The sequence below is a fragment of the Cyrtonyx montezumae genome, unplaced genomic scaffold (genome assembly GCF_038088225.1).
Source record: "Cyrtonyx montezumae isolate F1298 unplaced genomic scaffold, pur_monq_1.0 scaffold_6, whole genome shotgun sequence".
Classification (NCBI taxonomy): Eukaryota; Metazoa; Chordata; class Aves; order Galliformes; family Odontophoridae; genus Cyrtonyx; species Cyrtonyx montezumae.
In genome coordinates, this window is record NW_027072067.1 from 8858678 (window position 1) to 9002856 (window position 144179).

Here is a 144179-nt window from a genome sequence, read left to right on the forward strand (position 1 = left end):
GCACATCTCAGGCACTGAATGCGCTGCTGGCACAATTCCCACTGATCAAGTCCTTGACTCTTTGCCCAGTATTGCTTTTCCTACAGGGCTGAGACAGCTGCTCGTGTTCCTGGTGTGGCTCAGCAGCAGCAGCTCCTGAAGAGCTTAGAAAACAGCAGCTAGTCAACCATTACTGTACCGTTTGTGAAAAGACCAATGTTTTCATTTCCTTTTCATTTTGCTTTGTCTCAAATTCAGGTTTTAGCTAGAGAATGGAAAGTATTTCCTAAAAGCAACAGCTGTGTTGTAAATGCAGATACATCTTGTTTTGGATACGCAGTATTTGGATAGAGGATCATTCATCTGACTGGAGCCCATTAAACCTTAGCAGCAAGTGTCCTAGGTACATGGCTGTGGGAAAGCTCTGGTGAATCACGCTGAATCGGGCAAGGGCCTCTCACCCCTGAACGTAGCAGAGGTGTCACCAAATTGCAAAAAGGATCCCCTGAAAATATCAAGACACAAAGTGACCGTTCTATTTGAAAGGTCTGAATGGCTTGAGAAACAAAGCAGGCCCTTCCATGGACATACATACACTGTGCTGAAGAAAACGACTATTTTGGGGAGTGGGAGATCTCATAAAAGACATGAAGAATGATTAGTTCAACACATCTGAAAAACCATCCCTCTAAATATCCATGGAAAGAAGCCTAAGTACACGCTTTGAGAGTTTTTGGGAGAGAGTCCAACCACAACAAGCCTCACACGCCTCTCAGTCTGCTCTCTGAAGGGAGCTGGTTTCCTTTTAGCAAAAAAGTCATCCCTACATCAACAGCTTGGGGACTACATGAAACAGGACAAGCAGCATTGCTATCTCTCAGGTCAGTAGCTTAAGTGTGTTCTACACAGCAAAAGGAAAAACAAATTTGTTTTCTTATCGTGCCATTTTTCTGATACAGCAAAGAGTAGCCCAGAAAACTCATTTGTACATATACGTTTTGTATGAAGCGAGTCCTGCATGATTTGCAATGGCTTATCTTTCTCTGTGAGCAAAATGGAAAGCAGTATCCAGCTGTGCTGCCCTGCCCAGAATTGTAACCAGAATTTCAATGTCACAGAACAGATACACGAGGGGCTGAGCTCTGATCTATCCATACCGTTCGGTCAGTGACCTTCCTGGAATACAATTTCTATGCATCTCAAGCTGCTTTAGCTGTGAAAATGAACTTTATATACACATAAAATGTAGGGGGTAAACGATGGCTTGACACACAACGGTAAAAGAGGCGTATATAACTCACTTGCCAAAGCTGTACTAACATAGTCACTGGAAAATGAGTGCTGCGCCTATCCAGCAGATTGTGCTTACCCAGCAGGGCAGAAAGGACCTACCAAAACATTTATTTATTTCTTTTAGAACTAAGAACAAGTGAAGCAGCAAATGGAGTCTAAAAACAGTACCAAGTTCAAGTGCGGATCCCTCCACAGTCTGTGGCAAACACAGGCATACTGAAGTCAGATGGCTGAAGAGACTCCTGCCACTGCTGCAGAGAACTCGGCAGGGATCTACTGCAACTGCTCAGCTGCTCATAAAGCTGCTATGCTACTGCACAGTGCAGCTGAACTGCTAGACTTCAAAACTGGCAAGTGCACAAAACTCAGAGTTGTAACCAGTTCATCACTGTACTCGGAGCTGTAATCACCAGTTCAGAAGCCGCCTCACGAGCAGCAGCTGAACTGCCACTGCAGCTGGGCTGAATGCTCACAGGGGGGTGCGGGGGACTGCTAAGAGTGGGAACAAATCCAACTGTTCCTGGGAAGCCAAATCAATCAAGAGAGAAAAGATGCAAAATTGTTTTTCAGGCTTGTTCAGAAGCCTTTGGGCCACAGCCAGCTTAGAACCCACTGCATACGTTGTAATAACTGCTTACATTATAAAATAGATGACCCACAACGGCCACGTGAATGAAGATGTCTCCTGTACCCAAACACCATACCAATATGTAATGTTGCTTAATGTGATCCTGGCAAAAAGGATGAGGAGTATTTTAAATGTTGTGTAACAGCTCTACTCACCAGAGCTGGCACACTGCTGCTTGGCTGAGAACATTCACCACTATCTTTAGATCCTTCTTGAGGAATAGTGAAATAAGAAACTTGTCTGCATCTTCCTGATACACGGAAGCTTCCATTTCATCTGGCATAGATACAGATCCAGGTATCATTACACATAGCATCTTAAGGAAGTCTCCATCTCTCTTTTCATAGCAGACAAAGTGACCACAAAGCTGGACTCTGTTGTGTGTTGAAACACACTTTTTACCTTAAAGGCCTGCATCAGGAAACACACCAATTTAATAACAGTACTTTTTAACCTCTCCAGTAATGGGGATATTCTGCACCTCTCTGAGGAACAACTATCTCAAGTGCTTTTGGATATAAGACAGTCAAGGTAGGTATTTTAATTGCTTATTTTTAAACCACAGTTACATGTAGCTTCGCAGCAGCTGCCTTATTCTTCAGGCAAAGCTGTCCAGATTTCACTTGGTGCTCTCCTGACACCATGCAGGGCAACAGCACTGTCTCCAGAGATGCACGGGGGAGTGCTGCTGCAAATACTTGCTCTATGGAGTATGGTGTGCTCCTGCGGGAGAGCTGCTGAGAGGCTCCCAGGGGTAGTGCTGCACACTAACAGTGACATTTAATACACAAGATATTTTTCTTCAGGGCCTAAGCCTTGAAAGAGACTTACTCAATTACCTGAACTTTAATGATGGAAGAGTTCCAGGGAGCTAGCAGAACTGGGTATGTACTACTTAACTCTGTGTGTGTGGCTACCAGGATTAAAACCACAGTGTTCTGAGCAACAGACCAATTTCAGATGAACCTCAGTACCTGGCCTGCACACTGGTGCTCATCCTTCAGCCTCTTGGTTGCAGCAAATGTCCCCAGTGGATTCAAGCTTAATCCTGCCCAACCATTGTGCCAGGGAAACACGGGCATTTCTGTAGAGAAAACAAATAGCAGATCTCGTCATCCTGGATCTAAAGCCACAGACATCACTCCTTTCTCCAATTCTCTAATTTGAGGTTTCCTCTGAACCATTTAATAGTTTACAGCAAGCTCAGGTCTCATAATAACTCTCTCAGCGCAGGCTGAAAGCTGCAGAAGACTAAGCCCAGTTTAGAACAGCCATTGCAAAAACAGCGGAAAATATGTAATACAATAAACGGATTTATTTTTTTTAATTAGAAGTCTGAGGATAAAGCTGGTCCTTTACCTTTTATCTGACCTTCACGTGGCAGGATGAGCACCTTTTGGCAGTTGGCAATCTTCTGCAGAGCCCCTGAGCTTTTGATTCAGAAGTAGGTTTGAGTTCCTCAGTCTTAGGGCCTCCACACAACGATTCTAATGAAGGAAGGCACTTAGTGTTTGTCCATGGATTATCGTGACATATGGTTTCATTTTCACTTACTGAAATGCTTAATTCTTGACAAAGGTGGTCATTGCACTTTCAAAAAGCACCAATATATAACAGCACACTCCTGTGAGCAGAGCAGCACGTTAACTCTTCTGCAGGTGCAAGGCTGGGACCCCTTCAGGCCACTTCTGCACTCTCCCCTGGGCTTGTGACAGGGAAGCACCACTGTCTTGGGCAATGCTCTTGGACTCTGCTGACACGCTCAGTGTTCCTGAATATCACTCAACAGGATTTTCCCTCTCCTCAGGAACTTCCACACCACTAAACTGACTTTAAAGAGACAGCTCTCCATGGACTGGCATGGTAGAATTCATGGAGGGAACCAAACACTTCACTAAGATTATTGTTGAAGACTGCTTGTATGCTTTGTGCGCAATGTGGACAACACACTTCAAACGAAAGTAGAGCAGCAGCCCTCCAGATAACACTGCTTCTCACAGACCAAGATACACACCCTGAAGAGATGCACCATGCACCCTGCCTGAGTGCTGAGCTATTTGCAGCACAAGCTCCTCCCACGTGCTCCATGCCCAGCTGCCAGAAGCAGAGGACAGAATACTGCAGGCAGCCTCCATCTGTGAGACAACAGCATCTCTAAGAAACATCAAATACAAATTTCTCATATTTTCCTTTGTCACAAAGGAGATAATTCATAAGCCAACCATACACTAACTCAGGAGCTTTTACAGCTGCGAATTGGGGCATCACTTCAGCATTTGTATCTGACTGACATGCCTCTCTGCTAAAAATGGTTGGCACAGAATTAGTCATACGTGGATATTCAGATTAGCATCCATTTATATTTTAACAGAGGCAAAAAAGGAGAATTTCTTTTTCCATAGGCTATTTTTAAATAATGACGAAGCAGTTACTGAGTACCAGTGAGAACACACTTCATTACACTGACGTGAGACAGTCTTTTGCTGGGTAGGATAACCAGTTATACTCTTCACTGCTGCACTGTTCATTCTAATTTTACATTTTATTTTGCCAAGCAGCAGCTTTTTTTAAATGTCAAGGAGAACATCTGTGTGCTCTCCATCACAAAGACAGACACAAAGGCATCTGTCAGCATGAAGCTGTATCAGCCACAGGCCTGCTACATTCACTAGTCAAAAAGCTGCTTATCTTTAAACTGTTGACTCAGTTTGAGCAAATACCATGCAAGCAGAATCCTTCTGATAGTGTCCTGCTATTCAAAGTGGAATCAGTGATACTTTTTCTAAATCAGGAAAACACAAAGCTCAAATCTCTTGCTTCCTGAAACATTAAGATAATAGGTTAATGACATATGGTTTGTGCATTGCATTTAAAATGTACCAATGAGAAGCTATTAGTTAAAAGAAAGTATAAAAAAAACTCGTTTTTTTTTGCTTTCAGAAAAAAAAAAAAACTTTATGTAGTTAAGAAAAAAAGTTCTCAGCCTAAAGTCAAACCTTTGTTCTCTACTGATCCACTGTAGTATCCCAAACTTCTCATCTTTTCCTGTGGGGGTAGGTGGAGGTGGTGGGCAGAGTGCACAGCAAGGAGTGAGGATGAAAATAATGGAAAGAACTAACAATACTTAAGAGATTAAAGCAAGGGCCTTTCCTTTTCCTTTTCCTTTTCCTTCCAAAAGGGCTCCCGCTAAGGCTACAGAAAAACTCACACTGTTATCTTCTTCAGAAGAAAGTGCATGTATTCAAAAAGCACCATGGGTAATACAGCGTTCTTAGAGGGTTTACAGCAGCAAAGTCCTTTTCTCTTACTTTCATTGTCACACCTTTATTTAACCAAACTCTGCTTTCACTTACCAAACATTTTCTCAGTTCATTAATGGTTCCTGACATTGTTCTTGCTGCTGGGGCTTCTTATTCTATTTTATATACTGACGTTAACATTCCAGATTTGAAAACAAAACCAGAGGAATAGAATACCGGAGAGCATAGAATACCTGCAGAGTCAAACTGGTCAAGTTAACAACTGAAACCAGTAAACTTAATTTTTCAGAAGAAAGCAATATTCTCATTTTGCCCCCTCAACACACACACGCATATCATGTCCCTTTTGCTTTGAGGATACCTTCCTCATAAACCAAGAAAGATAGTCCAGGGGAAAATAACACAGAAGGGCATGCAATTTCCTTTATTGTAATATAGATGTGGCTGTCTGAATATAGGCTAAGAACAGGGTTCAGAATAATCAACCACATAAATGTAAAATGAACTCCCACTTTTAAAGGCCACATCACGGACATCTAAACCATGCTATTTCAGATGCCTTCATTTTGAACCATTCCTCTGTCATTTCAGAAACTTGCTAGTGTAGCCTTCAGCTTCCATTCCGTGCTGACACTAACACAGTGTGATGCAGTTAGGCAAGCATTGTGTTTGTGGAAAAACAAAAACAAAAAACCAAAATCCAGCCCTGCAAAGCCACCACCACGTGGATCACGGAGAGACTGTGGGGCTCTCGTTTTGAAAATTTCCACAAGTTCTTCTCACAGCAAGAAGTTCTGCCTTTGTTGTCTCCAGCCTTACAAACGCACTCTGTGAGTCAGGCTGTGACCTTTCGAGATGATGCAAAATCAGCAGTAATAAATCAAGTGGTGACTTTGCTGACATGTCTCTAACTTTAGTGATTAATCCAACAAATAAACAATTTCTGCCTGGAAATACAGGAAGGAGGAGTGGGATTCTCCTCCTGCTCTGCCCTGTTGTAGCTGAACTCTGGAGGCAGCTTTGGTGCTACCAATTCTCACAGGAAATGCCTGGGCAAAGGCCGAGGATTAAAGTCAACAGCAGATCCACCCACAATACATCATTACAGCTAACGAAGCTAACGAAGGGAAGAAAAAATACTCTTCTATAAGAAGGGTCGTTTCATTCTGTGGCGAGGAAGAGCATCCCCTAAGAAAAGAAATACTTCTGCTGGCACAGGTAATTGTAGCTCACAGACCAATCCACCGACTTCCTGTCTTTGTACATTCTACTAGATCCTCCTCTTTACTCCGTCCACAGGGAAGGCACAGCCCTCAGGTGGGGCCCTAGACTCCCTTCTTCATGCAGCTCTTCTGGCTGGTATAATGGTATCTACAATAGCCATATTAACTTGCCAGTGACCATGAACTTAAAATCTGCCCAAGGCTTCAAAATCAACCACTGTAGACAGTTCTCTGAACTGAAAGTTTTTAAACTGTAAAAAGAAGAATTTCTTCCTGTGAGCTATTAATAGCACAGCAATCTATACTCAGCATGCTGATCTCCAGAACTTCAGAAAGAAAGTGAGCATACCCAATTTAATTAGCTGGCAGAATTCAACATTTACTGCACGTATACAGAGTATAAAACATCACAGCTGCCAAATACATGATTTTGCTTATAGAGAGTCAGTAGGATTTGGACCTGACACTACTCCACAGCAGTTAATTTTTTTTTTTCTGTTTTAACATATTAAGGAGAAGATACAGACAATTGCTTTTGTATTACTTGTACAAATACTTACTTTGTGGGGTGTTTGTCCTGCACAGATACCAGGGCATTATGAACAGAATGAAATCCAAGTATTTCAGTGACTGCAAAGTGTTCTTGCTGTGCAGTTACTGTGGTTATAACTCACGTGAATTGCTGTAAGCTTGTAACACAGATATCTCACCACAATTGTGTTATTAATTCATGGAACTTATTGAAATCACTGCGTGAGGAGACATTTCATTTGAACTCAGAACCAAAATAAAAGAAAAATCAGGTTATTATAAATAATTGCATTTGGAATTAATTCTGTTCTTGAGCCATCTAGTTTTACATTTTGAAGTCTTCCTTCACAGTTACAAAACAGATGTGATAATTTTTAAATTAAAGGTTCTTGGGACTTGAAGGAATATAAAAATACACCCTCCTACAATTTCCCCACCCTGCACCCAGGAAAAACAAAACAAAACAGAAACAAAAACAGTGTTGGGAGACCAGCAACAACATTTTGAGAACTGAGAAAACTCTAATCTACCCAACTAGTCAGACTGATGAAAAGTAGAGATCCTCTCCTTGGGAAAATTCCACTGCTTAGCTTTGCAAGCCTGATGTGTGAATTAGCTGCACTACAACCTCAAACCAAAACACTTCAAAAATTTCCACATAGGATGGTGTTCAGAGAGCATATGGAATATTTATTAAGGTGCGGGTTCACATAATGAAGCTTTTAGACATAAAGACCCTTTGTTTGTGTGTCTAAAAAGCCTACTCAAGGAAGCAGACTTCTAGAGCACATTTAGGCACAAATTAAGAATGTTCTCTTCCCTGAGAGTGTTAGAAAAATTGGGGGACTTTTAAGTAGCACTTAGTTTTTGCAATAGAACTAAAAAGAAATGACTGTCCAACCTGTACTCTTTGTAAATCTTTGAAACCTTATAGTTGGTGCAACCCAAGAGGAAGCCCCAAAATAGAAGAAAATTGATGCTAAGCCTTTAGAGACCTGAAAATGAACTAAAACTCCTGGGAGGAATGTAAATTACTCAAAGCCAATGACAATACCTCTGATGGGAAAGCTCCTAAACTGGGTCATCCTTGATCCATTGCTCCTAAAGCCTCAAACAGAGAGCAAATATCTTTATATCTGTGTTTCCTGGCTCTCCTCCAGGTTCCTCTTCTTCTGGCACTTGTGCTTTTCTTCTGCCCTTCCTACCTCATAGCTATAATGGAAACGGGAGGAAAAGGAAATATTAACACAGTAGGACAAAAAGAATGCCTGGAGCTTCATTACAACAGAGATGTGGGGCAGTGGGGAACCATTTCAAAGGATTTCAGTTTATTTGCTCTTCTTTAACAACTGAAGTTTCTTAGCTCTTTTGTGAAGTGATTGTATATGTAAGGCTAGATATATTTTGAACTTCACTTTTGAAAAGAACTGGGGAAAAGAGCCAATGCCTACACTCTGAAAATTTAGCAAAATGCAAACATGTCATTAACACTATGAGATAATCCAGCAGTCTACAGCTGATGGTTACTTACTTACACCCTGTACTTGGTTCATGAACAATTCTCTGTATTTCACCCAAGAAATGTATGAAAATGGGTTTATCTCCTCTGAGGTACCTGTACAATAAATGATCAAAACTTGTCAAGAAATGTTTGTTAAAAAAGAAAATAATGATAAAAAACAATAGGTTTAATTCTTACCTCAGATTTCCATTTTAAGACCTATACTCTTGCTTCTTAATTCTTCTGTTCCATTACCAAAGTCAATCCGCACCTTCCTCTTGCAAAAGAACCCAAACCTCTAATTCTAGGGCAAAGAAAATCAAAATGGGAGTGCAGACATTGGAAAACAGGACAGATGTTATTTATAACCACTCTTAGACTGGACTGCTAATTTATATTACTCCACTTTCCAACTATGCTAACAACTCAGGCATAATATGGATTTGATTCCATTTGGGAACAGGAAACACTTGCTGCAAAACAACCAGTTAAAGCTTCTAGCAGCCAGGCGGGTAACAAAAAACACAAGCCTCAAAACCAGAAGCTCATTTTTAAAAAGTGCACCCAGCTAACTTCTTCCTTTTCATCATTTCTTTTACACAAGAATAAAAACGCTCTACTGTGACTCCTCAATATTTTAGTTGAATCGCTACACAAAACATGTTTGCTCTGGTAAACAATTTTTTCTGCACGTCTACACAAGAAAGAGCAAAAGTGACAGAGCAGTCATTAAAAAACTTAGAACAGTTTTATTGATATAATTCTCCTTTACACACATGGTTCTTAATTGTGCCAAAGTTTGACATGAACTCACATAATCAGAAGAAAAAACATAACTTACGGTAGTCACTAACTCAACCTCCCTGAATACATGGACCTTGTTTCAGTTCTCCCTTAAGGTGCAACCACGAAGTGCCTGTCTACTTGGTAAGAACTGATAAAATCAAAGCATAGCCAAACGGACTCTGCAGTACTCAGTTAATGTAAGCTGTTGCTATTTAAACAAAAGGACAGTGATCCTTTGTGCATGACAATAATAAATAAATGCAACACTTTTATAGCCTGTCCCACAGCACTATGAATAAATGATCTAGACAGACATCCAACTTTTCACATTCCTCTGATGACAATAATTCCTAACATTACTCTTCATGGTTTAACAGCCAACTCCTGAAGTGACGTCATTGGGAGTTTTGTCCAAAGAAGAAACACAGCTGCTGCAGGTTTCCCCGTACCATGCCTGATATAACCTTCCTGCTTTGGAGACACTCTGCTAAGAAGTAAATTTTTCTCCAGGTCTTTCCATTTTAACTAAATATTTATAGAGTGGCATTACTGAAAAATATCAGTTACAGGGAAGGAAACGCCGAAACACCCCGAGAATCTTCTGTAGTGTTCACACTAGCTCTGAGCTAGCAGCGAGGGAGATCTGCTTAAAACTGAAGCTTAACAAATAGCATGGAAACACATTTCTTTTGTTTACATTACTTCCAAAATAATAATGGAAAATTATGCTCAGGCTTTTCCCGTTTCCCCCTCCTCTCTCTCTCAACACATCAGCAGCGAATTAAGAATGCCTTATACCAACAGAAGCTCTGCTAACACATAATAACAATGATTTCATTCATAAAATGCTAATCTCCTGTTTTAAGTAAACATCAGCACTGTTGATTTCAATGATTCAAAAGGATAAAGCACATTCACTTGGTTACTTGTAGATAATAAAAACCCCTCATTTCCCCTTCCTCTCTCAAAGAAACAAAACAAAGCAGAAAATAATGATGCAAGTATTAAAAGAAAAAAAAAAAAAACAACAGTCCCTATTTAGGAAAGAGGCAATTCAAACAAAAGTTGCCAGTGATGTCATCTCTTTTATACACTGCCTGAGTCACAGGTTCCTGAGGAAGTGGCAACACCTACAGAAATACTGTACGAAAGTCAGACTTTCAAGCATGAAATGAAAACAGAGACATTTAAAGACAAAGCAGAACCCTCTAGCAAAATCACAACCGCTTTACAGTTTTCCTTTCACTCTCACACAAATTTGAAAGAAATCTGTCAGTAGAAATTAATTTGCTTGTCCATCCACACCCTCAGCTACCCATGAGGGGAAGATTAGGCTGGGGAGGAGATAGTTGAAGGGGGTTGGGAGGATGGGGCAAGAAGACAGCATTTTACTGGCTGTCAAAAAGCAGGTGTCCAAAGACACTCAGAGTAGGCAGGCAAGACTTGGAACCTTCACTGCCCTAGCAGTTCTTCCAGGTCCATACTGACATGACGTGGAAACAATTTTAGCAGCGTTTCCCCACACAGTTTTAGCCCACACTGGTTTGATTTAGAAAGTAAAATTATTCCAGAAATGAGAAGCCAGTTTTCATTTCAAATGCACCAAACTCCTTCTGCACTGCCTGATCTTGGCAGGGATGCCAAACTGAAAGTTTTTAAGAGAGTACAAACACTGCACCAAAAGAGCAAGTGAGGAAAACATTAGTGGCCTCCTCTGCGAGAAAGAATAATGCCTCCTGTTTTGTATTTTTTATGTAGTGGGTACTATCACTTCACTAATAATAATTAAAAAAAAAAAAGAATTATTTTGGTGAGCTCATACAAAAATCAAGTATCCTCGTGCTGAAAAGCAAACAAGACTGAATTATTGGATGCTCCAAGGCTGTTGAAGCATTCCATTGCCAAACAGTTTGTGAGCAGAAAGTAACTGCATGGGAAAGGAGGGAAATTCAAAAGAATGATTTTAAAAAAATGATACTTTTTATTTGCAGCAGTAAAACACTATATGCATGTGACTTTCAGTTACAGAGGAAAGTCCATTGTATTTCATATCAACATCTTATAACAATGTCAATTCAAGAATGGCCTTTTAGACTGCTATGCCAAACACTAACACAGTGTGTACTCCCTGCCAGCCAGGAAACAGCACGTCTTTTTTGGAACTCCTGATGGCCCCTTTTTATTCCCAAGTTGAAGGAAGTGACTGCAAGAAGGTACAACTGCAGGTGAGGCCTGGCCTGGCTAAACAGAGTAAAACACGCTATTCCTATCTGAAGTTCAGACAAACAGCTGTTGGGAGCTCTGACAGTCTTGTCAAAGAATGTCCACAATAATTCCATGAGATGTGAAAAAATACTACAGTGAAGTTGCAATTGGCAAAGGCTGTGTTGTCAGTTACTGGGCGGCAACAATCAGTACTTGAAATCATAGATGGTTAGAGTACTCATCCTTACCCTTATCCCAGAAAGACATCACCTGAATTGGGAGGTGAGATAAAAAGTTTGCTGCTCTAAGATAGAGAATACCTTAAGGTACTCAGCAACACTGCTGCTTCAGTGTATTGCTATTAATTCTTCTGGGAGCAGCTTAAGTTTTCCTTCTGCTGAGTTAATTTCCTTGTCCAGGTTAATATAATTTTCAAGTGACTCATTCAGAAGAAATCACTACAACCTGCAGAAAATACCAGTCACTGACTGGTGGAAGAATACAGACCGCTGAATTTCAGCTACTGCACTTAAGAGTAAAGTGGCTACAAATTAGGCCAAGCCGCAGCCCGTTTTGGTTAACACTGCATGACAAATACCTTTTGACAGAACAATGGGTCGGAGCAACAGATTACTTATTTTGTTCTGGTATAACTAAGAACAAAAATGATAGCTACTCTTTTCCAAATACGTATGTTCAATTTCTCTGCATTTTACAGTGAGAACTTATTAAAAGAGAAAAAAAAATCAGAAAAAAGTAGGAACTGGTAAACCCTCTGTGTAAACTGATAATTGCTGTTCTTCCAAAGCACGAAGACCTGCTGCCCCTCCATTCCTCCATAACTGGTCACTGTGAAAAGTCACTGCTGTCAGTAGTACTGGACCAAAGGGTATCAGTAAAAGTAAAATGAGACTGAAAACATTCTTTGTCATTAAATTGTGTTTTTGTTTGTTTGTTTAATTTAAAATGCTGACAAGTGCTGCACAAATAAGAAAAAAAACTTTAAAATACTGACAGCTGAAGTGATATTAGAGAACTAATGTCTACGCTAAATTCAAACCCATAGTGTTACCTATATGGTGCCACACTATTAAACACTGTTAGAGCTCTGGAGAAAATCCTGGGAGCCTTAAGGTTAAGAGAACTGGAATTGAAATGGAACAGGGAAGGCAGGTTTTTCATAGATTAGAAATTTACACACTGTTAGACTGTAACAGTATGAAGTCCTTCTAGGGTGGCATTTCTGTCATATACAACTGTTAATCCAGGTTCTCTAAAAGAAAAAAGGTGCACTCAATTGCCCAATGAGAGAAGTAATTTTGGTAGGCTATGCAAGACGAGCACAATATCTGGACTGAAGACAATTATATATATATGCATATATATATAAAGGAATATAAGTATAAGTATAGCAAGTATTGCATTATTACTTAAAAATAAACAAGCAAGGAAGCAAACTAACAACAAAGAAAAAAAAAAACACCCTAAAAGATCAAGTGAAAAAATCTGGAAAAGTAGTAAGAGAAAATCCTACCATCCAGCTGTTCATGTTCTTTTCAGATTTTGTGTACTTGTAATGCCAACGCTGAACCAATGGACAACACGAGAGTGGCTGTTTGCACTGCACCAGAGAAATGGCTGGACTTGCAGTGCTGAATAGAGATACCTTCAACTGGAAGAACAACAAAAAAAGTTTGATTATGTGTTAGATTGCAATATATTCAGTTTTGAAAGAATGTCAGCTATCCTTACTGTTCCCATAGGAAGTGAAATAGGATTCTCCTTGAACTCTTTAGATGTGGTCATACTCTGAAAAGAAGCTATATACAAATATCCTTATGGATTCAGTCATGGTTCTTATTGGTGCTGTAAGAAAAAGGCAAAGCTGACTGGTATCAGAATCTTAGTGATCTTTTCACACATAGTTGACATTAATGGGAATCCTGGAAACCAAAATCTACTTTCAGTCACTTCTCTGCTATCTGACTTTTTTTTTTTTTAATCTGTTTTGAAAAACAGGAAGAAAAGTCAAAGAAGAGTTGGGAACTGGGTGAATCCTTTAGTCAAATAACCCTGAGCAATGCAATGGAGAACCAGGTATTAGCAACTCCGATCAGAATATTTAACATACATACAGTAAGAGGAAGAAACAGAAGTGCTATAATATGACTCTAAATCAGAGAATACTAAATAATGGCGTAGTAAAAAGTTCAGAGACACAAAAGCTCTCAGTAAGAGTTTTCTATGACCATGATAAATTAAAAGGAGAAAAATCACAAATGACAAGTGAGAAACTAAAATAAACCATTTATACGTGGAAAAAATATTCAGCTTTGCTATGACTTCTATTGCATGTATTTAAGGTATGTAGCCACATCCTACACAAGAGAACATCATACAGGCAGTGGAACAGTAGTATCAAAGGTGACAGATGACAAAAATGAAATTTCAGTCCATCTCACTGGAGTTCTCCAAGGACGTAATACCAAAACCATAGAGAGCACAAGGAAGGGAATTTTTTTTCCAGACTGAAGCTCAATGGGTACAAGGGCTGGAGCAATTACTAGATTTTTATTTGATGTGCAAAAGTACATTTTATGCTGTTGATCTCTACTGAAGCAGAATTCTCCTTTAGTTCTTGGGAGTCATCAGCTTTCTAGGAATAAAAATCCTATGGTTCCATTCCTTGATTTTTTATACCAAACAATCTGGGTCAGCATGAATCTTTCCTCATGGGTCTAAGTGTCATTTACACACTTGTACCCTTTCTCCCTTTCAGAACCCAACACTGAAGGTTTCAGATTCAAAATATCCCATGCTCTATGGAGCAGATTCTCACACTGGCCAAACCACCTACTGGATAAAAGTTTACTAGCAATTTACATCTAATATAAAGGGCATGCCCTAAGTGAAATTTATTCCAGATTGACAGGCTACAACGTAGTTAAGGAGGACTTAAGAACACATTGTGAAAGCAAATAAGAGATTCAAAGAAAGAACCAAGTTCCTCACTTTCATGAATGTAGTGTTAGTCCGTGACAAATTCCAGTCTTCAGCCAGCACACACTGAAAAGATGATGCAGGAGAAATACAGTATGGAAATATTCCATGAGTTTTTATAACAATGAAACAAGACAGTGATGTTACCAGCTCTCCATTGAGATTAAATGGCTTTCTAGATATAAATCTACCTGCCATAGTGGCCCCTTCTATGGGATGTTGTCCCACCAACACTGCCATATCATGTCACTACATTTCTGTTAGATGTTTTAGAAATAAAGACCAAGTTCCTCAGTTTGCATGCTTCCTCTTCCCAATGGATATGGCTTATTCCTGAGGGGCCATGGTAGATGTTGGGTTATAGAAGAAAATGATGACTCTGGGCTTTTCGTCACTGCCTAGGAGGTCACAGCAGCACAAACACAGTTCCTACCTCCTTCATGAAGAAAGGTTGAAGTTTAACTTCAATTAAACATCAGTATCTGCAGTTGAAAGGGCAGTGCCAAAAACCTTCTGTTAAGTACCTACAGGCCAGTAAATAAATGTGCTTATCTGATAATGGTATTTGAATTTGAACAGTAATGGCAACATTAATAGCATTTCATTTCAATTTGTTCTTATGATTTCTCACTCAATTAATGCCTAGAAATTGAATAAAAGCAAAATAAGAACAATTTTGTTCCATGAGGAGGAAGAAAACAAAGTTAGACAACGGAAGTTATTCTGAGACACACTGAAGTGCTTCAGAACATCAGAGACATCTGGGAAGCACATGTACAGCAAGCAGCTCAGCCTTAGAACTGTATGTTACTGAAATTAGAGAGGTAAGGAAGCATCATATTAACCCTGAGTTCCAAACCCTTAGATGTTACATACTGCTGCAATTAAATAGATACACTGCATCTTTAAAGTGAAAGTAACTTTAACAGGGTAATCAAGGTTTCAGCTATTTAAAATAACAATTAATGTTTATCAGATTTTTAGAAAGATGTCTAGTTTTAAAGTTTCAGATAATCAAAAACTGCGGAAGACTTTTACACTCTACACTCAACAATCCAAAAAGATAAAAAAGCAGATCTTTCCCTTTAAAGTACCCCAGTACTGACACATTATTTCAGTAGAACTACAGAATGCAAATCATTACAGCTCATAAGTCATTCTGTATGTTAATAAACTACTTAAAAATGTATATCGCGTGCTATCTATATCATTGATCATTACCTAACCACCAGAAGATTAGTTTCCTATCAAAAAATACATTTAATTCAGATATATATATATATATTTATCAATGAAGTTAGCTAAACAGGAAATTAAAGTTTAAAGCTACTTTAGTGACAACAAAAAGAAATACAAATAGTAACTAATGCTAACCTTAACATGTTTCAGTGAGTCTTCTTTTATTATGGGAATACAGGATCTGCAGATATCCTTGCTTTTAAGATGAATTTCACCTGATAGAACATCCTCTGATGTGGCCTAAGAGAGAAGCTGCGAAATTATCTGCACCAGATATTCAGAGCTTATGCTAAAGAAGGAACTAAAGCAAATTCAATTAATTGTATTGACTAGTTGGTCAACTAATTTTCATAACGAATACTAGAAATAAAGACTTCATCATAAGGCAAATCTGCCTTTTTTTCTGAGCAAGATAGTCCATAGTCTCCACAATATGAAGCCTTAAGATGAATTTAAAATGTACTTCTTAATCCTATTACAAGATAAAAAACAATACATTTGCTCTCAGCTTTTTAGCATGTTACTCTGATATTTCACAAATCCATTTTCACAAATCCTTGAGAACCCACCAAAGATTCTCACAGTATTGTTTGTGATCAGCCATAACATGTGAAGCCATTTCTGAAATTGAAATACTTAAACTCCAGTCAAAATGAAAATCAGAATTAGTGTTTAACATCTTTAAGGTAGTATATGACAGCAACCAAGAAGGGCACATTTAGAAAATCAATTTCTTATTTTAGTAATACATTTAACTACAAGTTTTTAACGAGTCAATGATTCATCCTCAAAATAATTTTTACTATGTAATAGAGCATTCTCTAAACTTCAGCAGAGTGTAAGGACAATACAGACCCATTTTTGTCTTTCCTGTGTAAATATAAGTCAAACCACATTTCTTCCACAGAATGAAATTATGAGATCTTTACAGAGAATACTTCTCCACTGACAGAGGTAAGAACAATTATACTATAATAAAGAAATGGGAATCAGTTGTATTATGAATATCTGCTTTGAAAGAGCAAGCAATGATATATACTGCATGTGTAGGTTTTTACATACTCCTGCTCCACTGTAAAGATGCAGTTTAATTCCCAACAGGAGAATGTTTTCTTAATAATGAACTCTAACTAAAGGTGCACAAGGGTTGGAAAGATGAAGAAAAAAAAACATTTAGACATGCTGCTTAGACATGTCTCCTAACAAGCAAAATAAAATAAATGGAACAAATGAAATACTAAAGTTTACTTAAGCAGCAAATTTTATATATGTCTTATTAAGAGAATGGGAAAAAAGTAATAAGATTTAAACATAACCACATTACTTTAGTTATTTACATAATAGAAATGAAAATATGGAGAAATATCCAGAACAGACTGCTTTTATAGTGAAGATATTCATGCCAGTATGTGGTTTACAGTTGTTCATATTTGTTGCAGTCAGAATGGGTAAGCAATCATTAACTTGTTGAATAACAGATAAAAGGCAGCAATGCAGTTCAAAGTAGGTCATCTTCCATCTTATTCAGCTGATTTTCAGACTGTTTCATCATCACTCATGTCCCAGATCTGCAACAAAAAAGGAAGTGTAATTTTAGTTTTTGGAATTCAAATGCACTTCTAATATGTCTTTATAACATCAGTAGTTTTATTTAAAAGTAAATAGCATTTATGGACTGTTGACTATAACTGATGGCTTTTTATGATCATTTGAAGGTTTAGTTTATGGCAAAGACTCTCCTTCCACTTGGCAAGGCTTGTAGTAGCTTGTGATCAGGAAGAACATGGATACACAGCTTTGAGCTAGATCTGGCTCTGAACTACTTGGTTCTGATCACCCGAACAGAAAGGTTCACCTCTGCCAGCAAAATCTGCCACCAATAGGTAGATATTCCTTCAATCTCTTCCAAATCCTTCTAAAAAATTCAGAGTTCAACACAGCAAGGCTGAATAGTTAACAGAAAAAAATTAACTGTGATTTTAATAAAACTCTTCAGGACAAAATGTAATGTTTCTGGAATTTGAAAATATTCTGAAAAAAAAAGCTCTTCAAATCCAACCCCAGATAGCAATTGCTCAAATATTTTTCTGCAGTGCTACAAACCATAAAATGAAAACTCAATGGCAGGATTTTTTCAATTCCTAGAAGCGTTGCAAAATGGTGGTGTAAATCCTTATGGAAAATACTGAAGGAACAGTTTGTTTACGAAAGGAAAAAAGAGTTTTCATCCTGCCCTAGATGAGCAGCTTGGAGCTTGCCAAGGCAAACACAAATGTCCAGCTTACCAGTCAGGGTCAAGGATGTGGAAAAGAAATATGAGAAACAAAATCTTTAAATAGTGTTTATGGTATGATTCAAACTGGCAATTAAGTAAGAAATTCAAAGTTCAGACTGATAGTCCATCTTTGTTGAGACAAATTTTTGAAAGCAAACCCCATAGATTTTAACCCTCAAAAACACCCCCAAAGAAAAAAATATATAAATACTTTAATACATGCCATGAGGTGAATCAAAGGCAAAAGTGAAACAAGCGGACTGAGAACTCTAAAAGTCTTCTTTATCTACTAAGCAGATGCACTGGGAGCAGTGCCAGCTTCTCTGCTCTGTGCTTTCCCATCATCGGTTCTGATCTGAGCAGAGTGGGTGAGAAGGCAAGTACTCACTGGTTTGTTTGTCTTTCACAAAGAAAAGCTGGTAAGGGTGCCAGTGACAAGAGTAATTTTGTGATATGAAAATACTTCAATCCAGAAGCTGTCTTGCTGTTCCATGGTTTCTGTAAAGCTCAGAAAGCCTTTTGGCTCTACACATCATGTGCAATGCTTGCATTACTCTGACAGCCCATATGGCACAGAGTGGCTCTAACTACACAGTAATGTCTCTGTGTTGAAACCAAGGGGAAGAATGCAGGGTTTTATTATTGTTGTTTCTCCTTAATATTAAGGGCTCTCATGATGGACTCAAGCAACTTGAAGAGGTAAAGACCAATCACAACTCCTGAGCTCCAGCACATAGCACAGCCAACACCCTCCTGGGCAATCCAGGCACCTGGCTGTGACAGCAGGTTTATTTTGCTATCTGAATAACATAAGCTAGTCATGGACACTGAGAAATTGAGATCCCTGAAATACAGACTTAGTAATAACAGCGAGAAAGTAAGGAGAAAAGAATAACAATTAAATAATTTTCTATCTAAAATACATCTGTTTTCTAGAAATTCTTCAACATAAAAATACTTGCAAAAGGACTGAAACTGAGGTTCACAGTTATTTAACCGCTGTGCAAACATCCTGGACTGAGAAGAATCATTTTTTAACGTTTGAAAATTATGCTATTTTAATTCAGGAAGAACAGACTTCTCTCTACTACAGTGACAGGGTGACAGCAATTAGTACACAAGTTTTATAAGACAGTTTGTACTTCATTTAACTATCCAAGCAGTCATAACTGCAGACTGCATGTTGAAGCTTTCTGCAGCTTAGTTAAGAATGAAGTGGTACCTCAGTATATAAAATGCAGAAGGGAGAGGAGAACGTGAAACAATGCAAAAAATCAGTACGAAAGCTAACAGTTGCATGTTTACCTAAAGAAAACAAGTTACATGAGACTGACCAGATAATTAACTGTCAGTACTGATAACTCAATTATAGTGCCTCATGGGCTCTTAGTTAATAGGAATGCACCTTTGCCTGAAAAGATGTTTAGACTACATACTTTATGACTATGCAAATTTGGCCTTTTACTTCAATGCAGTGTAACTTCTACAGAACAGAAATCATGAAATAAAGAAAGACATGAAGATAATGTCTAAAATGACTAATTCCAAGAATCTGATCCCCAGTTCAAGCCACAAATTCAGATTTTGTTTTCATGTCTCTTCTGTCCTGAAGCACACCTGGGTTAGTCAATCTAAATGCAGCTACACACGATGACAGGAGAAGCTGTAAAATAGGAAGATAATAAACCAGCTGTCAAAGTCAACCTCCATCCAAGCCCTTAAACAAATAAATTAAAACCTGGACAAATTATCTCAAAGCACCTGTTTTTTTTTCGAGCACATGCTTTAGGAACCTCTACAAAGAAGTTTGAAATTTCAAATGCAAACTATGTCTATTCAGGATAAAATAATTCCTGCAGTTGTTTTCTTGAAATAACAAGTAAAATTGTCTGACATCATAGGAAGAATGGGGAAAAACCCCTGTGTATTAATTTAACTGGTCACAAGTTCCCAATGATGTTACACAGTTCTAGGATGCATTTTCAATAATCATAATGAACAGAGAGAGTTTTGCATTTCCTTCCTGAAGCAGTAACAGCTGGTACCTGAAATTTAACCTCCATGGTCATGGCTCCTAAATTAGCACTCACATAGGGAAACAAGACTTTGCATCCTAGAATTAACATAAGCAAATCAAATAGGTAACTTCTGTTCATCTTATAAACTAACGTGCAAGAATATCAATGAATCCTAAGAGGATTGCTAAGTTTCTTGCCAGCAGTGATCCAGCAGCGTTTGCACTGAAATGGCTACCTCGTTAGGAGAGACAAAGCAAACAAACACATCACTCCCACACACCGCTTTCCACCCTGAACCAAGATAAATTGACATATGTGTGTATCAAATACACACTGCAGAAAACCTTGGAATACCTTTACACAAACCTCAGTATTTACTGTGTTATAAGTGCTCCAAATACGGTTTAGAGTAAGGAAAGAGGAAAATTCTATTGGCAGAGGTAAAGCTGAGAATTAGATGTTACATGTACCAAACAGCATCCTTGGGTATCACATGAGGACATGAAGCTTCCTACATCAGTTAAGTCTTATCATATCTTACATCTCAACTTAGAAAAGTACCCTTACTCAGAGAAGCAAAACAAATGACAAAAGAATATATTCAAATACATGTTTACATTTAAATTATGTCTGTACAACATGTGCTTCTTCATAGACACAATGTTAAAGATGCTTTTACCCTATGCTCAACCAAAGAGAAAATATATTCAAACTTCTGACAACCTAATTTTACAAAACATTTGTGAATCTATACAGTATAATTCAATGAACTAAGCACAGCAGGCTGCACTAACAGTCCTTGAGTGGCTGGGTCAATATTCTTCCCAGGTCACAGACTACATCTTTCAGGAGTGGCAGTAGAAATAAAATAGCAACTTGAAATGCATTAAACAAAATGCAAGTTCCAACATGAAGCTTTTTCAAGCTTTTCAGTTGGACTGAAGGATACTAATTACAATGTTCAGCACCCTACTTTCGTCTCAGATACCTGATGCACAGTAAGCACTACCCTTCATAAACTTCAAGCATTTTGCAAATTAAACAATTCGTTAGCCATCCCCCTCTGCATGAGGAGAAAAAAAAACCTAAATGCACAACCAACACATAAGCAATCTATAGTGACAGCATTTAGCTTTGCTCAGAACTTATATTTAGCTGCATGACAAAGCTTGCATAGCACACTCTACATAATTTTCTTCACTATCTAAGAAATAAAGGTAACGCACCTAAGTAAGCATTCACTGTTGCTCCCAGTAGAAATAGCTTACACTGCAGTACTTGCACTGGTTTTCCCAGAGAACCATTCATCCAATTCACACTTAAACGTTCCATTCCAACAAGTTTGTATACCTGCAGCAGGTCATAGCTAATTTTTTTCAGAAGTGGCTGTTTACTTGCTATAACAAAACTAGGCAAAATCAGTTTTACCTTAAGAGTTTAAGCCACAGACATTCATTACACTCTATTCAACAAGGTGAGACATCCCAAATAGAGAAGATAATTTTTCCAGATCTCTGCATACAATGCACATATCCTACCTTGTTCACACTGCTGACAAATTTCTGACACTCACGCTATCAACATGAATTTTCTTTTTTGTGTCTTGGCTAGAAACTTTACAGTCCTTCCTGTCCAAATTGCTTCATGCCTTGCAGTGAAATTCAACTCCATCAACTTTACGCTTTTGACAACGGTGGTGTCTGATAAGTGTTTTCCCTTTATAGGTATTCCAAAATTCTGTATATTCAGCCCATAGCCACAGCTTAAAATTGAGGTCATGGCATGACACATCCTCATTTTGATCACAACTGACACCAATAATTGTTCTTCACATTTCTCTTGCATGTGTGGCCTCAATTTTCATATGAACTGCAAATGTTAACCCACTGATTTCCATTCTGGCAACTGTGGTATGTTTAAGAATCTTGTGATCACCTTTCAGGTCTGATTTTCTCTCATGCTCTTTATCAAGACACAAGTGTCTAGCATTTGATGTTTTATCCTTTTATTATTTATTCCATTTTTGTATCATTTTCATTGAGCACCAAGTGTTCTAGGACCTAGGAGAGAGAGGGATCACAGACTTTTTCTTAAAACAACCTTTCCCATGGCAGGCTTTATGATTTGATGAAACTACTTACAGTTACTGCAATAGTTTTTCAATGTGCAATTGCAGCAAGCTCCTTAGCATGTGACCTTAGTCAGCTTATACACTCGAAGCCAGATTGTTTTCTATGCATCCTGCAGAATTAGCACCTGAAGATTTTATATACTTTCAGAAATACTTGAGTAGAAAAAAAAAAGGCAAGTAAAAACAACAGATTTTTTTCAAGTTGAGAAATGTCCTCAATGTCTTCTAACTATGCTTCAAACAGACATACAAAATGTAGCATTCAACAGTAATTAGTATTTTTTATTTTTACAGTTTTCCAAGGTATTTTATCAGATTATTTTGTGAAAACATTTGTGAAAGCTGTTCGTTTGCTTTTTGCAGGACTAAAAGATACTATAACCATTCAATTAAAAATATATATATACAAGGGTTTTTTTTTGCGGTTAAAATGCCTTTGACACATTTCCTTCTATTGTTTCCCTTTGTTTCAGGAAGAAACAAAGCAGAGAAGCAAGCAAGCACACAGGCAATTTCTTTCTTCCTTCAAAGTAAGGTAACCTCTTCAAGTGCTTTGGAGTTGCAAAGGTCATTTTTTCAGGGCAATTCTAAACAGATATCCTTCATAAAAACTGGGAAATGTTAAATGGTATTCCCATATAGAATAATTTCTTACTTGAAAATTTCTAATTTTAAGAATTTTACCTTAAAAAACCCACAAGACTTATAGATTACACTAAAGAATTGGAGACCAATACTATCTGGGTTGACATGTAGCCGCAGCATGCATCTGCCCAGGCTAAACTGCATTTTTACAGCGTATAAAGAGGGTGGGTGGACGTGTGCAAGAATATACAGAAAACACAAATCATTTAGATTGTCACATCACTAACAGGTAAAACCACTTCCACAATCATATACATTTCTATTAAGTTTGTGTGAATATAATTACATGATAGCGATGAAACCAGTATGTTGACACAAGTGGAAAAATACCTACAATCTTACACATTGCTTTTCCCATTATGTTTATCAAATAACACAAAATCATTATTAAATAGGAAATAGCAAGCATCAATATAAAAGTACAGCTATTAAAATATTCACAAAGTGAAGGTAGAGATGATGTAGAAATACAACAGGCAGATAAGGTTTATGGTTTGATTCTACTAGAACTCTGTTGTTCCACATGGACAGAAAATTAACAAGAGGAAGCATAAGGAAGCACAAGCAAAACCAGACTTCTACAAGCACGCTGACTCACTCTTGTAATATGTGTTATGTCCATGCATTATACAATTTTCTACATAATTTAGGCAGTCTGAAGTTAAAAACCTACTTAGAGACACAAGAAACAGTTCTGAAACCACAAGTCCAACCTAAGACTCAGCTGAAAGCATGTATAAACATCTGAATTATTTTATTATAATTTATTATAATTAATATGGAATGGAATCAGTAAGAATTTTGATTACACTGTTTGCAAGTTTTTTGCTAGGAGAATCTTAAATGACTTAAGATTCTATAACTCTTTTCAAATTACTTTCTATTTTCTGACCATATCATTTCAACATCTGTTTGGGCTAACAAAACTAGGAATAGCTACTAGGAAAAAACTAGGAATCTCCTTATCTAATTACATCATTTTCCCTTTTTGTAGAAGTATCTGTCCTGCTAGATCTTCTTTAACAAAGTGGAACCCACCCGCTCACCTGTTGGCTTCTCTTATTTCCAGAATGCGGTGAGAAAGCAATGCTTTAACTTGCTCCCAACTGGAGGTGAATCTTACTTCAATGTGATGGCAGAGAACTGTTTAAAGAGGGCACGATCATCCCAAGCAATTTGTTTTCTCTGAGTACTGCAATTTTTTCACCACAAAAAACCAAAATTCATTCCATTGAATTCACTATTTTGAACCTAATGCTCTGAGAAAGAAGAACAGTAAACTCAATATAATCTACATGGTATAAAATTTTTTTATTACAAATTCTCTTAGTTTAATCAAGCTTAATAAAGCATTGTTACTTGTAAGATTTCTGTATCACCACAGTTAAGACAAATGATGCAGCATAACATGCTATGGAGCTCTGCAGTGCAGAGTACATTGCAGATGTGCTATAGCAAAGGCTTCCAAATTCTTACAAGCCAAACAGCTTGTTTTGGCTTAGAATGGTCTTTTTCCCCCATATGGGACTACTTTGATCTTTTTGCCTACTATATAAATGCAATTACACTGAGCTTATTGGATCAAGAGGGACCAAAGAAAGAACACGTTAATCCAACTGTTAGTGATGGGAGTAAAAAGCTACTTAAAAAAAACTGATTAGGGGGCAGTAAATATTTGCAGTGTGTTTTCGAAACAGGAATATAACCAAGACTGTTCAGTGATTTTTTCTACAAACTTCATCTTAAAGCATGCAACAAGACACCTGTCCTATGGAAATGTACTTCAATTATCTGCGGCACTAAATTAACATTTTCTCAATTTTTTTTTCATTTCAAAACCACCTTCTCCTCCCAAGGAAAGAACTGAAATATACTTAAGAGGTTGTTCAGCGTAACTTTCGGACAATTAAGCATTTTAAATTCAAACACAAAAATTACAAAATACGGCAGGGCCTAAAGAGAGATTTTCTCATGCTGTGATTCCCAGCTAGCTGCCAAGGGATGTTTGGTTACAACAGAATTCAGCAGAGACATCCCCAGAACAGCAAATTGCAACCGAAAGCAGATCATGCTTTTCCTTTATTGTCAAGCAGACCAGGTTCCAGCAGCAGTTCGATGATGTGCTTTCTTTTCAGACATATTCAAAGTCAAGGTCATATTCATTTATAAATGTTTAAGAACATGTCACATTCATAAGAAAAATAACTTTTCAGTAATGAATAATCCTTATATTTTATCCAGTTTATAAAGCTCTTTAATTCCTTATAAAACTCAATGAGTTAAATTAAAGTGAATAGATGATTACAGCCACTGCACAGATGAAAATAGAATAACGGAATCATTAAGGCTGGAGAAGAATTCTAAGGTTATCTAGTCCGACCATCACTACCATGTCCACAAACCATGTCCCTAAATGCCATATATACGTGTTTCTTGAATATCAGGGATGCTGTCTCCGCCACCTCTCTGGGCAGCCAGTTTCAATGCCTGACCTCTCTTCTGAGAAGAAATTCTTTCTAAAATCCACTCCAAACCTCCCCTGGCTCGAGATATGACCGTTACCTCTCATCCTGTCACAAGTTACCTGGGAGAGGAGACCAACCCCCATCCTCACCACAACCTCCTTTCAGGGACTTATAGAGAGCAATAATGACTCCCCCGAGCCTCATCTTTTCCAGACTAAACAAACCCAGTTTCCTCACAGCTGTTCCTCATGCTCCAAAGACCACTTGACACAAACCAAGAGACAGAAGTTACTCTGACAAACTGAAAGAACACTAAGCTATCACTTGCAACCCGTCTTTCAAAACTGAAAAAAAATCTGGGGGCCATTATCAAATGTTAATTCAAATGCTTAGGTCTAAACTTGAGAAACCTCAGACTGCCTTGACTAACTACATTATGGTTCTCAGAAAGGCAGATGATTTTATCCAAAATAAACACCTTGCAAGAAATATTTTGATATTTTTATTTTGGCAATGCATAACCTTAGTCCCTAAACCTTGGTTTTGCTTTGTGTAAACTGATATACTAGTGCTGTAATGTGCCCACTAACAAGGTACTTTCTGGCATCCAGCTCCATTCTTAAGCATTCTGATATACATAAAACGTTCAATAATATTTTGAGAGTATCCTTAAATTCAGTGCTGTATTCATCTATTGTTTAAAGCAAAGACATCTAAAAAACAAAACAAAAAAAGCACCACAACACCAAAAACAGCCAACAGAAGGTATGGTTTCTCCAGGAGTGGTATTCTTCCAATACAACCTCACTGGAAGCTCAGAAAAAAGATACAATTTTGTTTTTCCTACAAATCTGACTACATCTCTTAGAGTTAACTTTCCAATGCCTGCTATTCTACCACAGAATTTACTTAAAAGATCTTATGTAATTCTACTATTTCTTTTCCCATATGATAAATGAATAAACTGAAATTATATTGAAAGTTCTTTTTTCTCACACTGAAAAAAATCTGTTGCGACTCAGAACTGAGGTTCTGATTTTCTGCTTTTTTTTTAAATATATATATTTCGTAGCAGAGATTGATGTTTTCCCCCATTATTTTTTTCTATTTATATATATTTATACATATGGTATTAGAAGACATTTTCTAAAGAGCTAAGTCAGAAATTTAGTCATATTATATACAGGTTGTGGATCTAAAATGATACAAAATGAACAACATTGGAGAAGAGGAGTTTCAAAATAAATAATTTTGTGTTTTTTTCGTAACTGTAAGTGAGGAAGTATTAATTAAGCACCAGTCAATTCTGCCTTTGAAATCATCTCTTCTTTCTTCCTCTCAGTAATTCTAGCCATCCTGGATATTAGACACAATTCTGCCTCTCTTTGAGATATACAGCCTGATTACTTTAAAACATTTTTAACATTGTCCTGTCTGTCCAGAGGTCCTTGGCAAAGTCTATTATTACAACTACAAATATATATATATATATATATATATATAATTTCTTCTCTAGCTCTGTGCTGGCAGTATATTCTTCCATCACAAATGCCTCATCTTTGACTATATGTTATTCATGTGTATAGCCCAAGCTGTCTTCTATCTTAAATTACAGAATACATACCATTCTGCTTTAATGAGTGCATCAGTTGTCCACTCATCTTCTTTATCAGTTCTAATGGGACTTTCTCCCATGCTGATCTATCCACAAGGGATACATCCTCAACCAAAATGGTATAACACATTTATAACTCATTCACTCATAATCCTCAAAATTAAATTCAACACATTCTGGAATATTCAGTAACTGGTAGCCAGGTGTTATAATTCAAGTTGTATCAATTATGATGTTACTCAGATGACTACATCAATTGCATCACTCATGATTAATTAAATCTTCTAGTGGGTTTAGCATCTTAACTACATCTTATTTACTTTAAAGGCCTATTTGTTGGTGAGGGACAGGGATTACTATTGCCTTTCACTTGCTGTTTAGCATGCACCATGGTGAAGTTCTGTTCTCAGCTGAAAACTCCAGGTAGCAAAATTTTAGCCAAATACAATCTAATCATTTTAATACAGAACAAATGACCTATACTGAATAACAAATAGATGCCTAAAAATTTTCTTTTGAAAGTCATAGAACTGTTTTTTCCAGTTCAAAGGGTTTCCAAAATACAAAATGATTAACTCCTGTAGTCTGATGTAGTCATTTCTTGGTAATCTGATATAAAAGTATGGTTGTTCTGGGTGATTTTGATGATGTAAGGGATGTAACTGCTCATAGAAACTTTTGTATTTATGCAGTAATACAGCTAAATTAAATTTCAAGAGTAAAAAATGCTTCCATAATATTAATTGATAATACTGACGGATTAAAAAAAAAATACATTAACAATCAAATCCTAGGTTAGGATCAGTATGTTTCATACTCTAAGGCTGTTTCTTCAGAAAGTGTTCAGCACTTCAAATTCACCATTAAATTTCTCAACGTACTAGCCAGATATGGTAACACACAGAAGTAGTTAATCTAAAGGCAACAGGTCAGCCTTGGAGAACAGACTTTGTACTGGTTTGCCAGCGTACCTCAGCAGATAGATTTTCAAACCTCCTGAGGACAGCCCAGTTTTCTCACACTGGAAGCCACAACTTCAGAGGAGGCTGATGGTCCAGCCATGCATCTGTATTTACTTACTGCAGGACCAACACCCACAGTGACTATACTATTCAGTGCAATAAACCTAATCTTATTTTCCTCTAAAAGTACAGCTTTCATTAGGACCCTCCTGACAGAATTGACTGTTCTGCTCCTTGCCTTATTTAACAGCAAAAATTTCCTACTGACATCGGTTATACAGAATCAGCTGTTTCATTTCCATCCTGTGGATATCACTCAACAGCTCTACTCTTACACTCAAGAGCCTCCACACTAAGGCAAAATTCTGAGCAGATTCTCCAGTTCACTGAGTCACACCAACAGGAAAACTGTTGTCATGAATAAACATAACTGGGTTTTCTTTATTTTCATATAAAGAAAAGTTTGCTTTTATGGCCATATAAATACTGCATCTCGAGAATGAGAAAAACTAGAAAAGTTAGAAGAGAGGAAGTATTTTTATTTCTGTGAAGCCTAAGGTGCTTCTTAAAAAGTTAAAAGTTACTGAGTAAACTGTGAATGGAGAGAGCACAAAGAGCTGAAATATTTCTGCACAAATTGAACAACTCCTCTACCAGCCAGAAACAAGCTGGAACTTGCATGGGGCCCTGCTCGCGCTGGCAAACATCTTAATTGTTCAGAGCAGACAAAGTCTGTTTAGTCATGTCTGCTGAAGTGGGAAGGATATTACAACACATCTGTGCAGTCTGTTTCCACATAGGTCAATCAGTTCTTGAAGCTTGTTTTTAAGCCAGCAAGAGCACTACACATATGGATGCCATTGCACAGGTAGGCCATACACCTAGCTAAAAGACAAGTAAGCTTTTAATAGAAGCTCATGAAAGAGCAATCAAAGAATCTCCAAGTCCTAATAGACATGCAGTGCCAACACATGCTAATGTCTGTGAGGGATTTTGTAAGAGTCTAAGTATGCCTCCGTGAAATTTGAAAACAAGAATGTTCAAAGTTTCAGTGCATGCTAAGGACAGCAATAATATATTTAAAATACACAGTGAAGCAGAGCGTGACAAACAGGCAGCAGATGAAACTGGTAGATGAATTCAAATTATTTTCTTCATTTAAAAAGGGGTGGGGCAAGTAGCACAGGTTTCATTTTGACATATTTGCACAAGTTTTTTATCCACGTTCCAAATCAGCTGAAAGCTATTCACCTAAACAATAAGGTGCAGGACATAGATCATAGGGGTTGGAAGGTACCTCTAGAGATAACGAGTCCAACCCCCTGCCAAAGCAGTTCCCTACACCAGGTCACACAGGTAGGGGTCCAGGCAGGTCTTGAATATCTCCAGAGAAGGAGACTCCACAACCCCCCTGTGCAGCCTGTGCCAGTGCTCCGTCACCCTCACCATAAAGAAGTTCTTGAGCACATTTGTGCAGAACCTCCTGTGCTGAAGTTTCTGTCCATTCCCCCTTGTCCTGTCTGCACACACTGCTGAAAAGAGTCTGGCCTCACCACTTTGTCCCCCACACCTCAGATATTTATAAACCTGGATCATGTCCCCTCTCAGTCTTCTTTTCTCAAGGCTAAAGAGACCCAGTTCACTTAGCCTTTCTTCATATATATTTAGAAACAACACTGAGGTGTATCTTAGGTAAATCAGCTGTGTAAGGAACAAGTGTAATACTGTGCTTTGCAAACAAACAAATGTTCCCCTGCTTTGGTAGTAGCCCCTCAATTTTCAGCACTCCTACCTCTATTTCAGTAATGGAAGGAAAGGAGTCTTAAGATGGAACTGAGGAACTGATTATGAAATCACAGCTTCACAATGATGTTTTCAACATGGTCAGTCTTGCTCACAAGACTGAAATGTACTGAGGTGCAGACAGCCAGAAAAAGTTTATATGTATCCATATAAAAATTACTATACAAATCTTACTGCATTCAGATCTCTCCATCTCACAGAGCCTAATGGCATAATGATCCTGAAGTGAACAGAGAAGGGTCAGTTTGGAACCGTAACAAAATGTTCTAAGGAAATGTTTTCTGTACAGAATCACAGAACTGGAATAGACCCTTAAAGGTCATCTAGTCCACCTACAGCTCAATCAGGTTGCTCAGAGCCTAGTCCAGCCTGAAAAATCTACGTATGGAAGTATGAAACTGTGTAGATGCATCACATTACTTGTTTGAGATGAAACTTCTTAAAAATTTTTATGGCAGTGCTGTTAACAAGAAAACCAACAAATCATCCATATAGTAGAACAAGTTCCAAGTTACTCCAGCTATTAAAGTTCTTGCACAAAGTTTAGAAAGACAACAAAAACTTAAGGAAAATTACATGGTGACTCAATAGAGAATTAGATAATTACTGCATTTCTCTATGCTCATGAACTAGACTCAGAGAATATCAGATGAGCAGGACAAAGTAACAGCAGTGATACAGTTACATTCCTTGGCTTTAGGAGATTATCAGAAATGCTTCATAGACACAGAGATTAAAAAGGTATTATCTAGGGCTTTAATACCACTACAGACGGGAAGCTTTTCACAGTAAAAGAACAGTGTCAGCTGGCAGCAGTGGTGATGACAGATCAGAAAGGGAATGATATAAAGTAAAATGTTTTTTGAAACAAACTGGAAGTTAGGTCACAAGACACACGGCTGAGTGCACATCAAAAAGCACACAGGGACTGACAATAATAAAGAACAAAGAGCTACTAGAACAAAAAATTCCTTAAGATAAGACTCAGGTAAAAGACTGGAGAAAGAGGACACAGTCTGAAGGGAGAGCACCACGAGGAAGTTAATAAATAAGATTATCCTGGTCATAAAAAGATAGTGCCACACAAGGATGCTCCCAGATAACCAGCAGGGTTCGGTACTGACATTACATTTGTCTCAAGAATTAGGTTTGTCTTTGGAAGTGTCTTCCAGTCTAAGTTATTTAATTAATACACAATGAAATGATTTTAGAACAATTACAGATATCTCCTGTATTGTTTAATCTCTCTCTTTTTTTAATTATTATTTTTATTTTTATTTTTTTGAGGAAGGATGGCAAAGAGTTATTGCCATCAAACAGTGTGAAACTCAGCTGACCAAGTAGAGACAGATCAGCAATTGTCATTACAATAAATAACTGCTTTAGAGTTGGTTACTGAACTCATATTCCCAAGGACTGTGAAATGGGCGTTCCAGCCTCTTTCTGAACCCAGTGCTTTTAAATTGCTTTGTCTGTTTTGGCCCTAGGCTGCATATTAGAAATGATAAAAGTACTTCTTTCATACTCAAAATAAGACAGTTCAATTGCCAGTGTCAACACAACAAAGTGCTTATGGCTATAGGAGTGGGGGGGAGGAATAAGAAATGGAGGGGCAATGGGGAAGGCTCTGGAGTTAACATTAGGCAAGCAGGAACATAATTTTTCTCTCTTGAGGAAGCTTGTACTTATCCTACTGTATTTTTTACCTTCAGTATAATGACTGTCAGTAATTACAAATCAAATTCATTAAGATTGCTCTTACAACATAAAGATGAAGAAAAGTCACTGGAAGCTATTTATTTTTTTAAACACAATCATGCTTATTTAATCACAACATTTCCTTTCTCCAGAAACAGTGAAAACAAACAAGTCACAACGAAATGAAGAGAATTTCTTGAGACAAAATCCAAATTCCATGTTTTATGCTGACCTATATATTTATGGTAATGAGATTTTTTTCTCCTGCAAAGTTAAAGCAAGCAAATGATCAGCTTCAGCAGCAGAATACAAATACATGCAAATCTGAAATAGGAACAGATTCACTGTATTTAATTCCATTAGGCTGTGGTGGCTTATCACAGCATGTTTCATATCTTCACTGCACACAAATAGGTCTTCTCAAATATAATATTTAAAATAATTGCCATGATGCATATAAAACATTAATGAAAAGTCAGAATAGAAAGCCCAAACAGTAATTTACTCAACACCTTGAAGAACTATTCCCACTAGCTTTACAGTAGTATTAATAATTGGAGACATTATAGAGAGCATGTTTTGGGAATTTGCAAAACAAAAAGTGAGTCCATAACACTGCATTCTGAATTTTTACATTTTCCACTCCTGCTGCTGTTATTATTATTATTATTATTATTTCTTAAGAATATGACATGTACTAAGGAATACAGTCAAAATATCCCAAAGAAAAATCCAGGTACCATTAATTTCAAGATTTTAAACATTACCTATACACAATGTACATACGCTTACTGAAAACGACAGATTTCTGCAATCATACAAAGCTTGACTCAAGACTGAATGCAAAAGCAGTATTAGTTTGAAGAGTCCTTTCAAGTACTGCATGGCATGTGGCAATCTTAAATTTGATTTTACTTTATGTACAGTAAGCTTTCACATGCTTCATTTATAAACTCTTATTTGGCAGTTTCTATTATACTATTCCCTACTGCATCTCCTTTTTTGGACATCTGTTTCTTCACACATTTTTCCCCAAGGCAAATCAGCTGTCTTCACAGCTGAATGAAATTCCCTTCTCTGGCTCAAAGAGAAAAACTTTTTTCTGTTTAAATTAAAAGAAACTAGTCATCAACAAAATTTTTTACCTGTAATCTGGTTTTGGAATACTAAGAACATTCTTCTCCCCACAAACATTTGTATACCCTGACTCGGAAACAAAAACATCTACTATGGATTTTTAGAATGTCTGAACTGTGTTTCCTAATATGAGGGCCTTCTCCTGAACATCTTGTAACGAGAGACAGTTACTGGAGCTACTTTTCATTTTGTAATGCAAATAGGAACTGTGCCAAGGTTTCTATAAAAACTAATAACAAAAAATAAAAAATAAAAAATGCAGAAACGTTCTCACACCCTGACCGTGGCTTGTCACAGTGAGATGTTACCATCTGTTAGCTGAAACACAGTAGCCAACTTTGAATGCAGCCTTCATTAGTAGCTCGTAACATTAAACTTCAGACTGTTTCAAGTTACTTATTGCAAATATTGGACTGTCTTCAAAACACACAGCTCCTGCTTCCCTCTTCTGCTCAGTATCTAGCCATTAAGTAACTACACATGAACTGTCATCAGAGAGTCAAATAATTAAAACTGGCAATACTTGTAACTAGTTTTCTACCAGAACATATTGCTATTAAGCAACCGTGTTATAGTAGCACTCCAGGACTCCTGTCATGACGTCATGATTCCCTGAGAAAAGTTCAAACTAACCATGAAGTTGCTACTTGACGTGAATGCCTATGTATCATGTATGGAAGGAATCAATCAGCGCTCCTACAGGTTACTCTGTCTTCCTGCAAGCAGGATATTCTGGCTTATTTACAAATGCATCTCTTTTGCACTCTACCACTTCCTGAAGGGGGGTTGTGGTGAGGAGGGGGTGGGCCTCTTCTCCCTGATAAATAACGACAGGACGAGAGGGAATGGCCACAAGTTGCGCCGGGGAAGATTTAGATTAGACCTGAGGAAGCATTTCTTTTCTGAAAGAGTGGTCAGGCACTGGAATGGCCTGCCTAGGGAGGTGGTTGAGGCACCATCCCTAGCGCTGTTCAAGAAGCGTTTAGATGAGGTGCTAAGGGATTTGATTTAGTAGTTGGGTAGGGATAGTGATAGGAGGATGGTTGGACTAGATGATCTTGTAGGTCCTTTCCAACCTTATGAACCTATGAACCTACATTCAAAATATTTTTAGTATCGACCAAAAAAGTGACAACTGCCTGCAATTTCCTCTTCAAGCCAAAAGTCTTCACAATAATATATGGTCTGTAAGAAATAGTTAACAGTGATACAAAGAAACATAGTTACATTATAAACTGAAAACAAAAACAAATAAACAACAACAACTAGTGCGTGGCTTCAGATAGAAAAGGAGAACTGTGTTTAAGCTTAAAAATAGTGAGAAAATATAGTTGCCATCATGGATCCAGAGGAAGTGAGACATGAGAAGGGATAGACACAGATAATTTGGAAGGAGGAAGATAACAAAGAGCTATGTTTAAGCAGGTATGTTTTTTTCCATTGGGAAGTTCCAGAAAACGATTTTCTGGAGCCAATATTCCAGTGAAAAGCACAACAAAACTATCTGTTGATATCTAGCAATCAACAACGAAATAGTTTTTATTGAATCACCCATCCAGTTCCATAAAATCAAACCATCTCTGAGCTCATATTCCACCTTTAGTACTGACCACTTTAACTCTCTCCAATCATCTGATAAATTCAACCAATTAAGACTCTGGCAGTAAGCTCTGGCAGAGAAAACAGCCTAACAAGCTTTCTGCTTGCTCATTCTTGCCTACTGCTGCAGATTATCATACTTTCAGGGATGGCCCATATGCTTTAAGAATCTGCACTGTGAAATGACTTAGGAAATTAACTTACCTTTGAAGAAAAAGAGATTAAAAAAGTGGGAAAATGATGACCGTGAAATGAAGGAGAAAATTGCTTTTCCAACTATGTCAGTAAGCCTAACAACAAACATTTCTGAGTTTATTCCTTAGAGTGCCATAGCTATAGAATCCCTGGCTAACTCATCCAGGTAACAAACCTAAGAGACCAAAATTGCAACAAATTTTAAAGATTGATCAATAGATAATTTGGAAAAATGAAATACCTATGGAACTTCCCTTGTTAAGAGAGTAAGCTTCTGGGACCTGATGGCTTAACAATATGTCTAATGAGAGTCAAAATCTTTAACATTAGGCTGTCTTCATAGAGTAAACTAATGATCACTTTCAGTGTTAATTCAAATGAAGATAGCTCACTTACTCAACTGCCACTTCCCTTCAGATACTTGTTTCTGTCTTTCAAACAAACTATGATGTGTGACTCTCCCATCCACGAGATAAAATCAGGATGTGTCTTCTAGTGACTAAGATCTTAATTTTACTCACTTTGAAGTCAGTGGGAATTTTGGCATTTATTTAAATGACGAAGGATCAGATCCAAATGTGTTTGTGCAGCAGCTTTGGAAGAATGCCAGTCTTAATAGAATCAATTAAAACACATTTTAAAGATGTGGCCAATCAAAATATTTATTTTTCATACTCATTTCAGTATTCAGCACGTTTAATCAGCTGAAATGCACACCGATGTTGTTTGGTGGAAGAAATACAATGCTGCAACATGTTCTACAGATTTCATTATACAACTCTTGTTAATGCAAACATTTGAATGAAAAGCTTGCAAAGACTTAGCAGTACTAAACACCACTCACATTTTTCTTTCTCATCTTCACTAACAGAATAATGTCTTTGATAAGTTTGGCACATCAAGGCCTTAATCCTACTGTTGCAAAAAGTTCATGAACTCACCAGGTTTTCCCCTTAAGTAAATAATCCTTTTCTACTTTAAGATAAGCTGTAATATTTCTTTTACAGAAATTACATTGCTTTAATCAAGTTAAAAAAAAAAAAAAAGCAAGTTGAGGGTATTAGCATTACTACTATCTAAAACTACTAAGTAGTAATTAAAGCTGGAAATAAGACTTACTTCCCCTCTGTGGCATGTTATCATCGTACTCCTGTATTTGCAGTACACAACACATTATAATAACTGGCCATTTTCAAAGATTTTTTTTTTTGACAGACAGAATAAGAAGCTGAGGTGCAGTGACATCAGAATTACAGGAAGAAAAGACATCAAGCATTTCTCATATATAACAAGTTGGATGCATTTTCAGAGCACACAGGTCAACTGAAAGCAGATTCTTAGTGCTACCACTTCACATTTCCTGTTTCATTCTTTTCTGAATATGTTTTTAATAAGTTAATAGAAATAATCTTGTTTATGACTTGCTGGTTTATTTACACACGTGGATTCTCTAAATATTCAACAGCCTTTTGAATGCTTAAAGTACTCTACAAATGTACTCTTCCATGTCTCTCTGTCTCTTCTAAACCCACAAAGATTAGCACATATTTTCCATTCTTAATATTACATTAATATTAAAATTTTCTTACTGTTTTGTCAGGGCTTTCTGATTTTGCTTTAAGTAAGAAATTCAAAATGTTGTCTGAGACACAAACTATTCTGAAAAAATGTTGTTTTACCATCTGTAAGTTGATGGTTAGTAAGAATCAGTGAGTAACAGACAGCATTCTGAAACGCTGCAGGGATGGCTGTCCTACAAAAGGGACAGAAACTGCTAACTTAAAATAACTGTGTGCTAATTCTAAGAATGCATATTGTTAACAGCCTATCGTACATCTAGAAGAACTAAGTATTCTGTGTTGAGGTATCAACAATACAGTTATGTTAAAATTTCTATATATCTTATAAAATATTTGTGTAAATATGAATGCTTTAATTAAAAAATTCATTAAAAAAAAACAATTTTTGTGGGGACCAAAAGAACTTCTGGTTTTAATTACTGTATCACAATTAAATTACCTAATGTACATAAGATCTGCAAAGGCTTGGAAACAATAGTGGGTGGTGTTTCCTGGAATAGAGCGATATGTCTTATGACTGGGAAGGAACACACACCACCTCATTTTTAACTTAAGTCACACAGTTCAGTCCACAGAGTTAGACAAAAAATTAAGAACAGGAAACAGAGAGACTTCTTGTCAGGGTTACTATTCAGAGAATGGAAAAGTTAAGTTAGCAGCCTGAGGCAAATAGTTAAAAGTAGCTGAAGTCAATTATAACTGTTTCTAGAAAATAGTGCATCCATTGCTAGGTTAAGCAAGAGCACAGAAAACGTAGCTTTTTACACTGTTTTTAACATTTAGATTTTGCAAGAATGCACGGGACCATACTGCAAAAACACTCTGACAATTAGTTCAGAAATTAAAACTCTTACAGCATTTTATGTGATTAAAGTAAAAGCTACAGGACTTTAATTAGCATATATATGCATACTATAATTAGATACACAGGCTGAATATCGAATGTAAGTCCTACAATAAATTGAAAGCCATTTCACACTTACACACAAAAGAACCAATGTGGTAAGACACATAACCCATGCTTTTTGTTACTGTTTTTTATACAATTAAAAGAACTACAACTTAAACAAGTTTTACATACTTTATTTCCAATTGCAATTTTAAAATTTTACTCCCAGTTTATCTAGAAAAAGTAATCCAAACTATATTCTATTTACAGCAGCCTTTGCTAGAATCAATTTTCATTTACTCACATTGTGAGACTGAGAAATGGAAACTCAAAAATGTTCCCAGAGCATCCATAAACTGAATTGATCAATACGGCACAGCTTCTTAATGAAAAAATGATGTTGTCCATTAACAACTTAGGACAATAAATGTAAACTGTAGGTTTTTTTTAATCTGTGCACCAACTATCACTTAACTCAAAAGTGCACTCTAGAAATCTACTCTAAAACCATGGTACTAGAACACAGAGTGTCCGTCCATAACATAGTGAGGTGTCTATTATAAATTGCTGGAATTTTTCCTGTGGTTGTAAACATTAAATTATGAAGTTTCTCAACAGCTTAGTGCTTGTTTAGAAGTATAAGCATTTTCTCATACATAGCTTGTATGAAAAGCAGGTTATACAGATCATACTGGAGCTTGTGAAAATTATACAATTACAGACCACCAAAATTACTCCTGCTCAGTCAGAATACTCTCCTTAGTTTATCTCATGAATCACAGAAATTAGTCAGTTTTCAAACTGATCACAGAAACCTCGAAGCTTATTTCTCTTTATATAAGTCAAAAGCAAAACTTCCTTTTGGCGTCACTAAGATTTCCAGCTTTTCAAAACTGGTTTTATATGTTTACTAACTATAGTTTCAACATAGCTTAGATGTGTTCACAGTTAAAAGATGTGCTGTGTCAACTACAGAAAGTAGTAACATGTGAAGACATTGTCTAAATCCAAATATGGTCTATCAGAATCACTTTTAAAGGAAAAAGATTTATATTAGGTAGTTATTAACTTACATAAAAATTGATGGAAAGCACAAGCAGAAGGGTCACAGTCAACTCTGCTTCCAGAGATTTATGCACTGAGCAGTGCTACCATGCCCAAACATAGGCCTCAGTGTGATACATAACATTCTATATCAGTGAGTAAATGCAGGAGTTATAAAAGATCTTGGTCACTTCCTAGCAGAAGAAACCACTATAATTGTCTGCATAAATTAATTCCTCAGAAAGCAAGAGAGAGATGGAAACAATACTGACTAGTAGGATACTTCTTTTTAATTTGGAACAGTAATTCTTCCTCAAAACTGTTCGTCTCAAAAAACAGAAATAGAAGCTTTGCTACAGGGGAAAAATAGTAGTCTTTCACACCAGAGAAAGCTTTAATTAGTATCAAACTGAAGTCTAGCAAAAGTAAGCTTTTTTCCTTTTCTTCTTTTTTTTTTTTTTTTCAGGTATGTCAACATACTCCTTAATCTCAGAAGCAGTATTCATGAATAATTGCCTCAGATAATTCTTGCACTCTAATAGCAAGTCCTATATTTAATAAATATCTGTAAAACTAACTCTCATTTCTACTGCTGCAGAATCATCTACCCTTCCAAGATATCAACTGTGATTAATCCACAAATTAAAAGTAACATTCAAATTATTTTTATGATGATCGTATTAAAAAAAATCATTAAGTGATACAGCTAAGGACAACTTTTATTTCTGCTAACTAGAAAGCATGGTTAAACATAGGATTCTTATCAGCATTAAGTAATAAACAGGAAATCTCAATATGAAATTTTAGCATAGCTTAAAGGTTTTGAGAGCACAAAACTTGCAAAAATGTGGGGTTATTGAAACACCAGAACTAAAAACAGTGATAGATTTATGCATGGAATCACAGTGCCTGTGTGTTCTTATCCAAGAATTTTTATACTTTTGCTGAGATTCCTGTAACAAATTAGGTTAGGGACATCTGGAACCCATTTACTGTAACCCCCATACCAAGCAGGGCCAACTACATCAGGCTGCTCAGGCTTTGCTCAATTGCATTCAGAGCATCTCTAAGATAACAACATTTCCCCATCTTTGGTCCAGTATTTGTTCACTCTTGTGATAAGAGTCAATCAAACAAACAAAATCAACCACCTTAATTATATGAAGCCAGAATTTCCCATCCTGCAACTATTCTGTCACTGTGAGCTTCCAGTTTTCTCTGCACACTCCCCTCGGGTAAGTGAAGACCGAAGGAGGATCTCCCCTCACCTATCTGTTTGCAAAGCAGGACAAATCCAATCCAGTTGTCTCAACATTTCATACGCCACGTGCCTCTGCTTGCAAACCATTTTGGCGTGCCTGTCAGACTCCATACAAGCTGTGCCGCACTGGGCCTATGCCAGACACAGCACCTCAGGTGCAGTCTTGCTCCCCTCACCCTCATGGTTATGCTTCTGTGATTACAGCCTAACACGGAGCCAGCTTCTTGCACAAAGACTGCTGTTCAATCAGTTGCTCATAAATACTTATTTTGAAGCAGACATTTGAAAAAGCAAAATTAAGAACTAATAAGCATGACAGATATTGAGAAAACTGCATAGGAATGCCTTTCAGTGAACCAATATTCTCAGGGGCTTTATCTTGAAGCCTTTTGGTTTTTTTTCTTTAATGAGGAACATTAAGCAGAGATGCAGGAAGATGGCTACTGATGCACTGCAGTGTCAGATGTTTACGAGATGCAGAGCTGCCAAAGTACCAAAGCAGACAGACCCAGCTCTCCTCTCATCAGGCCCAAACAGCACCAAGTCTCCTGAGTAATTGATTGGTGTCTACTGAAATAAGATTCGCTCCTGTGCTCTCCCTTACTTCAGTTCTGCAAAAATAGTTTGCAAGCAACTGTTAATGGAAAGTCTTTTATACCTCCTCCTCAGGCTGCTGTGTCTAACATCACTGCTCTCGGTGCACAGAGAATTGCTCCCACTTGTAAGGAACCAGTTGCAATCTATGTAACTCCTGACGTTTTAAGAATAAAACTAATAATCAGATGCTAGCTGTAATATTTCACACCCCTGGCATTCTGATTGACCACTTTACTAATGTGGAATTAAATATTTTATGCATAAATTATAAGCAAGAAATTAATGATTTGTTCCACTGCTTAAATTCACTCTTTTTCTTCCCACATTCATCAGCACAACATCCTCAGGAAGACAGAATATTTTTTCCATGTGAAATGTCCTTATTAGGTTTGAGAGATTATTAAAAATTAATTAATTAATTAAAAAGGCACACAAACAACCTTTTGGATTAGATACAACTGTGGAAATTACGGAAAGTAACTACTTGCAAAACAAAACTTAAAATACAATGAAAACGTTTTCTATAATTAAGGCCTCTTGTGTTTGAATTATCTTAATATAAAACTCTTGATGCTTCACCACATTTATTTAACTGGCTACAGTTGTGATTATTTTTCTGTAAAATTATGAATGTAGCCACAGGTTTTCAGTAGCAGAACTTTTGTCCCCCTTCATACAAATGGATCTTCCATCACTTGTACAATGAGAGCTCTTCTATAACATGCTCCTTTTCTGTAAGTAAGCCTTGATCTCAGTTAGAAACCAGATTTCAATACCTATTCATAGATGCAACTTCCCTATAAATAATGCCATAATAATTACTATAGTGAATGGAACAATGGACAGGTATAATATTACTTTTTTTTAATACTGGGAAAAATCAGTCAGAACAAGCACTCAAGAGCTCGTTTTATTTAGTTAAGACCAAGTCCAAACAAGAAAAGAGACATGTTTAAGATCGTTTTCCTTCAAGTAGGAGAAAGTGCATTTTTAAAGCCAAACAACACAATTTTTTGCTCCAAATATTAAAGTATGCAACACATTTAATTAGAAAAATCTTCCAAAAGGCAACTTGCACAGAGGCAACAACTACCCTGATTGCTAAATATTTTTTTCTGTTTGAGACAACTAAAACAAAAATGGCATGAAAGCACAAATAATTCCAGCACTTACTGAGCTGACTGAGTAAAAGGTTTTACCTCTTTCTTTATTTTCAAAACACCAGATAAAATATTGAGTTGTGAGATTCCATGTGCAATATATTTCTTTAATGCTGGATTTCAGTCAGCATCTTACCTAACTCAAGGGATTGCAAGTACTTCTACAGCTGTCTGAAGGCCAAACAAACCAAACTCCAAAAAAGAATTAATCTTTATAACAATTATATCAATTTCAGAAGGATCATAGTGCCACACTTAAAATTTTGACTCCTAGTCAGTTAGCCCTAACTAAAAACCAAAACAGAGCAGGAGTTGGTCACTGTAGAAACACTCTGTGGAAAGAACACTCCTAGAAACACTCTGTGGAAGAGAAAGTGGAGGAAGGAAGGAAGCATTAGCCTGGGTATCTATTCAACTCCACTGCTTCTCTGGGAACACAAGCCAAGTACATCCATAAAAATTTTCATAGCTCAATGACAAGTCCTAGAAGTAAGTTTACTTTCCATTTCTATGTTCTAACTAGGATGTTTTTTTTTTTTTAAAATTGCCTTCTAATGATACAGCCATGGAAACAAAGACAAGCAAAGACTACTGTTCTTTTGAAGAGCTGGAAGACAATTGTGAAGGCAAAAACATCTGAAATTCCAGTCAAAGGCCACCTCTTTTTTCTCTTATTCAAATATTTGATGAATACTACTATCAGTATTCAGAAAATGCAAAGTCTCTTGTATCAACTAATGACTCAAAGGGCAAGATACCCTGCTTCTTTCAGGTTTTGTTTTTTTGCCTAATATTTTTCCAAGAATCACAATACATTCTTTAAATCATGAGGCAACACTCTACAAACATGAAGCCATACCAGTTTGACTGAAGTATTAACAATGGAAACTCCTTTCAAGCAACTGCCAGCAAAAACTGTCAGATGTGACCCTACATATTAGCATTGTTCAGGAGCTAAATGCATACAAAAGCTACTGTCCAAATTTTCACTTAATGTTATTTTTATCGTACAGTTCAAATATCTGAAGATGAGCACTGGAATTCCATAACTGGAATGAAACTTGATTGGTGAACTGTGGAAAAGGTAAATTTAAGCTACTTCCAATACAGCTTTCATAGTCTGATCTTTTAAATCCCTTCCTCAGCAACAAAAACAACAAAGCATAAACACAAAGCTAATTTATTACCTACATCTTCATTGCTTAAGCTTCTTCTTTTCCTCTGCTAGTCATCTGAATGTGTCAGCATTCCATAAAAAACTGCATTAGTCAGTGGTCTAAAAGTGAAGTGGCAATAGAGGAGCCCTATTTGCTGAAGGTACCATTTAATTATTTATTTATTATACCTGTGAAGGGGGGAACATATGAGAACTGTGAAACCTTTGAGACATGCTAATTGATGAAGTACCAAGTGTAAGACATTGTAATTAGGAATTCAATTTTTAAAAACCCAGATTCCTTTTTATTATATTTCCTCTTGTTTTCCCAAGGAAAAGTTGCAGAGTATACCTGAGAAAAATCTGCTACATAAGCACCAGCTTTCAAGAAGGAAATATGTGAACTTCTTTCAAATTCAATTATATTAATTACAATGTAATTTATAACCTGAAGATGTTGACTGGTATTGAGTAACTTCAAGGAATTTAAGTTCTCAAGAGTAGATCACTGCAAGTAAAAATTCTGATAGTTATTGAGAAATTCCCCCCATGGGCTTCACACAATAGCACTGTAGGTATCATAGAAATACTACAGATGTAATTTACTGTAACTTTCTTCTCTCTTCAACAGAGCAAAATATCTAGAACTGTATTTTGCAAAGATATCTTCAAGAAAAACTGTATTTTTATAAAATTATTCATTAAAACAGTCTCCTACAATGGGATAGTAACTGCAAAGTAACTACACTAACTGTAACATAAACACAAAAGAACACCACAAAATACTGCTAAAACTCTAATTTAAATATTTGAATTTAACAACAAATACCTAATTAAATACACATAGTAGGAATGGAGAGACTCTGTCCATAACTATGGAAAGAAGTACTGGAATAAACTAATATTACATTTAAAATTATAAAAAGATTATGCTTAGAAACCTGCCTTTATCATCAATGCACCACAATAGCAAAGCCTGAATGAACATTCTCCAAAAAGCCAATGAACAAAGGGTTTGTGAGAAAAGGGTTTTTTTAAAGACATAGATATCATGTCTTTTTATGGATGTTAGGAATGAACTTAAACAATCTGATTAGCAAAAAAACTGCTCTCTGCTAAAATTATACACTGACATGTACATTTCAGAACCATAATAAACCAAATTATCATTTCACTTATATCTTTTTTGTTACACCATTGTCAGACAGTAACTACCTGTCTTAAAGCAAGTACACATGCATTTATAATAAAACACAGAGAACAGACCAGTGATGAAAAAGATGGCAAATAAACTCAATGGAAAAATACATCTTCCGGTGGAAGACACAAATAAATCAAAGAAGAATGCATCACTATCTAAGAATATGCAGTTTTAATGTTAGAAGCTTTCTGTTTTCTAACTAGATCTATCGCAGAGGGCAGTTCTGCTTTCCATCTAGCTTCCTCCTCTATGCCTCCAGTTACCACGTAATCTAGTAACATTTTCTAAACATGAGTCTATCAGCTATTCTGTGAAAGTGATCAAGCAAATACAGGATTAAAATATCTTTAACTATGTCCTCTAGTTAGAATAGATTAAAAGGAAGGACTAAGTGATTTAATCTTTGCAGAAGTATAGTGGTATCCTAGGAAACCATAGCAGAGAATCAAGGAATGCTCTGTGGCAGCAAAGAATCGAACATCAACGTGTGAATAGTATGAGGAGATACAAGCTTCAGTCTATTTTTTCCACTTTAAATTACCCTTCAATTAAGCCATAATGCATTTCCTAATTAGTAAGAACACAGTCTTGGTACATGATGGATTAAAATCATTTTGAATGCAAAACTTCAGGCGGATGTGGTTCAGTGAGTCCTAATGCAATCTGAACGAAAGTAGTAACAAGAGCAATGCTACTGCATCAAAAATGTTAGCAAGTATCATGTCACTGCTCTATAGCACATAACAGCCATACCTACTGTAACATTCACCACCTGAGAACATGTGTGGGTGTCAACTATTCTGGATATATTTCTTATGATTTAATTCAGTTTATATTCAATATTATAGGAAAACAATAATGAGTTTTCAGAGTGTGGGGTCAAATTCTAATGAGATTCAAAGTGATAAAAAATCAACAATGCAATGAACTTTATATTTATTCTTGTCAATCACTTTAGTTAACTAGGTAAAACAAGCAAAATATTTTATTTTTCAAACCCTGATCTACTGAAGAAAAGCTGAAAAGTATAAAAAGACTGAATAATATACAGTGAACAATGAAGAACGAAATGAATAAATGCACATTGTAAGGATTCGTGACATTCGTGACATCCAACCAGAAGGGCAGATGTAAATGAGGAAATAAATCTTAAACAAAAAGCAAAGGCACTGATTTAAACTGTTTCCTTTATGCTTGCTTTGCAGTCTGTAAGTAGTTAGTATGCAAGAATCTATACACTGAAAACAAGAGGAAATGAAAAAAGCAAATTTAATTTTTGTACAATTAAGCATTAAAAAAAGTTAAATATTATAACTGGTAAAATAAGTGAATATTAGGATGTGATAGTTGATTTTATTTCTTTATATTTATAGCATCCATTTACATCTCGTATGAACAATAAATGCCAGAAATTGAAAAATGAAAACATATATTTGGAGATAAACCAGAGTCAATTAATGTAATGCTGCTCAATTGGGAACAAGAACTTGAACCAACAAAACCTTATTTAGGGTAATGCAACTAGCTGGGTTGCTTGGGAAAACATAAATACAGTTTTGCAGGCTAAAGATTAAGTTCCCAACTACAATTGCTCTTGCACGAACGATCTCAGTAATTCAGCAGCTAAGAATTAGGTTTTTTTCCTCAAGTCTTCAAGGTTGTCTCTCAGTGGTAGTTTTCAGCCTTTTTATGTGTAGCTTTTAGGACACCTAGCTTTGTAACCTCCCTAAATAGTGGACGTGATTATGTACAATGAGTATTTGAAAAACTTGTAACACAACAATTTGGCTCACTTATTTCTCGTGTCTTCATCTTGCATTGGGAATTGCTGTTTTTCATTTTAATCCAGACTGCACATCCATGAATTAGAATTGAAAAAAAAAAGAAGCATTATGAAATGGATGTTCATTACCTATGCTAAAACAGCTTGTTTATATGTCAAAGCCATTTAATCAATACATACCAGTTATAAATGGTGTAATGCTTGAAGTAAAGCACTCTCATTAAAGGCAATCATAACCTGAATTCAGAGCAGTTCTTGTTGCACACTGCTGTGGTTTTCATGATTGCGCTAACTGAGGATTCCCTCAGAAACTGCTTTCTTCAATGACAGCCTTTTTAACATACTTCTAGCAAGCAGTTTCCTCGTTATTCTCTGAGATCTTTGCTTCTTACAAAGTTTAACTCAAGGGGATATGTACTGAGAAGAGGCTATGATATTTTTAATCAGCTTGGTTGCATCTTAAGTCTTGTGTTAGAAAGACTACAATCTCACTCTGTCTTGCACAGAACAAAAATGAACTGAAATACAACAACTGTGCTCAAGAACTTAGCTTAAAAGCCATGCAGACACAAAGCAGGAAGGCATTATAGACAGAGGTTAATTTGCCCAGTGTCATAGCACAGGCAGAACTACAACTGCACTGTCTACATGTTTTTCTTCTCAGAAAAATATAATCATCTTTAGCGTATTTTAGCTATTGCCTTAAACCAAAGGAGGCAATATCCTCTAACCCATTACTCTTAAAAATTTGTCTAAGTGCTCAAAGTTAGAAAAGAAACATCACAATTTCTGTAAAAAACAGGAGCGCATTCATTCTCATTTTATAAGAGCTAAAAAAGCATTGCATGGGCCACACTGAGCCAACACCATGCCAAATATTTACTTAACATAGAAATATCTCTAGTTTTTCTCACATTTATATAAGTTAATGTTCTGGTTATTGATGATGCAGCCATATAAGCTATTTTCTTTCTTCAAAAGTACATCATTTATGGTCCATACACAAGTGCTCAGCCACACTGCATGAAAAATGACTGTGAAAGTTCCAGTAGACAAACTTTAAATAAAAACCTTGCTGTTCTCTTCCATAAAAGGGAACTGATAAACATCTGGTCTTTGGAAATTACTTTGTGATGTTTGGATTTTGTACCAGCAATCTACTCTCACACTCTGTGGTATATCATCACATGATAATATACTTTTCCAAGAAAAACCTAGTAAAATGAAAGTATTTCATTACCATGAACTCTTGTTTCTTAAAAGTTACATAATTACTGTGCAATCTCTTATAAGATCTTATTTATTTTAACTTTAATTATTTACTTCAATGAAAGGATTATTTCATGAAATAAATATTTTCATTAAAAAATTGAACAATTATTTCTTCTTCACTGTATATATTTTGTTTACCATATGCCAAGCTTTTATTTCACATTTGCGAAAAGAAAACTGGCCTGAATACATATGAAATAAATTATTGGCAAGGAAAGAACAAGTACTTGCCATCTAGAAGATCAGATTCACAATAAATGCCTTTTACTTCTTCCAAAATCAACAAAATTATTAAAAAAGGAAAACAATCTAGAAGAGAATAAAAAGATTTGTTTGAAAGAGGAGGATTTCTCAGGTAACTCTAAATTTTCAAGTTATTTAAATTATACTCAAAAGACTTACACATTTAAATTGTAAGTTCACCAGAACACTATAGTTGACTAAAATGAGTGAAGACATAAAATTATGAATTACTGTTTTTATTCTAGTCATATTTGATAATCTCAAGACCATTTCTCACTTGTTTATTAAGACTTTAAACTCCTAGTTACACCATTAACTTTTCTCAGTAGATTTTGTTGAATGAGCTCTTTAAGTCTCTAATTTTTATTAATTTTTTATTAGATTTTGCTTTGTCTGTAGCCTAAAACAGAATCCCTTCCAGTCAAAAAGGAACACCGTATTTCCTTTACTCGAGAGATCACTGCAAATTAATAGGTAGTTTCAAGAGAAGAATTTCTTCCACATACCGTGCTTGCATCTCTCTCTATTGGTCAGTTGTGATATGAAACTGTATTCAGCCAAATTCATGCTTCTGAGTTGCCAAGTGAGGTTATGAATGCCCCCTCCTTGGAAGTACTCAACGCCAGTCTGGATGGGGCTGTGAGCAGCCTGGTCTAGAGGGAGGTGTCCCTGCCTATAGCAGGGGGTTGGAACTTGATTATCTTAAAGTACCCTTACAAACCCAAACCATTCTATGATTCTACGATTGAATTAAGCAACTTCACCTCAAAAAATCTTTCACAGATTCAGATCCTATAGAAGTTCTCTAGGTGAAACTTTTCAAAGGAATATAACAATGGAGTGAAAGGAGAAAAGGCAGGCACAATTTAAAGAGAAAAAGCAATGTAAACCTGCTACATTATTACAGCATTCTAAAAAATACTGTCTAAAATTTATTATATTTGTCACACACATACTTTATCTGTAATGCACTAAAAATCAGATTTAACTCTACCATCAGCTATTTTATGCTATTCCTCGTCCAAAAGTTTAACTATTCAGCTTAGACAAGTTAACCTTTCTTTTGGCTCCACAACAGTCAGACAGAAGCTAATGAGGCATACATCTATGAAATATTCCGTTTTAAAATCACTTTAATAATAGTCATTTTCTCATGATTTTTCAAAAGTTAACAGGTGATGAAATATTGAAAGTGAGGTTGAGATACATGACAAAAGCAGACAAAAGCAGAAACAAAACATGGATTAGATTTGAGGACTGCCCCTGACCACTCCTTTTCTTGCTAGAAATGTAAATTCTAGGCTAAATGCTAAACAAAAACAAAATATGTTAGAAGGCTTATGACAAATGAAACTGGCATTTTATCTCTGTCATAAACACAGATTTTGGTTCACAGTTATGATGCCAACAGTCACACTTCTACAACACTATACAAAATATAGATATATAAAAATGTTTTCTTAGCATAAATTTTTGCCTTTCAACTGTTTGGTTTTCCTCTCTCATAGTAGCTCTCAGAAGATCCTAGCAGGTATAAACATGCTCTCTTTTAATTACAGAACTGGATTACTGTTGTAACTGATTCCCAGTTTCAGCAAATTATAATCAAGTACCCATTGTACAAAACAACCATCTAATGGCCTAAAAAAACCATAATAAAGAAAGCTTTAATGAAAGAAATCTGGAAACTTGCCACAATTTTATGGCAGTGCACTCAAAAAGAAAGAATTATAATCTGTATTTAAGATTAAGAGAACCTTTTAATCCACATGGCCAGAAATGAACAAGGCAGAGCAGGCAAATTTTGATCAAAAGCTAGTGCAACATGAAAGTATCAAAATTCCCCCCAGTAAACAACTGCTAATTATGTAAGAGGTCGCATGTTCATTTCATATTGCAAAGAACTTTGAGGAAAATGTAAGATGAATATGTAGCTTCTTCTATGATAATTCAGTTATCCATTAACTATATGTCACCTTTTATTTTCATCACAACTCATTATCCTGCACTGCCTGGGTGCTGGAATGGGCTGCCCAAAGAGGTGGTTAAGACACTGACTCTGGAGGTATTTACAGTACACTCAGATGCTGTACTGAGTGACATGGCTTAGTGTAGAAATATTGGTGGTAGGTGGACTAGATGATTTTGGTTATTCCATGAATTTATTATTTGGGAAAATATTTGGAAGCCCCGTAACAAAATTTTAAAGGAGTTAACAAAATGAATTACAATTTATTTCATATGTATAGTGATTATTTTAAGATACTGCTGAGCAAGCTGTTGCCAAAGCAACCTGAAAAACTCTTTGGCTTGAACACAGTTTCATTATTGAACTAGTACTATAGATGACATTCAAGTTTCAATTTGTCCTCCTTTAATCCACTGGAATTGCTGACACACTATTCAGTAACATCAGCTTTCCCAGACTCATCGTTTAGTCAGCAGAAAGAACGTGAGATTTCCTTTTTTGCATAAGCCCCACTCTAAAGGGATGCTCATCATCACAGACTCGTCACTGGGTGTCTAAACAAGCCACTTTCCATAAGGCTGCTGAGGGCCTTTCATTCTGTGAGTTAGACAGTATCACCCAAGACTGAGGGCATTCAGCCTTCAGTCAGTGAATTGCTGAGTATTTCTAAATTCCTACAACTAAAACTACCCTTTAGTAACTAAGAAAGAAAAACATCACTTTCTTACACAGCAACATTGCAAGAATAGATTTTTTCAATGGCCTTATTTCTGCTTCTGTAAGTTTCATACTAACACGAGAGTGCAGAATTAAATAAGGAAGATGATTTCACAGATACTACTTAATAGAAGTCCATACCTTCCACAAAGACTTGTACATTGTTGAAGGAAAAGATGTCATATTCATTAATTAACTAGACATCACAGAATCCAATCAAGCCTGAAGTTACACAAAACCAGAAACATTTTTACCACCTAACAACACTCAGCTGAGAATTCAGTTCATATATCTGGAGCTTAACACACACTTCTTTCATGTTTTTGCTGAGGCCAAGCCAGTACTGAGCCATGATACAGAATCATAGAATACTTAGAGTTGGAAGGGACCTCTGAAGGCCATCTAGTCCAACTTCCCTTCAATGAACAGTGACATCACAGCTAGATAAGGTTTCCAGGGCCTGATCCAGACTTTACCTTGAAAGTCTCCAGGGACGGGGATATAAATCACTTCATTATAGTTATGAGTCGAGAATACTGATTCAGACAAGAAAATAAGGCACTGAGGAAAATCCAGAGTCTGCAGCACAAAACTGCTTCATAGCAGTTCCCTTCCTGAGTCCATGAGCATCAACAAGCAGATAATAAGCTGTCAACTGCTGCACTCTGATGCTACCCCTGTGCTGTTCTGGAAAACAACAAAGTGATCTGGTTTTCAACAGACTGACTTCTTGCACTTGTTTAATTATGATAGTTTTAGTTGGAAAGAAAATACTGCATCTTTGATTTGTACTCTCCCACTTCATGATTTTATGACATGAGTAAACTCTGAAAACCTGCCAGCCTCTCTTAAATTGAAAAAGATCCTGCAAATCTGATCAAGTTTCGTCTCTGCTGTATTGATCCCCACAGTTACGCTTCACAGTTCTGTTGTTTGTACGCCAATACAGAAGGCTTTGGTTATCTCTGTTAACCCATATCCTGCTACCAGCTACATAACAATGTCCATTTGCACACACTAGACAGCAACTTTTCTGTAGTTCTCTTTCCTAAACAACAGGTTAAAGGAGCTGTGAATAGAAGTAATACACAAGTTTGACAGAAGAGTGGAAACTAAAGCTGAAGTATCTGCCTGAAACCCCAGGCAACAGGTTCATACTGGCTGCATAACATCTTCTAATTTCTAAATGTTGCAATTTCCCCCTGTACGCTCAGTCAGGGTTAGTTTAATGTTATTGACATGAATCACAATCAGAAAAAGTACTGCAGCAGCTGAACATGTTCTGAATTCAAATGGAACTTCTGGTGATAATGGAATCTCTTGGATTGTTTGCAGATTGTGCAGTAGAAAGTAAATCTTGTCCAAAAGCAACAATGAGAGCTTTCATAGGCACATGACTGCTATCTCTTGGGCAATGAGCAACCCAGCGATGTTGACTCTCCTGCCTCTCTGAGTTTTTAAAATAAAACTCTTCTGCAATATCACTGATGTAAGGATTTCTACTCTACCAAGAACTGCTGCTGTCACAGTGCACTAACAGTGCACTGGTTAATTTTACCAGTAAAATATTAACTATAACTTGCAGAAGCTTATACTTGGAGCTGGAAAAAACAATACTGACATAACAATTACTACAGTAGACTATTTATGGAGGGCCACAAAGAGCCTGGAGCACTTCTCTTATGAAGATGCACTGAGACACCTGGGTCTGTGCAGCCTTGAAAATAGAAGACTCAGAGGAGATCTGATCCATGTCTATAAACATCTGAGGAGTGGAGGCAAAGGGACGAGGCTGGACTCTTCTCACCAGTGTGTGGCAACAGCACAAGGGGAAATGGTCACAACCTGGGCTAGGGAGCTGCTTTGGCAGGGTGCTGGACTTGAAGATCTCTAGAGGTCTCTTCCAGTCCCCTACAGTTCTGTGATTTATCAAAAACAACCCAGAAAGAAGCAAGGAAAAAAAAAACCCAAGAAATCACATGTGAAATTTATTAATGAAAAGTACAGAAAGAAAAACAAATTGAGAAAAACAAAAGATTAAACTAGCTAAAATAACTGCAAAATGCATAAAGCAGAAAGCAGCTGGCATGTGTAACAGGTCTATTTTGGCTCTTCTTCCAGAACCTGTGGAAACTTTGAATCAATAGCACACTTGGTCCTGTATCTGCAGTTGCTGTTGGAACTGCATTTACTCATGGTCCAAAGTCCTACTCTCCCTCTACTGCTACAAAAGAAATCTTACTATAGTTAAGTAAAAAGTTACAAAATACCATAGTGAAATAAACATTGGAGAACAAATTATTGTAAAATAAACATTAAAATGTTGTCTCAACTCACTGTATTGTTTATTTGTGGAATGCTTGCAATTGTTTTTTAAGGGAGTCATAAAAATTCCGCACTCACCAGGCCTCCATTCATGAGGGCAATGAACTTCCAGAGGATCTGATTTTTTATACAACTCGAGAGAAATATTTTCAGATACAATTATAAAAAAATGATTTAAAACTAATAGTTTTAGTCCTTAAACTGAGCAAAAACTTGCCTCAAACATAAACAATGAAAATTAAAAAAAACAAAGACCACAAGGCTTGTAACCTAAATACAATGCCCATTGTCTGGACTTCCTTATTTCTGTGAAGAACATCTGATTTTCATTTTGGATTAGAACATTCTGCTAAAATTACTAATATACTGGGATTTTATTTAATTACAAAATTTCATGGAGAACAGCTTCAGCTACAATCTGATTGCTGTTCTGTAACTCTAAGTTCACATTCTAACTCTGAAAACAGCAATTCTAACCCAGTGTTGAACTATGGTATTGATGATCTCAGAGAGAACAGTAGTTCTTAACAGAAAAAAATCAGCACATAAAACTCAGATCAACTGGCAGCTTTTGTCAGTGCTTAGCCAGGAAAAATTTGGCTAGCAATTTGGTATCTCTGTAATTCTAAGAACTTCCAGTATTTTTCTGTGAAGAGACACTCACTTGCCAGAGATAAAAGCTAGTCTTAGAATGCACTTAAATGAATAGTGAGAATAACACCAGCAAACTTCTTTCTGGTAATTCACTTAGTAAGTAAAGATGCTCAGAGATCTCAGTTTAACATGTAAACATTCAGTAATAGAAGGGGCTCCTTCCTGCTTTTATATATGGAAGTGAAAGCATACATAGGATTTGTTAGGAAATTCAAGCTCTTAATGAATGAAATGTGAACCTAAAAGTTTCAATACAAAACAGTTTCAATACAAAAAAAGAAACAACAAAAAACAAAAAACAAAACAAAACAAAACAAAAAAAACGTAAAAGCAACACAACAGACTCAATCCTGCTTTTTCAAGTGCCCTCTTTTTCCAGGAATCTGATGAAATTATATCATTATTTATGAGAGAAATACAAAATAACAAATCATTTAAAAAAATCCAATAAAAATTATTGAGAGTCCAACTAAAAAAGCCTGACAGTAAATGCACGAGCCAAAAAGGTCTGCCTCATGTCAGAACTCACTACTAGCCCAAATTTAAGGATATTTTTGACCATGCATACATAACATTTAAGGGAAAAGACAGAGGTAGCTCTGCATCTGTGGCAGCACATCCTTACACATGTAGCCCTCATTTTCCTCTAAGAACTCATAGAATAACATTAGATCAAAAACTAGTCTCAGGCAGGGAGAAGCAAGAGTAGGCTAATTAAACAAAGAAAAAGAAGAAAGCTTCTTCAAGCTTTCTCTATGAACATTTGTCTTTAAAATGTAAATTTCAAGTTTGAATCCATGAAGTAACAAGTCTTAGCAACAGATATTAGAATAAAACTCGAGGCACAATCTGTTAGGTGATGGAAGGTTGCTGACATAGGGCAAGGGGCTTGACAAATACTTCTAAGTGACTGTTTAGTTACACCTGACACTTAACAGACATGAAAAACAGGTACCTGCAATTTCTGATTGCTCAATGAGAATTATTGGAAGACATGTTTGTACAAGAAGAAAGGGAAATCAATCTGTGTTTCAAACCTCTAAATTGACTTTACAGGTTAAATGAAAAAAACAACAACAAAAAAATAGAGGCAAGGTATGTTTAATGTGAATCCAGAAAATAGCATAGCTGGCATCCCAAACACAGCAGATCAAGAAAATACATGAAATACCAATGTAGTACTTGATCCTAATCTTAAGTATTGGCCCTCGTAAAGTAAAATTTAAAATAGAAATGAATTAAAATATAAACCAGTCAACAGCTTCACAGTAACTACTAAAGCGATTTATTTAATTTATAAAGCAGTTATTGAAAAGCAAAATATTTATGAACATAAATAGAATGTCACATTATTTTTATTAATATGAAAGAAAAACAAGAAAAAAAATCATGCTTTGTTTAAATATCACATTCTGCTCAGAAAAATATGAAAGAAAAAATGATTTGGAACAAATTTTCTGTATGTTATTTTGATAGAAAATCAAATCTGCCATTGTGAAGTATTCCTGTGCCAATACATTAAATTATAATAACAGTACAATACAAGTCTAGAACTGCTTTTTCAGAGTTTACCATGTAAATCTGTAAACTGAAAAGATTAACTTCTTTTAGTTTCAAATCATGCAGCTACCTGCTTAAAATAAAACATACAGATGATATACAGCAGAAATTGGAAGGTAATGCTGAGAAGTGTAAATCAGATAGAGAAATCATGTATGACAGGACATGAGGAAAAGCATTAAGAGAGTCAGACAGTTAGCAACAGATGGTTTCAAGTAAGTGAATGAGAAAGTAGAATTTCACAAGTAAAATGACAGTGATGACATCTCGAAAAACTAAAAGCAATACTGAGAAAACTTAAAAAATAATAACTGGAATGGAAGGTTTAATTAAAACTGTATAGGAATAGGACTTCAGCATTTTACAGTATACTGGAAAAACACAATGCAAGGATGAGATGCTCTGAATACTTAAAAGAAAACACTTGTGGCCCATGAATGAAATAGTCTCACCATCCAACAACAAAACTATCACAGTAAAAGTTAAATCAGGAAGTATTTAAGAAAAATAATAATTATAATAATAATAGTGGCTTGCACAGTAACAACATCTGTGACTCAGTCAATATAGGCACAAGGGAGAGAAAAAGAGTTTAGTCCAAGCAGTTTTAAAAGTACCTTTGGGTAGGACACACCAAGAAAAATTAGTTGAAAGTTTGCAAGACAAGATCAATTCCAGCTGTTGTTCTTTGTGGACTAACAGATTCTTACTACTTGCCACTAACGTAACATTGGCAAGAGACCATTTCTATTCTTCCCTCCTTGCCCCCATCTCTAAAAAAACAAAACTGTCTTTAAGATTTTCAAACCATGATACTTTGTGTTGAATGAAGCAAAAAATGAAAAGTCAATATATTCCAATGCAATATGAAACAAAGGTTCTGCAAGTTAGCATACAGAATTTCATTCCAGAGAATGATCTCCACGTGGCTGGCTCTGCTGGTGTTCCTTTACTAAGTTATAAGGCATACAGATTTTCAAAAAGAACAAGTGGTCAGTGACAGCCAGCTGGGTTGGCTGGTTTACTTCGAACAGTGCTCTTGTAGTTCAAAATGATTCTCTCTACACATCTCTCCCTACTTACATTTACTGTCAGTATAAAAATACACAGTGCACTGTTGCGTTTCAAATGTATTACACCACATACTGTGTGAGACTTTTGAAAACAGGCACTTGGGCAGATTATGACAGGGAGCATACTATCTGTTTGTAACATTAAAAAAGCCACCCACGTATAGGCTACTGTAAACAGGAGTTGATACAGTACTATCAAAAACTCTGGAATATGTTAAGCATATCACCCTAACAAAATCAACAACGTGCACCTGGACTCTTTTTTTTTTTTTTAAACTCTCCCTTTGCAGCATCTATCCCATGAAGCACTCCAATGCCATACAATTGAATACTTCAAAAAGAACTGAAGATAACATACAAGAAAAAATATAGGTTTTATTCTATGGGAGAATGTTTTATTAACACTGAAAGCCTAATTTAGTAATGAGACCTCATGTGAAGAGGGACGCTTCTGTTCAAGAAGCGTTTAGATGAGGTCCTAAGGACTTAATTTAGTAGTTGGGTAGAGATAGTGATAGGAGGATGGTTGGACTAGATGATCTTATAGGTCCTTTCCAACCTTATGAACTTATTATTATTATTATTATTATGAGGGAAAAAAACAACCTGATCATGTAAGAGTTGTATGAGAAATCTACGCTGGCTTTTGATGTACTTTTGTCCTAAGTGCAAAATCAGAAAGACTGAGAAAGGACTTTTCCAATTTGCTGAAATCCAATCACATACTGGATTTCATCCAGGTCTATAGCTCAAAGGCAAAAGGGATTTAGTCATATTTTTACAGAGGTAAATTCCTGATTCACATTACAGAGCAAATGTCAACTGAAACTGAAGAACAATTTCTGTCATTAAACATTTGCTTTTCCAGCCTGGCCTGTAAAAGCAGCAAGACTATTTCAAAACTGAAAACCCTTTCATCATTGGTTACTGCTTGTTTCTCATTTGAACTTACTTAACACTGGCGTTAAGACATGCAACACTAATTCTGCATCACAGTAACAAGCAAACGATGACTGCTTAACTAAATCCAATATCCCAATGAATAATCAGAAATTAACCAGATGTTAATATAATTGTTTTGTAACATCTACACAGTATTACAGGGTTCATATAATGGAATGGGACGCAGCCTTCTGCAGCAAATTACTGTATGTCACATCAGCCTCTGAGCTGTGTTAATGAAGCAGTTTTAAAATCAGCCAAGTTTATACAGCTGAGATTAATGGGGTGATCAAATTGATAGGATATGCATACGTGGAACACTCAATTCACATAAAAAAAGGACCTTGTAGCAATCCATCACCACAGTGCTGTTCAGAATTTCTGCATCATCATCCCTTCTGATTACAGTAATGCAGCAACAAAGTTTTGGAGATGCTGCAGAAAAATGCCAGAATTCAGTTCTTTGCTTCTAAACCCATATTTTCCCACTTCCTCTTTGCCTTATGTTTGAAAACTACATTCAATACTCTTTGTGTCCCTCTTAAATGAAGAACATTTATAGCTAACTCACTTGGATTACCTAGTATTCCAACAAGCTCTAGACTCCTTCCAAACTACAACAGCTGCCAATTTCTTTCTGTCCCCAGGACAGGATCTTCAAGGGCACTCAATGCTTGCTTTGCTTAGACACACATAGCACTGATATTGTCCTCTCTCAACTGTGCTTCCTGACTGCTCTCTCCATTTTTTCCCTCCAAGACCTAGACCACAGACACCCCCTCCAAGAAGGCACCAAACAATTCCTCTCTCACACACACTGAAACAATAAGTCATTTAAGAAATACATTTAAATTCTCATGCATGTCATAGAATCACAGAATCATCTAGGTCAGAAAAGGCCTTTAAAATCACTGTGTCCAACCCTGCATTGCTAAGTCCACCATGCAATCGTGTCCCTTGGTGCTACATCCACATGTCACTTAAACACCTCCAGCAAAGGGGATTGATTCCATCACCTTCCTTTGCAGCCTGTTCCAATTCTTGACCACTCTTCTCCATCAAGAAATACTTTCTGACATTCAGTCAAAATGCCCCCTTGTCATTTCCTTGTGTCTTATTAGACAAGTTATTCCAGTTATAAAGAATTATGGTTTCTCTGTGTAAGTGCTTAATTTATTACTTTCTGAAAGCATTTGTAATTTGGAGGCTTAAAGAATACTACAGCAAAATTCATCAGCGGCTCAGCATCAGCTAAAGACTGTCAAATCTACTGATTCATTTCACATTTCATAGATTTATTATGCTTCACTAAATCTAGATCTAAATGCTTTGAACAAAATAACGAAATCATATACAACTAAAAGCATCAGCACTTATAAAATCCTTCTAGACTCTGCCAAATTCTTTAATCCAAAGTAATCAAGCTTCCTAGAATAACAAGTCCTGTGATGTCTGTAATAACATCTCACTACAGTAACAGTGTTATTAATGTTATAGCTCTTTTACATGCCTGAAGTATTAATCAGATCCCATATTAAATATGAAATTAGAGTACTCTTGATACTCCTTCTGAAACAGATTAGCTAATCAAAGCCCCACACAAAATTTAGAAATAAAAGAAAATACAATGAAGATTTAGATTGTCAAGTTGGTTTTGAAATTGGAATCAGATTGCAACTTTCTGGGTACTGTTTTGCTAATTTGCCTTATCCCTTCGGATTAAAATTACACTTCTAAAGGGCAGTCTACACTATGAGTAAGTTTCTTCACCAAATAAGTTCTTTATTTTCCTCTGAAAACACAAGAGAATCAAAATCTCTCTCCACAATCCAAATGAAGGATAGTAAATTCTATGCTAAAGCTGGTAAAAATCATACTTCCTTGAAACAAAAACGTTCAGCAGTCACAATATTCACTCCGTTTATAAATATCTTCATGAAAACTATTTCTCTTTCATGAGTAAGCTTAAATTCTAGCAATTCCTAAAGATTCTCCAAACGCAATAATCTTTCTCTAATTCTGTCCTGAGAGTTCTCACATCCTCCTCCAGCTCTTATATATTAGTAGCTCCAACCAACACAAAACCTGAAAGCCCAAAAAAATCAGTGTTCCAAGTATTTCATTACACATCTAAAAAGCGTGCAACCGAGTTTCACAGTTTGGACTCATTCCAAAGACTGTTTTCAGCTAATCCACCCCTCACTGTGGGCAATTCATGACAGCTGAAGTAGGTGATGGCCAAAGCAGTATCCATATGTGCTGTTGCCATGAATGCATACTAGCATAGTTGCACAAAATTACTGAGTACATGTAATGCAGTATAGAGTTCTGTCATCAGAGAAAATTTAAGCTCTTATAAAAGCAATAAGAAAGCCTACAACCATGGCTGCTCATTAGAATAATGCCACGACTGCCTACAATTTTGAAATACATTACTCAGCAGCCATTCACATACAAGAGCTACAATAGATGCTCATTAATTCTTTATATGAACGAACTTCCATCATTTAACTTCCACGATTATTTTCAGTATTCCTTATACTGAGCAAAACTCATGCAATGAGGGTTTCTTTTGGAGTGGAAATAACATCTTATTTCCCATCTGCCCCATCTTTGTCCATTAACTCATTAAGGTTACTGAGAATTAAAATGAAACCTAAATGTCTTGAGTGTCATCCTCTAAAAATAAATACAACATTAACAATAATAAAAATTTATTATAAATAAGGTTATTTGTCCAAAGAAAGAAATGAAACTAATGATTGACATACTCTACCAGCCAACCCTGTCCTTCCAAAACACAAGCACAGTTATCATAGATAGCATACAGCATAGTATTACCACTAGTTTGGTATGCACCATGCGTAGAAGAGGCAGATCCAGAGATTAGGACAAATAAATCACTCACCCAGTAAGAAAAAAAGACTACACATTTGCCAACTAAGATAATTAATGTGAAATGCATGTTTTTAGAAGGGCTATTTAAAGAAATAGCATTTGTGGGAAGAATGAGTCATAGCAAACTTCATATACTACAGTTACTCAAAGTATAAGTAAGACAAAGGGAATTAGAACTTACAAGCTTTTTTTTTTTTTTAATAACCAAGAAACATTAGCAAAAACAGCTGTTGCACTGTAATAACTTTAAATAGCTATGTTATGCCTTCATATTCTCTTCTAGTAGTGGTTTTCTCTCTTTTTAACTTTCATTTAGGGTTTGCTATTGTTGGCACACTGTCTCAGTAGACACTAGATAAATAAATTTTTCAACAACATAGATCCTTTCAAAGCTGTATCTTAACCCCCATCCTTTGAGATGCTGGAAAACAATGATTAAATTCTTTGCATGTTTATTTGTGCATCATTTCTCTATTTCTGTGACTTTTCTTTTTGCACTAGTTATAGCAAAATAAATAAGTTCTTAGATGTTATCTTTAAGTGATATGTTGTATCATTACCACAACAGTGTATTTTTTTGGTGTTTCCCAATTAACCTACATGACTTCACACAACTAGCAGATCAAATTCATTGTCAGGCAAGCCTGAGTCAGTGCTTAAAAAATTAGTATGTTTATTTCACATACAGTAGAATTATCTAAATAGAATCATTACTGAAAGATGACAAAGTGCTAATACGATTGCAATTTTATTATTATATTATCAATTTCATTTATTATGGATTAATAGTTCTATCTGTACTTAAAGTAGCTTATAAAGCTGAAAAGCTACTACTGTTCCTACAGAAAGGTCTTGCAGTCAAACTAGATGACAATAGTAATAAAATTGCAATGCACTTTGTATATGTGATCATTACTTTGTACAATTGCCTTGTATATGTGACAAGTGCACAACTTCTCTCATACAACTCTCTTAAAACTAATGCCATAAGAGAACATTTAGATACATTTACAGAGACCGTGCAGGTTGTCAACAGAATGCAAACATTGGTAAGAGTATATACTCTTAAGGACAACATTTAAAGGCCTAGAAGACAAACAGTACAAAAAAGACTGGGGGATGGGTGAATTCACACATAATACAGTAACTCCATTAAGATTCAAACATTCAACAGTTTAGTGAATGCAGAGGCAGACTTGCCTCAAGAAATTCATAGCACCTTTGGGTAAGGCTACAATAGTCTGTGTTTATTGAAATCTGCATCTGGTAGCAATTTGTCCAGCAGCAAACTTTTTTCTTTTTTTCACTCACGTAATCTAGAGGGGCCCATATACTCAGCAACTGTTCATTTGCACTAAGATGCACATTGTATAATTTATGTTCTTAATTATAAAACAAAGTTTATCAGCATGTTTGTCTGTGTTGTGTAATTTCTTATTCTTCACATGAGAATAATAGAATGCATCTTGAACAGTGTATTCATTCCTCATTGTAGCAAAACACTGGAATGGAAGATATTTAATCTCTAAGCTATTTTACTTATCCCTTCTTTACTGGAGATTTTTCTTGTAGAGAAAAAGGAATCAACAGAATTAAAAAATCTTTCTAGAGTAATCATCCCCACTCCCTATACCTCCACCCCCTAAAAAGGCACCAGACTGTAATCCTAATCTGCCAACTATTATTTTACCAATGATATACCCAGCTCAAAATTGTAGTCTAGACCAAAAGAAAGTGTTGTTTCTATAAAGCCACCTCTGCAAAAAACTGGCTGGATTTTCTGGAAAATGCAACTCTTCTTGTCACTGCCAGCTGTCTAATTCTTAAACTCACAAGGAAGGAAAGCTGATTACAGCATAAGCAAAGAAAAGTCAGCATCCTGAGAAGGGAAAGGAAGGAGGCTGAAAGCACCACACCTAAGGGATCGTGGCTACCTCTCCTGTTACACACTCACTTCTCTCTCGGTACTTAAAGCATTGTCTCGGGAACTTCAGGTTCTTGCTTATTGTGACTGCTCTGCCTTCACTAGAATTGCAACAGAGGAACACTGTTCTTAAAACAGATACAATTTTCTGAGGTTACTTCAAGAATTACAAACACCCCTTGTAAATCAAGAAGGGCTTTTGGGCTTTCTCATAGTAAGACAGTAAGGGATTAGGGTAGCAGAAAAAAAAAACAAACATGTTTTTTTATGTTTTAGATGCACTTAATATTATTAAGGCATGACATATCTGTATGCATGCAATATCATTTGACTGGATCTCATGTGAAGATCTGGGAACTTTACCATACATTTCTAGACAGTGTTGCAGTTACAGAGAGAAACAGATTCAAATCAGTTACATAATTATTATTTTTTAAATAAAGACACAAAATGAATGTCTATTTAGTGCAGATAACCAAGATGTTAAAAAGTTATTCCCTAGAAGTTTACTCCAGGGATTTTTGAACCCAATTATCAGAAGACAAAGAGTACTCTGACACTTCTTTGGTTTTCTTTTTTCATTTCTATGTTGTTATTACTGTCTTCACTAAATACTGTGTCCTCAGTGGCATTTAATTTCATTAAATCACATCAGGACTGCTGTCAGGACTTCACTATAAATCTAGCAAAGCAAGCACTGACAGGAGTCAGAGGCTACCTGAATCTTCGCAGACAGAACATGAGAGGTCTATATACATGTGTACATTATGTCCATCAGCTTGCCATTGCCTAAACACTCTCTGTTGCAGATACAGAGTAACAAACGAGTAGGGAAATGTAGACTAGCACACCTGCAATCTGACAACAGGCAGAATCTTACCAACTTAAGAAGGGAGAGTATAAAATCCAGCACAGTTTTGAAGTTGTTAGTGTCTCTTCCTAGTCACATAAGTAGTTCTCTCAAACACACAGTAACTGTTTAGAGGAATTAGTGCCCCTCTCAAAAGGGAGAAGTGCAAACAGTATAAAAAGAGAATAAACAAGCCAAAAACATCTGGATTCAATTACAGAGAAAGGTTTTACAATCTCAGTGTGCAACTTCCCACAAATTTCAAGTTGCTAGACTTGTCGCAAATGAGAATTTAAAGGAAATTCATGTACACAACTTCAATGTTTTGAAGTGACATATCTCTGATATGACTCCATATCAGTTTTTAGGCATGGTTGTTGAGAACTGCTTTATCCCAAGACTCCAAGTAATCTCCAGGAATACGGAGAAAAAGCACTTTCCAAACTCTACCATGGGAAATTTAGTGGAATTTTTAATTCCTTTCACTGCCTACTTTATGGAATTATATTTTATGTCTGAATTTGTAGGTTTTTTGTTTCTTTATTATTATTATTATCGTCTATGGCTGCTAACAAAGCAACCAAAGCAAGAAACAAAGTTCCTGGAGAAAAAAGTTTTCTTTATGTAACATCTACTTTTCACTTCTAGTTCAAAGCCAAAGAAAAGTTGAGAAGAGATATTTATCACTGTGCTAGTGTTCTTCTATGCTTGCACAAACTTCATGCCCTATCCGGGCATTCCCCTTCATTCCCCTATCCAGGGAAGATTTAGATTAGATTCTGGGGAAGATTTAGATTAGATGTGAGGAAATTTTTTTTCTCTGAAAGAGTGGTCAGGCACTGGAATGGCCTGCCTAGGGAGGTGGTTGAGGCGCCATCCCTAGCGCTGTTCAAGAAGTGTTTAGATGAGGTGCTAAGGGATTTGATTTAGTAGTTCAGTGGGTAGGGATGGTGATAGGAGGATGGTTGGACTAGATGATCTTGCAGGTGCTTTCCAACCTAATGTATCTATGAAACTATGAATGAATCCCTGGTTAACTCCAAGGACTACTCTTTCAGTCCTCTCCTGCCACATGCGACTGTTGGTGCTAAATAGCCTAGCAATGTCAGGAACTAGCATTGAAATGATATCAGAATGTTGAAATTGTTCATTCACACTAATCTACTGTGATGGACCATTACATGTGAAAAGTGGGGTACATTTCCTTCTGTCTTATGAAACAGAATAGGAAAGAATGTGATTAAGCATACAAAGTTTTCCAGAGGCATGACTAGTTTCTATAGATGTCATATCCATCACTTTTTCAGATTTTACAGCTTAGTTATAGCACTTCAGTAAAATTTTCTTGTGCATTTTCAGTTAAAATGAATGATTACATAAAAATATTCTAATATCCTATAGTGTTACTCTGTCAATTCAAGTATTTCTCATTATAAGTTTAGACCTAGTGTTAACAATTAAATTAGTTCATAAAAAGAAAACTAGAGTATGTTTGCAACTATATTTGCCATGCTGATGTTGTTAAAACTGGAAACATGAGAAGGACCAACAATCTTGACCTCTCTTGGTAGAAAATGCCTGACATTGAACATTACCAGTGCCCACTGATCAGTGCTGTTTATGTTCATTTGAGCTCAAACACTACGCGTGCATTGTGAGGAACGTGGCCTATATATTAATAATACTGCAGTTTCATAGCACAGTGAATGGTGCTATATTACTAAAGCTAATTTTTATTATAGCTCATAAAATGAGGCACTGAATGCTATTTGTTGCATAGGCCTCCCCCATTATATGAAAACCGATGAGGCTTTTGAGTTTACCCAGAGCAGCACTTCCCATTTTATAGCTAATCAAGACTTACTGTGAAAATTTATATGGAGAGAGATTTAAACTCTATCAATGTTTTGCATCATGACACTAATCACAGTTTAAATACAATCCATGAATAAATGAGATAAATTACCAGCCGTTCTAACCCACATGTCAGTGTGATTCAATCATCAACTATTCCGTTCTTTTTAGAGGTTTTTGTCACAATTTTTCCCCCCATATATTTAAACTAAAAAGACATTTTGATATCAATGGCAGCTTAGGTAAAAAAATATATATATTTATCCTGAATACTGATCATTTCTCTATCTCTGCCTCAAAGTATTAACACTTAAATTTGCAAAGAGTTTCAGTGAATTAGACTAACAGTTAGATGAGTTAAATCTGTCTATCTAAGCTGTTGCTCAGTAGCTCATTTTATTGAAGGGTGTCAGAATTTAGAAGTAAAATTTGCAACTAACAATATTTTATGAAGTTGTTTATAGATGTCCTCAGTTTTAAAAATTTCCTTTGGATCTTCAGCATTCTTATGGCTCGACTAATGAAAATACATTCATAACTGCAACATTTCAGGTTCTGGTCTTACATGAGTTTCACCTCCAATAACTGGCAGGCTCTTTCCAGGACACTCAAATAAATGTGTCAGTTGTGTACAACCCTACCTGTTCTTTTGCCTTCTCTCTCCTGGCAGCCTATCAAGTAAAATGACTGCATGTGGCCCTCTTTTCACTGAAATAATTTGTTATGAAGCATGAGTACACATCACTAGTGGAAGCAAATGAAGTCCTAGAAAGAGCATTTTGGTATCATCAGTAATGAAAATTGAAATTATCATGTTGAGAGGGAAAAGAGAAACAGATCATGTTTTGCTACAATACAGAAGAAAACACTTTATATATATATATAATTATATGATAATAATATATATATAATATTATCAGTGGTAATTATTCTTTCATGACTGGAATAAATTCAGCTGTAGGGTTTATTAATGTGACAGTTTCCACTTTCAGAAATGTGATGTAATTAGAAAAGCTGTAATTTTAGACTAGATTTAAGTTTGACTGACTCTCCATACCAGCAGAACTATGTATTTCACTGTCTAGGTCTGGTGTACATAGCAAGTGAAATACTAGGTTTGAGAGACGCATCATCAAATGTAAGTGCAGTCCAGCAGTGGCCAGTGCAGCCAGCCTCTAAAACAAACGGATCAGTTGGTCTCTGTTCTGTATCCAAATCAATGTCTCTAATTTCAGATTAGTAATTCTAGAGAAGTGTAGGCTTTCTCTACTTTAAGCCCCAGTATTAAATGTGACTGCAAGTTGAACACGTTAAAAAGTCAGGTTTGGAGCAAGGAAACAAAGTGACCTGGAAAACAGGAGTGCAATTGTTGGGAGCTTGGGTAGCTCCCAACAAGAACTGCATCCAGTGGAAATAAGGCCTAAGTGCTGATGTGAGAGTTTCCCACAGCTTCTTTTGGCTTGCAGTGTCTCTTGACAAAGCTGTACACAAATATCTAACTGGTATGAAAAAACAAAAAATGTTCCACAGAACCTAAATTAAAGCCAGATGTGGAAAATGCAGGCGCCTGAAATTTGCTGTCATTTTAAGACAGTTTGCTAATTTTATTTACTCAGTATACTGTCATACTAAGGAAGTTATGCAGAACATTTACAATTTCCTGATGCATCTTATGTTAAAGAAACAGGTGCTCTAGTAACTAAAAATCTTGTGATCAGTATCAAATTAGAACCACAAACTTAATTTGAGTTATGATTCTTCTTCTGTTGAACACTGAATTACAACTATATACATACTGCTCATTTTAAAAAATATACAGAAATTTCAACATGCTATTAATACTAAGCACTGGAAGAAGAAACTGAACAATGCAAGTTAAAGATATGTAATATGTGAAAAGTCTTGCATATCTTACTGCAAATTGTATTGCTAATGTTTTCCAAAAATGCTTTGCTTAATTTGGTCAGACTCTCTTGCAGAACATGCATGGCATATCCAGGACCTTTTCTGAGCACCTCACCACCAGTTTATCAATTTGCACATTAAAGCATTTATACAAATACAGCATCACAAAAGCAACTAAGCATTTGCAAGACATGTATGTTTCCATGTTGGACGCAAGTTTACTAGTCAAATGAAATCAACAAATCATTTCACTCAAATCAGTGACTCTATATATTGAATTACAAAATTAACTGTTGCATCACTAGAGTAAACTTACTGTTGGATGAAATTCTATAAAATTCTTCTTGATAGAAAGGAAGGAAATCTTCAATTATTAGAAGCCAAACTTAATTGCAAAATCTCTTTGAAGAAGGAGAGTGCAGAAAGGCAAGTGATTTCTCACCAGAACAGTAGAACAGCCAAACACTCAATCCTCTAATCACCAAAGCAGGCCATACGTGTCTCACAAAATTTCTCTCACCTCAGGGTTAAAGAGCACCTAAGCAAACTCTTAATATACATGGTATCCTGTAACAGACATTTTCTTACTGCTTTTGTTGCAGTCATTAGAAAGCCAGGTATCAAGAACCTCTTAAATTGTTCTAAAGAACACTGATCTTAAATCAATAGCATCTAACTTTAGAGTATACTTCCTGATAAAAGCAGTACCAAAGTAGCCAGAGAAGTTCAACTGGCGATCTTCCAAATCAGCCCTATAAACTGTACATAGATTTTGAGGAATCATCGTTCCATTGAGCAGGATTTTATTTTTATTCTATGTGTAAAATAAAGTTATACTACTGTTTTATTATATAGAACTATCGTGTTTTTCCATCTACGAGCAATGACATCACTACATAAACCTCACTACTGAACTCAAAGATCTTTGAAAGTACTCTAATTGCACCTACTTCTGTTAAACTTTGAACTTTACTAAGTTAGAATAAACTTACAGTAAACTCTACATTCTTTAAAGAGTGGCTAAAACTTTACAAATAAACACCTGCATGCAGTAGGAAGCAGCAGAATTAAAAAATGAATACTCTCAAAAAATTTATTACTAACTAATAAATAACTCCTTTTAATACTGTCATTAGCTGACTAACAACTTCTAGGCATCCTAGAAGTCACGTATGGCAATCAGACTACAATTGCTCTTACTGCTAATGGATAGCACCTGGAAAAAAGTATGTTTTGCTTTGCTGGGTTCCCCTCATATATGCTAAGTTTTTGTAGGTATCACTAGGCTGATTTAAGAGTGCATCAAGTATTTTATGGCTTAATCTTAAGTCTTCAGCATCTGCTCCAATTATTTTAAAAGGTTAAAGCATGAAACAGAGAGTCAAGTCACTATTATTCCAGCAAACCTTATTAAGCAAAACCATTGAGTCAATTGCAGCTGAAAAAACAGCTGTAGCATTTGCACAGGGTACAGTAACTAATAACTTTTTAAAGCCAACTTTGGAAACATCCATGTGATACTCCTGCACCACAATTAGATTATGTAGAAGAGTATACACATTTGCAGATGGAGGAAGGATTATAAACCATTATTAAATGCAACTCTAAGGCAGACACTTTGATTGAACAGACTCAATATCACATCTCTTCAGACAGGGTATATCTCTCGTGAAAGCAAAACACACCTCAATTTCATTCCACATTGTAACTTTTGCCACTAAATGAATAAACAAGCAGCATTGCTTTCCACATGTTACAGTCCATGAAGGAGCATAATAATTCAAATTTTGACTGAGTTAAAATGATAACTGATTTTCTTACACCACATGCTGTCACTTTTTTCTTTAGAGGAAATGCTTTCAAATTCTGATACTGAAAAGTTATGATTAATTTTCAAAAATGTCTTAACCAGGAGCAAAAACCACAAGGTAACTTCCATAAATGCTGTGGTTGTAAGTTCACAGTGAGCTCTATGCTATCATGACTACCTATTGTTGGTACCTATATACTCTGAACAGTGCTACACATTTCTAAATGGCTGTTAACATGCATCCGATACTGGACATCACCTGCCCTCCAAATAAATAAATAAATAAAGAGATCGCTCGCATCAGCATTTCTTATTCTCTAACAGTAAGAGAACAACTCCTAACTCACTGTATGGAATATGCACGTGGCTCATGCAAATCATCCCGTAAATCAAACACCGATACTTGATTCTACAGCTGAAAATAACCACCTGGTTTTCCTTTGACATTCAAAGCATGTTCTCTTACCTCAGCAGCCTGTGTCTCTTGGTGTAATAAAGTTAGACCTGTCAAGTCTTCTAAGAAGGAATGCGAGGAATTAAAAACTTTAGCTAGGAAATTAAATCCTTCACGTTCATATTGTTCGAGGACCTGCCAAAAAACAAATAAATAAATAGACAAACAGAAAAGGATTTAAAATAAATGACTCATCATTTTGTTCTCATAGCAAAATAAAAGTAAAAGCTTTCTGAGCGTTTGGAAGATTAATACATTCTGTACAAATTAAAATTACTGAAGAAAGAATGATAATTTTTCCCACTTCAATTTCCAAGTGGGGGAAAATTGAAGGTAAGAGGGAAGAAACGTGTTTAAGATTTCCCGTTTTAAAGGTATTCTTAAGTTTATAACAAAACGACACAGTAAAAACAAAAATTCTGTTGCAACGTCATGAAAGGATTTGAGTTGTATAAAACATAGCAAAAGATTGTTCCAATGTATTGCTTAGCTAAAGGCATAACTCTCGCAGAACAATTCTAAATCAAACACCAAATATTCACTTACACAGAACATTACTGCAGAGAACACAGACACCCACTCTTTCACAGTATATATTATAACTCTGTTATTTTGTACAACTTTCTGCTTCTCTCATAGCTAATGCATTCCTTAAACATACCTACTCCTGCTGGATGGACAAGTTCCCTGCAACTAGTGGAACTCACTTCCACCAGAAAAGAAGGAAAAAAAAAAACAACCCAAAAATCTGGAAGCACTGCAGTTTCACTCTAACATGCAACTAAACCAAGTAAGCTTTATTCCAAGGTTTGAAAGAAATAGGCAGTCTCTGTCTTTTGGGTCCTCAGATCACTTATTCTTCAAACAATATGAAAAAAATATTGAGGGGAATGATGGGGGACAAGAAAATTGTTTTGATGCGTAATCATCTATCTCAACCAAAATTACAACTTACACTCAACAATCTCACTCTTGTAATTTAACAACTCCTAAAGGGCTTGGATAATCTTAAAACTGTGGGAACATGCATAGCCCAACAGCATTCTTCAGCAAAACAGGTCCAGTGAGCTTTTCTACTGAGTCCTACAGGAATTCAGGCTCGTTTTAAAAATAAATAAATAAATAAATAAAAATGAATAATGTTTAGCTGATAGAAATGTTAGTCTACTGGTGAAAAAGAGTGGAATCTTCATTCAGTTAATCACACTAAGCATCCACTTAAGAGCAAAAGCACCTATTCCATACTTAGGTTTCAGAACACAGAGTCAGCAGAAACAATTATAAAGATAAAGAAGTCAGATGTAAGCAACTACAACAAACATTTGGCATGTTCTTAAACACAATTTACACATCTGAAAAAAATATTATAATAAAACTGTACTACGTGTTCTCTTACTACACATGGAGAAACTGCTCCTTATAATTTAAAGATTCATTTTACTCTAGCTTTTTGTGCAACAACCAATACATGTGAGCAGAAGTGAAAAAAATCAGAACCAGAAAAAATTGCTTAACTGCATTTCATGGGTCTGCATTTTTTTGTTTGCTTATTCTTTAGACAAACACAGAGGCAAACTGTAAATGGTGAAATGCAATGATTTGGAAAACTTCAGCATCCATTTGATATGTGTCCTCCCAATATTATCCATTATATATATTGTGAAATTAAAGTGTAGGTACATAAATGTACACCTTGATGACTATTTCACATTCCAAAACTCTGTAACACCAGATGTGCAGAAGTCTCTTGCATCTAGCTCATTGTGAAACACTATATACACATATAAGCTGATAAAACTTTGATTACATTCACAGTCTTACCTGTGTGTAATCCGTGAAGGTATCAGCATTATCAAATGTCTTGATATTACTTAAACTTGTTGGAACTAGAATGCACAACTTATGATACATCTTTTTAGTGACATTGGCCAGGTTACAGTTCATAGCACATTAAAATAATACACAGCCTACAGACAATGAAGCCACAATCATGTTCTAAAACATTATAGCGTATAATACTCTCTTCCCAAAGATAAAATCTACAGTGCACACACTGTTGGGATACGCAAATTACATGAATGGAACAGGAAACTGAGTGCAACCATACTAGGTACCATTAAACATGTCTATTGAATAGCCTTCAAATATAGTTTACTGTTACTCAGCTAAACATGCCCTTAACCTCGTTTCCAAAGAACTGTGACTCAAGCCTAAAGTGCAAATTTCAAGGTATTGCTTCGTCAGTGAGTACATCGCTTCAGTCTGCCAGGGTCCTGTATATAAACTGCTCTGGTTTATTACAGAAATATGCATAACCTTTCTGTTTTCCTTGCCACAGCTGTAAATGAATTCTCACATACCCAAATAGAGCAGGCTGCATGACTACACCAACATTTAAAATGTTTAAGGTTACCTTTGGATGAATCAACTGGCATTTTTTTTTCCCCTCAATCCAAGTGCCCTTTGTACTGTAATTACTGTGGAAGGGACTAGGAAGTCTCTCATGAAGTGTCTTTCAAAATGCTTGTTAGGAAAACATTAATAAGATCACAAAACTATGAGGAAAAGTTGTAGAATTTTTGTACCCAGTGAGCTGTAGCTTTATGGGTTTTTTTGTTTTTGTTTTGTTTTTTGTTTTTTTAAGAAGTTGTATAGGAATATTTAGGAAAATTTATTTACCCTCTCCTCAAAAAAAGAAACTTCATTATGTCATGTAATAGACTTCCCACAGCAACATGATGGCAAACTTGGGTTAAGGTAACAAGTCTAACTATAGAAAGATGCTATCTTAAAAGTCAGCCTACAATAACAAAGAGTATTTTTCTTGTACTAGCACCTGGAGAAGCCTGAAAAACTTTATTAAAAAATGTACTTGCTGTTAAATGTTTTTACACTGGTAATGGTCCGCTGAATAGAAATACCTGTTAATTAGCTTTAAAATAAAAATTCCAGCCACATGACTCAGAGAATACCCCTACCAAGGAGCCAAAAAATGACCTGGCAGCATCATTATTCACTTTGCTACCTGAACAGTGATGGTACCATTAGAGACAACACACGCTGTAATGAAATAAACTTAATAAAGACAGAAATTGAAGAAACATTTTTGTCATCTTCTGGGACTTTATTTCTGAATTCAGATGATTAAAACTTTACAATAAATACAGCAAAATGAATAAATACTAATAACTTGCCCACGTCTAGCCTTCGCTATGCAAGTTTGGCAACAGCTGTCATCTGTGGGCATTGGTTTGTTCAGTAGACACTGAACACACCTCAAAAGAAAAGAACAAAGTGAAATAAAACCCATCTCAAATTCATGTTCCAGAAGACCACACAGGTGTACTCTGCAGGTCATCAGGAATAAAGCCAGTCCAGACATGAAATAGCCAAAAACATTTAAAAAAAAAACAAAAAACAAACATTTCCAGATTTAATCACAGCCTAATTTGGTGCTGTATGGAAAGGTAAATTTCTCCTAATTTATCATGTCCAGCAGAGCCCAAAGGCTGTGGTCAGCATGAGTTTGCTTTTTTAGTTCTTTACAATTCTCTTCACTCCTAACAACATACTCTCATATATGATCATTCTGAGTAACAGCTTTAGAGGAAGACAGATACTTGAGATATGTTATTTTTATTATTATTGATTGCAAAGAAGTGACTTTCTGACAACAGATGTGTGAAAAAAAACAACTCAGGATTTTTTTCTGGTAATAAATGTATCACTATTCAGCCATAACACTGATGTGTCACTATGTAACGACAAATTTTCTCATGTAGAAAAAAATTGCAGAGCAGCAGTAAGAAGAATTGGAAGTAATAGAAGGAGCAATACAGATTTATTACAGAACCCTCCTCTTTTTCTCACTTGCAAGTCACATTTCAGAGATCAAGAGGAAAATTAGACAGTAGCAAACCTTTTATGTGCTGTCTATAAAAATTAGTCAGGAGAATCCAAACACATTTTTAACATCATGCTCTTCTCTACCATATTTAAATCTCCTCACATTGACAATACAGCCTTGGTTCCAGTCCCCATTTTACAGAACCAGGCTACAATTATTATTATTATTTTATATGCAATGGTATTGTAATAGGCATGGATACACTTCATCACAACATGAGCAAATAAACACATTCCTAAAGACTTTTATGAGTTGAAGTATATCATTTACATTTTGTTAGCAAATGGGCAAAAATTAAAACAAAACACCTCATGGTAAAAGAAAGAAACATAAGGCCTAGGAGAAAAAGGACTTCTTTAGAAACGAGAAACAGATGTACAGCTTTGGTGTTATATTCTTTTTAATAGCACTCTTTACAAAGAATTGTTTGGGAGAAAGGCATTCAAAAAAGAGAATCTGGCTCCAGGATTACTTTGTAGGATGAAAGTTACGATATGGCTACAGAAGAATACAGAAACTCCTAATCACAAAAGCCTGGCAACTCATAATACCAGCTCCCATCTTGTGGCTCATTTCTGTCACCAAAAAAACATTATTTAAGTATTGAGCACACGTAGAGCCTGAAAGAGTGTTTTTTAGCTTCCAGGATAAATTTAGAAATTGGTACTACTACATCTATTGTGGAAAAAAAATACACGGATAACATACCTCAAAAATAACAGGTGGTGTGTTTAACACTCTTGACTTTGAAAACTTCCTCTCAAAGAAAAGAAATATTTACAAACCCAGGTATATTTTTGCATGCTGCTAGCTATCTATTTATCAGTGGCATTGGAGAATAGGTAGAACACTATGGTGACTCTTAGCATGCTGAAAACAGACAATTTTGGTTTCAACATCTGCTTGTGAAATTAGATAGATAAAAGTTGCTGGTTCTCAAACTTTTCAAAACTGGATGTAACTGCAGTTAAAACACGAATTTCATCAGAAGACTATAGAGCTGTGGAGAATTCTCTCAAGTGAAAAAGCAGCATGATGAAGTACAAGAGCCATCAGGATGGGTCTAGGTACTTGCAAAGACCACACCGCTAGAATTTCAGAATTTTTCTCAAGGAAACTAGTTCACACCATGATACAGTCAGCCACATCAGCTGCTTCTTGGGCCAAATTTTGTGATTTTTTACAACACCACTTTTGTTCTTCTATCTAATGTATTACACTGCTAAAGGTTCATATAAAATCAACATGCTATTTTACTTAAACATCAGGAACCACTTAAATTCTCCCCCCTCCCTCCCACCCAAAAACAAAACAAAAAAAAACAACCAACCAACCAAACAAACAAAAAAACGCCAATAGGGGAGAACAGAATTATTTGTTTTCTTCTCTGAAGAGTAAAAGCATGTTATTTATTACTAGAAAAGGATTCTTAATCCAGCAGCTCTACTAGTCCTAAACCAACAGTACTGACAGTATAATTGCTGATTTTCTGGAGCAGAAGAAAGAGGGAATAAAAAAAGATTGTGATTTTTATGTTCTCTTATTGTTCCTTTTTCTCCCTTCCCCTGGAGAAACCGTTATAATCATTCAGACAAAACTTCTATTGCACAGAACACAATAGAGAAGCTTCAAACATACTCTGCAATAGGCCTTAGCTCTCTTTTCCCTTGTGCCTTGAAGACAGGATCCCAAACCATAATAATGTGGGAAGGAATGTTGTTTTACGCTGTTGTTTAAACATTTATTATGCCATGTTGCATTTAAACTCCCTAAGTTATCTAATGGTTGCATCTGCCCCCCAGGGAGGAAAACTTTTGTATGACGAAGACAAATGGACTGGCTAGGAGGAAGAAAAGAAGACAACTTATGACAGAGGACAGGGTAATAAAAGCTGCAAAACATAGAAGTTCCAAATCTCCAGTCCTCAACATTAAATCACAGTTACGAACACCCACACACAAATCAAACATTCTGGCACTGCACATACTGCTGCTAGCCTCTGAGATGCTAAGATTCACTTGTCCTGAAGTCACAAATTTGGAAAATGTATCCTCTCAGTACTAAGAGGCCTGAGCCCAAAACAAGCCCTCACCACATGAAAATATTTGGATGACCAGTTTAGTCTCAAAGCACTTTTTTTTTTTTAACTTCCTGTAAGCCATGTCACTTCTTAATACAGATAAATATACTAACGACGTAAGTTAAAATAGAATACTGTCTTACTGATTCATAGAGAGGGACACTGCTGTTCTCCTCCTAATATAAGGAGCAGCAGAGACTGATTTCTGTTATAACTCTAAATTAGTTACAACAGAACATGAGAGGGTAATCCAAAAGACAAATAAATAAATAAATGGAGCAAGATTTTTCCAAATAATAATGATGTTTAAAAGAAAAAACAACTCCCCAACAAGCACTTTTAATTTGAAATATCTCCTCAATTATTATATGCTTGCTACATTTGTCTTAGTTGAAGGAAACACAACAAGAACAAATTGATTAAAGAAGTTGCTTTTTTTTTTTTTTAACAGATGTGAAAAGTTACAAGGAAGACACAACAGAAGGGCTAAAAGCAATGGCTCATTAAAGATCGTTAGCATTATGGTGCTCGGGGGGAATGGAGAAGACAGCAAGTAAGATGCTGCCAGCAGCAGTGTTCATTGAAGTTTGAACCATCCTTCTTGTGACCTGACTGAATTTTCAAACAGCCTGATTTCTGTTAAGTACCATTATGATACATCAATAAGATCTTTGTTTTAATCCTCTCTCTTCTGTTGACTTTTGGAGTCTGCTCGGTGTCAATGACCTATCTTATTTCTTATAAATAATTTTTTACTCTTACATTCTAGCCATGATAACGATAACATATGAGAATCTCAGTCTGCTTTTTGAGTTTTTGTAAATGGTATGACTTAAAATCAAACAGAAATATATTCTACCTCTCCCAGTGCCATTTATTGTGGCATCATTATATGCAGGAAGGTTTATCGGGCACTGCTGTCATACACAGTTCTACTCAACTATGTGTATTTCATAATATCATGTATTATTTCAGGTATATGAGAGGGAAAAATCAGCTCAGCCTCCAAACTCATTAGATCTTACAGTGCTTCTCTAAAATCCATTTTCTAATTTCCATCCATCCTGCCTGTAGAGATACCTCTCCCACCCACCCCGTGGCACAAAAGATTACATCTGATTCCACATCCTTTTCTGTTCACAAAACAATGACTGAAGTTAATAATATTTTTAACATCTTTGTGCTTGATCCCATTTGCTCTCCTCTAAGGGAATAAAATTTGATTACAATGGTTACATTTCTATGGCTATTATTATGCAGCACTCTTAGCAAGCATCATACCATACATCTTTAACACATTTTCACTCGAGATAATAAAATGTAACATAAACTGATTTTATAATCAAGATCCGTTATTCTTGAAACAGTATGACCAGACATTACTTTCAAGAATGTGCAATTTTGCATGTGTAATTTTGAAAATTATATATTATTCCAATTCTCTTATTTATCTTAAAATTGATACTGACTCAGCTAAAAGACAGTATGAAGTGCTATGAATTTCAGGCAAAACAATCCGGATTCCCGCTCCCTTCTGACTTATTTTTGAGGAGCAGGATAAAAATCCTGATACATTTCTGTGTCACCTCCCAAATAGCTATTTTCTATGCTACCTCAAGAGCTAGAAAAACTATTCCATTTAACTCAGCATACCGAAACCACGCTTACATATATGTAATGCACAGAAGTGTCAGAAGTTATCATACGGAAGTTCAGGAAATAAGGTATAAATAGACTCAGTTACAATATTATAGCACGGACATAGAAATAACTCTTCACATTCTCACAAGTTTTTGTAGTGTTCATTTTTGAATAACAAACATTTATCCCTGCTTCCTCTATCCTTTCTGCAAGCCATGCAAAAGTTAGCTTTTCTTTGTTAAGAAAAAAAAAAAAACTCAAAACCTTTTTTTCCCCAAGGACTTGGACATCAAAGCAATACTTTAATTGAGAAATATATAGGTTATTAATGGGAACAAAGCAAATAATCTCTTCTCAAGGCAGCTAGGGCAAGTATCACCAGCAGTGCTGAAATTAAAATTATGTCAAACCCCACCTCCCAAAAAACCAACCAACCAAACAAAAAAAAAACAGTAAGTCTCTGAAAAATGCAGGTTACTGCCATAACTGATCCCAACCTTGTAAAGTAAAAGTCAATGCAAAGCAGCTAGCAGATAAAAACAATAAACATGTTATTATGTCTACATGATGGTGAATTTCAAAACTGAGACATTCATTGATGATTTACGCAATGCAAGAACTTAGTAAAAGTCACAGCAAAAGCATTTAATCTATTCCAAGGATGTTAAAAAGGGAAAACATCTTCAAGAGCAAGGAAACATTCTGACTGATAACAAACAGCAACACAGTGCCTAGTATGCCTTCCCTGATCCTGGTGTCTACCCCTTAATGAAATGCAGCAAAACTGGAAAAGCCTTTAAAGGTAGAGACAATAACACTACTCAGTGGCTAAAAAGCAGTAGGAGAAGTACAGAAATATCTTTAAGGAAAATCAGAATGCTTTCCCAGACCTGGACTGTAAATCTGAACCTGAAAGGAAACAATATCTCTAAGTTATACAAGAAAACAGAGACAATAACTATATCCAAGTTGGGTAGCTTCAAATTCTTTTCTGACATTAAACCCTTTGAATCCATGAGGTTTTCTCATGAATCTGTGCTTCATTTCAGGATGCACAAGAGCAAGAATGGGCAGATTTTCATTACACTCGATGAAAAGAAATAAGTTGCTAGTGTTAATAGAGTAAGATAAATATTTTAACATCCATATTTTAAGGCATTAGCCAGATGCCTCAGGATCACCTCATTTTCATATGGGACTTTCACCATAATATGCCTTTCACCATAATATCATGAGAAAGTAACCTTATTTTGCTCCCAACAGGATAAAGGGTCAGCTTAGTTAGCATACTAAGTCAAAGACCTTAGTTGTTTAAGAGAGCAGTTAGTAAAATCAAGTGTCTATAACCAAGAACTTTAGAATCTCAAAACAAATTTACCATGGATGAGAGAAGCACAATAGAAAAACTTACACTGCTCCTCAGACCTACTATTGAACAGGCTAAGTGCAGTGCTCTTAGTCTGAAAGAAGATACTTTTAAGAACATGATTGTGCAGAGCCAGAAATAGGGAAGGGGGAAATCATACAAGGAAAATTCGGCCCAGATGCTGTGATCATCCCCAAATTCCTCAACAATTGCCTGTGGGAAGCTCCTCTGGCACGCAGCCTGGTAAGGACAGTTCTGGGTAAGGAACTGCTGGCTGCTAGGGTGTCTGAATTCATCACTTTCAGAAACAGAAAAACTAAGTCATGACTGCAAGTCAAAACGAAGTGGAATGTAATCTCTAAACATGCGGATCGTTAGCAGCTTCTCCTAAGTCATCCAGCTGTACTACTACATTTTCCTAAAGAGCTCCTTAGTCAAGAATTGTGTTTGAAGAGTGACAAGCGCTCAAGAATAAGAATGCTGACATAAAGAAGAAAATAAACAAGTTACCAACAAATTCAATTGTATCAGAAAGCAGCCTCACTTCTTACTCTAAATTTGAATGCATAGTTAACCTGGCATAAATGCATTAAAACAAACAAAAACAACATACGGCCTATAATCAAACTGGATTTGTCATTTCAAAGTATTAACATTAGATGTCCAGATAATACAGGGTGACATATTCTCATGCTAGTAAACAGAAAGTTAGCAAAGTAAACAAATGCTGTGTTTCTACTGTAAGGAAATACGTGCGCCAATGAAGCAACTTTTTCAGCACAAAAGTAATTTAATACTCAAACCACATGAAAAGTGATCTCTCTGGGAATAGCACAGCTGCTAAAATCCAAGTCAGTTTTTATTAAATCATCAAGTCTGTTTATGTAAAACAGAGCTCTCTTAAAATGACCTCCAAGAGGAAATGATTTGTTAACAAAAAATTGATACCTGCATTTAATTTATCTACATAAATGTATGTTTTGATAAATCAATGTCCTGGGTCAAAGATAAAGAGAAAAAAAAAAGAAAATGAATAAGCTTGCTTTTTTAAAACTTTAACTTCACAGGCTCCAGCATCATGCAGTTTTCCCTGTGCAGTTTTATGAAAAATACTACAAGTAACAGAAATTCTCCCAATCATACTTCTGGTAGAGATGAAAAAATAATCATTTTTAACTATTGCTACCATTTCAACTACTTAAGACCATAAACATTCCTAAAAATAACAGCTTTTTGAAGTTCTGTGATTGTGCCTTTGAGGAGAAAATGGACACAAAAATTCCATCAAAACATCAAATATACTACGACAGCTTGGAGGAATAACAGGAATACTGTACAAAAATAGATTCTGCAAAACATCTTAAGATCTCAAAAAAAAAAAAAAGTCCCTCTAGAGTTTCTGATAGCTATTTGAAACAGGAAGGATAAGCACAATGGAAACAATGAAAAGAAATAATTGCACTAAGTCTCTAGGTGTATAAAAGCTAACTAAATTAATGGCACTCGCAGACAGGCCAAATAATGAGTCAAAACTTCTGAATCTTCATACTGAGTTATCCCAAAGCTTCCTGAGCCTTGCACTACATGGCCATAGAAAACTTGCCAGAAAAACTTTTCAAGGCCACAATACAGGAAAGCAATCCAAGACTGAAGAGGAGGCCTCACACAGACACATTTAGTGGGCTGCCCTCGTGTTCTGGCAAGACTTTGGTCAGATTCTAGCAACAGCTGTAAATCCATTAGGTGACTCAGGACTGTCAACACTAGCATCAAAATGAAGCAGTTTTCTCAATAAAGAAATGTTGCTGAAGTTGTTCTGTTTTGTTGTTGTTTTTTTGGTTTTTTACATGCTCTTTATAAGTTGCTTCATATCATAAAATACAAATTTAGACAATATATTTGTAATAACATTAAATCCAAGACAGGTGAAGTTTATTCACTGGGCATAAAAAATAATTTCTTAAAAAAAAAAAAAAAAAAAAAAAAAACAATACCAATTTTATTCACTGCTATTAAGCTAGAAACATCTAACAGTTTTCATATGATAAAACATTTCAGAAATGCACTACCCCTTCATGCTGTTGTTGGTTTGTTTTTTTATTTTTTATTTTATTTTCAGTTGTGAGCAAAATCTTGAGATAGCATGCTAATAGATTACATAAAAAAACATAATGAGAAAACAGATAAAGAATAGAAGGGCAACAAAACTTTAGCTAGAGTGAGAACACAGATTCCTAACTTTAAGAAAATGTCAAACACAATGCAGATCTAAGCATCATATAACTGACCTACAGCAAAGTCATTCTATACATAGATGAAGTGCAACAAAAAGTCAGACTTACTTTGGGGGAGCAGGCTGTGCACTTATCAAATGCCAAACTGACTGGAAGAACATTATCAAATCTTGATAAAAAACCACGGATCTGGAAGGCAAAAAAATTACAATTATAAAAAACACATTTCCAAAATGTCATGAGTTGGACATAAATATTCAGTAAAGAAGTAAAGAATAGCTATAACTAGGGTAATATAGTGGTGGTCATTACTGTATTAGAACTAAGAGGTGTATTAAATTTATACTTGCATATTTTACAGTTCTTTCTATATACAGATAATGGTACCAGTATCTGAGCGACAGATTATTCAAGGGCAGGGGCACAGCACCACCTGGAGTTTGAGCTACTACACTGCAAAACTAAAAAGTCATGGCGCAAGAAGTTAAAGGGATCATTTTCAGATTGTATGTTAGAGGTGGAAAAAAAATTAACAGCTCTTCGTTCCTAAATTTTGCTGTTGATACAACACTATGAATAGTGATTTTACAATTCTAGAGCATTGTCTCTTGTAGTAGTGTTTGCAGAACTATCCCTGTGTCCACTGTAAGAAGCAAAAACAAAAAACAACATGGGTGCGAGGAGACCGACTCCTGAAAGAGACCTGGCAAGAGTCCAATTAATAGAAAGGACCAAGAGTGAACATAGTGCACCCCACTTCACCTGATGATCCACATGCTACTGGTTACTACACAAAACTATAAGAAAACAAAAGTAGACCTATTTTATACAGAGTGATTTCTGTGATTACCTGGAGATCACACACACAAAAAAAGTCACAGCAGCAGTTTTTTCTTTTTCTGAATCAAAATTCATCTTGAATGCATTAAAAGGTAATAGAACTCCAAAATACAACTTACTTGAGCATAAAAACCACATTTTTATCTGAGCAAGGAGACACTTAAATAAGCAATACAAAGCAAATGGCGAGTAGAATTTTAAATACTCCGTGACACATTACAGGGTATATATTTACACTGATGAGTTCAGCAGACAGCTTTTTGAAAGACTATGTCAGTATAACTAAAGAAGACAGTCTATCCAGCAATGTGAAAAATGGTATCCTAAACACCAATTTGTAGCCAGAGCTTGGGATGAGAAGGACATCATAAAGACTTCTGTACCACATCAAAAAATAATCAGTATTTTAGAGAACTATAACAGGTATGAGTTGGTTGGATCTAAATTTTTTTTTAAATATGTACTGAGGCTAGAAAAGAGAATAAAAGCAACTTTGAGATACTCATTCTTAACTCAAATGAGGAAAAGGCAAATATCGCATTATTTACATGCTGCCTGCTGGTGGCTCTCTCTTCAAATAAATTCCTGGTAAGTAGGTAGTGTTGGAATAAAAGCAACACTAGCACTGCCACTATACCTTTGGCTTGCATTAATCTTATTTATTTTTAATCCAATTTTGAAGACTCAGACCCTGCAGGTATGGAATTAGATCAATAGTATGTTTTAAGGAGGGAATCTGTGATGTGTCTTATATCAGTAACAAGATTTTAAATTAAAGCATTTTCTCACAGATTTCTTACCTGATGAGGAACAAGTCCAAGAGAAGTAGGTGGCTCATTCATTCTATCATCACTACTGCTGGCCACAGCATAACCACTGACAAAAATCAAAGAAGGAAAGTTAGAACAAGACAACATACTAAACAGTCAATGTTTCCAGTAAGTTAGAAGATGTTTCATTACAGCTTGCAGTTCAGAATCTGGAAAGTAAGCCATCTGGAAAGTCTGTTTCATAGTAACTAAGCTCCAGCATGGGAATTCAAAAAACTTCAAAACCAGTCTTAGAGACTCACAAGTTAATTGCATTCAAATCCTAATTCACTTCCTCGTTCACAGATTTTAAAGACAGAAAATAAGCCTAAATTTCAGGTTAGAAAATTCCACAGACACCTGCGTATCACCATGTACTTCATACTAATTAGGATTTTGAAATATCTGACTTATCTTAAAGCCTTTCTTGTGACAGAAGTAGTTATGACAGCTCATCGTTATACTCAAACACTCTTGAGCAAAGGATCTATTAACAGAAAACACTGTTCTTTTGAAATGTTCTCAGTACTTTGATACATTTAAACTCTGAGAAAAAACTTGCCAGTCTCCAAGGCAAAACTTTGATTTGATCATTCAGTCCTTTCTTAAATACTGGTACACTACATTAACACAAATATATGACCCATAAATTACATCAATTTACAGGCAACATAATGCATTACAGAATTTCCCTACTTAGTAAGTACCTCCTCCTTCTTCTCCCAAAAGATCATATAAATAAATAACTTTGATTTCTCAGGGAACATCTCTTGACCACCACTCCTCCTCTCAGAAATGACTCACCCTTCTGGATGCTGTAAAACAGAAACCATTAATTCCACTGCAAGAGCTCCAGCTATCATGGCTAATCCAGGTCGACTGACTGTACACTGCTGATCCAATGTCCGATCCCTGGTAGACTAGAAAGATAGATAGTTCCAAAAAAGTAAAAAGTAGTGCGAAAGTAATTTAGCTGTTTTACTATACAACATACCCTTAGCAACTTGCAATTTTTTTTTTATATTCTGTATAAAAGATGAAATATTTCTTAATCCTGTGAATATCAACATAAGAGGTATCCATGATGAAATTCAATTCAACAAAAGACATACATAACCAACACTATTTGCATAATATGTACTTACATCCCCTGGTGCCACGACATCATTGCAGAAATAGCAACCCAGTTTGTAGCCAGGGATATTTGAAAAGAGCGACGAACCCAAAAGATCAGAAGGACCAGGGGCATTGTTGAAACATGCATTGCCAGATTCTTGCTGTTTGGGTTTTTTTAGACCATGTCTCATAACAACAAATGTGTCAAATCCCAGGGCAGCATTGATGACCAGCTATGAACAACAAAGAACAACAAACCTGAAGTGAACCAAATGGGGAGGGAGGAAAAAAGACCTCAAGCTTTTATTCACTGTAAACATCAATGAACAGAAAAATCCACACAATCTTTAGTCAGATGAAAAACCTAATAACCATCTATTAATCACATTAGCCATAAAAAAAAACAAAAACATTTTCTGATACATGCAAAATCTCAGTTGCCAAGCATTAAAAAAACCAAAACAAAACACAAAAGCGTCTCATAAGTCTTTAAAACATTATCTTTTCCCTTTGTTTTTCAGGGAAATTTGATATAAATGACTTTTTTTTCTGCAAAAATTTAGGCACACTTGTAGACAACACTGGAACACAAACTCCATAAATGTGTTTTAGTTTGCATTTGAAGGCAAATTCAAACCAACATACAGCATCTGACTGAAGTGACTGGAATTGCTATGCACTAATATGGATCAACATCCCCATATTTATATTTGGCCTAATATTTATACAGCAGTGCTATTGGAAAACTGTAGTTCCAGCTCAGAGCTTACTCTTAAGTTCGCTGCATATCCTGTACCTAACATTGAAGCTCTGAGTGAAAATATTTCAAATGCCACTGAAATACAACAATGGTGATTGAGAATAACTTCCATGTCATCTGAGATAACATACGTAATCTTTTCATTTCAATGCAGTCTGAAATAACTTCTATGCAACAAATCACTGCAATATATCTGTTATGCAGAAATTCTCTGCTCAGTGAGGAAAGCATATAATTATTACTTATAGCCTTCATATGTATCTGTTTAATCACATGGAGAGGAAAAGTAGCTACGATACAAAATTACTTTGTCATCATTTTCCCTTCTCTCTTCAGTATGAGAAGTGTTGAGGGTAATCTGAAGTTCTATATGAAAAATAAGCAGATAATGACAAAGTTTTTGTTGTGACCAGAATATTATAAAGCCATCCTTGAACTAGCAGATTTTACCAAGATACAGAGGAAAAAAGAACAAACCAGAAATAATGTCTCTTGCAAGTAAAATATAAAAGATATTATATTCCTTAATATGCAGATATTTTTAGACACAAAATTCTAGTACAGCACTTCATCATTCTTCACTCTTACAGAATAGAATTATTTAAAAGACAGACTCTGTGGAAGCATTCAAGAATTAGCCACGTAAACTTGAGAGTTTCATGATCTTTCTTGGTATTCCAAATCATTTCTGAATATCCACTTTCATTCTTGTTCTAGTTTATTCTTTTCTCAACTGTATTTTCTTGCTACAATACTAGAAGTATTGGCTCAGCACAGTTTATTTTCCAATAAAGTAATGAGAAAAAAATAAAGTTAGCTTTTCACTAAAAAATACTGATGTTTTTTAAATTCATGTCATTAAATTCAGAAAACACTTTCCCATTTTTGAGAATTTTAACAAGTGATGTTATTTGAATGTTTTCAGTCCTCCTTACTTGTCATAGTTTCACCAACACTTATAGTCACTTGCTAAACAATGCTGTACAGAGTTAAGGCTATTCTCAGAATTAGGACAGCTGACTTAAACTGGCCAAAGGAGTTTTCCATACCATATTACATCACATGGAAGAAGTTTTGAAGGGGGGTAGGAGTTGTACCCAGAGGGTACCTTCCTAGAATGTATACCTAGAGGGTATACCTTCCTCTTCCACTGTGCAGGGGGCTAGTAGGGCATTGGTTGGAGATGCTGATCAATTGCTTGTACATGACTTCTTATATAACAGTTATTTATACATTTTCTATATATTTTATATATAAAATAAATTTAAATATATTTGTCATAATTATTATCCTTTCCCATCCCACTGAGAAAGGGAGAGAGCAATTGAATGACTTTATGGTGCTGTGCCACCCACCAGGGTTAAACCACAGCAGTACTACACTTCTCTTGTATGAGATTATGTTTGGAGATTCTTAAAAGACACTGAGTAGAGAAGACTCTGAGGAACACACTATCATTTGGTCCCAGATCAAACAGGATTTGGATCAGATAACCTTTAGATGTTCCTTCTGACATATATCATTTCATGTTTCAGGTTTCTGTTTTTTCTCTTCAAAATTCTCTTTTTTTTTTTTTGTCATATACAGAATCTCTGAGGCTACAGAAAGCAAAAAAAAATTCTGTACAGTCACAACAAGCTGGTCAATCATTTCACTTTCCCATATAGCTCTTCTCAGTATATACAGCCAATTGATATGCAAGAGCTGAAATGCAGTGACAAGACTGTTAGCAAGATATGCTACAATACCTTCCTCTTGCTGGCTGCAATAACAGCAGGAAGCCATCGGCTCTCTCTAGTGTCCATTAGTAGGAAAACAACATCATGAGCATCAATAAGCTCTTCAAGTGTTGCCACATCCTTCTGAGCCTGGGCCATTGTTACTTCTGAAAAATTCACTGGATGGCCTGGCATAGGAATGCTCATGTTATAGCCTTCTGAATTCTGGACGGGAGCAGAGAAAAACAACAGCATGATAAACAAGCTTGGCTTAACAGAATTATTCTAAAGTGCAACACAAATTGTAGGGCTACTGTTTGGCAGAAAAACAACTTTACTCTTTGCATCTCTTTATATATAAATATACTGTAAACTAAAGCACAGTGCAAGAGTTTGAGTGAATGGCAGTCTCAAAGGCTGTATTTATCCAGAACAGAGTAGCTCAATGTAAATGCACTAGTTTGTGTCACAAGAGCAGACCAATAATGTTCAGGTAGCTCTGTGCCTCAACTAAACAGCACAGCTCTCAGGAGGTTTATTAGGTCTAGCAAATCACTTCCAGAAGGCAGCTGAACTGCTGCTAGTCCCAAAGGGAACAAACATCATGACAAAGCAAGCAGACAGGTCTTGCTCACAATTAAGGTTATGCGGTTGAAGTTACACAAAATCTTCATCCTGGATTGTCTTTGCAGCTACTTGACACACAACGGTAACAGGATGTACAATCCCTACTACATTACTATTTCTGATACTGAATATCAGCTCTGTCACAGTATGATAAATTATTGCCCATTCTCTTCTCTGAACAGCAGACTTAAGTGATTTTCATGTAATTGGACCAGTCACAGGTGATCTTCATATATATGAAAATAACCTCTGAGGCTTGTGACTCCAAAGTTCTCTCAAAGCACTGTTACTGACTTTTTCTTACTACAGCAAGTTCCTCCCCAGATTACACTTTTTTTTTTTGCACGCCTCATCACAACCTCACCATTCCATAGCATGGGCTGTTTTTTTTGCTTTTTTTGGTTGTTTTTAAGCAAGAAAAGTCACAATACAAGTTTCTGATTCTTATCTCTACAAGCAAAATCATGAAATCCCAAACAATATTATTTCTACTAATTACATTATTAATTCTTTCCTGATATTCCTGTTTTAATTTTCTCAATTTCCTCAATTTAAAAGCAAAAAATCATATGATGCTTCAATCTCAGCATTATCTTAGTGCGCAATATGACATTGTACAGATGCACTCTCTTCCACATTTGTTCTCCTATTAAATATTTCTGTAACTAAATGAGTATCACCAAGTAACAATAACAATATAGCAAATCAAGGTTAAAAAAAATGAAACAATATATTCTTTCATGATTTAATTATCAGAAGTTCTGAAAGTGAAACGCCTAGAATTTTTTCATACTGAAGCTCATTGTTTGATAGTCCAGTATTCATTGAATAATTGCTTAGTACTAGTACTGACATTTATAAGTAACAGCAATGATAGGATCAACACAGATAAAAGCAAAACAAAACCACAAAACAACCCTTGGGTCAAACTAAATGAACCTCCCATCTCTGGAATGGATCTTCTGTAAAGCTTGTTCACAACACTCATCAGCAGCATAACAGGTCTGTATTTCACTATTCTTAGAGCTCAAAAGCATTCTGACTAGTAACAGAGAGGTATTTTAAACACAGAATTGCACAGTAAATATGCTCCATTCATTTACTTGTTGAAGTCAGTGGTCAAGATATCAGTCAGACTCTGCCAAGTGTAGTTATATCAATGACAATCTCAATTCCAAAACAAAAAAAATATGAACAGTTGATGGGCCTTCTACCAGATCAACATGAAGGTCTTAATAATGAAGAAATGATACTAGAACTCTGCATTGTTGTTAAAGTCACTGTTACTCTTGAGTGATTTCTTAGGAGATTTTAAATATTAATCTTACCACACCCGGGAAAATCTTCTGAAGTCTCTCTGCTGCTGCAAGTGCCTTAGGCTTCCCACCACTAAGACAGTCTTCAAATTCATACAGTGGCTGCCGCACTGGGTTGGAGTATGAAATCCTTGCATTGTCGACAAATGTAATCTTTCTGACTCCCCAGCCCTAACCAAGAAAGTAATTAACGTATTAAATACAATGGACTTTGTTGAATAATTTTGACAACAGCAGAAATTTGAGAGGCTCAGTTTTTCTAGAAAGATCAGCTTTTGAAGCAATTCAGAGCAATAGCTCCGTAATTGCAATTAATTCAGAGAACAGATAACTTCATCTGTCCAAATTTTTTAGCAGTAACCCCTCAAAACTTCACTGAATTCAGTGAGGTGTGGTAAAGGTCCTTGGAAGTAAGTATCAACACAGCTACTTTACATGCTTCATTGTGAATTTGATTTTATAAGGTTGTTAATTTGTTCCAGAATTTGTCAATCCTTTAATGTAAATTCAACATCAACTATTACTATCATGCTAAATTTCGTTACTATTCCACTATTAGCATATCTCCAAGTCATTTCCATTTACTACACATCTCATCTCTTCCCTGCAATTTATAATGTAAATTATAATGCGTGCATTAATACTGAGGAATACATCTTTTCCCTTATGTGCCATGGCAGCTGCTAAAAAAAAAAAAAGTAGCAGAATTACTGAGAAACAGCAGATTTTTATGATCAATTCAAGACTTACCATCAAAGTTCTTGCAACACTACAGCCCAGAGTACCAGCTCCTAGCAGCAGGCACTTTGCAGACACAATTTTTTCCAAATCAAGAGTAGGGACCAACCGCCAGCACATCAATTTCAGATTAAGATCTACTGATGATTCTGCTAACCTACGCCACAAAATAAATAGTAACATGAATATTGTGGTTTCTTTATTTTCAACAAAGCAATGACTTATTTCAACTGCTTGGGTTCTTTTCCTCAAAAGAGAATGAATGGTCTATTCCATTTCTTAATAAGTTTCCCTCAAGACATGCCAACAGTTCTCATAAAACCTTTTCCTTCTCACCTTGATCTCAGCTGCCTTTTGCCTTTCTTTCATTTTTGCTGTTCATAACAACAAAGCAGTGTTTTAATTTGGCCTCCTAAATTATTATCCTGGATCTCTCTTTCTCTTATTCAGGTCAAACTTAACAGGTCTGAGAACTTTCATTCTACCATCTGTCCATTATTTGAAGGCATTCAGGTGCAACAGGAATATATAATCCGTGGAGAAGAATGGGCCAAGACAGGAAGAGGGGGCTGCCTTCTATTTCTTATCAGGAAAATAAATAATAAGGCTGACATATCTAATTTGAGCTTTTCCTTGTACAAAAGAAGGTACATAAACACAGCTACATACATATAGAGAAAAAAGGAATACTTGTACCTCCTTGTTAAGGGTGAAGCATATCTCATCTTAGAACAGAAAATATCATGCCAGCAAGAGCATCAATATATAGTTTAAACAATTCAACATACAGGTAATATGAAAAAAAATATTCTCACAGGCTCATCTCGACTTAAAGTGGAGACCAAAGACATCTGAAACAACTTTCTCTGTTGCTTGTTCAGTTGTGAGACAACACAACACTATGCTCTGAGGATTGGTACCTACAAATCTTTTTAACCATTCTGCCGTTGAGATTTCTAGGTTCACACATAACAGAATTAGTTTTCTGCTGCAGGTTGCTTAGCAGCTATTAAATATACTGGATATACACAATTTAATTGAATCCTTCTCCTGTAAGGAATGTGCTGGCCAAACACCACTAGTCAACATTCTTGTAAAAACTCAAACTGCATTGCTTAAAAAGCATTGCAATTCACATTTCAATGTTATCACTAAAACCCAAGAAAAGAAACTACAGAAATTTAGAGGATGAAAACCAAACCTTTTTGGATCCATACACTCACTGAGATTGACCATCCTTGGACCCATGCCTCCCTTTTGGTTCTTCTCCCATCCAACAGCTTTTGGACAATCTGTTTCAAGGAGAAGAAGGAAAGAAAATGAAAAAAATGAATCAAAGGATAGCAAAAGCAAGTTTTGTTGGCTCTAAACTTACAGGTTCATTTTTTTTTCCCCAGTAAGTAAACAAGCTGCATCTTAGTAACCTAGTTTACATGATTTTGCAAGTTTTGCTGGTTTACACCTCGTGAAAACAGGGCTTCTTGGAGAAGTATGTTAGTATCAGATGCTTGATGTGCTGCTTTTCCTACTTAGCCTCATCAAGCCTAGTGATCCTGCACGTCACACAAATCAGCACGTCCAGAATTCAGCAAATTCAGAATTCACTACTAAGTTTTTGCCAAGTTCAGTCATCACATCACGTTCCCTATCTGTAAATTCAGTAGAGAATTAGATATGCTATTTTTACAATAATTAAACAATTCACAGCTACTGCATGTAAAGCATCCAGAACTTAGGCAAGGTAAAGTAGAAATAGAAGTTTATATTATCCTGCAGACAGAAAGTCTGAATTTATGTTCCAGTGTGACGAACTGATTGCTTTAAAATACATCTGTCCATCTCACAATGGGACTAAATTCCACTATGTTATGAATAAACAGAAAAATATGCATCACAGAAATTCAGAAATTTAAATAGTTCTCAATTCATCTGAAATAACATAGTTTAAGTGGTGATAGCAGTGATTTCACAGTGATATTTTTTCTATCTTCACAGTGATAGAGGAAGAAGAAACAGAAAAGAGATTTATTTTCTCCTTTTAAATGGATTACCTGGTCCAAATGATCCTTGTGGAAGTTTTATTTCAAAGATAATGCTGTGTGTTATGTCTCTCACTCCTTGCATAGTCCTGTCTCTGAAGCAGAGCACTTCAACTGACTGGAGAATACTGCCCCTGCCAATTAAAAAGAATGCATACAAAGAGACATGCTATTTTTTGTTTGCTTATTTTGATAGAAAATCTTATTTTAGCACTACTACACAAAGTTTCAGTCTTTTGCAGATTCTGAATAAGATTTTTTCTGTTAGCAGAGAAACACTATTGCTCTCACTGGCTATAAACACAGTTGCTTAGCACATATAAATGATCACAGTTTGCTGTGACAAATCTAATGAAACGACACTAACAGTATGTCCTCTGTCATTTATACAGTGCTGTTGGACAAACTGTATCAGAAAACATATTAAGTGACACATATACCTGCACCTCCCCAAGGCACAAGTAAGATTTTTTTAGTTCTTGACGTAATCCCCTTTTTCCTCCTTATGACTCAGCTCCAAAAGTCAAAGAGTTACAGCTTAAGTGCCTAAAACCCAACAAACCTTAGAATGTATAAAGCACTTTGGGCACTTGTACAACCTTCGGTCCAGAAAATGCCATACCTAAGTGGGCATTTCTCCTTCCTGATATGCTTTCTATAATAAAATGCAGAAGTCAAAACTATGAAAATAAACAATTATATTACTATTATAGTAACCCAATTTTAGTTAAATGTCAGTTTCATACTCTAGTATTTGAAAAGCATCTCCTACCCAACTCCTGCCCAACAAAAAATAAATCAGAAAGTATGCTACAAGAAAATCTAAGAACGTCTGATTTTCAAAATTTAAGTCTACTATTACTTGGCATTAATTAATTACATAAAATAATAGAATATTTCAAACAAGATTTGAAAGAGCTACAGACTAAAAGAAAGCATTGGCAGGTTTTGAAGCATATATTTCCAGATACACGTACACAAGGAAGGACGAGGAATAACATGATTTGTAACAGACTGAAGTAAAAAACAGCTGCTGGTCCTTGAAAGCACTGAAACTGCTTCTGGCTAGCTCTTTGTGATACCAGGCAAAGAATTGCTAGGAACATCAGTAGACATACACAGGAAAAAAATGACTCACCCAACTGATAATGAGTATCTGGCTACAGAATACTCCTCAGGAAGCGGCCTTCATCAAGGAAATGTCCTCCCTTCAGAGGCTGACCCTTAAATTGAGTCCAAGGAGGGGTGTACCCAGGGTCCACTCCTTCCAGTCACATGGCTCGCACCTGTGCTTCCTGAGCCAGCCACCCCCCCACACACCAGGTGCTCAATCATCAGTTCAGGCCATGATATAACAGTTGCACTACAACTGTAACATGCAGATCTACAACCAGTGAAAACAAGTAATCTCAAAGTTAAAAGTAGTGGGGTTTTTTTGTTGCCTTTTTTGTGAGGTTTTTTTTCCCCTTTACATGTAGTTTGGCATATTTTTTAGACTAAATTTGAAGCTTCAAGTGCATGATGCAAGCAAAGTGGCATGGAGGAAAAAATGCTTGATTTGATAGAAATCAATAGCATATTTCTCTGTGTGAAACAATAAAAGAGATACCATTTATGCGATGCCAAGATCAGGAAATTTCGCAGTGGCCATCCTGGATAGTGAGATAAATTACACGGATCATAAACTCCAACTGTCACCTGCAAATAAAATTGTTCTAACTGAGAAGTCATCTATCAACACTGATTGATACTCAGTTCACATTAATGGTTACCTGGCATTTTTAATGTAAAACAATTGGACACAGAATAACTACACACATATTTTACATTTTTACATACATTCTCTGCATACTCACAGTAGATTTCAGTAAAGCATTTGCCAGAGCTTTCACTTTAGCTTCTTTATGGACATTCACGTTACATTACAGTGTTATTAGCCTTCCTTGCTTACTTTTAATAAGGCATTGTGGGAAAAGCCCAACCATGAAAGCCTTGCTCTTCAAACAAAATTCTGTTCTGATTTTGGAATGAACGAAAAGTGAAAGCAAGAAAACAAAAGATAAAACTAACTTGTAAACCCAACACTTCAAGATGAGATATAAATAAAAGGACATTTTGTCTCATCTTCAGTCAGTGTAATACCATGCACTTAACTGAGGCACTTAAACTCAGAGCTTATTTCCTTTACATTCAGTTCTGAACCAAAACATAACCAGAAATCAGAAAGATGCCACTGTCTACATTTGGATGTGCTGAAAGTTTGAACTCAGTCATCACTAGGGCTATCTGTCCCTCTCACATCTACACAGCTCTTCTTTCCTTCTTACTTCAGCTATTAGTGAACTTATAGTGATTCTGATAAATCAGAGAGGTGTCTCTAGGAACAGCTTGAAATGCAATTAAAACAATCTAATGCATAAATATAGGAGAAGCAAGGGTCCAATCCTGATCCCTCCTCCAGCCATACACTGCTGCTGCTTTGTACCTGCTGACTCAAGAAGGCATGAAACCTGTTAGAAAGTTGACCTAATTTCATAAACAAGCAGCAAATTAACTCAGCAATACCAAATACATTTTCTTTCTTGGGGAGCAAGTTCAACCGGCTCATGGGAATACTGAAAAATTTCATAGTCAGTTATCACTTTCAGTAAATTTCAATAAACTTTATCTGATAGCTCTGAAAAGAACATTAACACATAAATGTGTTCCAGATGATTACAGATTTTGCTTGTAATGAACATAGGGGTATTTTAAACAGTGCTCTCTTGCCTGTGACCCACTACAGAACTTATACCATTAATTTGATGCAACTTGGCTTCTGGATAAGGATGTAGATACATAATTCTTGAGACAAAAGTCAATCCAAGCTGCCAGTCTTCAGCCATTTACCTAGTCTATTTATTGGCCAACAAATGTGCCCAATTCAGTATTACAGGCACTTTTGAAATCATTTATAAATTAAGTATGCGTAGGTTATAAAAAGATATAGAATACTCATTACCTTTCCCCCTTGGTCTTGGAAGAAACCATCCCATTTTTTTAGTGGAGATACAACCACAGAATTGTCATGATACTTGATTAAAAAATAAGGAAAGGCTGTAACCCCTTCTGTCTGGCAAAGCTCATCATATGCTTTCTGAAGTGCTTGAACCTAAAAGCAAAAAGAAAATTGAAAACAATAGTTTTAACACTCTTCAAAGGAAAAACTGAAATGTTTCCTTATTCCCCCTCCCTGGAAGTATTCAAGGCCAGGCTCTATCACTGTATGATTCATTCCATGATTCTATGAAACTGTTGCAGAATTTAAGAATGCTATCTCAAGTTATAATTGAATATAGCATATTCAGAAATTTTGAAGTCCATTATTACCAAAATAACAGATTAAAGAGTTGCTAAAACTGCAATTGTCAATGCAAATATGAAACAGGTACACCATTACTACTGGAGCAAACAGATCTACCAACAGGAAAAAAACAACAAAAATGAAATGAAATCTCATTCTAATAGTCAAAGTAGCTTGATAAGTAAATTTACCCCCTTCTATCACTGGCAAACAGAAGACCCCTGACTTCTTTCCAAACTATGAGAATTCTTATTTAGGACTAAGCACTGCCAAACATTAACCACATTATAACACCATGGAGACTTAACATCCACTCAGTATATTTTGTCATCTATTTCCAGCGTTTAAACAAAGCATTCTGGAAAATGACATCTTTACAGTGCTTATAACTACAAAATTAGTAAGAGTATTCTGGGAATAAGCAAGTATTTTCCACTGAAAAAACAAACAAAACCATTTCTTGTGAATTATTACAACATTAAAAAAAAAAAAAAGACATTCCCAAGTCTCACGTCAACTTCTGACACAGTGAAAAAAGGTACTTGGGAAACCTGGCTTTTTGTCCTTTCAGATTGAAAGATGAAACAAACTATAAAATATTGTTAGATTCTCTAAAAAACTACTCCCTATCGTTTTTCTTGTGAAATCATACTTTGCATTAAGAATTTTGTAATTGCTCCTTATCACTCACAGAATATGTTCCTTTTAAAAAATTTAGTTTAATAATCATAAATTTCAAAAAACACAGCTATGTAACTACCTCCCCGCTGGAACTGTCTGCCATGCCTGCATCCAGCTTAAAGCTGAAGTGATGTAAAGGTGAGAGATTTTGCACAACAAAGAAGGGTAAACTAAAAAAAAAAAAGTGAAAATCTTAAAAGAAATTAGATTTCATTGCTAATAAAGATACTAAGCTTTATGACAATAAATGTACTCAGTACTATACAGTTCATAACATTTGGCATTTAGAATACCTGATTTAAAGAGAACCTGTCACCAAGACACACTGGTTTCTGAATTACATGTATTCCATCAGGGAAACAGAGAGCAGGGTAGCAAAACCAGTAATAGAAATGGTATTTTTTCAAATCCTTGGGGAAAAACAAACAAACAAGATTAGAAACAGATTACGAACAGAAGTTTTCTTCAATTTATATGTTTATTATTTGTCAAGTCACTGTCATGATTTGAAAAAACAACAACAAAAATACTAGAAGACTTCTCTACATATATTTCTAAACAAGACTTAAGCAGACAATGTGTGTACAATACCACAGTTTATTAGATGGAGCATTATGCACTAAAACTGTAAACATGTTAAACATGAAAGCTGCTCTGCCTTTACTAACACCTGTAAGGCAGCCATATTCAGATATATGTCCAACCTGAGACAGCAATCTACATTTTTTAAAGAATACATTACAAAAATTTTTAAATGTATAAATTGTATTATATTTATACATATTTATATACGTATAAGTATACACATTTTATATGTATAAATGCCTACTATATTTTTCTTACAATTCTAAGACATTTAAATATGTCTAAGAATGACTAAGAATGATCCTGATAATGTAAATATGGTAATACACAAGTTCTACAAAGAAACTACTACTGCATTTCCATTTCAGTACTCTGAGATACATTATCACTACTCACTGCGAATGTCAACAGCAGGAACCTGTTCAAGAGCATAGGGTTTTCAAGTGCAGCTCCAGATTTTATTGATTCCCATATCTGTAATTGACAGTTGAAGCAAGAAGGAAGAAGGAGAGATAAAACTCTAAGTATAAGAACAGCCATAGAAATCTTTAGTTCTTCCAGCTACAGAAGAAATACTGACATTAATGCTCCCAGGAATATGTCATCTTTTCATGTCTAATCTCATCCAAACCATTATCATTGCTAAAAGGACCAAAGGTAACAGACATGAACTAACACAGCAGCTGGGAAACATTAAATGCAACAAAAAACCTCAACAGTCTGTCATGCATGTGAATTATTATCACAACAAAGAACATTACTAATATAGCCTTTTATTATTTTTTCTTCTTTTTCATTCATGGGGTCTACATATACTAGATGTGTGAATAAACTACTATGAAATTTGACTAAAAACATTGAGACAATCAAGAAGGCAGTGCACTGCACATTTGTGAGACAAAAAGCTATAATGCATACACGAGGAAGGAGTATTCATTCTTTGTCTTAAAAAGAATAATAAATAAATAACCTGTGAGAGTGAATAAAGCTTTCTGACCTTCCTCAGCTCTCTGAAGTAAGTAATTACATTGTGTCTGTCAGTAACTGGAAGTACTTTGCCACAGGCCTCCAGTGAAGATACATGTGAAAACTTTGTTACCTCCAGACAGCAGGCAGCCAATAAATCTAATCTGAGGAATCAGAGACTGGTCAAAGGATAGCATTTCAAAAATAAGGTTGCCTTTGTTAGATTTTCTCTTCTCCCTAAGCCATGACATTTAAATTAGTTGGATGGAGTACAAGCAGAAGTCCCTTTCTTTGGCAGCCACCTTTCTCTTGCTTTATTTCAAACTTCTGGCTGTTTCTCATCACTTCGTCGCATGTTGTAACATGGATGTTGTAACAAATTAAAAACATGATCTATAGGATGCAAGTCACTGGCAGCTCTAGTAACCATTAAATTTAAAACATGGCTTTGTAGAACCCTGGAAAAAGAACTCCAAGTAGAATTATCAACTTGCTATTCTCTTGCAAAGAACAGCAAAAAAGCAAATATCAAACTTCTCTTGCCATAATAAGTTAAATCCAAACTATATGGGTGAGTTTGTACAGTCTCTCTAATACGTGGGTCAGAGACTATAAAGCAATTCACTGGCTATTTTCACACCATATCTCTTTACCAGATAATTTGATTTTAACCTTACCTCAGTTGCTTCTTTTTCCAGAAGTGATTTCTTATCACAGGACTTGAAAGTCTCTAAAGTGTTGGTATTATACAATGTCCCAAAAGCAGGACAGCAACGTGCTGGTATTGAAGCATTCCTGAATAAAAAAAAGAAAACACTAACTAACACTAACAGCTAAGCTAACGAGAGCTCTACTGGAAACATTTTTATGATCATAATGCTTTATTTAATACAGATTGTTCTAAAAACCTGTTCAAGAAAACATCCATCTTATGATTTTAAAATATATGAGGAATCTGGATTTTTCTAGCAAGGTAGTATTGAATTAGATAGAAGATTTAAAAAATGAACTCAAATATAAGCAATTAATGATAAATGTGATTTACACTAAGAAAAAGTTAAGGTTGAACTTCACATGTCAATGCGAAATATTTCTTCATCCACACTAAAAAATACTCAGTTAAAACATTATGTTTAAAAGGACACCCCAAAGGAAGTCTAAATTGGACATAAGCCTGAGTATCTTTCATAGCTTCTAACATCATTAGCTGGAGACCCCATTTTTTTTAGTTAATTTTACAGATCTTATCAACTCCACTAACATCATTCTTACAGATTATTTGGATGTATCCGTATCACAACTTTCTTCCAATTGCACTCTTCTGAACACACCTGCAGTATGACATCACAAAGTTCTTACATAAAAAGTATTCATCGTATAAAATTAACTCAAAAAACACTTGAACTCCTAATATCCTGAGAAGGCAGAGGAATTCACTTCTACGATCTACAACTTTGTGATCCACCAATTAAAAAAAAAAAAAAAAGAAAGGAATTGACTATAAAGACATCTCTCCATTTCCTATGTTAGTTATACTAATATAGGCATTTGCTCAAAAAAGAATACTTAATGGATCTCCTCTCTTATCTCACTTTTGCTGCATACACTGAATAACTTTGAACTAGCTTCACCATGGCAATTAAAGCAAAAATAGGAAATTCTAGTCAAAGGTTAAATACTACTTTCAAAGACACTGTAATGGAAGAACCAGAGACTGTAAAAGCTATTTTGAGATCTTAATTATAAGGAAGAATCTTTAGTTTATAAAGATTTTTAAAATGCTTTAATCAGAAATCAGATGTCTGAAATCATTATCTACACGAAATGTGAGGGAAAAAAAGGGTGTTACATAAACACACATAAACAGTAACTGAGACTTGTTTAACTTTAAAATTTTAAACTTGACTCTTCAGATGCATACACTGTTTCAAAAACAGGGAGTTAGTACTCTGAGTCAGGCACACTCTCTGCAGTTACAAAGTTCATGAGAATGTGAATTGATTTTTTGTAGAATGTTTCCATATGCCATAGTGTAACTGTTACACAAGGAAGGCTTCCACACATATGAATGAAGGTAAACCACAATTCATACTTACATATCAAAGGCACTAAATTCCAACGTCAAACGAGCTGGGAAACCTGATGGATCACCTGGCCAAAAGAAGCAACAGGCACTGTTTAAACTACAATACACGTATTTTTTAAAACAGGGAAACTGATCTAGCATTGTAAGATAACCACAGACACACCAGAATTCCCATCTCATTCAGCAGTGTTCCTAATCCGAGCAACATTTCAGTAAAATACCTAAAAACGCGTTAAATGAATACTTGGAGGAACAACAGGAGAGACCCAAACTACTAAAAAAATGTTCAGTTTCTACCTACCATTGTAGTAGTATCCTTTGATAACTTTTGGAGTCTCATCTAATCGGTACTCATTGAGCTTCTTCTGGGTTAGTTCATGCCAGAATCCTACATTCAAGGCACTACTGAAGGGAGCAAACTGCAGCTTTGAACTTCCAGGCTCTACAGGACGGTGGACCTCATTACTGACTGCTGCCATGACTGTAGTTCACTATCAAGTACACAAACAAACAGAATTCTGTAAAAGCAGATAAGCTGTACAAGCATATACTGCAGTGACCATTTATCTACTTCAAGTTTCTTTTCAGTATACTTTGCGATGTATAGAAAATCATATTCCTCTGAAAACAGTTTTCACAGATTTTCTTCATGCTTTTTGTAACAGGAAAAAATATATTTTAAATTTCTTAATGACCACCAAATCACCAGCTTCTTCTTTGAAATAGATTCTCAAATTAATCAGAAAGACACAGTTATGTTTTTCCTCCCACAATATTTCCTCAAGCAAAGTGTTTGAAGTAATCCATGCTATTGTTTCTAAGAGTATAGAGACAGTCTCCTTGTCCTACTGTAAAGACTTCCCTTACTTTGGGGAAAATAGTGGAATTTATTCTTCTGTTATAGCTTTGATGCTTTCCATCATGATAAACACATGAATAGATGGTTCTGTCACGATGTCTTGCTTTCACTGGCATACATATTTCTTGTCACTTCATTTCACTTTATTTTTTCATTTTTATTTTTTTAAATATTTAATAACTGGAGTTCATGGTATCAAAAATTTCTCAGAGCTTACATTAAAAAAACCCAAACAACCTTCTCATATCACTTTTATTAACATAAAGAAAATCATTGTCTTGATAACATGCATATCCAATGGCTATACAAAGTAGAAGTAGACACATGGCATTTTCTGACCATTTTCACAAGATTGTTTTTTCTGCATTTAAGATGTAAAATTCACATACAGTTACCTATTAATAACCAGCTAATTTAAATTTTGCTATTACTCAGCTCTTAAACCTCACGTACTTTATTTTTCAAGAAAAAAATACCACAGATAGCTCATCATAAGACAAGCAAACACGCATGTCCTATAGCCACTGGCAGGAACTGAGTCAGGTTGTGTTGCATGTCATGCCAAAACGTCCATAATAAAATTTTAATGAGAGTTTAATTACCTGCCTAATCAAAAAAACCGATCCACAAGCACCCTCTTCTCTTCCTATTGGTTTGTTTTCAAAAGCAAATTCAGGAAAGACTTAGTACTTCTTAAAATTAATAAGAAAAAGCAACATGAAGTCAATGCCTACTTTGCCAGAGAAGCTCTATTATAACTAGAACTATACTCAGTCTGAATTTTCTTTAATTTAAAGATGTCATCAGTGTAAAATTGATGTGGCAGGCAACAAACTTCATATATTTCCTTACAAAGTTTTTCTTTTTCAGTCTTTAGAATAAGTTTTCGTTTTATCCCTCTTCCCTTTTTTTTTTTTATTTACATGTACATGATATACCATACAAAGTGTATTATCAGATATTTTAAATGACCAAGAACCCAGATGACAATGCCTAGTAGCTACGTACCACACGCTGAAAATACCAGCCAGAAAGCATCCACTGGGATGGAACTTCAACATCCTACTTATTTCCATTACTCTTGCACATAGAGGGCCATTGATATGAAAGAGAGGACCTCACTATGCTAAGCATGCGTAAACAGAACAGACAATCACTTCTGATCTATTGACACTTTTGAAAACACTATTTTATGTACTCGCACATAAATACATGCTTTCTTATGCAAGATCAGTAAGCTAAATTTTGTGTAACAAATTACATATAATGTGTTGGAGGTACATATGGTAGAACTTGCAGATAGAAACTCATGGCTTCTGACAGAATTAAAAATCACAGGGAAAATGTGAGGAACAGAGACATCAGAAACAGAATTTCAGAAGAGCCCAGGTGCAAAGTGTGTTTGAAGCAAGATTTACCAATATGTTTTAGAGACACTCCTGAGTTCTGTAACTGTCAGGAAATTTAACAAGTGCAATGAGCAACAATAACCAGAAGATACAGTATCATTAGTGCAAACACTTGCACCTGCTGTTAAAAATGCAGGCATTCAGAACTACTCTAACTGGAAAACAGATGCAGAAAACCACAGAGCAGGTGTTTCAGTAACACTTGTCCTCTCCTTGAGGGAGGATGTGATCTGTTGTAAGAGTATGATTAGCAGTTGCATATCCTTTAGAACCGTCATTTAGTTACAGGTTTTGAACTAGATTCACAAAAGCATCTTAAGACCTATGCTTTCCATAAAATTCCAGAATATATTCTGAAGACCTCCTCTGCATGTAGCAAAGGAAATCAGAATTTCCTATCAGGATCTAAGGTGTTTTTTCAGAAAATATGAACTACACATTGAGCACACGTGACGCTTGTTATCAAGCCTATTTTTGGACCCCGCAGCCCCACCGCTGCCATGGGCGGGCTGTCCCGGGCCCCCATGGCCTATGGGGCCTCCAGGGATGGGCACCCACAGCTCTGGGCAGCAGTGCCCGTGCCCGTCCTCCTTCTGAAAAATAATTTCTCTTTAACACCTAACCTAAACCTCCCTACTCTTCTAAGTTTAAAACCGCTCACTATCAGACCGCGTCAGCAGTCGGTCTCCCTAGCGTTTATAAGCTCTCCTTAGGTATCGCGATCCCCAATTTCCCGCAAAGGCCGCCCGCGGCTGAGCTGCCCCGAGAGCCGCCGCCCCCTCACTGCGGTCCGCAGGGGACGAACCCCAGTTCCCGCTCTGGAACCGAGACCGGCCCGGGTTGCAGCGAGCGGGTAGCACGCAGCCGGGAGCCCGAAGGAATCAGAGGCCCTCAACGCCCCTCAGCCGCCGCTTCCTCACGACAGATCGCCCCCGACCGCGCACGGCCGCTCACCGGCTCCAGCGCCCAGTACTTCCGGCATTGCCAGCTGATGCGAAGCGTGACGCTGCTCTATCACGTGACTGAGAGGGCGGGAAGGACGCCGGCGTGTGGCGGAAGAGCGACCCTTACGCACGCGCCCGTCCATTGGCTCCGCCCGTGGCGGGACGGGGCGGGAATGGTGTTGCAGCGTTGCCGCCTCGTGGCGGCGCGGTGTGGTGCGTGGTAGTGCCCGCGGCAGCACAGCCCACACTGACCCTGTTTCCGAAAGTTCTTTTTTGTGCCGTCCTGATTGCGTTCGCCGTAACATCTGTATGGATAGGCGAGAAGATATGAAGTACACTCAGTTTACAGCTAGTGAAGAAGTAATTACGGAGTAAAACTCATCCTCTCCTCCTCTGTGGTTATGACTGCTAGATCAAACTGCACGAGGACACTCAGATTTGAATACGGTGCTGATGTGCTGGTGAAGTGTTCAGGGATTACAGATTCATCAAGCATATTTAGCCAGTTAAAGCTCTGCAGGTGGTCATATAAGTGCATGGAGGCTGAACGCTGGAGGCATTCCCAGTTTTATGTCAGCAAATGTGCTCAGCTCAGTTATGCCACCCATGACACTCAGTACCTCAGTTGCTGCTAATCTGTGCAGTCCCTAATACGATATAGCCATTGTCTCTGAAGTCTTTGCCTTCAATGAGTCCTGATAAAATAAGTAATCTGAGCAAGACATGGATTCAACAGGTCAACAAGCTGTTTTAAAACCCAGCTTTTGGGCACAGAAAGCCCTGCTCGACAGGGAAAGAACAGCCAGCAGCTGGTTACTGGAGTTTTACAGGCAGGTTGAGACCCTTGCTGGTAATGTTTAACACTGCCATCACCAGCTTGGATGGAGGAACCCTGCTCAGGTCTCTGGATGACACCACAGTGAGGGCAGCAGCTGCCATGCTGCAGGACTGAGCTCCATCAGGAGCCTCAACATGCTGCTGTGGCTGAGAGGAAAGTCACAAAGTCCAGCAAAGACACATAAAATGGGAAATCTATACGTGGAAGAGACTAACTCTTGCGTGTCACCTGCTACATCACTGTAGACTGGGGACTCCCTGGATGGCAGCTTTGCAGGGGTTAAATAACACGGAGAATGAAACATATACTAGATAGCAGGATCCACTTCTTAATTGCACCCCTCCTTCAATAAACTTGCATGCAACATCATACTGGATAGAGAATCCCACAATTCCTCTCAATTCTCACTAGATGTCCCCATTGACACAAAGAAACGTGGAAGGGTGAGTACATTTTTCCTGCTCTTCAAGTTGGTTGTACTAACCACACCCTAAACAAAGTAGAACTTCACTCCAAGAAATTCATTATGTTCCCTTAAAACTGTGAGTCCTCTGACCTTGCTTATTAGCTGGAAAACTTTGAAAATATTTGTAGGAAACCACGCCTGAAGGGTTGGCCTCACGTGGTAGTAGGCTTCTTCATTCCTTACCCTGATTTTCTTTTCTCTGCTTCTCAGTAGAAGAAAAGATAGATCCTGTTACATACTTAGCTAACTGGAAGCTTAAGACAGGAAGTCTCCAATTTTCCTGTTTTGTTATTACTGATTGTATTTACCACATCAGAGAAGTCCACTGTAACAAATTTCCCCATCTTTTTAATTGCCACAGTTAGATTATGGATAAAAATGAAAGGACACAAAGAACATCCAGGCAGTTCATTTGTTTAATTTTAGCTCTCCTGTATTTGAGTAGCTTTTAATCATACCAGAAGTATGCTTTGACTTTAATGGTGGTCTTTTTTTTATGCTAGATTTCACTAGTTTTGTAATAGTTGCTGTTTCATTTATTAATATATTTTTAAGTCAGAAAATGCAATTGTCATGATCAACACTTCTTGAGTAACCCCTGGGTTACTGTGTTCTAGGGTATATTAGTAACTGTGGCTGAATCAGTACGCTGTTTCTTTTTATTGTTCTGAATTACCAACTATTTTATCTAGAATTGCTGTTGCACATTACAATAGGGAAAAAAAAGAGCAGAATGGCTATTGATCTTAAGAACTGTTTTTGAATTGCCATGAATAAGAGCATATTTCAAAATTCGCTGCTCCGTAGTCTAAAAGAAGAAGGTTTATTTTATTACTTGCACTGGCACTGTTCCTGCAGTGAAAAAGTTGCCATAATTCCTGAATGAATGTTATTACTTTTATATTCTATCTGTATACTTTGGCATATTTTTTTCTATATTAGATTTCTCTGATTGCAGTCATTCCTGAATACTACTTAAAACCAAATTTAATCAATCTCTGAACCTTGTTTGATACATTAGACTAAGTTTATTAATTTAGTGTATTTTTCAAAATATTAAGCTAACCTCTTATAAAAATGCAGACATACCGGTCCTTCATTTAATGCTTTGTACATTAGAAACAACTATTGGCATTAATGCATTTAATTAATAGACATAAAACAGAAAGGATAATAATACTTTGCATTTATTTAATGTACTGTGTCCAAAAATTATAAACATGATGCATATGTCATGTTTAATTGTTCTGTCTTTTATGATCACTTACAAAATAGGCATATGTGGCACAGAAAGACCCTAAGTAGCTCAAGATTAATAAGAGCATGAAAATTACTCCTGCAACTATTACCATTTTTCTCTTCTGATGTAGAAAAGATATTACACAGAACATCCATTTACCTTTTCCCACCAAACTCTTGACAGTACTCTGTTAATAACAAACAGCTCCTTTTCCATCAGGCACAGCACAGCACAATGACAGTGAGAATGTATTCATGCTGAACTTTCAGGATACCTCACTAGTCACCCTTTCTAAAATGTATGGAAAATCCACCATTAAATGCAATTCATTATTACATACAAATACAATGTCGGCTGCTGAAGTTGTCTGGTTCTGGTGCTCTTAAAACTAATACCGTAAAGGCAGTCCCATAGCAATTCTGCCCCAAAGATGAGATACACTGTTTGCTCAAAATGTTTCTTCTGCTTAGTTCTGTCACAGTATAGAAATGAATGTTTCACTTGTGTACCACAAATGTACAGACTTGACATATTTGGATCATACAAGACCAGAGATCTCCTTGGCCTCAATTCTCCACCTTCCTTCCCAATCTGCAGACTTTTTTTTTTTAATGCAACTGTTGTGTTAAATCGTCAGCTTCCTGATAAGTCAGCTCAGGTAATGTAGGTGACTATGCACTCTTTTGCTAACGAACTATGTTTTCATCCTTTGGAAACTTGGAAACAGTTGAATCGATTATCAAACAAGGGAATGACTAGAGCTACTGAGTGAAACTTACCTGTAAACCTCCCTGTCAAAGCTGCCTTCCAGCCTTTTCAAAGGAAGCCCTTTTCACAGATGTTTGTTGTTGAAATTCTGGATGAGGCCCTGAGGATACTGTAAAGGCACAGCTTCGAGTTGTAGGCTGTATTTAAATGTCTTCTAGTGACCCCTTCCAACCTTAAGTATCCTATCATTCTGTTTCTCCTAAAATATTTAAGAGCATTTACACCATGACTTATATAAGTAAGGAACAGGAAAGGTAAGTGTATTTTATTTCCCATTTAGCAAGCTTGAGTTACTGCTTATGACTATATCTCACTGCAGTGAGAAGAGTTTGCCTATCATAAGGATATATGAATTAGCATTGCCACTGCACGCTTAGGATATTTGCCAAGTCATAGGAAGAATGAAATACATGTAGGCCATAATCAAGTACATTCTCTAGGTTTAGAGACAACAGCCTACCCTTCTTGATACTACATTGAGTTCAGAATGTCTTAGCAAAATGTGTAGGACATAAAAATGTTACTTTTTTTCAGTGAAGTTAAAATGCACTGATATAAATGAAGTAAGCATGATATTATAAGATACTGTAGGTTACAATATGACTCTCAAGAAAAGTGTATGATCTGGAGAAAGCTATAAATAAACAATGTCGGTTTTTGGTTGTTTTTTTCCAAAATGTAGAAGCTTCTTTTTCAACTATATAAAGTACCTCTTTCTGCAAAAGATCTCTCTTCATAAGCAGTGCATTCCATGCTTAAAGCAGTGTTAAAAGCGAAAAAAACACCTGACCAGTCATAGGAACAATATCCTATTTTCCATACCTGAATAATTTATAATCCCTGATGATCTCTTTTCATACATTCAGTTTTGTTCTATATGATGAAAAAGAGAATCTCAAATCATAAAATATTTACAATATTGTAACAGCTCTGAGTCTGGCTACTGAGCTTTTCAGATTCCTGATTAAATTAATTCTGCAAACGTGTTAAAGCTGTTACATTAACATATCCCACTTTGACTAACATTTGTTTATAAATAGTTTTCCAAAGCCTTATAATTTATCCACAGTATTTGCCTCTGAAACTGGAACATTTCATTTGATTGATTTTATGGGTTGCTTATAGCTCAGGAAAAACAAACAAACAAAAACAGTCTGATACTACTGAATGTGAAGGATCTTTTTGAATGTCTTCTTGAAATTCTCATTACAAAGAGGATACAGGAATGGATTCAAGGTGGAATTCACATAGCCCAGCCATATAGTGAACATGTGAAATTTGTGAAATTGTTCACGATGTTGGAAAACAGTTACCATGTATAATACAAAATAGGGAATCCAGCACAGCATAAAGGCTGCCATTATAACACCTAACTGCTTAGCTGCTTTCCACTCCCTGTTCACATGCTGTCTTCGAAGATGACTTTTGGAATGAGTATGCAGGGTTTGCCAGGTTTTCCTCAGATAAGTCAGTCCTCTGAAATCTCTGTTCTCTGTATTTTCCTGAGGAATGCAGGCTCTACCAGGATTAGGATTGGATTGCTCTTCAGAAGGCACATTCTCTGTGAAAGTATCACTGTCTGATGCAGCACTTAAGTCACTGTCCTGTGAGTGAGGGTCCTCTTCGTTTTTATTGTCCTCTTTTACGCACACAGTCTTCTTTCCTGCTTTATCCAGGTCTGGCTCAGACTGGACAGTGGTGAGATGCAAACAGCTACATTTAAAGGCTTTGCTGTTACTGCTGCTAACAAAAGCCTTTGAAGACTTGTCATAATTACTGAAACGAAGTTTTGCTGCCATATTTTTGGGCTCAGAAGACATTTGCTTTTCTTTAGATGTGTTATCATCTAAGATTTGCTTTTGGAGGCAAATATTTTGCTTATCCTTTGTCTTACTATGACTTTTGTTTTCAGAGAAAGAGCAGTGTGATCCATTAATTTCTCGCTGGTGGATGTGTTTTCGAACAGCTCTGAATATTTTACAATAAAACCATAACATTATGATAGAAGGCAGATAGAAATTGACAATGGCTGTCAACACTTTGAACCAAGTGACATGAGAGAATTCAGTTTCACATTTTGCCTTTCCTTTCCTTTTCTCACCATTAGCAGAATCATGCCACCATAGGATTGGAATGACCCATAAGGAAGAGAGCAACCAAGCTCCCAAAATCATCAGTGATGCTCTCATTTTTGTTCTATACTGGAGATACTTCAGTGGTTGTTGAACGGAACGATAACGGTCTAAGCATAATATGAAGAGACTGAAAATGGATGCAGTACTGGCCACATAATCCATTGACAGCCAGAACAAACATGCTGCTAAGCCCAGAGTCCACACATGGTTTAGGAGATAAACAATATTAAGGGGCATAACAGCTGCACCAACTATAAGATCTGCAATAGAGAGGCTAACAATGTACAAATTGCCAACTGTTTGCAGCTTCTTTTCAGTTTTCACAGCACATAATACTAATATATTCATGACAATAGTGATCATTGAAATGCTAGCCAAGAGAAAACCTAGTAGAGCTGAGTGAGTGTAATTTGCGTTCTCTGTTGTGTTTTTTGACATCTTTTGTACAAGAACAGAGAATGAAAATCAGAGAAGATGCCTCAGACTTGGATATTCAATCTTGATTTACAGTCCTGGATGAAAATGTGTTGGATTGCTTTCTAATTTTTAATTCTGGAACTCTGGAAAAGAAAAGAAATATGCTCAATCTCTGTAGTTCTTGTCACTTTCCCTTTTAGGTCTTCCCCACATAACACATTTCTACAGTGTTTTACTTAACAAGTAATTTAAAATGTAAAACGTCCTACAAAAATTACTGAAGCTTAATCTTACATCTAAAATGCTTTCTTTGTGTGGAGAAATCTTTATGTGAAAAGCAAATACTGGCAATAGTAGTATTCAACTGTATAAAGATAAAACTGATGTATTTCCTAATTAATTTCCACAGAATATCATATAATTTCATATTAATTAATACTTAAAATTTGAAGAGACCATACCAAAGTAGAAGCTAGATACCAAAACCAAATTCAGACCTGTAAGGTTTGGTTTGTCTTGTATAGAATGTTTTGAAATGCTCTCCTAAACTTCTATAACAATTCAGAAGTTAATGAGTAATACTGAAGGGGCAAAGGTTTATTTAAAATAATATTTTCTTCTGTAAAGAATGGTTACAATATCTGTCATGCAAGTCTTACTCCATAAACACTCATGTCTATCATCAGGTATCACTGCTTTCACACACTGTTCATGTGTATGTCCCTTAATTTTTTCCCTGGTGTACTTACGGTACATACTTAATTGCATGTCACATCTTTTCTCTCTCCTAAGAATTCAGTGCTGAAAGTCTATGTGAATTAGACTTTTTACAGAAGCTTACACAGTGTCTGTTGATTCATTACACTGTTCTGTGCTCTCAACTCTTGTTGTGGATTTCTGATTGAACTTAGGATTGACTTTTTGAAAGCACTGTCTCTCCATGCATAATTAAGGACAGAGCATATATGTCTTTGTTATCTCTGGAGTTCGTCTATTCCAAAACACATTCTACTTATCTGAATTCTCTTTTTTCAGAACTGAAAAGTTCTGATGCATATAAAACCATATGTTGTAATGCATAGAGACATATTTTAATAGTTGAAGACAGAAGAAGAGTACAGGAGTGTATTTTCCTGTGCACTTGTATACACCTTACTTTGTGCCAAAGCCACTATATTCTCCTTTTTCACCCCAGCTTCCCTGAGTTTCAGCAATCTTTCCTGATCCTCCTTACTTGTTATTTTAGGAGACGGGAAAATAAGTAATACTGGCCTGTACAATTAATGAGAGCTTCAGGAATAGGATCTGGAACTAATTATTAAACATCTCCTGGCATTCAATTACTGACAGAAACTTGGCTGGGAAACATTATTCATATTTAAAAAGAAAAAATGTCTAGATGTGCTTCATAATCTGGAGACCCTTAATTGGCAGGAACACAGTTGCAGGCTCATTACTTACCAGCAGAACCAGTGAATACTGAGGCTTCTGTATTGTTGATATGGGAACATTCTGAAAACAATTTAGAAAAAGAAAAAAACAAAGAAATGAACCCTGGAGATGCTTAACTGTACAAAAGGAGGTGAGGAAACTCAAGCACACCAGTATTATTTTTCAGAGAATGGATCCTGAATTGACAAATGAAATAGTGAATTCTGTGCACAGCATGTAAAATTGAAAGAGATCAAGTTATTTTTAATATTATGATCAAACATCCAAAACGATTTGTGTCCTTTACAGCAGTAAATTAAGTACATGAGCAAACACCCAACCAGCAGCCTAAAAATCTCAGCTAAGCTGGTATCATTCAATATCTTGCTATATGCATCTAGGTTACTACTGGAATCTATGAAACCAAAGACAGAAGCCAAAATTTTTGTCTTTGACATATTAAGTTTAAAATCAAGCCTGACTAGAGAGTCCTCAGCAAGACTGTGTAGTCCTATTTCTTTTTATTTATTTTTAAGGTTTTTATTAATGTTAGCCATTGACAGCTGAAATCTCTTCTGAGTAATATAGAACTAAAGTAATTTTTTTATATACAATATACTCAGTAGAGTCAATATTAGTAGATGGGGATCTCAGATACCAAATTCTAAACTCCTATAGTGCAACACAAATGCACATATCCTGAATGGGTAACTTCAGCAGCTTTCAAGTGCTTGTTGCATGAAGTTAGACTTGGAAACCCATTGGAAGTCTGTATGTTTCTATTTCATCCTACTCCCAGCTGCATAATGCTGCTGTCTTCTGATGACTAACCATTTTTATAAATTAAAATTGAACTTCCTAAATATTAGTTTTAATTGTATACATGCATTCTGTAGTCTAATCAGCTTCTTATTTTCTAAATACTATTATACTATAAAACACATTTCTTCAGGAAAAAAAAAGAAAAAATAATATATTATCTTAATGTCTATGAGTCTTAGGTTAAAATTATCAAGAGATTATGGATTTTTCCAGTTTCGGCTGGTGTTCTTGATTGATCCTCTTTAGCAGTGGGCCTTTATTTCACTATGAACATTGAAACCAAAAGAGCTAAATGAATTAAGATAACTGAATTAGGTTTGGATAAAAGAAGCTTTATGGTCTGATATGGTCTGCCTGTGAAGATTGACAGAAATCTATGAATAACTTCTCTGAGTCCATGAAGAAATCATGTAAATCAGAACACTTACTGTTTAGTGGAAGCCACTAAACTCCAACAAAGAAATATTTACTCATTCCAGATCCTTTAAGGAGTTCTCTCTTTTCTCAAGCTCTTAGTATACGTAGCAAAACATCTAATGCTGTTCTTTTTTAAGAAAAATTTTTGGAATTCCTCTTTTATCAGAGCTAAGGTTTAGTTAGGGTAAGTGCAAATGAGACAAGTCCGTGATCATACTAATGTTGTGATTTCTTTCTTTTTTTACAGAAGGGCTCAGACTAGTGATGTTAACAATTTTCATAAAAGAGACCAAAGTCTTTGGGGCCAAAGAATCAGATATAAAATGTGACTTTTCCTCCTATCACCTCCCCTGCACCATCCCTCACCCCCCCACCTCCTCCCCCCAAAAATAAAAATAAAAATAAAAATGAATTCTTTGAGGATTCACCAAAATGTTCATTTGAGTTGCAATTTAAGATCTTCTAGTGCTTTTAAGCTATAAGAAATATTCAATCACAAAAATGCACAAATTTATCTAGAGACGTTTATAAATTTCTAGTGGCTGTATTTATTGTCTCCTTGTGCAAATTAAAGGAAAACCTATCACTGAAAGGCTAAGTTTCAGCTCACTTAGGAATCCTGAGGGAGAAGAGGGGAGGATAGATTAGTCTCTAATTCAGAACAGATATTGAGGTATTAATCTATTGAGGTATTAATCTTTTGAAACATCCTGTAACCTCAGTGCAGTAATATATGAAAGAATTCTTTGTTTTAGCAATAACCTGTTGAACATCTGAAGTCGTCCCTTTTCCTTGTTTGAGGGATGGGGGGCAGTGATGCATATCTGGTGCACTGAGTTCAGCTACCTCCCAGCTCTTCTCCAGTCTTAATTTGCTTGTTAGTTCTTAAGCATACAGTTAAAATGAACTAGAGGTGCCCAAGGTGTCTTAAAGCTAGAGAGCCTGGTGTCTTGCAAATAAACATAATAAATGAGGAGCAGCTCATCTAAGAAGCCCAATTCCTCTCCATCATTCCCTCTCGGTGTCTGCACAGGAAGGGCTGGGGAGACAGAATGAACAACTGCTAACAGTGCGGGTTTGGAGCAAGTTATGGCCCCCAAATAAATGAGGTACAACTTGCTCTTCACCTGGTTGGCAGCAGATGGCAAACGAAGAGCTGGCTGAGCTGACGGTATTACTGCCCGATTTTCTGCTCGAAAAAAATATAATCGGTTTGTGCGTACTTTAGCGGCTTTACAGCCTGAATATTTGCTCGTACGAGAACCCCTCTGCGGAGCGGGGACCCAGGGCTGTCCAGGCTGCAGTGCTGAGGGAGGAATGCTACCAGCTGCTGGCTAGGATGATCGGATAAGGAGCAGACGACTTCTGCGAAGTGTCTCGAGAAGAGTAGTTAAAGATGAGAGTGGTGGCACGTGTTTTGGTGGCTTTCTTTGGGTGGCTAAGGAACCGCCGCCTGTGCTCCGCTCCTCCGAGCGCTGCTCCGTCCCCTTTCCTCTCGGCCCCGAGCGCAGGGTGCCGCCGCTCCCTTCTTCCCCGCCCGCTGCCGCGCCCTGGTTCACTCACCGCAAGGCGATATGGGGAGGGGGCTCCCCTTTTTCCTCCTTTCCTTGCCGCGCTCCTTCGGTGGGATCCTCTGTCCCGCCCCGGGGGGTGCGGAGCTGGGAGCAGTCCTTCCCACTGCGGAGCAAGGGTCACCCTTACTCAGAGCCGAGGAAGAGCTTGGTTCTGCCCGCCCCCGCTCTCAAGGGTCGTGCTCCGGCGTTGCAGCTCTGCTCCCTATGGCTTTTCCTTCCTCCGGTCGAGTGCCGGCCGAGGGCGCTGGTACCCCGAGAAATAGCTCGGGGATGGGTCCGCCCAGCTGGGAGCGGGCGGTGAGGCGTCTCTGCCGGGAATCCCCACCGTACCGAGAACAAATCGATTCTAGTTCACCTCGTCTTTCTGGACGACGAAAAAACGAGGAAAAGCTTGCCCACCGCGGGCAGTGGGACCCCGCTGGGATCGGTGTACCCCACCCCGAGAAGGGGCAGGCGAAGCTCTGGCCACTTGTATTGGTGCTCTCGAGAGGACGTTAGTCCCAGACGTATCCTGAAGACCCTTGCTGGTAGGTGTGAATCCCAAAATATAAGCAGAGATTGAGATGCGTATTGTCTACAGTGGGAAGTAAAGCTGCTGTTAGAGGTGAAGAGATTCCTTTATCTGAAATAATGCCAGCACTCGGGAGCAAGAGAAATCAAATCTGGTTTGCAGCCACTCGTGCTGGCCTTAGCCACAGTCATCACTCTCCTTCTGAGAACCAATGTGTGTAGCTCACTGTGGGACAGTCTGCTTTTAGCAGAACAGCTTAGGACCTGAAAAATCTCAAATTCAGAACACATTATTGCATATCTTAGCTGAACTGACTTTTTTTTTATGACTTCCATGTGTTCACCATATCTGTTTTGTATTAAAAATATACACCACCTCCTTTTTTCCTTCCCTTTCTCTAAGCTTGGGGAAGGGAACTTATCCATTTCTACTCTCTTCTTTAAAAGTTAGCTATTTTTCCTCACTATTAAATTTTCCTATTTAGAAAAATTGTATTGCACAGAGAAAATCCAAAACTGTCTGTGGATTCAAAGGAATATTTTGTTTTATCTTGTGTAAGTCATAAAGAATTCATGCAATGATGTTTTTGCAAACAGCATTGTTTGGCACTTAGTAACTGTTCTGTCTGTAGAACTGGTGAAGAGTACTGTTAATTTTGCAGTTCCCACCAACTATCAGTAAAACAGCAGGAAATACCCATGTTTTGGCACAGAGCCTAGGAGGATAATGTTACTAGCAAAATAGCACACCTCAGTGCGTGGCAAGGTATAAGCTACCTCTCAACACTTTTAGGTGGACAGAGCAATCCTGTGCAAGAATTGTATCCTCATTAATGTCAGGCAGCACCTGAATGTGCTGAGGCTATCCACTGGAAAAGAGTTTTGCAGAAAACCAAGGCCTTTTCATATTCATACTTGTTATCAAAATTAAATAAAGAGCAATTTCTGTGCTACCAACATATGCACTACCCATAACCTACTTAAAAACACTTAGTTTTGTTTCTGCAGCAGTTTCACATTCAGTCCCCTTTGCTGTTGTTTTGACCAGTTTGTTATATGGAAATAGGTTTGAGACTGTTCCCTTTGGAAAAACACCGAAAGTCAGAAGTGTTTATAACTCTTTTTAACACCTAGTTGCAGTTTTTCTCTGTGATTATTCTGTTTTTGACCTTTACTATACATATTTTTTTTCCCAGCATCCAAGCAAGATAGTCTAGGGGAGCCTTAAGGTAGTGCAGCAACAGTACTGTAAGATGTTTCCATCTTCAGCTAATATATATATTTTGCTCTGAACAGTTCTTAAATAGCTTCCCATAGAATTCCTGTGCCTTTTTCAGTGTTGAAGGCAGAATGTGGCATTTCCATAGACAGGACCTGAATATAAATCATCCCTTATTGTATGTAGTGTTGCAGATGAAAAATGAGGCTAGGAGGCTGCTCTGCAAGATGCCATGACTGAGGGTGCTAGATTCTCAAGAGAAGGACTTTGGTTGATGTGCTTCTATTGTGTCATTCTACATATCTCTGTATTTCTTATTAAACTAATTCTTCTCTTGCTGGGAAAAGTTATAAGTAGTATATGTCTACCAGTAAGTTGGCAGGAATTAGGGGATATTTAAAAGAAGAATTTCACAAAATACGTGTAAGACTACAATTTGCAAAGCTTGGCAGGCTTTTCAAGCCTCCTGTTATTGCACATTTATCAGAGTACTTTCATCAAAGAATTGTTAGAGACAGCCTTTCAAATAAATGGATAGAATTTCAAATAACCAAATGGGTTATGCTTAAGATTATATGTGATATGAAGCATTAGTGATTTACAGCACCATTAGTTTTTTAGGAAGACTGAGAAACAGGCTACTAATTGCAAGTATCTATTTGTATTTGTTCTTAATTATACTTAAAGCTGTCTGCTAAGTAGACACAACTTTTTTTTTTTTTTTTTTTTTTTTTTACTTCTGCACATTATTAGATTCTAAGTACTGCAAGAAATTCTGAAATTATTATTTTCATGTAACTTACAACTGGTTCAGTTTTATCTTAGACAACTGCCAAATAAACTAATCTCAGTGAATAAACTAATAAATGAATTCAGTCTATCACCACCCTCTGAATAAGAATTTATTCCGAATAGCTAACTTAAACCACCACTCTTTTGGTTTAAATCCATTCCCCCTTGTCCTATCACTGTCTACCTATGTAAAGAGTCAGTTCTCCTCCTGCTTGGTCACTCCTTTTGAGTATTGGAAGGTTGCACTGAGGTCTCCCTGGAGCCTTCTCTTCTCCAAGCTAAGCAATCCCTTTTTCCTTAACCTTTCTTCATAGGAGGGGTACTGCAGCTCTGTGATAATCTTCGTGGCCCTCTTCTGGATCTGCTCCAATAGCTCCACATCCCTCTTGTACTGGAGCCCTCAGACCAAGATGCATATACCAGATGGGTCCTCACAAGGGCAGAGTAGAGAGGGAACAGTCACCTCCCTCTCCCTGCTAGCCACCTCTCTTTTATTGCAGCCCTGGATACCACTGACCTTCTGGGCTGCAGGAGCACACTGCTGGCTCATGTTCAGTTTTTCATCCACCATGACCCCCAGATCCTTCTCAGCAGGGCTGGTCTCAAGGAGAATCATAGAATCATAGGGGTTGGAAGGGATCTCAAGAGATCGTGGAGTCCAACCCCCCTGCCAAAGCAGTTCCCTACACCAGGTCGCACAGGTAGGCGTCCAGGCGGGTCTTGAATATCTCCAGAGAAGGAGATTCCACAGCGCCCCTGGGAAGCCTGTTCCAGTAAATTTCCAATGAATTCCACTTGCATAATTAAAGGAAAAAATTAGCTTTTAATATATACTAAAAGTGTCCATTGAAACTAAACTTTGCCTAACTTTTAGAAAACTGAAGAGAGCTGTAGGCAAAGCAGTGGGGGATTTGTATTTTCCAAGCCTGCTGGGAACTGCTTTCAAACAGAGGACAGCAGTTCAAGGTTTGAGAGAACATATTTACCCCAAACACTCGAGTCACACTAGCAATTGTTCCAGCTGTTCTGACATAAGTCATCTCTTTGCAGCACAGTACCAGTTTGTCTCCTTCAGTCACAAATCCTGTCCAAGAGCATTCCTGAATGCACTGCTTACTCAGCTTCATGTTCTTACTCATGTCTCAGTCTGTAGGATTGTAGACTCATGTCTCATATCTGGGATTGCCCCGACCCAAATGCAACACCTTGCACATGACCTTGTTGAACCTCACTAGGTTCTCATGGGTCCGCTTTTCAATTGGGTTCCTCTGGAGGCATCCCTTTCTTCTATTGTACTGACTGCGCCATTCAGCTTAGTGTCATCAGCAAACTTGCTGAAGGTACACTCAATCCCACAGTCAAAGTCATTGATAAAGATGTTGACAAGCACTAATCCCAAGATGGACCCCTGCGAGACACTGCTTGTGACTGGCCTTCACCTGGATGTAGAGCTGTTCACAACAGCCCTCTGGCTACAGCCATCTAGGCAATTTTTTACCCACTGAACAGTTCACCCTTCATATCTCTCCAAGTTAGAGATAAAGATATGGTGCGGGACCATGTCAAAGGGCTTGCACAAGTCCAGGTAGATGACATCAGTTGCCCTTCATTAGTCCATCAGTGCTGTCACTCCATCACAGAAGGCCACCAGATTAGTGAGGCACAATCAACCCTTGGTGAAGCTGTGCTGACTGTCCCATATCACCTCCCTATCTGGGATGTGTTCTGTCATCACTTCCAGGAGGATCCATGCCATGACACAAACATAAAGCTCACCAGTCTGCAATTCCCTGGGTCTTCTTTCTCCTTTTCTTAAAAATAGGAGAGATGTTTCCCTTTTTCTGGTCACCAGGGATTTCACCTGACAGCTATGACTTTTCAAATATGATGGAAAACAGCTTGGCAACCACATCAGCCAGCTCATTCAGAGCAATAGGATGCATATTGTTCAGCCCCATAGACATACAAATTCAGCCTCATGAACTGGTCTTGTACTCTGCTCTTACACTGTGCGACATTTTTTTCCCTTGACCACAACTTGGAAGTTCAGGGACATAAGACAGCATCCCTGGATTCGTCCCAGGCTATCCATCTCTGCTTCTGCTGCTCATAGTTTTCCTTCTTTTTCCTCGGCCTTGCCAGGAGGTCCTTACTCAGCCATGCTGGTTTCCTGCCTCCTCTGTCTGATTTCTTATGCCACACTTGGCTTTGATTTGGATTGCGACTGGATAAAATTTTTAAGTATTTATATCGCTCTGCATGAGTGAAAACAACTAGGATTTGTAATAAATATATTGATGATACAAGAGCTCTGTCAACGTTTTGTTACAAAATATACAGGAATTTAACTATTTTGAATACATTAGTATTTTTCTGAATTCAAAATCCTGAAGGTTTTGACTACACCTGATGAGATGCATAATTGCAATAAAAATGAGCCTGCTACAGGTAGGGAAAAAAACACTGTCATGATGCATTTAATTAAGCCAAGTAATTAGAAACAGCTAGCTGTTACTAAGTGCAAGTACTTCTGCATTTATAGTCAGCCTGAAGTTTCACTGTGTAGCCATTGCAATTACAGTTTTGAAATATGATGAGTAATGAATAAGCAAAAGCAGACAAAGTGAAAATAACACAGGCAACAACAAACTGAGGATGAGATGTTAAACTAAAGCTATTTCCAGATGGGAGAACATGATTATGGGGAACTGTACGTGTAAGCTGATGTTTGCAGATATTACTAAAATTTTTAATGGATATAGGAAGCTGTAAGATATTGTCTGTATCTTGTTTGTGACAACAGACAGCATGTTCATCCTGTGAACTTATGAAAAAATTCGCTTTGAACATTTGTTTTTTTTTGTCTGTACTGGGTTTGGGAACCAATATGGATCCTGCCAGAGTGGTTCTTCTACCTTGACTTTGATTCAGAGCAGGTATTTTTTTAGTCATCATGACTCGTATGCCTAGATTGTAAACAGTGAAGTTGTAAAAAGCTGTCATTCTGTTTGGTGTTGATTTTTTATTTCAGGGCTCCTGTCTCAGGATCTAGTTATGCAACTGTACAAACACCCACCCTTCTGCTTTTAGAAATTGCCGTTAACAAAATTAGCTTTATGTGCTCCCTTTGCAATGTTTCTACTTTCTGAACTGTGTTGCTTCTAATATCATTTATTCCCATCTGCAATTAAGGGCCTAAATATGACTTATAAGGGTGAAAATGTTTCTGCTTGATTAGTTTGGACAGTCTGCATCTCTTCTCATTTAAAATGCAGAATTCAATTATATGCATTCTAACCTGAAATAATGAGCAATAGTCAGAGGCAAAAAATTTGGAAGTTATAGTTAAAACACACTGTTCATTCACTGTATATGTGTGGGTTTACTTCAGGTGCAGACATATGAAGCTTAATTTTGGCTTCAAAGGAATCCATTGATTGAAATTATGGCTACTCCTCACAAAGCACAATAAACATGGAACACTGTGAAGTAAAAATTACCATTCTAGGTCTGAACAATTAAGCCTGTGTTCCCTACTTTTAAATGCAGCATTTGCTGCATAGCAAAAGCAGAGGTGTAAATCTGTCTTAGAAAACTTAAGACAGTCACATGGGCTGTTTTTCTTTAGTTTCACATATTTGCTAGGCATAGCTGAAGCAAGTGAAACCCGAGTTTTGGAACCATCTGTGTAGCCTATATTGTAGCTACAGATGCTTCTCCATGAAAATCCTTGGGTCTACCCATATCTGTTTTCTGTCATTTGCTCATGGCTGTGGGTAAACAAGATAGGCACCGTAAGTCCTACCCATCCACTTGGATGATCAGCTTATTTCAGCTATAGACCAACCACTCTTTAAACAGAAAGATACCTTTAATGTACTTAAAAAGTAATGCTAGGAGGGATACTTACAGTTTCCAGGCTTTCTAGTGAAGACATTTCCCTGTAAATCTTAAAATAGACTTCTTTGTAAAACACTTCAGAACTTGGCACATACTTGAAACTGCCTGATTTTTCTCTTGTAGATTCAATTCTTTGATGAACACATCTCATGATGGGGTAAATGCGTTCTGTTTTATGAATAAAATCAGTTTTTGTTTATGCGTATGATGGATTATTTATTCTGGAACTGGATAAAACAAAGTTGTTAGAGAAACTAGCAGTAAAGATAAAACAATCTAGATAAAAGACAGGCTTCTAGCCCTGGAAAAGGCAGTGTTATGTCACAAGAGTTGAATAAATGTCAGGCATAAAAGAAAAAAGAAGGAAAAAAAAAAAGGCTGAAATGAAATGGTGACTTCAATGGTCCTTGAAATCTGTAATAGGGAAAGATGCTATTCAAGGCAAAGGTTACATGAAGACCTGAAGGCATCCAAAGCTTTCTAGAGGTAGGAAATTCTGTACCCTGTACTCCCCCATTCATCTTCAAGTGTAAGTAGAGGTTGGCTGAACTGTGTTACTGTGCCTCTCAATAGCAGTTTTTGCCAATAAGAATCATGTGACACCTGGTTTGCTTTCTGTGCTCTTCACAGTTGCTATGGAAAGGAAATCCTAGAAATAAGGGGTACAAAGAACCCCTGAGGTCAAATTGTCAAGCCTTCTGGTCAGAGTGGGGCTAATTACAGTCCTTGGTGTGGCGTGTCATGGCTTTGTTAGCCAAGTCTGGAAAGCATCCAAGGTCAGAGATTCCACTGCCTCTCTGTGTTGTACTACTCTACTATTGTGAACTTTAAGAAGAAATTAAATGGAATGAAAAGAAGGAATGAAATGAAGAGACAAGTCATTAAAAAGCATTATGATGGTTTTTACGAATGCTCCCCTTTAAGAGGTTATATTGGAGGGGAAAAAACAGTATTATATATGTTGCCTGGGAATGCTTTAGTTTGAATTTTTTTAATGCCATATAAGAAACATTTTGTGACATTTTGTGACAGTCTAACAAGACTTAAGTTTTTTACCCTATAAAAAAGGCTGAGTGTCATTTCATATCCCTTTTAAAATACATTAATGCTATTAAATTTAAATGTGAAAAACTGTTTTTGCTGTTGGAATGAAGCTGTACTCAAATTATGTTAGAGAGATTCAGAATCAGTGTTGCAAACCTTCATTATAGTGTGTCTTCATCAATTCTATGTGAGAACAGTTGGACTCAAATTAAGTAGAAACAAAAATATTCTAAAAGTAACATAGCATTTGGAAACTGATCCTATTACCCATATTTAGCTCAAAAATTTGTAATATGAGCACTTAATAAATTTCCTCTGAAAATGGTAAGCCAAAGTCCATGAACCTCAGCTGTAGTGAATTATGTTCAACTGGAAGCATTTGTTTAGTGCAAAATAGTTTTCTGGTAAAATGCTGAATTGATCTTGGCAAAGATGACAACTTCTTAGACATATAAAGAAATCTTGTAATCCATCTACAGAATTACTATCTCACTTAAATGCTGACGATACAGATACTTGCCTTGGTGAGGGGGCAATGAGTTCCTTATACTTTTGAAAATGAAGAAATTTTAGCTAATTTAAATCAGATGGAGAGAAAGCTGAAGGATGTTTACGCAACTGATTGTCCATGTAAGTTTTCAGACATGATGCTCAGAAGCATACTTCTTTCATTACTTCCCTATTTCAAATGTTTTAGATCTGCACAGTGTAGGGTAACTGTGTGCCAGGAAACATTGTTATCTTGTTTATTGTGATGGTATGTTAATATGTGACTGAGTCGAAGAGCAAACTAGTTTTAGAATAATGAACAAAAGTTTTTTGTCATTACTTTGACTGTCTTTCAACTCATTCTTAACTTTGCCACAAGGAACACTTAATGATACAAAATGTAGAATCATTCTGTAATGCAGAAGAAAAACCTACTTCCAGATCAATTGTCTTGATGGTTAAGTAACACTATCGAAAAGTAAGAGATCACATCTACAATTAAAGAAATTAACCACAATACAATTTTATAACACAATTTCAGATGATAATTCCTAATCAAAGTATTTCCATTTTTCCATGAATATATGTATAGATGTACACACATTTGTATTAAATTTTCTCCAATAGAAAACACTATTTTCAAACTGGGTCAGCATTCTGGAAATGTCTGAGAAAATACAAAGTTAGATGCTATGTTTCTGTTTCTTTATTTGTTTAAGTTTGTGACTATCCATTTCTATCTTCTTTTTTTTACCAGAGAATGTTAACTTTATTTCTTTTGTGCTTGCTGATGTTCCTATGGGTAGATTAGTCTTAAATACTTCTGCTACGAACAGTTTCAGTGTATTGGCAGGAAGCATTTGTATCTCTGCTTTTGAGCTTTAGGCTAATGTTTCTGCAAGAGCCTGAAATGTTGTAGCTTGACTTCCAAATACTATTTCCTACTGTATTTATTTCCAATGAACATCAACTGAATGTTGTCTTCATATTAGCATAACTGGCCACATACATTTTATTTATATTCTTGCTTCTGTACTTTAGCCTTTATTAAAAAGCAAGTATTTTCCTATAAGTTTCAAGAATACTTGCTCGTTGCCAGGCTCCTTGTCTCTGTGAATCAGTACAACCTTGCTAGTGAAAGGACTCCACTATATTTAAAGTGGAGATGTTTGCAGGAGTATGTTTGAAACTGTCCCTTTTCCAACAGCCCATCTGAGATTTTTTTTGTTTGTTTTGTTTTATAGCTACGCTAAGGAAAAAGAAGAATCTTATTTTCATGCTAGGGGAAAATGAATCACTGCCTCTCCTACCTTTCTTTAGTACAGGCAGAGGGAAAGATCCAGTTGGTTTTCATTGGCAGAGTCCCAGTAGTAAGAGGAAATGATTTTAGTTCCTGCAAGAACTTGGAGGAGGTGAAACTTGAGTTTAGTTTTGTTGACAACTTGCCTTCATAAGAGGTTCTGAATTGTTTTCACATTCATGACTGAGTTTTAAGGAGAAAGTCACCATTCAGTTGCTTCCTCCCCACCCAACTTTTCTTCAGGAATAAGCTTCTTGCATATTTCAAGATAGAATATAGATGTATATATATATACCTCTATAGAGATATAGATACTTTGCCCCAGGAAGCACAGCTTATAATGTTGTATCTTATATATATAAATATGTGGTTCATTTTATGAACCTAACAGAAGAGCATACTCATTAGTAATGCGCATCATGCTAATCTCGGATGTATTCAGTCAGTAAGAACACTGGCTGATGGTATTTCCTGCAGAATATTCCAAATCACAAAGCCTCAGAAACTTGCTTCATGGGATGCTTGAGCCTAAAATAAACTTCTGAAACTGCTTTAATTGTATGCACTGATGGGCTGCTGTTGTAGCACTCACTTTAATATGCTTTCCTAATTTAATATAGCTGGTGTGATGAAGTTCTGGTTCTGCTATCAAAAATAATGGAGGGAAATTTATAACATCATATCTCGGTGTCTAAGTGAAGAAGTAAAGAGAGAGTGGACTGATGTCATGAGTCTTGTCCTATCAAATGATAGTGGTGCCTTTCATGTAAAAATTGCACTAAAAAGTAAATTAGGTACACTTTGCTTGATAACTTTCTGTATAGTCTGTGCTTAAGACTTGAAAGTGTATATCCACTTTTTTGTATATGTATTCAGGGAGAGCCTACATGAATTCACTTGCTAACAGGTAAAGGATTACTCACCTCAGAGCAATTACATGATACCTTTCAAAGAAGAGCCGTCGCTCTGATTTCACATGCATTAAAGGAAGAGGACAGGTAGGTCTAGAGGGATCTCTAGTTGGTACTACTGGCTTTCGTCACTCATGTAAATATCTTTGGAATCCTGAATTATACTACTGTAATGAAATAAAAATTGAAGATTTAGGAAAAGAGAGAGAACTCTTTTACAGTATAAAATTACACAGTTAATTTTCTGAACAAAAATACTGTCTTCAGTATAAAAGAGCAGACTATGACATAATAGCTGCATATTAAAGTGTTCTGTGCTAAGATTAGTCATTATCTAATCCTATCAGTACCTTCAAATGGAACAGTTCAGTAGGCTATCCATTGGCCCTTGGTGATTTGTAGTCGAGTACTCAATAATGATTCATACTCTGTGGTGTTACACTCATTGTTGCACAGATGTGGAGTATAAAACTAAACCCATTAGCAATGAGATGAAGGAATCTCAAGCACGTGTGTTTTGGTAGTTGATCCCTAGTTTTACTGTTTGTCTCTCTAATAATACTTAGAGGTGGAAATTTTCTGAAATGAAGTAGAAAACTGCTTCACCTACAATTCCATATACTGAAATCAACTTTTCATTAAGATTAGTAGATACTAGGAAAAAAACTAAGTGAGCATACAGTACATAGCTGATATATTAATAAGCTTCAAAGTAACTAATGGCTATTATGATCTATTCTTGAGATTTAAATGGCAAGTCAATTTAAAAGGAGCAAATGTACTGAAATGGCTTCATTTGCAACAATTGAACATTAGTTTGTCCTTATTTATCTGAAAAGCTGAGTAAATATTCTGAAAAAATATAGCTTTCTTTTCTTGGTGAATGTGTGTTAGCATGATTAGTCTAGTGGTAAGATTTTTATTTTTTCTCATTAGCAATATGTTTTCTGTAACATAAGCCCAGAAGATATTTGATCCATATAACTTCTCTATAATCAGTTTGATTTTCATGTAAATGACTTTCTGTATTTCCAGTTTGTATCTCAGAGATGAAAAGGATATCTGTCCTTTAACACGAGAAAATATTGAATATAATTTCAAATTGGTGGGCATTCTGATTTGAAAAATATTCTAAAAATCAACTTGACACACTCAGTGTCCTCTAGTAACATTCGTATTTGACAGGATTGAACAGAATACTTCCAATTCTGCTTTTCTTCTTGACTTTTTGAAAGTGCTCATGGATGTTCTCAGAAGAAAAAATGTGTACATGAAATTTGTCAGCACAAAGAATCAAGGTTAAAGCCAAGATGCCTTTATAATCTAAAGGGTTACATGGCTGAGGATCTATAGAGGTCACAACAGTGAGTTTGTAGAAGCCTGCAAAGACACAGAGACTTTATATTCTCAATTATCTGTTTATGACAGGTTACTACAAAGTATCACTGGAAAATATACAATGATTAAAAAGCCAAGCATTTATATAGATATCAAGCTATTGAAAATATTACTAGGAAGCAAATATGCATATGTATATATTTCTAGTAGATATTGAGGAAATAGAACTTATGAATATTAGCAGCAATTAGAAGCGCATTATAATCTAAAAGTTGTTGAAATATTTCTGTAATGTTTTATACAAGGTTATAGTGTTTGCAGAATTCATCACATTGCCCTGTTTTTACTAGTTTGCATAAAAATGATGTTAGTATAAAACCTATGTAAAAATAATAAGTGGTAAAAGGGATCTTATATTTACTAAAGAGAGATTCAAATAGAAAATACGCCTTTAAGTGGAAATACAGGAGACCCTTGAGAAGCTTATCTGCTTGAATCTATCTTCTACTGCATGTGTTATTTATTTGTATGCTTCACAGCTGAGAGTTTTAGTGTTTTGTTTTGCTTTCTTAATACAGACACTATGCTAATCTCCAGAAAATATTAAGAAACTTAAATTAAACACAAGAAATACCACAAGTGAATCCTTTACAATCCTTTACAGTATAATCAAATTAGAGATATTTATTTATCATATCATATACATACATATATATATATATCCTCCTGTAGCAAGACAAGGTCAAAAGCATCCTTGAAAGAGCTGACCAAGTCTTCCAGTGATGCTGGGATATGTCTGTTGCTTTGTGTAATGAGAAAGGAAAAAAAAAGTGATTTTTTTTTTTTTTCGCGTTACAGCAAGAAGCTTTCTGCTTTTCTTCTTAATGGAGAAAGAAAGAAATTATGTCCATTTGCCTTGCCATAATGATTATGCAGAAACTGGACTTAGGAAGAATGATAGGGGAAGTAAAAGTCAGAAAATGGAAGCACTGAGAAATAGAAATATAATAATGTATTTGTGTTGGCTAATGCTTGATGATTCATGAAATTGCAGAGCTAGCTTACAGTTTGCATCTGCAGTTGACTAGAAAGTCACCCATATGCCCTTTCTAAAGAGTAAACAAAGAAATAAATAAGGATGAATGACCAAAGAAAAATAACAACTTTGATAATCTGAGGCAACAGATACAAACTCAGTTCTTATTGCAGTCAGAAGATTAACATCAAATCAACATATTCATAATCTTCTACTGACTCCATGTCTTTTTTTTGTCATTCTGACACAATGAAATTATTTGATTCTGGACAGTGGAGATATGGATAGTAATTTAATATCTGGTTGCCTTTGGGATTGGCTGTGTTGTAATCTCCTCCAACAGGCTCCCCAAGCAGAGATTCATTCAAAAGATGTTGGCTTGGTCCTGAATTTGATTCTTCAGGGGGTGAAAAAAGCACCTTTGTTTTAGTTGCTTGTGAAATATGTCTTTTACACGTATATCTTGAATGAATGTAGAAATATATTGATCTCCTAGATGAGTGATCTGTGGAAAAGATGTCTTTATATGGCACCATTCTGTGGGCACACAGTTTCTGGGTGCTGGTTTAAGGTACTGTTTCCTAGTTCCTTAGTCTCTCTACTTTTTCACTGCTCCCACAGCTTTCTGCTGATAAAGGTCAAGAGATCACCACATTCACCTACTGATACACTGTCAATAGACCCCACAGCATATAGATGCCTGTGATGCATATGTGATGCTTGTGCCTTTGTGCACACTAACTTGTCCAGCTGTGACCCAAAAGCTGGTTTTATACTCTTTGCACAAAAGTCAGGTTTATGATTATCTTTGTCTAAACTCACTGGACAGGTAAGACATATTATATCTGTCAAAGAACAGCTGTGTAGAAAAACAATATAAAACACTTTTTTTTTCCAGGTGGTTTTAGATCTTTACAAGAATTACTGCCGTGAAGTTAAATAATTCAGTTTTGAAAGGTAGCCTGCTTAAGAATTCATTTGTCTACAAAAGATTGAATAAAATTCAGATAACGAAGTACACTAACCAGTAACTTTTAATCCTTTTTATAATTATTTCACGTGCTAGAATTACTGCAGAAGACCAAAAATATATTACGAAGCATTTTAACACCAACAACATAAGAGGATGCGTGACAAATATTGTTTTGATATGTACATCTAAACAAAACACAAATATTATGCAACAAACTTTATCTTGTCAGTGGAAGGTATGAAATCATATAAGAAACGTTGTCAAATGGACAACCTGACCTGAATAGGATTTGGTTTATCAATGTCTTTTAGAAAAAGATTTTTTTTTTTTCTTTCAAACCACTATGAGACTTGAACTTGTCTCAGCTTTCAGCAGAACTCTGAATGGCTCAACTTTCTTATTCTTACAGCGGACAAGGAAAATATATTCATCGAAATATATATATTCTATAACTTCCTTTCTGGGTTTAATTTTCTCTTCTTCACCAGCCTCACTTTGGTATCAGTTTTTGAGAGATGAGAAAGTGGAATGGATTATTTGTGATGATTTTTTTGTTTGTTTGGGTTTTGCTTTTATGTAATTTGATGGTTACCTCTGGATAACTCCTTGCAAGCAAAATACAACACAGAGGAATGCAGAGCTGAATTGATAGCGTGCTTGGGAAATGAGAAGATTACTCTGCATGGCTCCAGTGTCCTATTGTTATAGTCAGCTCTTGCTGCTGATTAAAAGAATACTCCACTTGCTGTTAACCACTAGTAGCTCCAGGTTCTGTCATACAGCAAATGGCAGGAACATCCAAGTGAGCTTCAAATGTCAGAATATATCACTGCCCTACTGTATTGTACATATTTAACAATCTTGGAGTACCATCATCTCAGAAGTCAATTTGTAAGCTGTTACAAATACCTTGCAAGTCTGGCCCCTCTCAAAAGTGTGAGCCCTTTAACCTTTGGTGTTCAATAACAGATACTTGACTGGTTGACAGGTCTCCTGTTATGAAAGGGTGCAAACAGGATATCTGAACAGCCACTGGAAGGCAGCAGCAAATCAGGAACAAAGGGCATGAAAGCAGTAAGGTTTATTGCCTCTGGAGCTCATTCCAGTATGTGAGATAATAAATACAGTCCTTGCTACTATTAACTTGGAGTAAATAGTTCAGCAGGGAGTGTATTCAGTTTAGAAACAATAGCTTTGTGATGTTAGTTGATGTTCAGCATGACTAAAAACGAAAGAACCTGGATCACAATGTGAAAAACTATGTAAAAAAGCTACTGTTAATCGCTAGTATTTACATTTTACAATGAAGAGATTATTTTTTGTTTCTCCTAGGAAATATTTTGGGGAAAAAATACATTTAAACCATGACCTCTGTTTCATGTTGGTATTTGTCATCTTGTTTAATTTTTTTTGTTGTTTGTCTGTGGTCATGGTTACTCCTGATTATAAAAGACAATGAAGGATTATCCCACCATCTGGTACTTGTTGGAAATGGCATATTATTCCTCTTGGTGATATTGTGCTTCTTTCCAGTTCAGTAAGTGGCACAGTTTATTTGTAAACATGTGCATCTTTGATATAGTCTCTTACTGAAAATTAGTTGACAACTCAATTTTCTTCTTCATGGTGTGATTTGAGGACTACTTCAGAGGAGACTAATTCTGCTGTACCTAATTATTATTCTACCTAATAAACATTTATATGGCACCTTTCAGAGGTTGTGTACAAACACCTTTTGGTAATAAATATTTACTTTGAATTGCTTTACACTCAAGTTCAATATTTACTTAATTACAATCTTTATCTACATTACATAATAGGCCATGAACTTGAAATGAAGAAATTTGTCATCCTAAGAAGAATAAACTGATATCACTTCCAGCTTGAGGTTCTGCAGCAGTGATTACAAGCATATGGGCTATTGATCTTCAAGTACATGCTACTCCTTAGGGTCTGGTTACTACTGAGGAATATCTGTTAAAGTGATTGAAATGGGTAGGGCTGGAACTTGTTGATAAACTGAACTCTGAAATCTCTCTGAAAGTCTGTGGGAACAGAGTTGGAACAGAGTTAATAAGTTTCAGGTATTGTAACTCTTGCTGCTCACCTGAGAGTCCATCCATGAACTTTTCCCACAGCTGTCTTATAAATGTCATATGTTGTTGGCTCTGTACTAAAGACCAGAATATATCATTTTATTTATTTATTTTTCTTGACCATTTAAGTGGCTTAAATATTGTGCATTGCTTGTCTGAAGAAATTACTAACATTCTAAGTTATTTTTAGCAGTTGCTAGATCATGTTTTTTCCAAATTTCAGAAAACATTTCAAAACAATAAGAACTGTTTTCAAAGTTCTCACTTTCTTCAGAAAGACATTGTTCCTTGTCTGTTTCTGCTATGTGAGCATTATTAAGACAGCATCTACCTTTGCCAGCTTCTAAGCAGCTAGTTTACTTTCAATTGCAATGAACTGCTTTTCAATTCCGGTTCTAGAAAATGCATTTATTTAGTCTTGTTTTTGGGTGCTATCATTCTACATACATTTTAACAAATAGCAGTGAAACCAAGGTGTGGCTAAAGTCTATTAATAAAACTGAAACTTATGGACTATGTTGAACACTAGGTGCTTACATTTGCTTTTACTGTGAAGTAATGAAACAAGGAAGCAAAAGTCACAGAGGGCCCAGGTTGCCCAATAGGCATAGTTTTTATGAAAAATATAAGCAAAAGAACAGATATCACATTGCTTAAACTGAACACTTGTCTTTCTGCCAGCAATTCTAAAACTGCTTCTTCCCAAGTCAACTGAACATCATCCAAGTGTTTGTTTTAACAGTAAAATTCTGCAGTAAATTTACTGTGATATGAAGGGAACTCAGTCTTATCCTAGTAAGGAAATAAGCCCCGCAGCTGAAGAGACTATTTCTCCATATATTGAAAAAGTGAACGATTTCTGTTAGTGTGTAATGCAATTCTAAAATGCATTCAGGTTGTTAAAATGATATGCATGCTAGGAGAGATCAGGTTGTTGTGGAGTTTCAGTTATTGGACTGAAATAGTTCATTCTGTGACTCCAAAAGTTGATACTGTAAAACGCCAAAGCAGAGCAAGAGATTTGACAGCGATAATAGTTTGTGTCTTGACTATTTCTGAGAATGTCTGTGTGCTTGGTACTGTAGTTGGGAGCCCTCTTGTGAGAGATTAGATGCAAACACTTCTGTCCCTAAGATCTTTCACCTAACTACAAAAATAAGATTATTGAAAGGATTCTACTTTGAGTAGAGTTAGCTTCTCTTGCAGGACTTCTGGGAATCTTTGAGCTCATGAAATTCTTATTTATCCATGTTGTCTAGTCAACACTCATTTCCTGAAAGTGTACTAAAAGGACTTGTTGCCTCTGATTATGTATGTAAAGGAGGTTTACTCTTGCATTGTCTATTTTAAGATACTTTGAAACCCTCTAATCTGTTTGGTCAGACATTGCGTGAGAAAGTTTCATGTACAGATAAAGCTGATCTAAGCTTGTCGCTACATCCACAGTTGGACAGTGGGTCAACTGCAAGGCAGGCTTTGCAGCTGAACTGTAAAACATGACCTAGGAGAAGACATAAATCTAGTTCTACATATTACAGGGCGGGGAGGGCACATGAAGCTCAGCATGCACTGTAGCAGTAATTATGCTAAAAGCACCTGGAGTAAAGGTCTTTGTGATTGTGTGCTCCCCACTCTACAACATGACCTTTATTTCCCATATCGTCACTCAAGCAAAATACCTTAGAAGTAGTTGCAATGGCTGCATCTGACTTAAGCAGATAACCATCAGTGGTAGCTGTGATGGCTGTGTCTGTGCATCTCATAGAGAATTCACATGAAATACGAAAAGATTCAAGAGCTAATTTGAGCAGTGCATCCACTTAACCACTGTACTGATCCATGTCTAAACACAAGCCAAATTTGGAAGAATGACCTACTCATGCCAAATTTGGAAAAAAATAATAACTACAGTGAGAATGCAAGAACAACTAACTATTAATCATTTCACCCCATAAATAGTGAGTGAGCAGTCCAAGAGCCCATTGAGCCACCCTGCATTGCAGCTGGCTGCATGACAAGATCTCCCCTATGTGCAGTTTGCCTCCTGACATTAAACTTGTGCAGAGATTCCTTAGGCCTTGATGTTAAGAGATCCCTTGCCACTGCAGATCTCTGTTAACTGAATTACAGCTTAAAGTTTACAAAGCTTAACAAGATTATGTCTTAGATATAACCTTTAGACATAAACTCATCCAAGTCTAGTACCAGGAATGGATTCAGCTGCACTTAAGCTTCTTACCTCTTTAGTTCAAGGAATTTTAAAGTCAAGGGAGTCCAGTCTGAACTTCATTACTAACTGAACAGTCTTCTGGACAGGTGTTTAACCCTACCCTCTATGCAGTAAGTAATCAATTATAAATAAGAATGGAGATAGCAAAGTACAAGTTGTGTTGCTAACTCACTATTTTATGTTAATAAATAAATTGCTACTTCTTTCTCATCTGTGCTAAGTATTATTCCATTTGCAATAGTCTGTGATCAGTCAATTACCTACTTCTAAAGAGAGTAAAAAAAGAAAAAAGGAACTACTGACCTGCCAGTCCCACCTCTGTGCCAGGGAAGATGATGTTTCAAAGGCTCTGCTTTCCAAATCATCATGTTGGGCCTGTTTTTTTCTGAGATGACTTACGAATAGTTGAGGAATTCTGTCTGTGTCTAGTAGTCAAATTTCACCTCCTCTTTCCAGCCTTGAATGTAAACTGGGACAAACTCTAAGCTAACTTAAGGGTCTACTGACTAGCAGCAGGAAAAAAAAGCTGTATTTAAATGAGAAACAACAGAAGAAACAACAAAAAGCAAAACAAAAATCTAACTCAGCTTCTTCCCTGATAGGGTGCTTCCAGATATATGACCTTTCTGCTGAGAATTGGAACTCTTCTTTCATAGTTTTACATCTAAAATTAGATACGTATGTGATAGCAGGCAGCAAGCCCAAGTTGTTAATTTGCTGGTATCACTTTGAGGCCTGATTGTATCATTAGAATGGATGGGATTTTAGTCATAATTTCTACTGCCATTCCCTCCACTGGATGGCAATGTTTGACCAGAATACCTGACTAAATAATGAAATAATAGAGTAACAGATTCCCATTTTACTGTTAGTAGAAGAGGTGCACATCTTATTTTGGTTATACAGATTCCCTAAATCTGAAGAGAAAGAAAATATTTTATGGAACTGAACCAAATCTCTTCTCTGACTATTTCCGAGTATTCCAGAAGTGCTTAGAACTCTCTTGGGCCCCAAGCTTCAGAGTTAGATGCTTTAGAAAAAGCATGTTGGTTGTTTCATGCCTATGAGAATTTGTTACTTCCTAAATGAGCTCGTATTCATAGGAGGTTCTTTTAAGATTATGCATTTTCAGCCTCCATGGATGAACAACACGGTAAAGCAGAAGAAGAAATTTATAAATTATGTTGACTTTGCTATAACAATATACCAGCACATTGACAGTAGTTGTGAAGATTATGTCAGAGAAAAGTTTAATTAGTTTTAGAATAAAAATTAAGATGAGACACTTAAAACCCCTTTGACCATTCCTTTCAGCTGCGAGCACCTTTGTACATTGCTCTTTTAAATCTGGGTATTAATTCAGCAAGAATGTAGGAATTGGAAAATAGATACTATTGTAACTAAATCAGAGCATACTTAATAGCTTTTCATTCTACTATGAAGCCCAAGAAAAGAGCATAACTTGAATACACTTATGTTACGCTTTCTATGTATGGAAAGCATATATGGCCCCAATAGAATGTTAATATTCAGAGCAAAATTAGTTCTGTGCAAATGCAGTAGGCACTCCACATGTTCTACACTCATCATATAGAATCACTGATGAGTTTAAGTTGGAGAGGACCTTAAAGATTACGGAGGCCCAACTCCTCCACTGTGAGCAGGGCTGCCAGCCAGTTGATCAGGTAGCCCAGGGCCCTGCACAACCCAGCCTTGAACACATCCAGGTATGAGTCATCCCTGACTGTTCCAAATAGTGATGAGTGATATCCTCCATAAAATCATATAAGATTGTGACAATCTAAGTGGAGTAGCAGATCATTAACTGTTTCCTCCTGAATTACTGGTGATCTCCCTTCCTGACTTCTGCTCAGGGGATTGAGCACCCTGATGATAGTTGGCCTGATTATTAGAGACAGGAGTAAAGTAGGCATTGAGAACATCAGGCCTTCTCATTTTAGTTGGTGATAAACATTCCCCTCCACATCCAATAACGGATGGAGATACTCCTTGGCCCTCCTCTTTTTCTTCACATATTTGTAAAAACATTCTGTAAATTATCTTAAATGATGGTGACCAGATTAAATGAGTTGCCTGCCCATTCTTCTAAGGTTGGTAACTTCCACCCCCCCCGGGTCTCATCAGGAGCTCCCTGTTCAGTAAAGCCAGTCTTCTTCATAGTCTGTCCTGTCCCCATGTCATACAGTGAGCCAACAAGGAAAGGCTTGAAGGCGTAAAGGCTTCATATGCCTTTAAGATTTCCTTCTCAGGGAAAGTCATCTGTAATAACAGTAAAAATTGTAAAGTTTGCCAGATTTTCCAGGATATCCAGAATGCACAAGATTACCAGTTGCAGACAATGGAGTAAAAATCCACACTCTTCCTGAGCTGACACTATGGCATTTTATTCATTACTTTTACTCACAAGTTTAATGCGCATTTTCAGATATAATTCTTACTGAAAGCATTCAAGTCTTGTGAGTTGGCACATTGCACATCCTCAACCTAGTTCTTGACTGTGCGGTATATTTAGTATTTGTTAAAGCTGTGTTTCCTATCCTGTTCCTAAGAAACCAAGATTGTTCTAGTTTAGTTGGCCAGCATCCAAATACTTCTGCCTAGTGTTTATGCACTATAAAACTGTTTTGCTGAAAAGCATTCTGACTTGGCTCACGCTTTTGAGAAGGGCCAGATCTGTTAAGCATTTGTAACAGTTTACCAACTGACTTCTGTGGTGGCATTCCAAGATTGTTTAACATGTATAATAAATTACAGCAATGAAACAAAGGTGGTGGTTTAAGTGTATTTTTTTCCCCCAAAATACTTGCTAGGAGAAACCAGAAAAATAATCCCTTCATTTAAAAAATTAGAACTAGCATTTAAAAAAAATTCCTGGCCAAGGCTGGGTGGCCTACTGAATAAGAGTGTTAACAGATAAGCTGCTGCAACTAGTGGGACACCTGCAGCCAAGGCAAGGTGGCCAACCAAATGCAAACTGTTGGGTACAAACTGTTAGTAGATCACCTACAAAAAAAAAAATCCATAAGAAAAAGCTTTGCTCTTCATCAGAACTGCACAAATGAAGAATTTCTCTATCTAATGCCAATAGGTTTTCTCCTCAAAATTTGAAGATCTTCAACAGGGCTACTGCTGTGCTTCAAAACTTTGTTTTGTGCCATTGGGATATTTAACCTCTACTTCCTACCTTCAAATATTTCTAAGGAGTTGGTGATTAGCAGAAAATAGCTTAATATACTACAAATATATTAGTTTCCCTTAAGTTCAAATGTAACAATACATCTGAACTCAAGCTATTTTATTGTGATGAGAGAATTTACCTCAAACAGCTATACGAAGCAAATTCCCAAGAGAGACTGAAGCATTTTGTGTCTAATAATGAGCCTAACACAGACAAGTACTGGCAGTGTAATTTGACTATCAGTCACTGTCATCTGGAGCATGTGAAGCTTGCAGCAGCTGCAAGAACAGCTGTAACCCACAACTATTGTCCTTGTGACCATCCCATGCATTTCTGAAGCCCATTAGTGGCATTTTTAGGCCTTGGAAACTGGATAGTAGTAATATAAATCTGAATATTCTAAATGACACTGGCTCATTAGGCAGAGCTTTCTATAATAATATCTAATTTTTGAGAGTTCACTTGGCAAATCAAAAGACATTTGAAATAGTACAAGTGTTACAGCTTTACAAATGCAAGGAGCATTCTCCCTCAGTGCAGAGAGGAAAACACTCAAATGTATATAATTGCTCCTTCTACTCCATGTAATTTTTCTTGGCTCACACTTTTGAGACAGAAATAATGTCTTACCTGGCCAGTAAGTTTTGATAAAGATAATTTTGACAAAGATAATCATAAACATCACACTAGCGTAGCTATGGCTGGTTTTGGTACCTCAGTGGTTGATTCTCTGAGGGATTTGAGTGTGGAACAGCTGACATATATACTGCAATATTTGAGTAGTTCCTGTACAAGAGTGTAATCAGAAGCTGTCAGAAACTGAAAACAAAGTTAATAGTGCAATATATACAAGGCTATAGCGTTTCAGGACTGGAATAGCTAATATGAAATAATCTATGACTGCCAGCAAATCTCCACACTCCTGAAAGAACTCACAAACACATCAGATGGCTAGCTTCCTGAAAGAGAGCTAACTTCAACACTTATGTATATTTCTAATGTTTAAACATGTTCTGAAGAAACAGCCTTCTGTGTTGCTAGACACCTGTGAAAGTGAGTGAACATATAAGAATGTGTATATGCACACAATGCAGACAGTTCTACTGATGAAGCAAAGCCTGTAATGTTTACATTAACTATGTATTGTAAGGCATTGTAAGTGATAGTGAAAATGGGTGAGCTGCTAGAAACCCAGTTTTTATTTCTGTTGTAATCCTTGTATCAGTTTCCCCACTAATAAAAAAAATGATGCTTGGCTATCTTACGCACTATCTGAACATGGGCACCTGACTGAATAGAGAAGTTTGACTCTTCTCTCGTTTTCCATCGTACATACCAGGCTTCCAGTTTAATTTCTGAAAAGATTTTCCCCTTGAATATGTGAATAATGCATGTGAATGCACATTATTAGTTCTTAATTCAGTGATTAGAAGTATAATTGTAAAAATATTCCCTCCAAGCATCTTTGCTTGGTATAAAGCCTAATGTTTATTTCACCAAAAGTCATCTGAAAATCCACTAGTTCTTCCCATATGACAACCCAAACTATTAACCCCCTTTCATGAAACAATTTCACTGGTAAGTCCACTTCCATTGCTTAGTTTTCAGTTCTCTTCCTTAGTCACTTGGTTCTTCTTGATTAGAAATATATTGTTTAACACTGATCAGAAAGACATTGGCAGTTCAAGAACTGATACTATAAATTATTCTTCAAATTCCAAGATTGCCTCAGGACAGTTTTGCTCCCTCACAGTTGGGTTTTTTTTTTCCCCTTGTAGTAGCTTGATGATGCATCAGAACTTCCAGATATTTCAGCATAGTCACACCCTCTCTCATTTTTAATGAGAGGAGATTGTTCTATTGTTCAGGACCCAGAAATAGATATACATAACATTCCATGCAAGAACACTGAAAATGCGTTCTGCTTCTACCACTAAAGCTTTCCACAGCTCTAGCTCTTTTAAAGTGTGTTCGTATAACACATTCTATAAGCGTAACACTGCTTGTTGAAGCAGAGGATTACCTGAATCACATCAACACATACATACAATGTAAAAAAAACAAAAAAAAAAAATGGATTTCAGTACTATAACAGAATGGAAAATACTACAGAAATAGCTACAAAAATAGCAGAGTAGCACAGTCCTAGAATACAACAAGTAAGAACAAGCTCAAATGCAGCAGCTATAGACACAGAAACAATGAAAGCAAAACTGCTTACCCTTAGAAGACCTCCAGCAGTCAGGAACCTCTGGCAAGATACTCTTGTCTCCACTGCCAGCCCTTAAATGAGGTCTGGGAAGGTGTGGATCCTGGCTCCACCCCTTCCAGTCACTCAGGTGCATTGCATACACCTGAGCTTCACTGGGTTGGCCCTGCCTTCCCACCAGGTGCTCAATCACTAGTTCAAGCTATGGCTTAATATTTCCATTACAACTGCTAATTTCAAAATCTACTTTGACTTAAAGTGCTGTACACCAAGGAATTTACAAAGATGTCAAGGAGAGACAATGTTGAGACTCTCCACAGAAGAAATGGAGCATCAATAGATAGAAAATGAATCTAGAAAAATAGAAATTAGAAATCAAATATGTAAATTGTTGGTTTTCACATCAATATAACTAGTTTGTGTACATTGCTTCTGCTGTACACTGAAAACCAGATTAGTCCTAAGCTGTATTTGTGTTTTGTAGAATACATGGATACACTATGTATGTTTGTCAGTCAGAAGATGTTTAGAAATGTTTCTTTTGACAATCATGTTCTGTGTTGTAAACCAGTATGTTAAAGTACCTGGCATATTTCTGTATATAAGAAGGATTTTAATTTTACAAAGTTGATGTTTTTCTTTAAAGAGTCGTTTATGCTAATTTCATGACAATATTATAAAGGGAAATTATATTTACATTTCCAATTATTGATCTTTACTAGATGAATAAATCTGCAGAAAATTATATTCCAATAACTATATATTTTTTTGCATTGAAAATTAATGAACTGATCTTTCTGAAACTGCTCTATTTTTCTATTGGTTAGACTTGTAACAAAACTGCATTCCATTAACAATTGCTGTCCACCTCTTTTTTCACTGATATTACAGAGTATTTGAGGAAGGTTTTAGTTTGGGTCAAGTGGCATAAATTTGGACTCAACTGAGCTCTGATAAAATATATTACGAGAATCTGCACCTTAATATTTACATAAGATGGTGAAGTCTGAATTTGTCTGGCTGAGTGGCAAGGCTTTTGTCTATTTTAAGAAATTTTGATTCACTCTGCTTTTGTTTCTACTTATGGTTAAACCAGTAAAATGTAAGCTATTTTTTAATCTAATTCTTATCTTATATTTACAAAACGTGGAAGACCTGGACTTAACTTCTGTCCTGAAGAGTCTATGCTCTTCTTTTCTTCTCTCTTGTTAAGGATAGTCTGCTTCGTAGAAATAACTGTTGATCACAGAGAGCTTTGTAGCTAGGACACTCTTTTGACAGGCTATGGTATTGAGGCCTTTTTTTTTTTTCTTTTATCACCTTGATGATTGAGAATGCCTTTGCAGAGGTGTAGAGAGGAAGGTATTACCATTTCATTTCCCTCTTCCTTCCTCATGCTTGACTTCATGGATCTATACCGATACATGGAGTGAGTTATTATTACTGGAGTGAGTTATTATGGAGCAGCAATACCAGAAGCAAACTACTGGATTTAATTTTGCCTGGTTTTCATCTGTGATGGGCTTGTTCTTCCTTTACTCTGGGGATGGATGCTTCACAAAGAGCATCTGATGATCTGCACTTTATAATCATGTCTATTGGTGAACAGTAATTGGCTGGGAAAGCCTTGGTTGGATAAGCATTACTTTTACTGTCTGGAGGGGAATGGAACTGAAAGTATCAAGTAATAATTAGGAAACATCACCTTTTTGGGCGGTGTCTGCTTGGCTTACATCCAGATAAACAGGGCTTCTGTAAATTTATTCACTGTTTCCAGTGTGATCCTTTGGGGACTACTGATGCAAATAAAACTGGGGCATGCAAACAAAAACAGTCCAAAGGGCGAATGCTATTCCAATGATCATTTTGAAATGTGTTCCAAATCTCTGTAGGACGGTGTGTGAGTATTTGGGTCTGATTTGTCAGCAGTAATTGAAACGTATTGATATTTTAATCATCAGCTAGCTAGGGTCCAATGACAGGATAAAAAGTCCCTGCTCCATAGATGAACCCCAAGTTAAAAAAGGACGTTAATTTCCAGAGTCATCAGCTTATAGTCAGATATCTAACTGAGTGGACAGAGGTTCCTAAGTGCTTGGTGTTCAGTAGCATCTTGCCAGTTTGTTTTGGTACTCAGGATGCAGGGCTTGATTAGCTTCTCCAATGCACCTGCACTTTCTTTCACTGCTGTTGCTAGGATGAATCCTCTCCAAAAACAAAGATATCAATCAAACACCTCTGAAAATCAGCCCAAAATATTCACTGAGGAAGTTCTGGAAGGACTTTTTTTTTAATTTCACTTTGCTCTTTTTTTACTTTTCAATTTCTGAAGACTTGATGGTACATTACTGTACAATTTGCATCTGAGAGTAGTTTTTCAGTAGTTCTTAAGCAACACCCAAGTGTGTTACATTGCAAGTGCCCAAGTATGCTATTTACTTCTCTGTGGTTCCATTCTGATTTCCATTTCACTTTACTCCCAAAAATTTGAAAGGCAATACTTTTGAGCTATCACTGATGAATTTTGAGTCTTGTGCCCTTTCTCATGACATGAAGACAAGGAAACCCATAACAGACACTTAGCAATGATTATGGCAACCATGGAAATTGAGTGTTGAGCATGGGTATCCAACTTTTTGGCTTGACTGGGCAGCAGCAAGTGAAGAGCAATTGTCATGGGTTATACATAAAATGTGTCATGAGCAATGAACAAAAGCTTGTATGCCATGTTTGCAAAAATCTACACCAATGGGGGTGACCCACTGTTGCCTTTACCACTGCTGAAATGCACCACCCACCCCTTCACTGTGCTCACATCCTTTGGTCTTCACAAATGTTCAGCAGGTGTCAATGAATGACAGTGGGCACCATTTTTTCCATGTGGAGGAATTCAATTCCACCCCTTTGCTTCATATGCACTATATATATATATATATATGTGCATGTGTGTACGTTGCAACAAAAGCATAAAACAAGTGGGATGTTTGATCTTGTTTTTGTAAAATTAATGCATCAGTCAAATTCAAAGGAAGTAGCTGTGACTCTAAGTGAGGTCTCAAGATGCTCATCAGAGACTTTTGATGAAATTTTAATCTTCATGTACTTCATCTTTGAAAATGGTTGTTCACAAATGTACATACTGCCAGAAAGCAATTCCAGGAATAATATGTGATTGTGAAGCAAGGGATAATTCAATCTGGTAAGAGGGGTCCTATAAAAGTTTGTTAAAGACTGGATCTTTTGTATTTTGAGTTGAATGTCTGATTGCACCAATATACGTTCTGTTTGAGAATTTGCAGGTAATGTATTTATGTTGACTGAAAATGAAGTTGCAAATATACCAAAATTATGATATTTTCACAATCTGAAAGTCCAGTCTCAAATTCTTTCATCAGAATAGAAAGCAAGGCTGCATATTTTTCACTATTCGCAGAACTGTGTTTATCCAGTGTATCAAAATGGATACCACTATTTGCCATGACCGTATAACTGGAGCTAGCACTGCACTGTGCTCTCCCACATCCTGGTTTCATCCCAGACAGTGCTGATCACGTGCTGATGTTTGATTTTTGCTGAGCAATGGGTGCGTGCCAGGGGCCAGCTGAGCCCACTCAGCTGGGAAGAGACACCACCATGATGGCACAGGGCAGGGAGCAGCTGCAGGATGCGTTTTGCTGGGCTGCACGTGACCAGTGGGCCATGGGTTGGACATGACTGCTAGAGTAGTAGTAACTTTTATTAATAATATAGATGCACCAGTGTTTTTAAGGAGCTGTGCTGTGAGGCCAAATCCACATCTGTCAGAATCTTTGAGCAGGAAAGGTTCCTTCTCTAGGCTCATTTTGTCAGGCACACGTTTATTTAGTTTTCTAGTGAGAATATTTGCTGTTTCTGGAGACTGCTTTTCATGGTCACATTTTCTAAATAGGTTTCGACTACTGGCTCTTTCCAAGGCAGGCAAGGAACTGCTGCTTGGCCTTTTTCCAGGTAAGTGCTGGAGCCCCTTGGGGCTGAGGTTGACTGCTTTTGATCACAGGGCACTTAGGTCTGCATTCACAATAACAGCATGAAAACAAACCTCTGTATCCAAGTGGGATTCACACTTTCAAGGATACTTTACTCCCTTTGATCTTCTGTAAATCAAAAATAACATCTAAAGATTGAATATCCTCTCCAAAACCGTTTCTTTTAGTGGAGAGTTTCAGTAGAAGAGAGCAAATATGACCCACAACAGCTAAAGCATTAGGAAAGTCTTTTCTGAAAAGGATTGATCTTGCAACTCAGCTCGTCTTTCAGATACATTTTTGTCTTCATTTTCATCGGCAATTAATAGTTAAGAAAGAAGGTAGATTTCTCATTCTTGCGTATTCTATTAAGCCTTTATCTGGATGATAGTTTTTTTGTTTGGTGTTTTTTTAGTGTCTTTTTTTTTAATCTTACAGAGATCCACACTTGTATTGCTTTGGTGAAAAACAATATATGATGTGGATGGTCTAAGTCCTGGGGTGACTTGAATGGTGCAAAAAATTATGAGCTTTCCAGAAGGGGATATTGGTAGTGGTGGGGGAGTTCAAGAAAACAGCCTGTGATCTACCAACTTTTAAACCCCAACTATGTCTTCTCTGACAGCTTACTTCTCCTGAAATGCAGTTTCTTAGTGCCTGACACAGCACTGACAGGATGCTACAGAATGAATGGGTTCTGTTTAGATCAGAATAACTTCAGTAATGAACAAAGTATTTACACAGATGTAAGCATTCTGTGAATGATGACTTGAAATTTTAGCGTGGGCCTTAGACTAAACATGGAGTGAAGCACAAAGCCATGAAGTATGTGATGTAGCCTTTAGCTGCTGGAGCACAATGTTTGCAAGTCTAAACGAAGGAAGAAGTTGCTATTTCTCTTTTGCTTTTGTCTATGGGCCAGATTTAATGCAGATATGATCCCTACCCCAATACTTCCAGAAAAATACTTCCTGAAGATAACTTCTTGAAGTATATGTTAGACTTTTGGAATTCTTGAAAGACCTTTTTCTTGGGGCAAAGCTTTTGGGGATGACTCATTAAATCAAGCAAATTTTTGGAAAGCATAAAGGCAGGTGTAGCTGAAGGACAAGTTCACATTTGCCTGTGCTTAGAGGGCTTCTATTACAAACATGCTCTGAGGTTATGTTTGTTCACTCCCACCTTTAAAAAAACAAAAACAAACAACCCAGCTCCAAGACTCGGTATCAAAATTTGCACACAGAGTTTATAGTAATTTAGAGGGCTTAAAACACTAGTAGGATCAGTTTTGATTTAGCTATAACACAACAGCCAAATGATGGGTGGCTTAAGTAGCCCCTAGAAAATGGCTTGTCCGTTGTTGTTAACATGAGCCTTCTCCTTGACGTTTCCTCAATCTCTGACAGAATGGTGGATTTGAAACTCATCTTCGTTTCCCCTGCAGCTGTCTCCTGATTCAGTGCTTTTTTGGTACATTTCTCATCTGTGCAGATACTAAGTATACAAAACCATGGCTGTGTAATGTGGCATATTACATTAATATGAGTTATGCATACAAAGGAAAGTGCAAAACCAGAGAAATGATGATGATTGGGAAAGCATGGGACAGTTATGGATATACCTCTCTAGGGAAATGTTCTGACTTAACTTTGCAGCAGACGTGCTGTATTTCAGAAAAAAAAAGTAGAGAATTTTTTCTTCCTCAATAGGAAGAGTTAGAAGCTATGGAATTGCATCATCGGAATTGTGGAAAGTCCCCCATACTATGGAATTGCTTCAAATATCTATAGAAAAAGATGGCAGCATTTTAGCTGGGGAATTAAATCAGCTTCTTTGCCAAATGTGGAATGAATTTAGAACATTTATCTGAATACCTGCATAACTAAGGAGGAGTGTCATCAGCACAACAGTGATAACTGCAAAGCTGGTAATTATCTAAGTAACCCCTTCAGCCACTTGCTTTTGCTCAATGAGCATGAGACTCCTAGAGGGACAGAACTGCTCCACAAAGAAGTGTTAATAAGGATAGTCTTTCCTAAATGCCAAATTCAGGAAATACTGAAAACAGAACTAAGGTCTCTGCTTGACACCCACTGAAACAAGCAGTCTGTTTAGGCATCGTGGCAAAGTTCAAATCTGAGAACTTCCTGGGTAAATGGATGTATAGGGCTACACAGAGCAGAGTCATCTAACTGTGATCTGCACAAATGTTTACTTTTTAGGATGGAATAAAATAGGAACTTGATCTTGTATCATCATCCTTCATTGAATAGATGCCATGTTTTTCCTCCAGCCTGTCTATTCTACCCCTTTTCTTCACTGTTAAGGTAGCTTTTATTTGTCATTCCTAAACAATACATAAGGAAATGCCTGGTCATATAATATTGGCATGAGAAGCAATAAAGGACAAAGAAGGATGTCTTCAATTGTACAAAGTTTTGGCTCTACTTTCTATGGCAATCACCTAATATTTTGAGAAGGAAAATGCAAGAGTGCCATCATGATGCAAAAAGCACAGTCAAAAGCTCAGAAAGAACTACTTCTCTGCATTTGACAGTAAAAGAAAAAAAATAATCCATTCCTGACAACTGTGCTGTTAACAACAAGGGGAACAAGACAGCTTATCAGTACTTGTAAGGAGTACTGATAAGAGAGATGTTCAATTCCTCAGCTGAATTCTTAGTGAGGCTGTCTGCCATTCCTGTTCAAAGTCAGACAAATGAGATGATTGAGTTCAACTCTCTGATTATGATAGACAGGAGACATGCTAGCATAGAAAATGTCACTGACAGGAATCTGCAATGTGATGCCAAAAACCAAACTTTGGTGTTAAAAAGAATAAAAAGCAGTATCTGTATCATTAATTGTTTACAACATACAACTTGCAAATTCATCACACTCCACCTGTTGCATCCAATCTCTTTGCTGCATCATCCACCTCACATCTACCTTTCTTATGACAAACATTACATTTTATTTAACGCAAACTGCATTTCTGTTAGAAATATATTTTCTCTTGTAATTTTAACATAATTATAGAATCATAGAACCACAAAGGTCACAAAAGACCTCCAAGATCATCCAGACCAACCATCCACCTGCCGCTAATATTCCCCCACTGAACGTGTCCCTTAGCAAAACTAAATATTTCTTTAATACCTCCAGGGATGATAATTCAACTACCATTATGTGCGGACCATTTCAGTGCCTGACCAGGAAGAAATTTTTCCAAATATCCAACCTGAATCTCCCCCGGTGCAACTTGAGGCAATTTGCTCTAAACCTATTGCTATTATATGAGAGAAGAAGTTGAATCCCACCTTGCCACCACCTCCCTTCAGGCAGTTGTAGAGAACAGTAAGGTCTCCTCTGAGCCTCCTCCAGGCTAAACAACCCTGGTTCCTTCAGCTGTTTCTCCTAAAACTTGTGCTCTAAACCCCTCACAAGCATCATTGCCTTTCTGTGGGCATTATCCAAGGCCTCAACGAATAAAGTAAAATTTCACATAGAATTGCAAGTCAATTTTTAAAACAGTTAATAGTAACCTTAAAAAACCTTCAGTCTTGCATTTGGATCATTTTAGCACTTTTTCAAATGGGATTTTTTAAGGCTACCATTCCTAGATAGAGAAAATAGGCTCAGCATCATAAATATTGAGATAAATCTGCAAATTTCATTTATGCAGAACTCTTCCATGTTTTATTTAATACTGGTATGAATTCAAAAATCAACAACCTAAAGTGACCTGTGAAATAGCTCCTCATTTGATCCTTAAATATACTAAGTCCAAAAGGATGAAACATATACATTCTATGGAGATGTAAAATACATGAAATACTTAAGCTTTTTTTGTCTCACTAAGAACAGAATAGGGTTTTTTTAGTATTGCTGTGTAACGAAAAAGCAGGCTATGACAATCTTCAGGAAGAAAAAAATTCACATACCATAATTTTATGTTTTTTAATTGAAGTTTAAAATTATATAAAATGAGAAATAAATGTTGCATGCAAAATAGAAATAAAGTAGTCTTAATGCATGAGGAGGTAAACAGTTTATAGTCATATCTTGTTCAAGTTCACTTCTCAATAGAATTCTGCCATGCAAATCTCATTGAGTCATGGCCTAATTATTTCACTCTAGCTACTGTTTCTTTGAGGTCAGAATTTATTAATTTAAGAAGATTATTTCTTTAATTAACATATGTATTCTTAGAGCTTATCAGGAAGCAAAAGCACTCTGCCTATAAGTGGCATTACAGCATCTGCAGCGCCTGTTCAGGCTGGCATAAAATGGTTATTTTTTGTTTCCTGCCTTATCAGATGATCTGTTTGCAGATGTCTGTGACAGCAGCATTGACGCTGATGCTAAGGTCATGATTTGTGTGACATCAGTGCAGTGTTGCTAAGCAACAGTTAGCAACATACATCCAATATCTCAGTCCCCCAACTTTGTGTTTTGCATCTGTCCTGACATGCTTGTACTGACAACCTGAGAACACTGATCTGACACTGTGTTTCTCACATGAGGCCAGCAGTATCAGTCAATCCTGCTTCTCGCAGCCTGAGCCCTCTGGAATGGGACAGGCTTGAGCTGCTCAGGCTGACATACCAGTACAGTCAGAGGAAAAAGAAAATCCAGTGGCATTAAAAAGAAGATACAGAAAATAAAGAGGTACAAAAGAATCAAGAGGACCACTGTGTTTTCTCTATGGTAAACTTCCCGTTAATCTCACAGACACCTATTTCAAAAATCTCATATTTATTTAAAGCTGCCTGGTGTTTGTTCCTCTCTACACAAATGGCTGACTGAAAATAGTCTTTAAAAGTTACCATGCTTAAGCAGAAAATGAGATTCATTCCTACATGCCCTACATTTTACATTCAGCTTTGTTTTGAATTGTAGGTGCTCTCCAGTATCAGCTCTTGCTCTGTTTAATTCCACATAATTACTAGGCAGAATTTCACAAATGTTAGTTCAATTTACTGTTCACCAGTGGGTAGGAATTATTATTCTGTGATAGGGAAAAAAAAGGAGCAAATAGATTAAATAGATTAGGATGGCCTGTGTGGATGGGAGATGAATAAACAGATTACAATTGTTCTAGTCTTGTGTTTGGTATTGTTTGGAACTACCACTTGTATGTTCGAGACCAGTCACCCACAGTGGCTGTGGTCTGCCTGACCAGCATCACATAACATCAACTGCTGCAGAGCTACACCTGCCAACCAGCACCAGCACAAACAACTTCTGGTCTCAGCCACAGCCACCAGTCACAGGAAGAGATAAACATCTATCATAACTCATTTAGCTAGAGAAAACTAATACTGTCCATAGGTAATTAATTAATATATTTATTGTAGAAACAGAGAAGCATATGAAAGCAAAATATAGTTTTTTGTTTTATTAATGTGCTTCAGCAATGGCTTTTTTTAATAGATTATATATTTGTTTTCAATAGTGAGATTATGTTGAATTTCTTAGTGGTATAATTACACAAAGGTGTACTTTTGCTACTGGTACTTTGATAAGCAAACAGACACGAGTGTGTAAAAGTTGGAGATGTGACCTATTAACTCTTAGTCATATGGGAACAAGTCTGTGGCAGGAGTAAGAACAGACATCAAGTTTTCTAAACTCTTTGTCCTTTAATCAAGAAATTGTATGTCTCTTCTACTTTCTTACCCTGTGTTCAGGGAAGAAAAATTAAATGCAGCAAGACACATGTCATTAGCTCCACCTTACTGTTTCTTCTAAGGGAAGAAAAACAGACTGGATGAAGTTTGGGATCTGTTGACTTTTGTTTCCTTTGAAAAGCATAGCCAAATTCTATGAATGACAAAGACTCTTGTTATGAACTTAAATGTTAAGAAGTTTTGACAGTAGCTGCTGTAATTAGTTCTGGAATGCTCTGATTACCTCGAGAATGCCAACAGATTTGGTTTTCATCAGAGCTGTGTATAAAGGAGGAGCTTTACAGATAAAGCACACATTCAGTCTGTAGTTTCAGTGCAAAACATTAGATGCATTCTCTCACCTCTCCTATCTTGTCATGGATGCTGCCTTTGTGTGACAAGAAGTGTAGGTATACTCAGTCCATACTCTGCATGCCTCAGCTGAGAAATGCTAGGAGACAGAACAAGATAGCACTTAGTGTCATAGCTTACAAAACATTCAGCTTAAATGATGCACATGAGCAACGACATTAATTAGTGCTTGAAGATTTGTAAGAATTAATCACTTGTAGGGAAAAAAACCTATTCAGAACTCTTACGTCTCCACTGTAGAAGTACTTTATAGGATAAAGCAACAGCAGGAGATAACTGCCAAGATGCATCAGCTGGAAGCAGAACCTCAGAAGTACTGCATGCAATTGGCAAGACAGTTCAGCAGCTAATAGGCTCTGGTTATGAAAAAAAAGACTACAATTTAAAGGCAGGTTCAACTTTACTGTTCTAGCATTAAAAAACTGCTGTTAAAACAGCAGTTCATGTGTTCACCTTAACAAGCTGAGAACTCCCCAAAGATATAGGCAGAAATCAGAATGCCTTTGGAATTAAATGCTTCAGGAAAATTTCCAGTATTACACAAATTAATTTATTACATATGTCAAGTCCTGCCTGAGTCCAGATCTATCCAGAAAAAAAAAAAAGAGATATAGTCTGAGATGTGTTTAGGATCATATAAAAATTGCAAGAGCACAAAATAGCAACAAAGCAGTTGATTGAAATATTCTATCCATTGAAGAACACAAAGAGAAGAATTTCTTGAACTTAGAAAGTATACCCCAGGACCAAATAGCTAAAAGAGGTACACGTAGAATGCTCCAGTCTTTCAGGCTTCCTGCTCTGGCTCTTAGAGAACTAACACAAGTTTTTTTTCCCCCCATGGATTTAGAAGCCAGGAAGAAGAAGACTGTTGGCTCATCAGATAGCTGATTATCTTCTGCACAGAGACCCATGAGTAAACTCAGCCCCAATTTAGTAGTGCTGTCATGGGTCTTACCTTCTTAGCAGGAAGTTATAATTTCACAAGAAAGGAGGTAATTGTTTTGATTATTATAAGGTTCAGCAAGCATTCCTGATTTACTTTTAGCTTTAAAGACTGCCTTTTCGACTGAACTTGATGAGGGATGCAAAAAATAACAAGAATAAATTCTACAGGTACACTGATTAGAAGAGAAAGTCCAAGGAGACTGTACCTCCCTGATAAAAAAGAAGGGTACAAAAATGGCAGTAAAGGACATGGAGAAGGCTGAAGTACTCAACAAGATCTTTGACTGCCAGTGGAGACATAGGCAGGTTTCCCATGTCTCTCATGTCCTTGAACTTAGAGGAGGAGGTTGGGGGAGCAAATCTCTTCCACTGTAAGCAAATAAGCTCAAGACATCCTGATGAGACCAAATGTGTATAAGACTGTGGTGACAGATAACGTGTGTCCCAGTGTCCTGA

General features: G+C 36.5%; 2 protein-coding genes and 1 long non-coding RNA gene across 4 annotated transcripts; all 3 read right to left on the bottom strand.

Moving 5' to 3' along the window:
- Nucleotides 1-2057: 2057 nt before the first annotated feature.
- Nucleotides 2058-9056, bottom strand: LOC136056978 (uncharacterized). Its single transcript, XR_010622989.1, has 4 exons — nucleotides 8614-9056; nucleotides 7969-8126; nucleotides 2875-2984; nucleotides 2058-2176 (listed from the first exon to the last, which is right to left on the bottom strand). It is a non-coding gene; the product is annotated as an uncharacterized LOC136056978 (long non-coding RNA).
- A 7576-nt stretch (nucleotides 9057-16632) lies between these two features.
- Nucleotides 16633-99422, bottom strand: ATG7 (autophagy related 7). 2 transcript variants are annotated; one of them, XM_065749646.1, is made up of 19 exons: nucleotides 99384-99422; nucleotides 96463-96652; nucleotides 96172-96226; nucleotides 94753-94870; nucleotides 93506-93583; nucleotides 92818-92934; nucleotides 91502-91651; nucleotides 90110-90198; nucleotides 88513-88634; nucleotides 87663-87753; nucleotides 86474-86618; nucleotides 85736-85894; nucleotides 83811-84005; nucleotides 81332-81535; nucleotides 80991-81106; nucleotides 80178-80253; nucleotides 78646-78726; nucleotides 67322-67444; nucleotides 16633-17213 (listed from the first exon to the last, which is right to left on the bottom strand). In XM_065749646.1, the coding sequence occupies exons 2-19, from the start codon at nucleotides 96638-96640 to the stop codon at nucleotides 17181-17183; spliced, it is 2130 nt and encodes a 709-aa protein (XP_065605718.1). In that variant the 5' UTR covers nucleotides 96641-96652; nucleotides 99384-99422; the 3' UTR covers nucleotides 16633-17180. The 2 variants fall into 2 exon arrangements, with proteins under 2 accessions (XP_065605718.1, XP_065605717.1); XM_065749645.1 differs by lacking the exon at nucleotides 99384-99422 and having other exon boundaries at nucleotides 96463-96715.
- Nucleotides 99423-103829: 4407 nt separating this feature from the next.
- HRH1 (histamine receptor H1) lies at nucleotides 103830-109539 on the bottom strand. The gene is made up of 3 exons (XM_065749331.1): nucleotides 109471-109539; nucleotides 106699-106749; nucleotides 103830-105380 (listed from the first exon to the last, which is right to left on the bottom strand). Exon 3 carries the CDS (start codon nucleotides 105256-105258, stop codon nucleotides 103846-103848), a length of 1413 nt encoding a protein of 470 aa, XP_065605403.1. The 5' UTR covers nucleotides 105259-105380; nucleotides 106699-106749; nucleotides 109471-109539; the 3' UTR covers nucleotides 103830-103845.
- Nucleotides 109540-144179: the final 34640 nt, after the last annotated feature.

Excerpts from the sequence above, each read along its gene's own strand:
- ATG7 (XM_065749646.1), bottom strand. The coding sequence starts at position 96,640 with ATGGCAGCAGTCAGTAATGAGGTCCACCGTCCTGTAGAGCCTGGAAGT. Across the intron at positions 90,199-91,501 it reads TCCAAGACCAAGGGGGAAAG|GTGACAGTTGGAGTTTATGA; the intron begins GTAATGAGTATT and ends TTTTATTTGCAG. Across the intron at positions 80,254-80,990 it reads GTTTTACAGCATCCAGAAGG|TGGTTATGCTGTGGCCAGCA; the intron begins GTGAGTCATTTC and ends GATTTTTGTCAG.
- HRH1 (XM_065749331.1), bottom strand. The coding sequence starts at position 105,258 with ATGTCAAAAAACACAACAGAGAACGCAAATTACACTCACTCAGCTCTA.